Below are 121896 nucleotides of genomic sequence, written 5' to 3' on the forward strand. Positions count from 1 at the left end.
ACATCTGATGTTATTCTTAAGTAAAAAAACTTGGTTTATATTTAAAGAAAATTTAATAGACGGCTGACTAGTTCGTCCATGTAATAAATTTGCTTACGATAAAGAAAAAAAAAGTATTTATAGAAAATAATTGAGATTGAGACAAAATATATGATTTCACACGAAATAGAGCGAGACGGAAAAAGTTAAATTAAGATTGTCTCGCTAATTCTCTTCCTAACACGAGTTTAGTGCAAAGAGTTAACAACGCTTTAGAGATGTTTGATGAAGTTAATGTTGACTGTTTATACGTAAAATCATCCTTGTCTATTCCTGGAGCGGACCAGCTCCAGCAAAGCCCTGATCATGATCGCTAGCAGACAAGACTACGGTATTTTTGTTTAAATTAAATAACTCCTAAATCCACAAACTTAGTGCTGATGTTTTTGTTTAACTTATATTGATGTTTTAATATGTATAACAGTTCAAGAACACGAGGGCAGTGTTAAGTCGTGTTAGTTTGTTGAAACGATTTGACCCCCAAGGCTTTGACAAGCCTTAGATTGATCACCACAATTAAGATGCGATACGAGAAATTACCACGGTATTTTATTATGAGACTTTTTGAGATCAAAACACATACATTAAATCCATATAAATTTCAGTCATATAAAATTTTGTGATAAAAACTGACTTCAAATAATGCTTTGGTACGTTGCTCATCAGGGCCGAGATGGCCCGGTGGTTAGAACGCGTCCATCATAACCGATGATTTCGGGTTCAAATCCAGGTACGCACCACTGAATTTTCACGTGCTTAATTTGTATTTATAATTCATTTATATGGAATCGTGTTCGGCGGTGAAGGAAAACATCCTGAATGCAATTTGTATCCAATCCGCATTGGAGCAGCGTGGTGGAATAAGCTCCAAACCTTGTTCTCAAAGGGAGAGGAGGCCTTAGCCCAGCAGTGGGAAATTTACAGGCTTACTGTTACCAAAAAAGTATATAAATATATAAAACTAAATCAGTTCATAAATGAAAGAGTTCTGAGGAAAACATATGTACTTATGTATATATTCGGTGTAAATTAATTACTAGGTGTGCCGCGACTTCGTGCGCGTTTAAAATTAACTAAAATTTTCTTTATAATTCTAAAATAAAACGAGCCTAAGTGACTCCTTATTACAACAGCTATCTACCAGTGAAAGTCTCGTCAAAATCGGTCCAGCCGTTCCAAAGAGTAGCCGGATAGACAAAAATTTAAAAAGATGTGATTTTGGTATATTTACCGTGCATACAAATCATACATAAGCATTTAGTAAAAAGCGGTTATTTTAATATTACAAACAGACACTTCAGGCAACAGGCTGATAGAAAATTACTACCATCGTCCATGGACATCTGCAACATCAGAAGGCATACAGGTGCGTTGCCGATCTTCAAGATAACGAGCATGCTATTTTCTTGAAGGTATCCAAAACGTATCGGTTCGGTGAAACCGCCGGCGGAATTAAAAATAGAGTGTCGATCTGTATCTGATCTGTTCCACTGCTAACGGCCCCCCTCTTGACATTCTTTGCAATGCGTTTGAGCATTTTATCTTATGTAGCATAGGCTCTGCATTGTTGTAACTTGCATACAATAGCGCGAGAGACGTGATTAGAATTAGTTTTCTCTGATTAAAATTTTACCATATTTATTGTAATTTCGAGTACGATTTCGGGTACGGCGGCAAATTTCAAGGGAGACCAGTTAATGAAGGACATATTATTGTGCTCAAGTGTGTGTCTAAACAGTGACGTGGCTAGGTGGGCAAGGGCCCCGGTGCATTGGAAAATAATCCGGCCCTCACCGCCTCTTTCCATACCCTCCTTAATAGAGCAGGGTCGAGGTTTTCTAGATTCAGGAGCTGGCGAGTTAGCTGACCCGCTCTTTTCAAAGCTTAGGTTAGAGGGCCCCCTGAGCTGCGGGGCCTTGGTGCACTGCACCAACTGGCCCTGCGAGAGCTACGCCACTATGTCTAAACACAGGTGCACTCTCTATTCGCACATTCCCATAATCCGATCGCGACAAATCCACGATCGGAAATAGTTTAGGCTCAGAACCAATAATTTTACGTGCGTTCTGAGGCACGGGATTGACACACTTCCAACTCCCAGACTTTGGGGTGTTACTGAGAATTAATCGATAGAAAAACCCAATGAGAATTCATCGTCCCCATCTGGGGTTTGCATCCAGGACCTCGAGATCTACAGTCATATATAGCCACTTAACCAACGAGGCAGTTAATCTTGTAGTAATTTTTTTATGTAATAGGTAGGGGGACCGGTAATGGGCCACCTGATGTTAAGTGGTCACCACCACTCACAGACATTGGCGCTGTTAGAAATGCTAACCATCCCTTACTTCGCCAATGCGCCACCAACCTTGGGAACTAAGATGTTATATCCCTTGTCCCTTTAGTTACACTGGCTCACTCATCCTTCAAACCGGAACACAACAATACCAAGTATTTCAGCTTGGCGGCAGAATATCGGCTGAGTGGATGGTACCTACCCAGACGGGTTTAATTTATGTAATAAATTATATTTGAAATGGTTTCATGAAACATGGAGGGCGGCTTCAATAATAGTTCCGACGTGTTTATCAGAGCCACGCGTCAATCACTTCGATGATTATCTATGAAACTAAATAATTACATTATGAACGACTCTTCCAAATCTTATCTTTGGGTTTTTGTTATCAACAAGAGATGATATTTGTGACAATACACTGGATTAATGACAGCATATTTATTTTTTAACGCGTGATCGTGATCTTGACCGATGTTTGCAGGTTCAAGCTCAGTCAAGCATCAATGAATTTTCATGTGCTTAACTTGGGTTCATAATTCATTTCGTGCTCGGCGAAGAAAAACATCGCGAGGAAACCAGCATGTGTCTAATTTCAACGAAATTCTGCCACATGCGTGGTGGAATATGTTTCAAACCTCGAAAGGAGAGGAGGCCTTAGCCCAGCAGAGGGAAATTTACAGACTGTTAATGTAATGTTATTTATTTTTTAGACCAGGGAATTAGACCTCCCTTCCTCCCTCCCTTCCTCCCTCCCTTGACATTGGCATCACATCAACATCAGAATAACAACACGCTTGTCACGTGAACATCAAAACTTATAAAAAATCACTAGTTGTGCCCGCGACTTCAGTGAAAGTACCGTTAAAATCGGTCAAGACGTTCCAGAGATTAGTTTGAACAAACAGGCAGACAGATAGACAGACAAAAATGTTATTATGGTATATATACCGTGTATATAGCGGTTATTTTAATATTACAAACAGACACTCCAATTTTATTATATGTAGTATGGATAATATACTAAAACCTTCGCCAAAACGCGCTGGATATTCTAGTATAAGTTTTATGTTTATTGGTTAAGTAGTTTTTTCAATTGGACAATACAAAGAAACGTCTAGTTACTTTTAAGTATAGATTTCTCAGCATTATAAAAGGTGTTTAAGGATTTTTCGCAGGCCCTTAATAGCTTTTGATGTTAATGTTCGTGTTAATTGGTATTGTCGGTTTAATTTCAGATATTAGTTAAAAGATCACACGTCCATCAAGCTTATAAAAATATACTCTATTCAAGTAGGCTTTTACAAGCATTTTTGAATCTTCATTTTACAGAATTGTAATGTAATGATACCAGCGTGTAGATTCTACCTTGACCACCAGCAGGTAAACCGTTGAATCACAATTACGATCTTGGTAAAAAATCAACCAGCCCGCAGTCACTTGAGAAAGAAATTAAAGTGATATACTGTTAATAAAGGTCTTTGTACTATTTATTTAAAGGTAAATTTGTAGTTATGGCAAAATATCATCGGATAGATGCAGGAAATACATCAGTTATGGAAATAAGTTTAGCTCGGATATGAACCCACGATCTGTTCCATCCACTGGGCAATCACGACTCTTAATTATATGTTACTGAACGCGGCTGCACCCGATTGGAATCCTCATTACCTACATTATACCCTCGTAGGGTGTAAAAGTTGCCTATGTCTGTCCTCAGGGTTCAATTTCAGTCAGCGGTTTAGCGTAACAGACAGACAGAGTTACTTTCGAATTTATAACAATTATTAATAATGAAACTTTGGTTGTTACTCTAATACAAATTTATTTATTTAAGCAATGAACTTATTTATTGATATTCCAAGTAACTGCCAACAGTTTGGATAAGAAAATATTCTGACCTGAAAAGAACCGGCGAAAGAAACTCAGACGGATTTTTGTGTCGGTATGTTGTTTCTGAGCAAATGTCTCGGTCACACGAAGTACCTTACTGAAAAGAAAGTAAAATAAATTCATATAAATAATAAAAATATTTTTTTATAGTTATGGAATTTAAATTATTTAAAAAAAAAACTAAATTATTTAGAACTTTTTTTATCGAAAAAAACAATGTTACTTATTATATTTACATCCTTTTCCTAATCCTTTAGAAAAAAAAAAAACAAATACTTAAACATGATAAATAAAAAAAAAAAAAACATTATATATAATTAATAATTATAAAATGTATTACAAACTACTAAACAAACGTTCTAAAATCCATCATAAGTTACGTTCAAAGACGGTTAAAAATTAACTCCATGAAGCTAAAATCAAATTTATATCTACAAATCTAATAATTATATTACACCAAGAAAATCGTACACGAGCGTTGGAGCATTTCAGACCGCTGCGAAAGAGAGGCATGCACTATTTTTCTTTTTTCCTCAAACCATTGTCTCGTAATGATGGGCGGGGCGTGAACTTTTCAAGCCAATGGTACGTTTGAGAGAGAGGGACGGAAAATGGTGCGAAAAAGAATGCCAAGAAGGTTTCCTTGACATATTTATAGAGAAAATTCGACATGATTCGTGTAGCTTATGGTGGCCTGGTGAATTAAAATGATTACTGCTTTGTTATATTCTTAAGTATTCGACTTGTCTTTCTGTCTGCCTGTCTTAAATATGTATTATGTAATCTCCATATTATATTTACATATTATGTATATTCACAATTCGCAAAGTTATTTGGTACATCCTTCCCGGGTCACGATATATAATCCTTTAATAAGATTCCACTTTAAGGTTATTTTTAACTTTGACAAATGTATATTATTCAATACAAGATTATATTAAAGATAAAAAATTGTGGACTTAGTGTTTATTGATTACTAGACAGGATATATAAAAAAATAATTGTACTTAACGACATACTCTGTAATTTTTTAATTTAAAAGGTAAAAAGTATAACTACCGAGTTCCTTGCCGGTTCTACTCGATAGAATCTACTTTCCGAGCCGGTGGTAGCTTGATTTAATTGAACAAAGTGCTTTTATGATTGTACTCGACTGAGGATATTTTGATTTTAAGTATTAATCATATTACTTGTGTATCTCACGTCTTTAAAATGTCTTGTATAATTTATATATAGAGCAGATTATGCGGAATTTCGAATTATCTCTACTGTCTTCAGAACATAGCCGGTACTTTTAGTACCTACCTGGCACTAACAAGTGCCAGCATTTTTGCTACTAGCTCAAATTCTAGTAATTAGTAAATTAGGAGGATGTGAGTTAATTAATAAAGTGTTTTAAGCTGTCGTGTTGATGTTTGCGTGTTTTAAAGTAGTATGCCAGTTTGATCAGGCATACTATTATCCAGTATTCTGTTTGTAGTCGTGTGGATTTATTGAAAAATAATTGTGAATACTACCATCATTGTGAGTATGGTTATTTAAAAGAGCAACAATGCTTCTTGTAGTTTCTTTTCGGTTGAAGCTGTTTACCGAAACGGCGGTAGATATTTACGATTCAAAAAATTTATTATTGTAAAGTTTACTTAAATTTTGTTTTTAATTGTTTTTAATTATTAATGTATATAAGTTTGAATATAACAAATATGATTTTATTTAAATGATTGTTTTGCGTAGGTACTTTTAAAATTTGATAACAATCTATCTCGCGAGATTGTTAACTAAACCAAGAAATAATGCGTTAGATTGTAAGTTTAGATAAGTTTAGAGCTTATTTCACCACGCTACTTCTATGGAGGTCGATGGATACAGAGTTACTTCGCATTTATAATATTCGTAGAAATAGATTACAGTCGAGACGACACAGTATGCCTGCTTGACAATTAACTGAATATCATACTAACCACACTATCATTTATATATATATTTTTTTTATAGTATAGTTGGCAAACGAGCAGGAGGCTCACCTGATGGAAAGTGACTACCACCGCCCATGGACATCTGCAACACCGGGGGGCTTGCAGGTGCGTTGCCGGCCTTTCAGGAAAGAGTACGCTCTTTTCTTGAAGGTTCCTAAGTCGTATCGGTTCGGAAAAACCGCCGGCGAAAGCTGGTTCCACAGAGTGGTTGTGAGAGGCAGAAAGTGTCTTAAAAATCGCGCTGTTGTGGATTTACGGACATATATAATAGGAACAATTACCTTTTTTTAAATTCAGAAACACTAGTTTCCGTACGAGTCTTCGATCGCGTGCGTTGAGGCGTGGTGTTAGGTATATATTTTAAATGGTCAGGTTAGCGTTAAATTAAATTAAATGCAAAGCTACCGCCGGAAATAGGAAGAACCGGCAAGAAACTCAGTAGTTACTCTTGTCCACCATTTTAATTACAGACTATGTCAGTAAAGTACAATTATTTTTTTAAAAATCCTGCCTAGAAACAGGGCTTTTTGGGCTTTAGCCCAGAGCCCCGGGGATACAAGGGGGCCCCAGCTAAGTTAAGTCAAAGTCAAAACTAGAGGTTAAAGCGAAAGAATCCATAACTTTATTAAATTAAACAGATCGTATGGTTTGCAGCGCTGCGAGTCCTGCAATTGATCAAAGCCATTTAATTAATTTAATTCAAGTCTACGTTCAGATATGTCCTAAGTAGTGTCAGCCCAGGGCCCCCTAAACTTACAGTCCGGCCCTTGTTAGAAATCAACTAATATGCCTTATTTATCAATGTTGTTTTGACATGAGCTTTAAATGTTTTAAGCCAAGTTGAAAGGCTATAAAGTTATAAGAAACTCGATTGTGCTTAAAACGCGATGTTTTAGTGTAATAGTTCTAAACGTCAAATCTATCTGTCAATATTTCAGTATAGAGAGAAATTTTCGCACAACCCAATCATTACAGTTCCCACAGGCTTATCTATTAATGTGTGTTTATGTTTTGGTTACAGATAAACCTGTTCACACGGCGATAACCACGCGATCGGTATAGAACGGGACTTTTTTTTTTTTAATTTTAGTATGTAAGTAAACAATTTTTAACATAAAGGTGCGTGAACTTATTTACGCATTTGAGAAGTTCTATTTCTTCTTCTAATTGTATGCAAATAATAAATTACAATAAAATTATTATTATTATGATAAATACGATTTCTTCATTTTTCCAAAACTATAACTTTAATTCAATCACAATTTTTTTTTAAATAAATAATACATTTGTAAAATAAATACTCTGTAAAAAAAAAATGTTATCTTAATAAGGCGTGAAGTTGTCTATTTCGAGTGACTTGACATTTATTTGGTGGTTTAGTGAGCAACTTCATAATTAATTCATGTAATTCTAAAATCTATTCTATGCATATAATAAAATTGGAGTGTTTGTTTGTAATATTTAAATAACCGCTTTATACTAAACGTATATGTATATATCACGGTAAATATATCAAAATACCATTTTTAAAATTTTTGTGTCTATCTGTATGTCTGTACGGCTAGTCTCTGGAACTGCTGGACCGATTTTGACGACTTTCACTAGTAGCCGATGTAATAAGGAGTAACTTAGGCTACAACAGTAACTTTTTTGTTAAATTCAAACGTGCACGAAGTCGCGGGCACAGCTAGTACCAAATAAAATTCATTCTCATCATTTTTTCACAACGCTATCAAAGAAGTATAACTTCAAAAATCAATTAGATGGTCGGCAAAATTGTAGATAACTAATAGGGTGGTCCTTTTATAATAAGGGTTGTAGTAAATGACACCTTAATCAATACTTGACACGCAAAAACAAACTTTAATCCAATAAAGCTGTATAAAATTGCAAATTGTTTGACGTAACAGCGTGAGGGGACTGTGGAAGGAGGTCCTTAGAGTGGGGTGCTAACCTACGCGAATTTTGTGATACAATTTATTCAGTAGGGACGACTAACTCAAATGGTTTTTTGTTTTGCTTTAATAAAATAAAAAAAATAATTTGTACAACACTTTTTCACATTCGAATTATAAATTTCAACTTCTATATATTCGATGAAAGTGTATTGTTAAGTTTAAGTTCTAATTTGAGTGCAACGATTTCTGTTACTGCTCACTCTTTTTAGTCTATACCAATCATAAGAGGACAAAGGCCAAATAAACACTTGACATCGATTTGACGCGATGTCATTGGTCGAGAGTTTGAGTATTGTGCGACATTCATAATGGATTTGTGAAAATATTACGTTTTGAACGTCGACGTAACTGTTATAGGAACTTTAGAAATAAAATAAAATTAGTTATAAGTCATGTATTAGAATAGTGTTGTGTATAAATAAATATATATTAGTCGAGAACTGTATTAGTGCACAGTACAGCCGGGCTATTAGCAAATCGCGTGGCATACGTGAACCTAAGGTTATTTCAAATAAACTATAGATTTTTCAATGTTACAAGATACAGACGTGTCCGAAATTTCCAGTAAATGATGGTGCCACTATCAGAATAAACACGCGCGTGTGACAGTATCAGTGCGGGTACGTAATTTATTGTAGATCAATCAAATTTAATTTTATTATCTATATGTTTGTAAATCGAAATTAGCTCACGTCTTAAACTTTAAGTCTAACTTGAAATCGTTTTTCGATACTTAATGTTTTCCGTGGGGTCGTCGAAGGTCAGATGTTGATTACCTCTTGGAACTACATGTTATTCTTGGACCATTCAAAATTGAACCATTGAAATCTTTATGCTGGCGGGCGCTTGTTGTGCTTGAGACTGGACTGGGTGGGCTACCCAATCGGGTTAGCACAAATTAACCAAAATATCGTCTAACGTTTCAAAATAAATTATATATAAATCTAATTACTCGTAGAGACGCCCTATAATTTAAATTATCATCGGCGTGCATTAGTACGAGTGAGTGAAACTCGTGATTACAAGATGTCATAGTGTGCGTGAGACGACTAAGATTAAAAAGTAAAAAAATAAAGGTCATTTTATTAAAACATGTATAAACAACGTGGAGGGGCGCTCCTACTGAGTTTATAGTTCTATAAATAATTCTGTAAGAAGAAACTCGAAACTCAACTCAGAAAAGGAGCGTGAAATGTTATAATGTGATTTGCGAATTTTATAATACTTAGTTATAAAAAACAATATGGTGTGTTATTAAAAAAAAAAAACCTTAGAACAGGTAGACACTATGCGGTTTAATTTAATTTTCTGAAATTTCAATGTCTCAATGTTATAAAATATTCCTAGTTTAAATATATAAAATATAAATAAACAAAATTCTAAGATTCGAAGAATATTATTATAAAGTGAATACTTTAATACATACACGCACAGCCATACGTAGTAGAAATAAATATGTAAATTTCGTTTTATGACAATGGACCCGAAACACGTCATTAAAAAAAAAGTCACCATTTCCAACTTCGTCAATCTCAAAAATTAATAACTAAATTGCTAGTTTTGTTAAATTTATATTAATAGTAATAATTTACATGAAACCTAAGTTTATATTAAATTCTTATAAAAGTATAACACCTCGCTTTATAGCCTCCACTGGTGAAAGGAGGGCTGGTTCGTTTTTAGCCCAGAGGATCGGAATTGCGATTCAACGGGAAATGCTGCTAGCATTCTTGCCGCCATTCCACGCGGTAAAGATTTATACAGTAACTATTTTTAATTCATATTTGTATACATTTAAGGACTTAATGTTATCAATTCTTATGTTAATAAATTTATTCTCTTGTATGCCACAGACGTGACATAATTATCACATATTTACATATATATTTTTGGATTAAAAAAAAAAAATGTTATATATGTATGAACATTTAGTTTTTGCTGAAGTTCGCATTTGCTGCAGTGAAAGCGAACATATTACAAATAAGTCGTTAGACGGAGAAAATAATTCCAATTCTTTTGTTATCATTAACTTAGACCGACATGAGACTACACTGCTTATATTAAGATGATACTTTTCTACGTACGTATAAGCATGTTACTGTTGTAAAGTTTATTTTAATAATTATCCAAAATTTAAAGTAGCTTTACCGGGTGAATGATTTTTTTTATCAACTGGGCACACTGGTGGCCGCTCGGTGGGACGGGGCATCAAAATAAGATGGCGGTCGATTACGAAGCGCGGGAAGCGACATTTTAAAAAGTTACCGAATTGTGTTTCAAGAAATATAGTCCTTGTCAGCTTAATAATTGCGTTTAACTATAAAATATAACCTTCGTCGACACGTTCAGTGACATAAAGGGGATTTATTTTTTTACACTGTATATTCGTATAATAATTTTATAACGTCATCAGAAGAGGCTAGCGTCGGAGACAGGCTCGGCCTAGTTCAGGCGCTTGTACTCATGGAATAAGTACGTACAAATTGTAATATTATTCATAAGTTACGATACATCCATATCATAAATGAATAAAAATTCCTGGCATTTAATTTAGTATTTCTTCATAAATAAAGTCGCCATTTTGTTTTTTTTTAAATATTCCACAGCTGGGTATAACTCTTATTTCCCGCTAAAAAGATATAGGGCTAATATCACGATGCTCGTTCAGTTGGTTTCTGATTTAAACGATATCAAAACTATTTGAGAATTGCTTCCCGCTGTCTGTCTGTCCTTGTGCTTAGATCTTTAAAATTACTTAACTAAATTTGATGCGGTTTTTTTACCAAAGATAGTGATTCAAGAGAAAGGATTTTATGCATAGTATAATAAAGAAACACTGATAATTTTAGGGATTTCTAATGTGATGTCGTAAATAAACACTTTTTTTTGGGCTCACATTGCAATTTCTGGCTAACCCTACGATATAGATCAAAAGAATGTACTACAGTATTGTACACTTAAATAGTCTACAAAATAGTCCATAATTGTATGTAATATTTATCTCTTAAAATGTAAAATGTCTAACAAAAGCCGTTTATTTTGACCAGACACGCAATCAAATGTTCTATGTTCGGCTTTATCCGAACGGCAGGCACCCTAGTTGCGGAAGTACGTGAAGTTGATCTTGCACTCGAACTCTTTCCGGTCGCATCAGATTTTCGTTCCATCGGATTATGAGTAGATTCAAATAAAGTGGAAAGAGTGACCGAGTTTTGCGAATTTGATCTGGAAGATTTAGAACTCAATCAAAGATATAGGACACAATCACTGAAATGAAAAATTAAAAATACTGTAAATATCACATGTTAAGATGAAGCTTTAGCAGTTTATTCCACGACGTTGCTCCTACGTTTATAAATAGAAAACATTATATATATGATAAAAAAGGCGTAGAGCTAATACTTTTTGACTTTCAGACAGGATACAATTGTACTAGCAAATTTTGGAAAAGAGTAACTACTGAGTTTCTTGCTGGTTCTTCTCGGTAGCTTTAGTTTTAATATAGTTCTGTAAAATGGCTATGTACTTGAATAAAGTATATTTTGATTTGATTTAAATATCATTGAGATTTCAACAGCAGAGTTTTGATACGACATATTCCTTAATAGCTGATTAAATGAATTAATTAATTTGAAGCACAATTGTAAACACACGCAAAAACTCAGTACGCAGTGCTTGGTTCGTGAAGAAATTTGTTAGGAATTGAACCAAAAATAAGAATTATTTTTAAAGTAAGACACTGGCAGTTACTTTATTTTTTTATGTTTTGTTTAAAAGAACAAAACTTGTAACTATGATTGTGCGAATCCTAAACACTGGTGTCATATTTTTATCTGTTAGATTTAGCTTTATATCGTAACTGTTTATTTGTTATTATATGTAGAAATAAAATAATAAAATTACATTTATTCATATAGGACTTTAACAAGAAACATTTGAAAAACAAACATAACAGAATACGTTTAATAAATAAATCAATTTCATCTTCGTTATCGAATCTCATTGATCCAATTGATACTATTGACAAATGATAACACACGACCTCATTTAAACATGTCATCCGCCGTGATAAAGAGGCATTAAAAAGCAAATAATTCATACTTAGCTGTCAAGTTTGTAGGTTGTCAAGCGTGACAGCTGTCAAATGATTCGGAAATTACGAAGTGATTGAGACGGAGTTATCTGCCGATGTCGATAAGCGTGTACGACACTATTTAATATCTTTCATGTCATTCTATGTACGTTTGATTCGAAATTATGTTTTATATTTAAAAATAGATTATAGTAAATATTTTACAACGAGTTTCTGTCTCCGTAAAGTGAGCCGGATGACAAATTACCTTTGCCTATAGACAATAAATTATAAAATACTTCGTACACCGTCTGACCATGGAAGCTAAAATTGTGTTCCTTGTATATGGCTTATAAATATATTTATTTACCTAAGAATTATTATACACAAATAAAATTTAAAAATAGTTACTGTACAAATCTTGACCGGTGGTTTTTTTTTAAATTTATTTAATAACATCCACGGGCTCACAGTTGCCAGTGACAGTGCCAGCTTTATTTTATGTTTTACTTGTTGGTGGCGGTTTACAATTTTCGTCGGGTCCAAGTGTTTCACTGCAAATGGGACGAAGACATAATTTGGACTGAGAGACGAGTCTGGGGATCGTTTGCCCGCCTTAGCTTTTCCGTGGCGGTTCCGGTTCTTAACGCTGATTCCCTGATATGAGACGAGGCCAGCATATCAACGCATGTAGCGTTCAACACTACGGTTCATCCTCGATCCCATTATCAGCCAACAGATCTCTCGCGATCATCATTTATGAATAAAGAAATTTGTAAGAGTAATTAATTACAATCACGCTTTAACAAACAAACCTACCTACTAACAATTTTATACTTGTGCAGCATTGATGCTAACATTGAAATAAATGGTGACTGGGTTGTACCCAACAAGACAATACAGCACAAAGATTTACCACTGATAAAAAACATACATAAAATTTACAAAAAATGTACAAAGGTTTTTTTACTCGTTGCTAGAGTTATTAGCAAATTATTTACTGCCAAACGGGTCAAATGACATAAGGGACATAACATCTTAGTTTCCAAGTTTGGTGGTGCATTGGTGTAATATTTGTTATAATATTTCTTACAGCGCCTACGTCTCTGAGCGGTGGTATTTACCATCAGGTGGCCCATTCGCCCGTCCGAATACCAATAACGTCTAAGGTGAAAATCTACTAAGGTATTACTACTTTAGAAGAGTTCAAGTTTTTGATTTTATCGAAGAGTTGGTCCAGTCAATGGAGGTATTGGGTTTAAAATAATTTATTATGCTATTCTAGTGTGGGGTGACGTCATCGTAGGTATAAAAAAGATCAGCTAGGTTTTCATACTATAAATCTCTAAATCTCTGAATAAGCCTTATATCTCAGAATTAGATAAGAAGGATTTTTTCCCTGTTTGCGTACAGACTTGTGTACTAAATATTAGAAGATCTTAAGTACATAAATGTGTGCGTTAAGGATAGCAAAGAATGAAAAACAAAGGTTTTTTTTTTTAACATAAACCAGCAACCGTCATTCAATGAGACCGTCGAGAAGTGTAGTGTGATTCTGCAAAGCTCACGTCAGGATTAGAAACAGTTTTCATATCTGAACTCATTTCGGCACGACCTTGAATTGAAAAATATTTGGTATTCCGTAACAATATGTCATATCGTCTAAAGTGAAAACTAGGAAGTGAAATGATAGTGCACACTACACACTTGTTGCCAGTTTTTGAAAAAACATTTCCGATTGGAATTTTCTAAAAAACTGATATTTAAAAAATCAATGACGCCATATTTCATGAAAAATATGTTATTAATATTATAGTTTAAAATAACGCAAATCTAAAATCAGACACATTTTAATAAACTTTAATACACTGCCCCGAAAACTTCTCGTTATAAATTGACTATCGTTGGGTGCCATAGGTTCGAAACTTTAAAAAGGCACAAATTCAAAGGGCAGGTTCTGTTCAAGACAATGCATTATAAATACTAGATTCAATTAAAATATTCCTCAGTCTCTTAATAAAACATTAATAATTATTGAAGTCGAAATCTTTATTTAGCCTTTCGTAATCGAAATCAACCCTTAACACACCCTTAAGTGTAAAGTCCACACGCTATCAATGTATTCAGTAGCACTCAACGTCCATTAATGATAAAAACCACTATAATGCATCATATCACCTAAAACGTCGACTGACCACTTTATTGTTTAATAAACCCGAAACTCACTGACAAGACGGACACGCGGTGTTGCCCGAATCAATATATATATTTTAATTTGTTACATTAATCTATACTATTCCTTTAATAATATTATAAATTCGAAATAACTCTTTTAACTCTTCGCGCTTAAAATTCTGAACCGATTTAGATCAAATATGGAGATGGTTTGAGTTCCAGGGAAGGATATACTTTTTTAATTCACCCCTCGGAAGGGTAAAATGAGGGCTGACTGCTAGTAGTGTTTATGGTAGAAGAGAAACACCATTAAATAATTCATTAAAGAGTCTGCCGTCGTGACTTATATTAAAAAAAAAAAAAAACGACAATGAAATCTACAATCAGTTCGGAATGAATTACTCTTTTTCACATCAACACAAACACAAACTCACTTCATTCACACATGCACTTTGAATTAATTAGATATTAATTTAAATTATCTCTTCTTCATTCATACTAACTAAAGTTCTTTATATATTTTTTGATATATAACATACTATGTTATAGAAGAGCGTGTCTAAAATGACTATGTTATTAAATATGCTATAAGCACATACAGCATTTAAATTATAAACTCACTGTTATTACAATTAAAATGAACCATCAACACTGTAAACCAATACACGCAACAGACAGACAAACGAATCTCGTTTTATATAGATATTTATCCAATAATTACCGCGAGTAGATAGCGCGTGGTCATATGTTTACTTTCACTTACCGTCACTTTACGACAATTAGCGGCTTCAATATTATTAACTCCTATCAATACTTCCTGACATAAAACATATTTAATAACCGAAGCTGTTTAAATATAACAAATGTGTAATAAAATTAATTTAAACGTCCGTCGATCGCGAATATATATACTTACTTTTCACAGTATCTTTAGTTCCATAAGGTAATCCACGAGCTAAGCGAACAGTACAAGACAGCAGACAGACAGCTATAATCCGGAAGCTTCAAAAAACCTGGGTCCCCACGCTTTGGGGAGCGTCTCGCCGAAGGTAAAGTCATGGAGTATTTGTTGAGGCGTCTCAAACGGTCTCTTGAAAATATTTTTTGTGGAGGGAAGATCGCCAGAACAGTTGTGCTACGATGGTGCTTGGAGCAACTGGGTGGACCCTTGGATTATATGGATATCCATGTCGAAGAGGGCCAAAGCAATTGTTTTAGTTGATAATCCTATATAATCAAGTACCCGTTGACCTGGTTACCTTTCTGAATGTCTCATCTGCCGGAATAAAAGAAGCACCACCTTGATATATGTAATAATGTAATTAATCTTTCAGTGCTAGAACTAAAAGGCTTGGCTGTTAATTAAATGTCTAATTAAACTAAATTTCTAGGATATTTGCAACACTTTATTTACTGAGCACAGTTTTAGTCCCGGTGTGATCTCATATCATAGGACGTTTATCGTGAAATCTCACGGGTTTCATGATGAAGGTAATGTGTAACCCGACATAGCTTACTGGTATTCGCCTTTGAATACATCCTTATTTTTGTAATTCAACAAATCAGTTAAAAATTAATTAAAAAAATATATAACGGTTCAAATTTAAACGAAGGAATCATCGATGAGATGCCTCGAAGGCTTCTTAATCTCAGGCATCAGAACTTCAGCCCTGATCATTGATTTAAGCCTCTCCCCACAAGTACCAGCTATTTTCGCGCGAAGCACTCGAAAATAAATAGATTAGTCATATTTATTTATATCTTCGGAACAGCTCAACCGATTGACTCCAAAAACTAATCAGTATCGCTGATCTCAATCGGTTGATTCGTTCTTGAGATATCTTGCGACAAAAATATATTTACACACTCATACGGGCGGACGTCGAGCTAAAAATAGTCACAATGAGACTTCGATTTTCAAAAATCGATGAAAACTATAATTTCACATTTATACGATTTGAAAAACATTTAGGACGTTACATTTTCAAAGTGATGTACTTGTACTACGAATCGCACACTTACAGTCGTTTCCAGCCACAAGAAGGCAAAATACCAATAAACAACATCTGACTTCGAATTGTCCGGATATACGGTCGAGAGCTTGAATAATCTATAATGCTCATTATGAAAAAGCTGTTATCGGAATTTTGGAAGTCAAATTAAACTGGATACAGTATATCCAGACTAGACTTAACTAAACGCAGTTAAGTCTAGTTTTGTATTATAAATAATGAAATATTAATTCAGAACTCTATCCCTTCGATGGGAATTGTCTATAATATTGTAACTACAAACATAATGAGAAAAAATGGTCGCTAAATTTGCCGCACCTTCACTTTGAAAATAATAAAGAGTTCTAAATAGTTTATTATGTAGGATGAATTGAAAACGGTACCTTACGATTTGCATCCGAATATACTTTGAAGTTAGCATTCATTGATTTTCATACAGGATCATAGTACATAAATGTAATTTTAAATTAAGAGTCCAGATTTGGCAGCGGTATGAACTCGTGAATCTTAACGGATGATTGTGCGTTTAAATCCGGGGTATCTTTGAATTTTCATGCACGTGTCGGATGCAAATTTCCAACATGCCCTCAACCCGCGTTTTAACAGCTTTTTAGAATATTTTCCAAACCTTTTCCTCAAAACGAGTGGCGACCACATCCCACCAGGACATTTACTTGCTTATCTTCTTCTCTACTTTGAAATAAAATCGCTTCCCGCTGTCTGTACGCTTAGATCTTTTAAACTACGCAACGGATTTTAATGCGGTTTCATCAATAAACAAGTAACAAGTGATTCAAAATGAAGGTTTAATTGTATGATACATGCATATAGTATTTTTATTTTATGGTATATGTTGGCGGACGTGCATATGGGCCAGCTGATGGTAGTTGGTCACCACCGCCATAAACCGCCATAAACAATGGCGTATAGAAAACATTAACTGAAGGATTGGATCGCCAATGCGCCACCAACTTTGGGAACTAAGATGTTATGACCCTTGTGCCTGTAGTTACACTGGCTCACTCACCCTTCAAACCGAAACATAACAATACAGAATAATGCTGTTTGGCGGTAGAATACCTACCCAGACCAGGCAGGGCTTGTATAAAGCCCTACCACCAAGTAAATTCCAAAGTTCCTACCCAAGACCTTCGTATGTTTGTTCTTAAATATAAAAGTTGTACGTTTACCTTTATTTTATAACATGTACGACCACATGAAGCTGGCTCCAGTTAGATTTTATAAAAAAATTTAAATAGACAAAAGTAGTCACTTATGTCCACTGAAATTTTTCACGTCTTTTCTTTATCGCGTTAACATTTAATTTATCTTATAGACGTCTCTTAAGTCAAATTTCAATAACAAAATAGCATCTACGATTGCACGAATCCCCCTTACTTTATACATAATGTTAAAATATCTAACATACATAAGTATATACGCAATCAATATAATATAACAAATGAACACCAAGCAGACAGTAGGCGCGATTAAAACAATCAACTGGGGTCGATCGTGAGTTTGGAACGAGTTAAAAGCTGAAGCGTGTTAAATAATAAATTGTATTAAATGTTTAATGAATCGTACTTAATTGTATTTTTCCTTAAATATATTCATTAAATATTTTGTTAAAAGTATATTTTTTAATACGAAATCATAAAGAGAGTTTACACTTTTTGACGGCTTTAGTTTATCAATTGCTATATCGAAATTGATTTGAATGGTTTGATAGTACCCATTTAAGTTAAGAAAATCCAATGATTACTAACTTTTAATTAACATTTAATATTCAATCAATAATTTTAATTGTTTAAATCAATTATATTGTCAAATATGCGTGATATTCGGACTGTAAGAAACATTAACTATGTCTCTACTCAGTGCGACTCAAGTATTGCAACTAAAATGTTAAATCTTTGTAATTGTTTATTACAAACATCAAGATTCACTGGTCATCGACCTTTAAAAGAAAATCGAAATATGCTTTTCTTACATACTTTTCGTACTCATATACATAGGTAGGCTATATATTTAGAAGGAATGAAAACGGAACCTTACGATTTCCAATCAAATATGCTACTCATTAAAATAAAACGATTGTATACTTTGATGTTAGTATGCGTCGATTCCTATACAGGATGATAATATTTTACAATTCTATAATCCTCTTACGAGCACCTTTGAATCGTCACTTTTATCATAAAACAATGAACAGTTCGCAATGTATATTCTAAATTTAAATTATCTGCAAGAACTGCAAGAACAGAACAACGTTTAATTTTTCATAAATCAAAAGACAGTCATATCTGTTTACATATAATTTTTCTGTATACATGTACAGAACTCACCTAAACGGTTGGATCAATTTTGATGATTATCTTCGTGTGGGTCTCTGGATAGTTTAACAAAAACCGATTTCATCCGGATGAAGTCGTAAATATTTGATAAGATGAAAATGAAAAACATCATCAGTCTTCTAAGACATCTAAGACGAAGTTTAATTTCTTCGTCGTTAAGTAAAATTATCTTGTACATTAATAAAATGTTTCGTATGTACTTTGATCTCAATTGTGGTGACGACTATATAAAATATAATATATATTGAGTAGTATACAAAGCGACAGTACATAACAGGGTACGTACTGTGTAGGCGCGATTAAAACAATTAACCGGAGATGGAGGGGAGAGCGGGGTTAAGTTATAGGAGGTAGCGTTTTAATCATAAAATAGAAATGTTTAGTAAATGTTCTGTGATAACTTTTCACTTGGTGTTAAGGAGTTTTTTTTTAAATTATAAACGACTTTTTTCTTCTGTATGATAAACTGCTCCTGACATATAATAATAATAATAATAATCATTTATTTCAGACCATAATTTACATAGATCCATATAGTTGTATATAGTTTGCAGGTTGCCTCAAGATTGCCTTTACAGAGATGGATTATAGGCACAGATTAAAGAGGTGAAAACTTAGGGTGGTTTGTCCATTCTATTGGTTACCTAGACGATCTGGATGTTATCGTGCATTTGATTTTTGTGCTGTATAGTTAATTCTAGGGTATATTTAGTGTTATAAAAGTGATGCGATTAATTCTTTATATAGGTATGGCAACACAAGTCGGTCTAACTAGTAAGTACCTTCTAAAAAATGAGTTTGAATCTGTTCGTCTAGAATCTAAACTGTTCGTCTGATTATGATGAAGCTTCGGTGAGTTGTTCTGCGAACGTTATCAAAGGCCTTGGCGCATAAAAAAACAATATTTTTTCTTTAAGTGATCGATAATTATTCGACTCTTATAAAGCCAGAACGTGTTGCTAGTATATTATTGAACACAAAATTAAAGCTAATGATACCATAAGCATAACTTACATTACATTTTTTTATATTAGCAATCTGTAAATTTCCCACTGCTGGGATAAGGCCTCCTCTCCCGTTGAGGAGAAAGTTTGGAGCATATTCCACCACGTTGCTCCAATGCGGGTTGGTGGAATACACGTGTGGCAGAATTTCGTTGAAATTAGACACATGCAGGTTTCCTCACGATGTTTTCCTTCACCGCCGAGCACGAAATGATTTATAAACACAAATTAAGCACATGAAAATTCAGTGGTGCTTGCCTGGGTTTGAAACCAAAATCATCGGTTAAGATGCACGCATTCTAACCACTGGGCCATCTCGGCTCATAACTTACTGAATAAATAAAACGCTCTATCTTATGATTTAAGTCGCTACCGCCTATGAATTGAACCGGTAGCGTCGGGCGAGCTGTGAACGGTAATTCGTACGGTAATGGCTCCCCCGGCAGATCTTTAATCTGATGGTTAATTGGATGGACCACAGTGCCGGATTCGGTATATTGCTGGGGGGGGGGGATTTTTGGTGTTTTTAACCGGATACGAATAAAGATGACGGTGTGTTTTGTTCGATAACGTATTGTAGTGGATATGTTCATTGATTACGCACTTTTGAATTTTCGTGCACGAAGCTTGTATTAAAATAATAGTTGGTAGAAATTGTTTTTTTTTTTTAATGATATAGGTAAGTGATCACCAAAACTTATATACATTGGCACTGTAAAAGAATTCGGTTCAGTGTTTTGTCAGACAGAGTTACATTTATAAAATTAGTACTGACATTATTATAGATGATTTACTTAAAATGAAAAGCAATTTTTATCAATAAAAATATACTTTATGAGTGATTCGTACATCCAATTGTGATTGAAGTTTATTAAATTCAACTTTTTTTGTATGTTTGTCCTTTAATATACCGAAACATTTTGTGTACACACAGCCAGACATACATGCAATACAATATGTTTATTATTCGACCAAATTAGTTTGTTTTAAACTTATGATAAATCTATATATGTCACGTAAACACGAAGCCATTATATATTTCTGTAACCAATTAGCACGTGCAATGAGTGCCGTATACACTAATCATGGCAATTAGAAAAGGGGGGGGGGGGGAGTAGACCAAGAGATAGGGACGGTAATCGCGGCGGACATGTTTTTTTTATGATATTTATATGTTTGGTTAGTTCTATCGTGTCTGTGGTTTAATTCGCTCATTTCAAAAGTTTGGAATATCGATGGTTTTTTTTTTGTTTAGAGATTTTTGGTGGTTTATAATTATCGATAGAATATTATATTGTTTGTTATAAAATAATAAGTTTAGTTAAATATAACGATGTGTATACTTTATGTACCAGATTTGTTTATATAGAGAGTATAGTATATTAAAGGATTAATACTTATTTGAGTTCAGAAAAATATGCCGTTTTGAAGTTGAATTTTGTAATTAACATTAAACTGGATATAAGTCATTACGTGGAATAAGTGTTTCATTATAAATAATGACATATTAATCAAGCAAAGATGAGAACAACATAGCTAATTAACTATTAAACAAATAAAATAAGATACTTTCGTATGACTAACGAAGCGAAACATTTTTACCGCCTAAATTTGACAGCTATAATATACTCCAATCACAACACGACAAAAGTCAAATATGCAACATCTGACGTCGAATTAACGCGATATCATTGGTCGAGAGCTTGATTAAATTATGATATTCAATATAGATTGGACATCAACGAAGCTTTTATTGGAACTTTTCAAGTAAAATGAGTGGATAAAAGTAGTTAATTTGAATAGTTTTTAATTATAAATACAGATGTATTAATGAATAACTGTTACCAGTGCACAATATAGCTGAGCTTTTAGCAAATCGCCTTTATATGGGCTCGAGGGGTGATTAAATTAACCAATGTCCTTCACAGAATCTCAAACTATTTCCATACGAAATTTCATCGAAATCGGTTAAGGCCTGAAGAGGTAACAGACAGAGTTACTTTCGCATTTATAATATTAGTATAGATACTGCTTACGGTACCAGTGTCCATATAACAGTACCACCAATCTCATTTCTAAATTGAAATATAAGTATTTAAAACGAAGCTATCTCTTTGACTATGCGGGGTCGTCAGGGGGGTAGAATGGAGCAAATTAAAGACATAACGTGCTCAGCATTCATTCTGATTGCCTCACTTGCTCGCTGCTCGCTGCTCGCTGCTCTATCAGTCGTATTATATAGCATTATGCAACGAGAGATCTTATATAATTAATTTAATCATACCTATAATACTACGCATATAGTTCCATTCGTAGTTAGTATTATTTGTTTTAACAGTAAATGTAATAAGCCTTAAAGGTTATTATATACATAATTTTATTATGTATATGATAATTAATTTTTTTCTGTTATGTGTCTATCATATGTAAGCCTATAAATTATTTTAATTAACATTTTTATAAATACATTTAAAATCGTTTATGGCGACACCGTTTAGAACAACATATCGGTTATATTGAAAGCTGAATGCTATATAGCTGCCGTATCAAAAATTTTGCTCTGTACATTGCCCACTACGAAATACCGCATTAAACGACCACATTTGGCTAATGTTTTTGGAGAATTATATCTGTAGAACAACCAGCTGAGCCGTATTGTAAACAATTACTACTGAAGCAGACGAGTGCATTGATGTAGATAGGTCTATTGCGATTTGTGCACCGTTTACGGAAGATGATACTGTACGAGAAGTTCAAGAAGAAAAAGACGAACTGATGAACAATTTACAGTGGCAACTTTGAATGATGGCCTCAATGCTGTTAGTGTATTACGCAAGATTGTTCTTTTTAATGAACAGTTTCACATGCATTATAACGATACGCTGATTAAACTCCAATGTGAATTACAAAATGTGTATATAAGACAGAAGTGTTCCAAACAAACTAAAATTAGAGATTTTATGCTTACAGGAAAATGACATTGTTCTTTCTTAATACGTTTACGTTTTGATTGAAATAAACGAAATATAATTTAATTTCATACATTAATATATTTTGCCTATTAATACCTATGACCTACACATTCAATAATTCCACTTCATAAAAAAATAAGCGTCACCGATTTTTACGACTATCGGTTTTTACGACTAAATATGAGTAGTCCCTTCAATGTCGTTATAACAGATTTTGACTGTAATCATTATAGGTTATAGCTTCGATCTAATGAGTTATATTAAATATAGATACTTTTTGGTTTTGACGTCTTTATAAACAAATGTAGGAAAAGAATATTTTTGAATTTGACATGGGTTTAACGGAAGATTGTGGACGATTGTAGCAAAAAACTGGATATTATAAATATTTTTAATTATTTGATGTTCCCGTTTACTTTTAGCTGGGACTTTACTTAAAATATTTATACGTCTAGGTAGAGTGTTGCTACAAATAATTAAAACAAACGAGTCATCTTTATTTTGTCGGTGTACATGACAGTTACGTTTGACACTTCAAACGTCAACCACTTTAAAAGTGTGCGTGTACTTGCCAACTGTCAGTAGATTTTTTTGCGTTCTCAGCTTTGACAGGCTTATAAATAATCAAAGGTGTCTACGCTATTCTGCCAATAAAGATGACCAATATAGTTGTACATTATAAATAATGTACAACTATATTGGTAATACAATGAATATAATAGATTTACGTTTTAATAGATGCTTATAATTTATAGTAATAATTTTTTCATATATTACCAATAACAAACGAATAGTTACAATATAAAACTCAATGTTACAAATTCAAATATGGTTCCGTCTGAAGTAGATAAATAATTATCTGTATGACAGATTAGCGCTCTTGCGATTCAAATAACAGTTTACAAGATGTATTGTTAAACAGAATATAAGTACAATGATATCTAATCAAAATAATAAAATGAGATACTTTTGTACGACTTGCGACGCGAAGTATTTTTTTCGCCTTATTTCGTCAGATATGTTAATAAATAAATCTTATTATTCATTAAAAGAGTACTTTTTAGAAAAAAAAACGCCTGGATTAAGCCTCGGGTCCCATCACAGAACACTAATTATTGTAAAAAAACAGCATTGTAAATCTGTTTATTTGAAAAGAGCAACTATGCGAGTTTCTTGCCGTTTCTTCTCGCTGGAGGCTGCTTTCCGAAACGGTGGTAGTATTTTAATATCGAAAAACGCTTCATTGTGAAGTTTACTTGAATAAATTTGATTTGATTATAGTCAGCACAACATTTGACGTCTAATTCACGTGATATCATTGAAGAGCTTGTATAATGTATGTTATTCATTATGGCTTTACGAAAAAATGGCATTTTGAACGTCGACGAAACTGTTATTGGAACTTTGTAGTAAAATTAAAATTAAACTGGATATAAGTAGTTAAGTGCAATAGTGTTGTATTATAAATAAAGATATATTAATCAACTGTTAGTTGGTTAGTGTTAAATACAGCTGAGCTTAAAGGTAAATCGCATGAAGTACGTAAATTTAAGGTTTCTTTATCTCCGATTGGAATCTCATCTATAATCTATATTCATTTTTATTATTGTACTCTTGTCAGTTCACGGAACCAAGATAGTTTGCATACCGATGTAAAGATAATATAATCCATTGAATATCGATCAGTTCTGTCGTTCCAAAAATTGTTTCAATTTGATATAAAGTTAAAAAAAAAGAACATCAAGAATCTCCAAATATTATTTCCGTCAATCGAGTGTGAATCCTGAAAACGGTAAAATTCATTAATTGAATCATTTTTTATTTTTCGTTATTGCAAATCACTGTCTTACTGTGTATTGACGACCTCCGTGGTCGAGTTGTGTGTACACCGGTTTTCATGGGTACTCCACTCCGAGGTCCCGGGTTCGATCCCGACCGAGTCGATGTAGGAAAAGGTCATTAGTTTTCTATGTTGTCTTGGGTCTGGGTGTTTGTGGTACCGTCGTTACTTCTGATTTTCCATAACACAAGTGCTTTAGCTACTTACATTGGGATCAGAGTAATGTATGTGATGTTGTCCAATATTTATTTATTTATCGTTTAATTATTAAAAACCAAATAACTTGTACTGTTTTTATATAAGTATTAATTTTAAAACTTTGTTTGCATTAAACTTTGATAATTGCCACTAAGAATAACTCGTTTATTTTATTTTTTTAATTCTGATCGATTCGCCATAGTGCTTCTCTTATTGTCTTCAATTTTTGTATTTTTCAAATATATATTAAATGTTTAATGATAAAAAATATATATGTATAACTTTCTGGGCCTTTTTGTATAGCTAGGCGGAAGAGCAATGAGCTATCTGATGGTAAGTGGTCGCCACCGCCCATAAACATTGACGCTGTAAGAATAAGAAATACAAATAATAACCATTCCAATACGACATTAACCTTGGGAGCTAAGATGTTAGGACTCCTCTCCCTTCGAGGAGAATGTTTGGAGCATATTCCACCACGCTGCTCCAATGCGGGTTGGTGGTCTATTGATATCTATGGTATCTAATTTCAACGAAATTCTGCCATATGTGGCACATTAGACACATGCAGGTTTCCTCACGATGTCACGATTATACAGTTATTTCTAAATAATATACATTAAAATAATGTTTAATAATTGATAAGTTTAACACATAAAACAAAAATGAATCCATGATTAAACCTTCTACGTAAATAATATAGTTTGTATCAAAACAATTTAAGATTCCATATTGCTTTGTGTGTGACCGGGACGGAATACGTATTTAATGAGTGCGAGGGAGATAGATATATCGTTAATCAACTGCTGTGTTGCCACTGAACTCTCTGGGACGGATTTGACGCAACGCAAAAATATATTTTTTAAATTATTTTGTTTAATTATTACACAATTATGGAGGTAAAATTTATTATAATGTAAAACTAATTTAATCAACCTTTGTTATATAATTAATATTACAATTTAAGTGTATAGTCAACTGAAGTGAAGCGTTTATAAAGCAACACTTTAAAATCATAAAAATTAAAAACTTATTGTTCGTTATAAAGTGTTGTGTTCCTACGATATCATCAAAAGACGCGTTCGCCTCTATAGAGCTTGGGTAGTCACCCGATGAGTAATTATTTGTTTAATCGGTTGGTTTTATAATTAATATTACAATTAAAATGTATATGAAATTTATAATTAAGTATTTATCTACATACTGTACTAGGCATTTATATTTATAAACTATGTTAAGGTAGGTAATCTACTAATATTAAGTACTGACACTAGACAGGCGCGTAGAAATCTCTATAAGATATAAGCTTTCCTTTCTGACACATACATTTTTAAATATATTATAATGCCTTTAAAAACTTACGTAAATATATAAAAAAAAACCATAAGAGTGAACGTGTACAATTAACTGTTTTGTGAATTTAACCAGACTCAACTAGATATGACGTTTGACGACCTCCGTGGTCGAGTAGTGTGTACACCGGTTTTCATGGGTACGTCATTCCGAGGTCCCGGGTTCGATTCCCGGCCGAGTCGATGTAGAAAAAGTTCATTAGTTTTCTATGTTGTCTCGGGTCTGGGTGTACGTGGTACCGTCGTTACTTCTGATTTTCCATAACACATGTGCTTTAGCTACTTACATTGGGATCAGAGTAATGTATGTGATGTTGTCCAATATTTATTTATTTATTTATATAGGTAGTTACAATAAAATAACGATATTTACGTACCAAATATTCTATAAATCTCACTTTTTATACGCCGAACCCATAATATCGTTATATGACTAACTTTTATTCGTATGTGCTACTCAGGGTCATTTGAGGCGATTCCGAGGTTCCACGGTACTCGAGAATATGGATCCCTTGGTGAACAACCTTTTGTTGCTATACAGTAGAATCCCGATTATCCGGATCAAATAAAACGATTCCGTATAATCGAAAATCCGGATAATTGTTTTCAAAATCAAATCAAACAGTATTTAAATTTTATATAATTATTATTTTTGTATCAGTGGATCGCTATCGAGCTAAATGAAATACTTTCTAAGTCTCTACGCAAATAAGTTCACGACCGGAGGCAGGAATAAGCTTGTCGTGACGTGTCTTTGTGTGACCAAAGTATTTTAAAATCGCCAATTACTGCTCTACAAAGTTTCCAGATAATCCGATGTACGGAGAATCGGTAGTTGTAATTTTGGAAGGCTTGGGCATCAGGGTTTTGGTAAATTATACGGAAATGTTTTTACTTCAAATATATCCTTGATAACTGAATATTATGAGAAGTAGTATTTATTAAATGAACGTGTTTGAACAATGTGTTTATACTACTGTAATTTATTTTAATTTAGTTTTTATTAAAATATATGTATATAGGATGTTGTCAACAACATCCTACATCAATTTTGTATCTGTATTCTATCGCGATGAGAATGTTTTTTAATCTGTTTAGTTTTTTACATTATTGGAAAAAATTAAAAAAATAATTATTATACTTATAATTTATACAATACTGCGCTCCATAGTTTCATCCTCGTTAAATATAAATTAAACATGTACTTGACTGTTCGATTGGCTTCTATAATATGTTACTATTAAATATTTAAATAAATAAACGATCTATCTACAGCAAACATAATATAGAATATAATTATATAACAACGAAAAAACTCCTAAGCTTTATAATATAACCTCTCCTTTCCGCTTGCTTTCGAAATATTTAATAAATAAGAAATATATATTATTACATGATGACCGGATTTAGGCTCGAACGCAGTACTAACATAATTTTAAATCGGGTTATTTGAAAAGACCAACTATGCGAGTTTCTTGCTGTTTCTTCTCGCTGGAGACTGGTTTCCGAAACGGTGTTAGAGTTTAAATATTGAGGATTCAAAAATGGTTAATTGAAAAGTTAAATTGAATAAAATACATTTGATTTATAATAAAAACCTAGGTTTCCTTGATTTTAACTTTACAAAATGACACTTAGCGCCATCTACCGAGTAGAAGTGAAAATATAAATTTAGTATCAGCGCCATCTATTATATAAAGATGACAACAAGCTTCATACGTGGACAAAGTTTGTTTAGTATAACAATTTTTAACTAGATGGCAATGCATAAGAAATATTTGTGATTCGGTATTCAATTAATAGCTCAACGATAAAGAGCCTGCCTATCAACAAAAAATTCCCAGATTCCATCCTGCCTATAATTGTCGGAATCACTCCTAATAGGATTATAAATATTAGTAAATCACTAAGATAAGAAATTGACCGTAGTTTATTTAATATAAATATCTAGATATTAATCAATAAAAAATACTCGGTTCAGCGATGTACGAAGTCGTTATTTTATTACATTGTATTGTTAATTTATTGTATGGAAAAATTCTGTTAGAAACTGAAATTAAATTGACGTCAAAACGAGCGGGTTGAAGCTTGTAGTCAAATAAAAGACACAATTATATGCTAAAATCTTTAATATTAACAATAATATACTCTACATGTTACAATAAATCTCAATGTAAATACAATCTACGGGACTTTGCCTTACTTTGACAGCTGTCACTGCCACATTGACAGTTCCAATAAGTAGTCATTGTGCACAGATTAACAAACGAAACGCTAAACGGATAACGAATCTAACACCGAGACAATAAGCGCGAACTTCTAAAGACAACCATTTAGATATTTAAAGGTCACGAAAATAGTCTTTAATTAAATTTAATTAAGACCATTTTCGAATGACAAATGTAAACCTAATCCTTTACAAGATTTCTAGTATATATTTATATTATGTTATTTATATGTATAATAACAAAACCTATGTACACTTGAAGTTGAGGTAATAAAGTGTGCATGTTGTAAATTATCTTTAAGCAAAATTATTTATAAGAAAATACATTTTTTTATATATTATAAATAAATAATTTCGGTACGCGATAATATTTATATAATAATTATTAATAATATTATTGTATCGGAATCTAATTATCATTATAGGACAACAATAAGATGAGTAAAAAAAAAATATATTTAAAATGGACATTCGAATCGAATTTCGGATTTTAATTGCTTTTCGTGTTCGAGTATTACGTAAGACCTTTGACGTTCTAAAAAACGAAACAAAAAATAATGCAAACATTCTTAAATATGTAGGATTATTTTTTTGTATATCATTTAATATATAACTAAATCAAAACATTAAAATATACACTCAATCACCATACATAATACTCGAACACTTTAAAAAACATTTTAAAAACATTTTCAAATTATTCACAGTTATTTAAAAGACTACAAAATTGAACCACTATCATTACTGAAATTAAAAAAAAAAATACAACTGTATAAAAAACGATGTAATATTAATAAAGCGTACGACAGTTCTATATCATTATAATTATCTTAAATGTAATATTGTTTCACGTTCATCTGTTCTGCAGCACTGTGTCCACTTGTTGGAAACCGATCATAAAAGAAGTTACATTAGATAGTCGACTTAACTGTACACGCTGGGACACTGTGTTGAAATTTTATTTTTGTGCTATTCCAAAGTCCGTTTGTGAAATTGTTTTATAATATTGGCGAAATTTATGCGGACTATAGACAAAGAGAAATACAAATTTAGAAAATCTATAGAAGATTACTTAATCAATGAGGAGCTCCTACAGGACAAGTTCAGATAATATCCCTTTCATAGTTTTGATACGTATCAAATTATCGGTAAAGGAGTAATGACTCATATTGACAGATAATACCTACCTAATGAAGGGGGCTCCCTAGATGGACAACGTAGTCTGGATATGTTTTAACATGAGCTGTTATGTATATTTGATTTTTACCATAGTCCAAGTAACTGTGACGAAAGGTGGGAATCGCTTCTCTAGAAGGAAACAAAAGAGTACGCGATCAACACAAACCGCCCCCCCCCATTTCGTAGAAACCGGACGAGTGCTATGTCTCCCGTACACTTTCTTATCAGTATTTACTTCGTATCTAACGGGGAATAATCTATTCATTCCCTATGTCTATAGTCAAGGCCGTTGAATGAAAAATATTCATTCATACCTTCAAAAAAGCACCTTTTATATGGCAACACTAGATGTACGACGTATTAACTTTTATGAATAAAAAAATTATGTTTTATTTTCACCTCTATGTTCCATTCAAGAGTCATACTGAGAAAAAAAAACAAATTAACTGCTAGTGTTGCTATTATTAAATAATAAAAACATAATTATACAACACTATGAGACATTTATTAAATAATTTGTAGGTCTTAAAAACAAACTAAGGCATTAAAACAAATTATCACTGTCAAACACATTATGAATTTAATTAAATAAAATTTATAATTTAAAATCAACTTCATGAAATTTTTAGGAGCAAAAAAATAAACTTAGCAACTAAATACATTTTTATAGTCAAAGTACATTTCTTATAAAGTCAAAAGTCAAAGTCAACTCTTATTGAAATAAATTCACCGGAGGCCACTCGATTACTGTATCAAGCTATTTGGATGGTCAGCCAGTGCAATAACCCAAGATATATAACAGTTTAGTATAATTTTTTTTTAAATATAATAAATAGAATTTCATTAATCCTTTATGAAGTAATTTTTACTTTTGACAGTGCTTGAAGTTCTTGAAGTTTAAGGCGATTACTAACCACTAACGAGACTATTTGCACTTGAATGAAAAGAAAAACCATATTTATAATATATTAAATAATATTTGATAAACAAATCAGTAGTCACCCCATAAACATCAACACAGATATTACGAATATATAAAACTGTGTCATAATGACGATATTTTTATTTAATTAACGGCCTAATAGAAGTTGTTTAGCTGGTGTTGAATACTGCTTCCCTCTCTCTCTTACTGCATTGATTTGATATACGAAAAAAGAAGACAGCACCATTCCATTAACCACCTCTTCAACTACATTACATTTTGAAAGAAATGTTCTTTGACTGCAAATGCTTATATGAAAATTAAATGTCGTTTAGATATATAATCTGTGTTCAATATATAATATATATTAGTTATTAAACGGACATGTAAATGTTTATATGTATATCTGTGTACAGTTAGTGTAAGAACCTAAAGCAATTATTTAAACCTAAGTTGGTTTATTATAAAAAAAAAAAATGACTAGTACGCTTTCGTGAGATCTATCGTGTATGTGAAGCTTTTTCCCGTAGGCTGAACACAGACAGAGCGTTTGGAACGTCGCGTTTAAAACGCCGCGTTTGTAATGTCACTTAAACTTCGCTAATGTGACCAAGCTTAGGTGATATAACTGTTGAGCATGGGTTCTAAATAATATTGTGCTAGGTGGTGTATGATAATCCTTTTATAAATTTACCTGCCCGCAGTGGTCATGTGGTGACTCTAAGCCTTCACAGTTGAGGTGAGGTGAGGCGGCGTTTGTCCAGCAGTGGCATTTTGTCGGACTGTTAACTTTACTTTTTATATACGATGTCAAAACTAAAGGTTTTATTTTGTCGTTTTATTGTCATGGTATAACTTTTACCATTATGTAACTATACAGAGTATAAAACTCGTTTCCCGCCGTCTGTACGTATATATCTTTTAAGCGGATTTCTTCAATCAATAGTGCGATTCTAGAGGAAGGTTTATATGTTTAATAATTGCATATACATATATATATACATATATATATATATATATATATATATATATATATATATATATATATATATATATATTTGTTCTTTAGTCTGAAAGTTTTATTCGTGTGTAGTCGGACCGGTGAGCAAGTACATCGGTTTCAGTTATTTAACATTTTCATAAGAGAACAATTAAATTCTCAGAGGGATTGAAACTTTCATATAAAAACAGATAAAGTTTCGAGGAAATTTAAATGAAACCTTCTCAGCATAGTAATTCTCATTTTAATTATTTATGTAATAATCACTTTCGTTCTAAACGCTCAGTTTGAATTCGCCCTTATCATGACACTGTGTCGTTTAGAATATGCTATGCGTCAAAATATATAAAAAAAAATATTTTGTATCTTTTTTTTTTGTTCACTATTGTAATAAGTTTTTATATATTTTTCGAAATGAATATAGTTTAATTCTGACGCAATTTAATGTTTTACTATGTGTGTGCGTATTTAAAATGGCATGTCCCGATTACTGACGAAATAATAATAATAATCTTATTTGATAGAAAATATATTACGGAAAATATAATCACGAGAAAAATATATGATTTTTTTTTTTTAAGAATCAACAAAATTTTTTTTTATCATATTTTAAAATGGTAACATTACTTTTTAAATGACAACACCGAGTTACAGATAATATATTCTCTATCAAAGGAGTGTAGGATATGTTTGTGGGTAAACTATTGTATGTATGTGTTCGTTCGCTTAACGTCTACCGTTCCTGGAATCTGGATGTGGTCTACGCGGTTGATTAAACGCTGAAAAAAAAAAAAAAAACTTTAATTATTTAATAAAGTTTTTAAAGTTTTAAAAACTATATGATATGCTTATAGCCTTTTTCAACCATAAGAGGAGTACAGTCGAATGAACATAATCGATACTGAATCGATGCGATATAATTGGTCATTAAGGGTATTTATTATTGACTCCGAGAAATGGCGCTTTGAATAACGGTGCTGAACGGAACTTCGGAAGTAAAATTATATTAAGTATAAGGATATAACATCTTAGCTCCCAAGGTTACACCGACAAAGCGCCACCGCTGTATATAACATGTCATATCCTTTGTGCACAGGCACAGACCAACTACAGAGTCAAACTGGCTCACTCACCTTTCAAACCGGAACACAAGATTACACGCATTGTGTTTAAAGATCTATTCACTCACGCGCCCGCATCTTGCATGAGCGTGAGTTACGTGATGAGTGACGTGATGTACTTAAAATGCGTGCGACGACTATGAGTACAGACAGCAAAAAAATTAAAAGTCAACTCAACGTGGAGGGACGATCCTTCGTGAGTGAATAGATTTATACCGAGCGTATATAACATTACAATGTTAAGAACGTCTGTGTGTCTGACAACCTTGTCATTTTACAACATCTTAAAACAAATTAATTTATGCTATAGTAACCAGACAAATAAACAATATATATATTTTTTTGCAAACTATCGTTAATCTAAGTTACATATAAATATATTACCAGGAGGGAAGGGTCCCGGCGACCGCCTGCACCAAGTTCCCGGCGACATCTATAAACAAACATTGTTCTTAAGCTGGTGGACACCAATAAATAATAATTTATGGAGGACCGACATATAGATCACCTAATGGGAAGTGGTCCTCTCCGATATTGACACTGTAAAATTTGACCTTGGGAACTGAGATGTTATGCCTGTAGGTTATGTATCGTCGTTCGGACTGATCGCGAACACGGCCGATCTCTAGGATGACCACACAACTATGCAGGACATGTTATACTCCACAAGTGTCTGTGCAAACACAGGTGCACTCTCTATTCCCTCAGTCCCATAATCCGATGGGACGGCAAGCCGGACGCGATCGGAAAGAGTTGAGGTACAGGCCAACGGTTCTACGTGCTTTCCGGGGCTTGAACGTACACACTTACTGCTGATAGACTTTGAGCTGTTACTGAGAATCTCTCGATAGAAAAACCCAGTAGCCTTTTATCGACCCGACCAGGGGTTCGAACTCGGGTCATCGGGGTATTTTTTTTTAAATGAATAGTAGCAATGGTCCAATTTTGTTAAGGTATTACTAATATTCCTATTCACACCGCCTTTCGAGCTCATCACTTATGTTAGGAGCGGGCTCGGCAACGGCCCCGGTTGGCGCTGACCTGTCGCACGAGGCAGGCGCGCGGGTCGCGGCGCTCGTCGCGCTCGTGGCGGCGCGGCCGGAAGTCGGGGCGCTCCGGCCGCGGCTCGAAGCGCCGGGGCTCGTGGTCTGCGGGGAGGGGCGTTGTGACATATGTTCTACGTCTACTTAGTATTGTTGAGTTTCGGTTTTGAGGGCGAGTGAGCACGTTAACTTTTGGCACAAAACATCGTAGTCCTCAGGGTTGGTGGCGTATTCTTGATATGCGCGATGATGTTATAGGTAGGCGGACGGGCAGATAGGCCATCTGATGGTAAGTGGTCACCATCACCCGTAGACATTGGTGCCGTACGAAATGTTAACCATTCCTTATATCAGACCTATGCACCACCAATCTTGACAACCACGACGTTACGTCCCTGTGCATTCTGTATGTAATTACAAATGCTTACACGCTCTTCAAACCGAAACGCAACGATACCAAATATTACTATTTGACGATAAAATATCCCCCGAATGGTTGTACCTACCCAGGCGGGTTTACACGAAACGTTCCCACCAAGTAAAATTACAATTCAAATAATCGTACATCACATATGATATTTTTGACTGTTCCAACTGAACTCACAATCAAATAACTATTATATAACATAACATAATCAGCCTGTAAATTTCGCACTGCTGGGCTAAGGCCTCCTCTCCCGTCGAGGAGAAGGTATGGAGCATATTCCACCACGCTACTCCAATGCGGGTCGGTGGAATACACATGTGGCAGAATTTCGTTGAAATTAGACACATGCAGGTTTCCTCACGATGTTTTCCTTCACCGCCGAGCACGAGGTGAATTATAAACACAAATTAAGCACATGTAAATTCAGTGGTGCCTGCCTGGGTTTGAACCCGAAATCAACGGTTAAGATGCACGCGTTCTAACCACTGGGCCATCTCGGCTCAACTATTATATAAGAATTATTATTTAAGATAACATATATATAACAGTATATGTACTTCGTTACTGTTTTTCGAACGATATTTACTTTCGACGAAATATTCCCACACGAAGTCAGGACAGGAACTATACAGGTTATTGGTGATTCGACATGATTAAATTTCCGCCTCGAATATTTATATTCGGACCGACAATTATTGTTTTAATATTGATAAACAACCAGTGTTTAATCGTCTTTATGAATCAGAAGAATAAATTAAATTCCAATTGATACTTTTTTTTTTTAAATCAATTTTTAAAGTGGCTCTTTGCCTTATTTAAGGAAAAGTCTAAAAAACGTAATAACTCAAAAATTATTGAAAATAGTCATCCTTATCACATGTTAAAGGGAACACGTCGAATTAAATAAATAAATAAATATCGGACAACATCACATACATTACTCTGATCCCAATGTAAGTAGCTAAAGCACTTGTGTTATGGAGAATCAGAAGTAACGACGGCACCACAAACACCCAGAGCCGAGACAACATAGAAAACTAACGAACTTTTTTTACACCGACTCGGCCGGGAATCGAACCCGGGACCTCGGAGTGCCGTACCCACGAAAACCGGTGTACACACCACTCGACCACGGAGGTCGTCAAATTATTTATACCGACAACCCTTTACAGCGTAACTGCGTAAATGTACTTACAGTTGTTTTTAACTTGCAAATTCCGTATAGAGTTGACTATGGCTTGAGCCGCTGTGGTCAGACGGGTATCCTCGTTTGGAGGCCTTCTGGAAATCGAACAAAACAAACTATTTATTTAATATTAGATGTGAACCCGCCTTCGATTGGGCTGAGTCGCTCCTTGTTACTACAACTATATGCCAGTGAGAGTCGCGTCAAAATCGGTCCAGCCGTTCCAGAGATTAACCGGTACAGACAGACAGACATACAAAAATAGTAAACAATTTTAAAATGACGTGACATATGCATTTAGTAAGAAGCGGTTATTTTAATATTATACAAACAGACACTCAAATTTTATTCTATGTACAGAACTCACCCCATAACCCTCCCGTTGTAGTGCACGGGGTAGCTCCCGAGGATCCCGCTGCCGCTGTTCCGCCGCCTCCACTCGTTCCTGCCCCTGTCCCTGGTGTTCAGCTGCGCCATCTGCTCCTTTATCTGCTGTATCTTGAGCGCGATGTCGTTCTGCCGTTCCTCCTTCTTCATGTCCTCGTACTTCTTCTCCTCGCCGAAGAGTATCTGCGGTCGAGACGGGTTGCGTTTCGGTCGGGGGAAGCTGTTCCGTCGTATCTCGTTCTGCTTGTCCATTATAGGGTACACCGGCTGGACGAATGGGTACTGCTGGGGTAAGACCTGCGATTTTTGTTTTTTTTTTATGGTATAGGTTGGCGGACGAGCGTATGGGCCACCTGATGGTAAGTGGTCACCACCGCCCATAGGCAAAGGCGCTGTAAGAAATATTAACCATTCCTCACATCGCCAACCACCATGTAAGCTTAATAGTCGGAGGTTTCCGGGTGTCTGCCTAAGTCTAACCCAATGGAGGTTTGAGTGGAGCAGACGACCGAGCGAAGAAGTCAAATAATAAACAACGCTGACCTCCCCTCACATGGGGAACGTTGACGAGCATTTGTTAAAACAAAATATACAAAGCAAGAGTCATTAGTATATACATTGCAGTAACATAGATGATTAGATACATACTAAATATAATTAATAACATTGTCCTTCTCACACACCATAACGACTGAAAGAGACGGATGATATGACACTACACATATGTTATAATTGAGGTAAATGTTAATATGTTACCTGCGGGTATACGATGTTGTAAGGTTGGTACACGTTGGGGTAGACCAGCGGGTACAGATCGTGCAGCATCACTTTCGGCGCGGCCGGAGCGTTCATCGGCACGGGGGGCTGGATGCTCTGCCATTGGAGTGGCACCTGTTCCTGGTACTGGCAGAGAAGATAACACTTCTATCAAAATCATCATTATATCAAATACAGAAGCGTTAAACTTTATTATGGATTGTTAAAAATCTGACATCGTTTAGGATAAAATAGATCACGGAGAAAGTTTTAAAAGACAGTTAGCGGGACTTTGTTGTATGAAACAACGACCTTGAAATGTTTCTTTCACTCCCAATTCGTGAATAATGTTCAAACAAACTCGATTGTCCAAATAAACACACTAAGACCCCATTGTAGGGTATTGTTAATACTCCCATTTACACCTCAAAGTAAGCTTGAATTAAGCTTAATTGGAGGGCTTTAAGACTTGCGCTAGGAGTGGAGCTTCGCATAGATAATCGGATAGGTATGGAACAAAACAAATTTTAAATCAAAAATACTTTAGTCCGTATGCTTTCACGAGCACTTTTGGATCGACATCTAATAAGAATTTATGTCATTAATCATAAACGTATAAAACAAAACTGTGTTTTTTAATGTTGTCAACATTCGTCGACATACTAATTTAAAATTATTAAGAATTTTGGGAAATTCTGTATATATATATTCTTCTCAGGTCCGAGGCGTTAAATTCCGAACCGGTGCTAGATTTTTGACTTTGACTCTGACATGTATATACTACTATATAAACATGGTTGAGGTAACTTACCGGATATGGTTGTATGGGGGGCTGGATTAGGACATTCGGTATCGAATACGGTGGTACCATTCCGGGCTGCACATCAACTTGACCGTACGACACATTGAACCTGTAAAGCGAATACATAAAAATTAAAATAATATACATTATTGTATAAAAAAATAATTAAACTATATATATACAATTAAAATATATTTGAATCTTTATTTATAATTGAACAATTTAATTTTACTTTTCGATATAATACATCGTGTAGTAATACACTAATACGGACATTTTTAACTTTGCCGTTTCATAGATTCAAATCAATTGTATAAAATACATCGGTAATGAAGGCATATTATTCGATACAAGATTATATAGATGATTAAAAAGCGTGGAGTTAACGCTCGTTGACTTCCAGGCAGGAGACATGACATACATATATAACTGTATTTAACTAACATGACTGTATTTTTAGACGTTGAAAAAGGGTAACTACTGAGTTTCTTGCCGGTCCATCTCGGTAGAATCTACATTCCGAACCGGTGGTAGCTTCACTTTAAATAGTTTGTTAAATGACGATTCAAAAGTGCTTGTAAAAGCCTACTCGAATAAAGTATATTTTGATTTTATATTCTACCAATTATTAATATTGAGTATTATTGTGTTCTGGTTTGAAGGGTGAGTGAGCCAGTGTAACTACAGGCACAAGGGATGTAACATCTTAGTTCCCAAGGTTGGTGGCGCACTGGTGATGTAAGGGATGGTTCATATTTCTTACAGCGCCATTGTCTCTGGGCGGTGGTGACCACTTACCATCAGGTGGCCCGTTTGCTCGTCCGCCTACCGATATCATATGTTGTTTATTTGTTTCTACTATAACCGTGGTTGGAATATACCTAACTGTAAATCATGCCATTTTTTTCATGCAATCAAGCGAAAAGTCCGCCTGTAAGCAAGTTGTCATCTTCCCTCAATGTGCATACACTGATAGGCACTCACCACTGGGAGAGCAATCGCTGTGGTCGATAACGTTACCCAGAGTAACGCCGGCGTAAAATACGTATGTAACATTACCCACGAGGTCCGCAACGCGTGCGACTAGTCTACAGAGTGAGAGGGAGCCGTACCCGCCGGGCGCCTCGCACGCGCCGCACGCCGCGCCCGCCTCCGCCGCGAACGGGTACGACGGGTCTGCAACACCACGCCCGTTACGCACGCACGCACGCACGCACACGCACGCACACGCACGCACACACGCACACACACACGCCTACCGCTCTACTGGCTAACTACTGCAGGCTAAGGTATATGGTATATTTACTAAAATGTAAGAAAATCAACGGGGCAGATCAAATTATAACCGTTAGTAGGTTTAAAGACTTTAAAGAGGACTTTGAATAGATCAGTTCTCGGTTCGTTTCGTGCTTCGATGGCGAAATCAATTAAAGGTATCATTTTTGTACTGATTATAATATTCATTGTATTATCGGGCATGTCATCCTATTAGATCATAAGAATGAGTGCACAGGGTGCACAGAGTGCACCTGTGTTCGTGCACAGTCGAACACTTTGCGTACATTATACCATATAGTTTAACATGAAGTTTCAAAAGTGCTTTCATGAGCCTGCTTGATTAAATAATTTTATTTTTATCAAACTTTGAGCTACAAATCAATTCTTGATGGGAAATTAGATAACCCATTGCTCAAAAACTATCATGTTGTATAATCAAACAGATTAACCACTAGACCAATGGTGGCTGTGGTCGTACAATAAAATTCGATTCTCACCGATCCTAAACGTATTTTCGTTGTGAGGGGACGACGTCAACTGTTTCTGCTCCTCGGGCTGCTGGACTAGCGGTTGGTACATTTGGGTCGGTTGCAGAGTTTGATCCTGGAAACAGACACAGATACAAAATTAACACTTACAAGTCCATTTCAATAAATTACTTTTATCGCAGTTACAGCGATATCACACGACGACCTCCGTGGTCGAGTTGCGTGTACACCGGTTTTCATGGGTACGCCACTCCGAGGTCTCGGGTTCGATTCCCGGCCGAGTCGATGTAGAAAAAGTTCATTAGTTTTCTATGTTGTCTTGGCTCTGGGTGTTTGTGGTACCGTCGTTACTTCTGATTTTCCATAACACGAGTGCTTTAGCTACTTACATTGGGATCAGAGTGATGTATGTGATGTTGTCCAATATTTATTTATAATATTTATTATATTACACTTGACTGGCGCAAAAAGTTGTTCGACTATTTTAATCTTACACGTTTAAATCAAAATAAATAATTCTTTTCAACGGCATACGAACTACCTTGGTTCCGTGAACTGACAAGAGTAAATAAAAATGCGTGCAGTCTATTCGAATCGAAGAAGGAATAAAGATAAACAAACCTTAGATTCAAGCATTCGATGCTCAGCTATATTGAGCACCACTAACAGTTGATTAATATATATTTATTCACAATACAACACTATTAAACTTAACCACATACTTATACACATTTTAATTTAACTTTCAAAGTTTCGAGAACACGTTCAAGAAGCCATATTCTCGCAGATCATTCAAGCTCGACCAAAGATATCGCGTCGATTCGATGTCAAATGTTGTTTATTTCGCTTTCGTCCTCGAAATTGGATTTGAACCACTATAGTTGGAGACAAAAGCCCCAAGATAACAGTTTTGTGCAATCCCTTCCGGTATCACACAATAAATATCAATCTTATCATACATAAAATATATTAAATTTATATATCATATTTTTATTAATAAATTGCACTCATGCGCAGTCAAGCTGGTTTAAAATATTCCCTATCGTGTCCCGAGGTCTTGGTCACTACAAGTCTTGTCCAAAGTATTGCCGTAACTGAGCAATTCTTTGTCGACCTTTTGTAATAAAAATGGCATATTTTAATTTAAGCTCAGCGAAGTTCGGACTATACACAAACTTACGATCCGACAGGCGTTGATGAAGGGATACGCGTTGTGCTGCACGCCCGGGTACATCATGTTGGTGAGAGACATCGGGCCTGGAACCAACAACGAGTGTGTCAGCCTGCGAATGTCACAGTTCTGGTCAGAGGCCTCCTCTCCCTTTGAGAAAAAAGTTTTGGAGCTAATTCCACCACGCTGCGCCTATGCGGGTCGATGGATATATATGAATTATCATAAAACATATGAATACAGATTAATTATATCCACAAATTAAGCACATCAAGTGGTGCTTACCTGGGTTTGAACCTACAACCATCGGTTAGGATGTTTGCGCTCTTATCACTGGGCCACCTCGGCACACCAACAACAAGCAAGGATTTATTGACAAATTTATAAAATTGCTAGGATACACTTTTAATACATTTTTGGAAGTCAGATCAGTCAATAAATTATAACGTGTTCTGTGTCCTCACGGATGTTTTCGACCACAGTTGTCCTTAACGGCGCCTCGCTGATCGCACAGGACGCACATTACAGTCCAAGCGAATGCGCGCAACGATATGTGTGCGTACTCACTCTCACGATTCGACGAGACCGCGATCGAACTCGTCCATAGAGTTCAGACGCAGGACCAATTCAATTCGTCCGCTTAACGAAGCACGCTAGTGTTAGTTACACCAATTTAGATTTCGGGCCAATACGTAGTACGTGGGGCTAGTTTTGGATACGGATTTATTTCGGACTAGCTGCGCCCGCGACTTCGTGCGCGTTGTTTAAATTCAAGTTATTTGGATATTGTAGCGTGATTTACTCCTTATTACATCCGCTATCTGCCAGTGAAAGTCCCGTCGAAATCTGTCCAGCCGTTCCAGAGATTAGCCGGAACAGACAGACAGACAGACAAAAATTGACATGACATATGCATTTAGTAAAAATGGGTTACTTTAATATTACAGACAGACACTCCAATTTTATTATACGTATAAATTGTCCGATTGTTTCGGATAGTTTAAGTTACGAATAACAGAAAAGATTTAATCTTAAAACAGAACTATTTTATCAGTTGATTATCATTTGGTATTTAATATAATTTAAAAAAAAAACAAAAAGCATAAAAAAATCTAGCTTAGCTAATCTCGTTTAGAATAACACTATCACTAATATTATATATGCGAAAGGGACTCTGTCTGTCTGTCTGTTGATCTTTTACGACCAAATCGCTGAACTAAATTTGATGAGATTTGGTATGAAGCAGGCATGAACTACAAGGAAAGACCCCACAACCAATCCTTACTTATGGGACGATAGCTGCACATAAAAAATCGGTTTTGGTCTCACATTGAAGAGCTCCAGCCGTAGACGTGCAGAAAAATAAAGAGGATTCTTGATTGCAATTTAATAAATTGTTAAAATTTAACAAATAATTAATTTTAGAGAGCGGAAAATAGGTACTGGCCGGTTAGATCGCGGGGCTAAACCTATAAGAAAAAATAAATAAACAACGCAAACAAAATTAAAGTAAATTATTTGACATGAAACAAATTCATTTAAATAAAGTCTCATCATTTTGGCGCCAAATATATATCAGTGACTTGCAGTTTACAATGGAATCAAAACAAAACCCGTGTCATAGGTTTCGAAATTCCTAAAAAAATCACACAAGAAACCAGTAATTATTATTAAAAGTAATTAATGTTCGTATCGCAAGGAATGCAACTCACGCATATTGGGATCCGTTATCGGGATGGGAGCGACCTTCGTCTGCATCATGTTCTGCATGTCCGCGACTTCCTGTTGATGGTAGTTGACCATCGTTTGGGGGGAGATTATCTGGGGATAATTAAATTAATCTCAAACTTTATTTTCATATCCCACTTTTGGGCAAGGGTCACCTCTAGATTTTTGTAATGATGGTTTAGAGCTTATTCAATTTCGACGCTTTCAGGTTTCCTCACGGTGTAAAACTTCACTGCCGAGCACGAAATTCGAAACACAAGATCCCGGAATCTTCAGTTAAGCTTGAGTTTTCTTATCACTGGGTCGTCACGGTTCTATTATAAGGGCATTTTTATACTAAATAACCGAAAAAAAACAAATTACTGTATAGTAATAACCTCACCTCTTCGTTCCTGAACCCCTGTATATAGTTATGTTGCTGGTATATTTCCTCTTGAGACATTTTCATTACCCTCTGATTTTGAATATCGAACTGCCTTTCGTAACTTCGCTGATGATCAAACGCCTGCCTCTGATTGGCTAATTCAAAAGCTCTCTGATTTGCTTGATCGAATGCTCTTTGGTGATCGTACGCCACTGGCCTGTGATTGGCTGGGGATTCGAACCGCGGATTTGGAGGTGTATGATTGGTTGTTTCGTATTTCGGTGGTTCTAAAATTTTCTGAGGTTCCTTTTGAACTTGAGGTTCGTATTTCTTATTAACTTGCTCGAATGTTCTCTGATTTGCAGTTTCGTATTTTTCATGTTTCGGACTGGCTTCGTATGTTTTCTCCGGTTCGACCTTAGGTTCGGGTGTAACCGGTTTCGTCCGGTTTTCGTAACGGTTCTTTAATGGGCTAGTTGGATTCGAGGCAGCTTTCTGTTTTTGGGGTGATCCCTAAAAAAAGCACGTCACAATTCATCCACACAACCTTTGTAAGGTTTAATATCTTAAAATGAATTATTGTAAGTGAGTTAATATCTACATAAAAGTAGGCAAAGACGAAGAAAAAGTGTTCAAATTCATAAACGTTTTCTGTCAAAGAGTGTCACTGACCTTTTCGCTCGGGGATAGCTGAGGTGGTTCCGTTTGGCGACGGTCGCAGTAGCATTTCGTGCGACAGTCATCGGCCTGACACTCGCAGTCTCCTTAGACATAGATATAAAACGACGTAAGAGACAAACCGAAACTTTAACAAACAGCGATCTTAATGTAACCACTTAAGAAGTTATGTCTGATGTTACATTATTTTACAATACATTAACGAAGAAATCATCATTTATAGATACGAAAAATAGAAAGGGATACAAAATTAAACCCTGTGAAACACCACATGGTATAAAAAACCAAACCCCGCTTAAATCTTAAAAACTGCGCAACGAATTTTAACGAGATTTTCGTCAATAAACAGAGTCTGAATGTTATAGCATTTTTTTTTTATTATCGTTCTTTAATCTAAAAGATTCAAGATAGATTCTTATTAGACCCGTGTGAATCCGGAACGGTCTCGCTAGTGCAACTGTACGAGTCAGGCAGCGCGTACAGTGCTATGCATCGTCGCATAAGCATTTTGACATTATTGCATCAGCTCGTGTGCGGCGAGCAATCACACCGCGCGCGCTCATATCATTATATCATATAGTTGTTAATTACTTACAATCAATCTATCCATCAATATATCAATCAATATATCAATCAATCTATCAATCAATATATCAATCAATATATCAATCAATATATCAATCAATATATCAATCAATATATCAATCAATATATCAATCAATATATCAATCAATCTATCAATCAATATATCAATCAATCTATCAATCAATATATCAATCAATCTATCAATCAGTCTATCAATCAATATATCAATCAATCTATCAATCAATATATCAATCAATCTATCAATCAATCTATCAATCAATATATCAATCAATATATCAATCAATCTATCAATCAATATATCAATCAATCTATCAATCAATATATCAATCAATCTATCTATCAATCAATATATCAATCAATATATCAATAAATATATCAATCAATACCATATATCAGAGACGTTCATTCCGCTCTACAATCAACTATCACTATAAGGTCGCACGGACCGCACAGCGTTACATAATGTGAACTATATTTACCGCTGTCTATAAACGAGTGTTGCTTTTCGAGTTTCCCGCGTCTCTTCTCATTCTTCGTGTCGATCTGAAACTACGTGTTTAATAAAAAAAAAAACGTTTAACTTTTTTTTAAATCTCATTTAAATATCATAGTGTCATTTTATCATACGTAACTGTATATTGATTTTGAGTCTTTCGACATCAGATTTAATAAAATTTCATATATGTAATTTAAAACCCAAGTGCGACAGAGCGCGCGATACGCTCCGTCCTGCTCCAGCGTTTTAACACACCGCAAACTACTCTAACAATATAGTAAGCATCGTTTCGTATATTCCGTAATAAACGGTCACCTCACCTCTCCCTGTATCGCGGGCGGGTTCTGCGGGTCGAAGTGGTAGAGGCTGCCGTCGGGGTTGGTGAGCGGTCGGCCCGTCTGCAACAAGCGTTCGCTTTGAAACAGAGTACTTGTCGACTTTTAGTCAGGATATATTATACAAACATAATTGGATTTCAATGACATAACCTCGTGTTTATAATGTTCAAAAATACTAACTACAGAGTTTCCTGCAGATTCTTCTCGGTAGAATCTACATTCCGAACCGGCGGTAGCTTTAAAATTCTGCATAATTACGATTCAAAAGTGCTCGTAAAAGTTTAATTGAATAAAGTAAATTGTGGTTTTAATCGTTATAAAAATTTCGCGCCAAAAACGTAAACCAAATCTTTTTCTAAATATATTACGGTACAAGGCACCGATGTATTAGGCGGTAGGACTACATCTGCTGGAAGGGTAGATAGTTCTAGAAGGTTCTAGACTGCAGGTAATTGTGTACTGGTTAAGCAAGTGTTTAGATGCTACCTGTGGGTGGATAACGAGCGCTCCCGGCGGAACAGCTGACATGTCGGTGACCGCCCACACGAGAGTCGCGCCTTCGATGTTCGGCTCGGGACTCGCGCCGCCTGGTGACAATTCGATATTATAAATAATTTTCTAGATAATGAAAAATGGTCACTCTTAAATATTATTAAAAAAATCTCGTAAGTCCTCAATATAAAGATAAAAACATTATTTTTAAGTTTAATTTAATTTGTTAGAGAATTTATATTAAGATTATAATTAAAAAAAAAAAAATCGGTCGATCAACTCGTTTATACACATGTACAATCAAACGCAACACTAGACACGTAACAACGATCACGAGTACACACACGCACACCGATACGCACGCACGCACATGGGGGGGGGGGGCGGATAGGAAATTACAAGGCTATCTCACCGGTGGGCGAGGGGGTGACGGAGTCCGAGCTGCGCAGACTCAGGGTCTTGTATCCCGAGCTGGAGGGGGACAGGCGCCAGCTGCTGCTCGCCAAGTCGCCTGCACAACATATTCTAATTTGGGAGCGCCGCCAGCGAGCGGCATATATTACTATAGCCACTGATCAGGTTTTTAAGCGTCTAATGGTGCGTTTTTACCGATACAAGGCAGGCAGACTAGCAAATGAGCCACCCGGTGGTAAGTGACGGTATAAGTTTACCATCGCTTTATAAGATGTTACGTCCCATGTGCCTGTGGTTACACTAGGATGAGCGTAGAGTACACTCAGACGGTACCACACGGACGAGCTATCGGCCCTACCACAACCACCAAGTCAAGTTTTGCAGCTGTTTGTAATTCTACAGAACGACATCAACAATTACACAATGATTTTGCCAACAACTCAAGGTTAAGTATTTTTAAGAGTCTCGTGGACAACACAACTGGTACCTAAACATATTCGATACTCTTGAGGACTATAAACAGACGTGGAGGTGAGTCGCTACCTTGCCGGCTGAGCAGACGAGGTTGCTCCGCCGCGTACCCGCCGAAGCTGTGCGACTTGGAGACCGGCCCGCGAGCCTGCGCCCCGCGACCCTCCAGGGACTGCACCTGCGGACGTTACCACATGAAACGCTATCCACTGCTTTCGTATTTGACGGAGATATAAGAGATACCATTTATTTTTCTAATATTAATTCATTATTTTATAACTGTATGTATTTTATATCGCAATACAAATTTAAATTAGTTCACGGGATGAACTGTTTGTACGCAGCTAAGACGTACCTTCAGTAATCTACTCCTAGGTGGCTCGGGAGCGAGGAGCTTCACCGGAGCGCCCGCCAGCCACGCCCACTGGGACTCGTCGCGGGAGCAATTATCCTGAGAGGAGGATTATAAATTATGCAGTCATTAACACGTTACACAAATAGAATTTACTTAGGTTACATGATTTAGATAGTGACAATGATGTTCTTCATGTCTCGGAGGAGAGGACAGTAGCCCATGCGAGACATACTTTAGGCCACGAAAACAGTTCTACTCTGGTTTCCTGTACACTACTAATTCGACGGAACGACGCTCGCGACGAGTTGAGGCGAGAGGCGAATCGTGCTCGTAATATGTGCGTGCGTGTGTGCGTGTGCGTGCGTGCGTGCGTGTGCGTGCGTGCGTGCGCGTACCGAGCTGAAGATGCGGCGGCGCACGCGCTCGTAGTCCCGCTCGCGCTGCTCCAGCGACTTGCTGCGGCCCGCCACCGCCGCCGGCGCCGCGCTGCTGCCGCCGTCGCGCTTCAGGATCGACCTGCGCCCACACTCTGTTAGTTCGCGGGGGCTCCGGGCAGTGGCGGCGGGGGATTCGAGAGAGATTAGTCTATTACGTTAGATAAAAAGTGACTCGTAATCTGGAAATGCACGTACTTGGCGAGCGTGTCGGGGCGCGGCGGGGAGCGCGGGAAGGCGGCGGAGCACCACTCGCGGAAGCTGGTGCACGGGATGCGGCCGCCGCTCGTGCCTGGAGACACACCACGTCACGTCGTCACACGACTCACCGCCACCGTGACACGTCTCCACTTAAAATACAGCCGACGTGTCACGGTGGCTAGAACATGTCAATCTAAATTTGGTGATAAAAAAACAATCAGTAACGAATACTGCCGTATTGCATTTAATTCTGGCGTACGTGAATCCACTCTCAAACTTGAAATGTGGTGGAATGAGCTCCAAACAGTCTGCTTAAAATGAAAATACGTCATTGTCCACCGGTGGGACATTTACAGGATTTTGATTGTCCAATCGATCAATAAAAAAATTCTTAATACTTCGAATTTTAAAGTAATTAGTTTGTGATGTAAACTACCAATCATCCACCAGGGCTCCGGGTCAGCGGTGAGTAAGTATCGTACATACGTATATTATATTCTAACTAATTATAACCTCAAAAGCAATTCGTCCACACGCGATCGCTTTCTGAAATCCTACCAAAGAAGATTCCTTATCGGTAACCGTAACCGTATAGTTAGTAGATGACGCAGCCTCACCGCTCTTGGAGACGAGCACGGAGTTCTTGTTGGAGTGGTCGAGGTGGTGCGCGAGCTGGAACAGCGCGGCGCAGCGGTGCACCAGCATGCGCCCGTACGACGTCATCACCGGGAAGCGCACGATGCAGCGCCTGCGGCGGCGGGGGAGGGGGGGTGTTATGGGGGGGTTTGGCTACTCAAATCGATCTTGCGAAAACTTTTCATTTCATCACATAACAGAGGTGTAATATCAACATCAACATATATACAAAAATATATTATCGCCACAATTGTCGGTGTCTCCAGGGTTCTATACTAGGACTTGTTCTATTCCTCTGTCTTATAAATGACTTTATTGTTGTACTTAATATTAATACAATCAGATTAAAAAATTAAATAGTGAAGGTACGTCATGGTCTAAGGAGTGATCGATACTTTTTTCTTTTAATGAACCAGATTAAAAAAAAATGTTTTATTTAAATTTACTTGATGATTTGAAATTTAATTTACAGGGCTGTGCAACCCCGGTTAGTTAGGTTAGGCCCGGTGTAACTACAGACACGAGGGACGTAATTACGCAGTTCCCAAGACTTATTATGGTTTATTATATATTATGGTTATTATCCATTACAGCGCCAATGTCTATGGGCAATGTTGACCGCATGCCATTAGAAAGCCGATTATCCAGACCACCTATCTAAACCAAATTTTTTAATATCCACAAGTTTGTTTATAAACGAAATATCTTACCCGTTGTCGTTGACTAACGCATGCAACTCTTTCTCAATCTTGAGTAACGTCATGCGATCCCGTGGATTCTTGTTCAGGGTTTCCTTAATGAAGCTGACCAGTTCGGGACCAGTTGGTTCTGCTTTATCATCTATAAAATTATCATAGCTAGAGTTAAACTGTGATCATAGACATCAACACAATTAGTCTGTGTTAGTTACCGCTGGATATAGACCACTTCTAGTCATTTTCCTGATGTAATTACTAAAACTAAGCTGAGGACTTGTCTCAAGTCTTCCAAGACGCGGTCTCCACGCAAGAGTTATACACAGGTCTGTGATGTGACCGATGAACTGCCACACCAGCCTCCAACTCTCCAGGCTGTGACGGTTTATATAATTTTTGATGCGATACTGTTCTGAGTGACCTTGAATCACTGAACCAGTCTCGGCCTCATGCGTTATAACAGAAAGGATGTATTCATTAACAGAAATAAGTCTCTTAATATATGTTTGGTGGGGTTTGTGTAAAAAAAAACCTATATTAAGCGTCACTTTCGTATCAATATACAGCTCATATAACATATAGACAATATATGACTATGAAATCATGACAAATATACTACAGATGACATCATCTGTGACCGTAATTATATTGCAGTATTATAATAATTGACATACTTTCGGTACAAGGATTTCTGAGAAAATCTTTAGCAGAAAAATTAAAAAAAAAAAAAACCCTTACCATATTCGTTACCGCAATGCGGTATACTTATTGGTGGCTCTTTGCGTTCGGGACACCTGCAAGGGAAAATTTGCTTTAACCATAGACAGTCTCTCAACGGTCCAGAGCAAAGGACAAATGATTTCATAGTGATATCTCATGTGATATTCAACCATTGCACTGATCAACACGACGCTATAGGCTCCAAACCCTCCTTGAGGAAGGAAGAGGGACTTGCCCAGCAGTGGGATATTTACAGAGATTTTACTTGGTGGTAGGGCTTTGTGCAAGCCCGTCTGGGTAGGTACCACCCACTCATCTGATAGTCTACCGCCAAATAACAGTACTCTGTATTGTTGTGTTCCGGTTAGAAGGGTGAGTGAGCCAGTGTAATCACAGGCACAAGGGACATAACATCTTAGTTCCCAAGGTTGGTGGCGCATAGGTGATGTAAGGAATGGTTAATATTTCTTACAGCGCCTTTGCCTATGGGCGGTGGTGACCACTTACCATCAGGTGACCCATATGCTCGTCCGCCAACCAATGCCATAAAAAAAGAGTCACAAAACATAGCACAGATATTTTTATCGGTAAATAATGAAAATATACCTGCAATAAAACGCCTGATCGTCGACGTCGAAGCTTCCAGACTTCCTGGCACCGTCACCATTTGGACCTATAGGATGTTTTTATCAGTCTCAACTACAGTATACACATACATAATCATTTTATAAAGTGTGACAGAGACAGCAAAACAAACCATTCAATAAATTAGAATCGTCCAAAAAACTGAAATTCACCCGTTTTTTTGGACCGAAATACAAATATATGCTATCTCTCTCTCTCACCGGCATGCTCCGTGTCCGAACAGTCGGGGCAATCGTCTGAGCAGACGATGCCGGAATCTTGCTTCGTCGGACAAGCGTGCTTCTGACGTCGTCCTCTGCGAAGAGTTAAATAAATTCTATTTAAGTATCATCAGACGGCTATCTCCTCTGGCAGAGAAGGATAGACAATTCCTTACTTAAACTGAAACTTTGAAATCGAATACAGTATTCTAAACTAAAACTAAACTAAACTAAAAAAAAAACACTTTTTTTATATAAATATCAAAAACTCGGGTACCGAGGCATCGCTCGCGTTTTAGAGGTCGATTGTCAGGTGTTGGACATAAAAAAGTAGGCTGTCGTGTTTACCCGAATATTTATAATCAGTTTACCTGTCTTCTATAAAGGCATCTTCTAAAAAGGCACGATCTATCTGCGACCTTATCAGATCTTAATATATAATAAAATGTTCTATACATATATGATAGAATTTTAATTAAACTGTATAGTCAATACTTTAAGAACAAGGTTGATTCTCTTTGCGAGATCTTTGGTGATTCCTCCATTGTAATACCGTGAGATATTAACCTGCAATGCGGGCACGCACATGTCCCACACACGCAGGCGACGCGCGGGTTGTACGAGAGCAGGTCACGCGAGGAGTCCGAGTGGTGCCTGTGTCCGAGCCAGCGGCGCGTGCGCAACCTCTGCTCGCTTTCACCTTCCGCTTCCCACGCTCCTGACGTTATCTAAGAGACGAAAGCTCTGATCACACTTCACAAAGTGGAATATTAACATAGCATTATCTCAAAATGGTTCGTTCAAAAATCAACCTTTTCGAATATCTGTAATAGAATTTTAACGTTTTAAAAAAAAAAAGGAATAACAGTAATTAAACAGCCCATGTTTTCAATAAATTACTAATATTCGTTTCTTCTGAAAAAAATAATCTAAGGGGTCAAGATCGAGTGGGGTGACCGGCATTGTTTGCGGCCAGTTTTTAGACCGTTAAACTGTCTAGGATCAAATTGACTGTATACAATATTTAATGGCCAATAGGCGCCGTGGAGCTTTTAGACCAAATCCCACTGGATCGAATTCCTTCAATATAACTATCAATATAACTATTACTTGATAGTAGGACTTTGTGCAAGCCCGTCTGGGTAGGTACCACCCACTCATCAGATATTCTACCGCCAAACAGCAGTACTCAGCATTGTTTTATTCCGGTTTGAAGGGTGAGTGAGCCAGTGTAACTACAGGCACAAGGGACGTAACATCTTACTTCCCAAGGTTGGTGGCGCATTGGTGATGTAAGGAATGTTTAATATTTCTTACAACGCCATTGTCTATGGGCGGTGGTGACCATCAGGTGGCCCATTTGCTCGTCCGTCACCGATATCATAAAAGAAAAACCTCTCCGTGTGTTGTGTGGTCAGTTTAGTAACAAAGTACTGTGACGGTGTGTCTGCGTGTGTGTGTGTTTACTTGCGTATAGGAGATAAGATCTCATCTTACCTGTATTTCAACTGGCTGTTGCTTCCCATCACATATTCTATCGCTATCGACAACACTGCACATATCGCTGTGACTAGAACCGTCACTATCCCTCTCGCTCGCACACGTAACGTTGTCAGCTATATCGTTGTTCCTGTCTTTGTCATTCATGTAGGGGGAGACGGTACGAGGCGGAGATGTGGATTCGCGTATCGCTTGACTGCGGACCAGTTGTTTCGATTTGAAGCTCTGGAATACAAGTGACAAGCGTTCCATTAATTGAGAACATCTGAACGTCTGGATGCCCTGAGGCGAGAGAGATGTGGTTAGTTATTGCTTTTTATAAATTTATATATTTTTAAGAATATAATTCCTGTCGGTCAGGTTTAGTTTAAAATTTATTTACATTTTGTATTGGTAACTTTTAAAATGGAAATACTAAGTTATAATATTACTATAATTTGTCTATATCTAGATATCGAAACAAATTAAAATTCTCTTGTGGAGATGTTGATGACATGAAAAAATTGGAGAGTCGTTCTGCGATTTTTGGAAAACTTATGAATCAACAAGTATCTTATTTTAAATCAAACAACAAAAGATCTTTAAAAACACAGCTGAATTTTAAGCTCGATATATGTAAATAGTTGATATGACGTTTAGCTCCCGGAATAGAAGAGACCCACGCTCAAACAATGTACCGTAAGAGCAGACATCACCAGCATTTAGGCCCTTATCAATGAGTATAGTGGAAAACCAAACCATACCCAAAAGCGTTTCCAAAAAAGAATTATCATTGGGTAAGCCGTAAAAGTGTGTCCATTATTATTTTGGAGTATCCTTTCCTGTAACACTGCACCGATGCCAGGTAACCCAGTAGTTGCGTCAGCGCAATATAAGGCCAAGTGAATAATAGGCTATTTGACTGGCCTTTAAAATCCATTTTATATTATTTAGTAGAGTAATGAAGCCAGTAAAAGTTGTTTTTTTTTTTAATTCTGGTTAATATTTGCTGAAAAATATCAAATTAAAAATTCCATATTTAAATATGGAATAGCGAAAACGCTACTTTGACAATATGTCGCTGCAATGGGGACAGTGACGTCACTTGCCTGTATTGTAATCTGTGGCAAATATAATCCACATACAGTAAGTAAACGAGGTTAACAAGCAAGTGACATCATCATAAGCCCGACCAATCACGAGCGTTTCGTGTCACGTGACAAATATTTAAAAAAATGAAAATGAAAATGAAAAATAGTTTATTCTTTATCAAGTTGTACATAGCAAATAAAGGTTGGGACTCTCTAGTGAGTATAATATAATACTCGTGACAGAAGGGCCCGCTCTTCCATAACGTACAATTCTGTCCATGTTCTTAAAAAGTGTAAACAATATCTTACTATATACTAAAACTCACAATCAGTAGGTAAACTAACATTATATCAAAATAAATTTTACTTTTGTGTGTGTGTGTGATTTAAAAAAATGCATTTTTATTTATGAATTTTTGAATAAATTAATTATTATTTTCAACTTTCGTTATTAAATAACTATTTTTAAACTCATAATATATATCGATTACAATAATTGACACTTTATTTTTCGCATTGTCAAATAGCCTATTGTAATACTTAAATTTTCATGGCACTTATGGCCTTTTACACTATAATCTTACTTTGATTGTTATGGAAAAATAAATAAATTAGGTATTTAAATATATTTACTCTGTTTCTACCCAGCTGGCTGCCATCCTCGGAGCCTGGACAGCCCTTATCTAACTCGGCTTGCTCCATCACAGTACCACACTAAAATGTATAAAAATATCATTTTTATATCATAATAACTATATTATACAAAATGAGTATCTTTTGCACAAGGAATAAGTTTATAGACTAGGATTTAGATGTTTTAAACAAAAAGTACGTGCGTACAAGTTCAGAGGTACATGTATAAACCAATATGCGGAGAGTCATTACAATTAAACTTTTAACCCTTTGTAAGTACAATGAGTCAAAGAAAAAAAAGTACGTGCGAGTAAAAATTATAACATACATTGTAAAGAATAAGATAAAATTAACTCAAAACTTATTCAATCAAAATGAGTTCATGTAATATATCTAAACCTTAACTATTTTACTTGTTTTAAATACTTTCTGCCTTTATTTTTTAAATTTAATTTAAATTATCATTTGTTTTTATTAATCTCAAGTGGAGACTTGATTGGTGTAAGTTTTTTTTTTATCACTAAAGAGTTTTGTTATAGCTATTTGTTTTCTAAATAAATAAATATGTTTATAAAAGCTTCACTTGGTGGTAACTCTTTGTGCAAGCGTATCTTGGTAGGTACCAACCCATCAGATATTCTACCGATAAAAAGCATAGCTTGTCATCAAAGGGAGAGGAGGCCTTAGTCCAGCAGTGGGAAATTTACAGGCTGTTAATGTTGTTATGTTGTGTTCCGGTTTGAAGAGTGACATAACGTCTTAGCTACCAAGGTTGGTGGGGCATTGGCGATGTAAGGAATGTTTAATATTTCTTACAGCACTTTGTCTATGGGCGGTATTTTTTAATCGCAATTTCAATGCAATTCAATAAGAATTCACTTCGTTTCTCACTCGTGAAATGTTGACAACCGACTTTCGGTGTTACAACATTTTGATACATGTATCTATATATTTCATTATTAAAATGTCGAATATCACATTCGTACATTTCACACTCGTGTTCTGCGGTGACTTTCGAGTTTCTGTTAGCACAAGCCCGAAATTTTAAATATAACTTATTAATTTGATCTTAAAAATAATAATACGGAACCAAAATAAAACTCACCTCACAGACAACGTAAAATCTTCGAAATAACAGTTTTACAATTAAACATCTACACTAAAAATGTTATATACAAAATTGGACCAATAAAGATCTAGAAGGCAACTATATAGAAAAGTCCAGATTAGTTAAAGCTTAGTCCCGTTTGAGTTCTTATTGTGTTAAGCTCGTTCCTATTTTTTAATTTAAGGTTCTTTATCGTGTCAGTTCCGATTGGACGGTATGTCGGTCGCATTTTGTTCTATGACTCCGTTGTGGGGGTGAACTTTATGCGGTGTTTCTTAACTATCGCTGAACCCATTTATCTGTAACAAAATAGACGAAGATTAGAAACATTTTCGACCAAGTGTTTAAAACATAAAACTGAAAATTTCTTGGTGGTAGGGCTTTGTGCAAATCCGTCTGGGTAGATACCACTCACTCATCAGATATTCTACAGCCAAACAACAGTACTCAGTATTGTTGTGTTCCGGTTTGAAGTGTGAGTGAGCCAGTGCAACTACAGGCACAAGGGACGTAACATCTTAGTTCCCGAGATTGGTAGCGCATTGGTGATGTAAGGAATGGTTAACATTTCTTACAGCGCCATTGTTTATGGGCGGTAGTGACCACTTACTATCAGGTGACCAATTTGCTTGTCCGCCTACCGATATCATTAAAAAAAAAAGAAAAGGTGCAACTACTAAGAGTCTTGTCGGTACTTCTCGGTAGAATCTACATTCTTAACAGGTGGTAGCTTTATATTAATCTTATACGCTCTATAACGCGTGTATCCACGAACTTATAATAGAGAAACGTACTGAAATAAGCCCCAAACATTTGAGATGTCAAAGAGAAACACACTTTAGCTCAGCAATGGGACATTTATTTTGACTTTAATTCAAATTAAATTAATCCGTTTACAAATACAGAACCCTAAAAATTCCGTTTCACGAAACGTCAGAGCGAACGAAGTCGCCCCGTACCTTGACTACAAGGCTCTCGGGGCTCAGGAAGCAACATTTTATGCTTACCAAGGCCCATCTGTGTGTAGACATTGTTATACGATACGGCACGACGTAAGTTTTAACGTAGAGAAAACGTCTGTTTTCTGCATTCCATAACATAAACGAATATTACAATATGATTTAACTTTTTATGATATTTGGAAATTAACTCTTATTGGATGGGATTTTAAATCTAATTCTCTTAAACATTAGGGATTATTTTCAATAAACAATATTTTCAACTATGAAATTTACTTTTACATAACTGATCTTACCTTAGACTACATACTCAAATAAAATTAAACAATTATGTTTTATTACTCTAACTTAAACTGAGTTTCTTGCCGGTCATTCTCGGTAGAATCTGCTTTACGAAACCATGATAGATTTACATTTTATTCAATACTGTAATCTACCTAAATAAATAATATTTTGATATTGATTTTGATTTTGAAGGCGCACACAACAGCAATAGGTATATTTCTTACAGCGTTAGAGTCTATCATAAACCATCACGATTTACTCGTCTACCTTCTAGCTACGTATAAAAATCATACAACGGATCCGAACCCCGAACGTCCCTGACCTAGTACCGCTGTCAAGTTCAGAGCTACGCCTATGCGTCACTGACTCACCGGCAATCTTACAGTAATCGCGTTTAACCGACGGTTAATTTACAATCGGACTGGTTGGAATATTGAATATCACTGACAAGTTACGGTTTCTTTTCTTAATGTAATAAGGTTAAGTGGTAACCACCGCCAATAGACAATGGCGCTGTAAGAAATATTAACCGCTCCTTACTTCACCAATGCGCCACCAACCTTGGAAACTAAGATGTTGACCCTTGTGCCTGTAGTTACTGGCTCACTTTCTACCTTTACAACTACCAACAATTTTCTAACTTTAAAATCTCTACGGAAGTTTTTTTTTCACACAGAATCACACTCATCTCCAGGATTATTTTTCATTTGGCAATCACAACAAATTTTACTTTATAGTAGGACTTTTACATAATATGCTACCGGCAAACAGAAATATTTAAAATAGTTTTCAGTTTAGGGGTATCATAACATCCTAATTCCCTAGTTGGTGACGCATTGAATGAGCAGGAGGCTCACCCGATGGAAAGTGACTACCACCGCCCATGGACATCTGCAACACCGGGGGGCTTGCAGGTTCGTTGTCGGCCTTTAAGGAATGAGTACGCTCTTTTCTTGAAGGTTCCCAAGTCGTATATGTGCAGTGGCGACCACTTACCATCAGGTACATTTGCAAATTAAAAAAAAAAACAGCAATGTAACAATGTTAATAACCCTGTTAAGTTTTTTTTTTGGTTATTATTTTCATTTTAATGTTTAAAAATAAAAAGTCTCTTGTGCCTTTAGTTTCACCGGCTCACATACCCTTCAAACCGGAACACAACAATACTGCATACTGCTGTTTGGCGGTAGAATATCTAATGAGTGGGTGGTCCCTACCCGGACGGACTTGCACTAAGCCCAACCACCGAGTGCAACGTACGTTTAAGAACAAGTAAGAGCTATGTTTTAATTTCATACCAGAGTTCCACCTGCTGTGGTATCGAGCTGACTGAAATAACGGATAGGTAAAACAAACGAAACTTTACTAGGTTATGTTGGAGTTGAAAGTTTAAGTCTGAATTTTGTCGGTAGAGCCATTTAATGAGAGAATATGTTAATTATTATTATATTGGGTCCGCTTTTCTTTATAATCTTTATTAATGACCTTGCTGAATGCTTGTCTTGTCCTTCTTTATTTTATGCTGACGATCTTAAAATTTATAACACGATCCGTAACACCAATGATGCTTTGGCTCTTCAATACGATCTTGATACTATAGAAAAATGGTGCGATTTAAATCACATGCAACTTAACACAAGCAAATGCTATGTGATAAGTTTCACATTGTCTTTGATTATAGCCTTAAAGGTCAAAATCTAATGCGTAAGACCTCTGTCAAGGACTTGGGAGTAATTTTTGATGAGAAATTAACCTTTAGAGATCATCATGACAGCATTATAACCAAAAGTTGCAAACTGCTTGGCTTCATCACTCGATCCACCAATGACTTTAAGAAGCCCACTAGTATTATACAATTGTATTACACTATGGTTCGTAGTATACTCGAATACAATTCAGTAGTTTGGTCACCCTATTACGGTGTACATCGCGACCGTATAGAAAAAGTCCAAAGGAAATTTATGAGGATACTCTCCTACAAACATATGAAGTATCAGCAGTTGCTGCACTATTCTGAGAGATTAAAATACTTCCACATGCAATCCCTTGCATCTCGTAGAACATATTTCGATGTTTCATTTCTACATAAAACCATCCACGGTTGTATTGATTGTCAAGATTTATTGTCCGCTATCAATTTTAACATAAACTACAGATTTAGAAATCCTAAAACATTTAACATCAACCCGTATTTAAATAATGTATCCTATAATAACCCCATTGCGAGAATGTGTCGTACTTACAACGATATTGCCGCTAATAATGACTCCATTGACATTTTCGAGAGTAAGTTTCGTATATTTAGGAGGTGTTTGATGAATTTAATCTTTAAGACTTAGTACGTAATATATTGACAATGTTATGTAATATTGTTTATATATTTTTTTTTTTTCTGCTATTTTTTATACTTATTGCTTAATTTCTCCAAAAATGTAATATTCGTATGATTTTTTTTTTTTTCTTTAATTTTTACTTGTAATAGCTTCAGCCCTTGTTAACTGTGATTTCATGTATTCTTGCTTGATGTGTACACAAATATTGGGGTGTAACTAATCTTCGAACTCTGTAATTTATTATTTGGTTATTTATCAGTTATCACCTGTCTTGTGTGCCATATGTAATAAATAAATAAATAAATAAATAAATAAATTACGCAAACGAAATTGCTGTTGATGAGCTAGTAAATTCATTAATTACATTTCACTGGCTGCATCGCGAGGGTAGCCGAGATGCTCCAGTGGTTGGAACGCGTGCATCTTAACCGATGATTGCGGTGTCAAACCCAGACAGGCACCGCTGAATTTTCATGTGCTTAGTTTGTGTTTATAATTCATTACGTGCTTTCGTAAAGGAAAGTATTGCGAGGGAACCTGCACGTGTCTAAATTCAACGAAATGTGTATTCACCGAGTCACGTTGGAGCAGCGTAGCGGTATAAGCTTCAAACCTCCTCCGAAAAAGAGGAGGACATGTACTGACTTTAACTTTTTTAGTTAATTCTTGCGGTTTTACTCATGTTTAATTTTACTGCTACGGTCCCGAGGCTCATAGCCACAGATTAGGCTTAGGGTTAGAGTAGGCTTGATACCCCAACTAGGAGGCCCGCATAGGCGGGCCGACCGTCAGGGCGTCACGGTAGCATGCGAAAGCGATCCCGTGGCGCCCGTCGAAAAGACGGAGAGGGTACAGCTGGTTTTTTAGTGGGTATTCCGTTGACCGCGGCGCACTCGGCGCCCTGCACATCGGCGAGCCCCACATACCCCCCCCCCCCACTTCCATCACGTGTGGGAAGCGCGTAACGCGTTTTTCCAGCGAGAAAAAAAAAAGGCTTGATACCCCAAGCCCTCCGACCAAGCATGTCCGAAGTTAGTGCTATGCACAAACCAGACGCGATACTACTTTATTTTGTGTTCGTGTAATTGTGCCGTTATAAACTCTTAAAAACTCTTCAACGGTAGTAAATAGAGACAATTAATGTATTACTTACCAACGATAAGTTGATCTAATTTTATGGTATATATTATTGGTTTTATTAATTATTATAAAATATTAATATAATTAATTCGTCCCTTCACCGAAACTATCTATCTTCTTATAAAAGTTTAATGTATATTGGTTTAGTAGATTTTTTCATTCAGGCGTAACAGAAAAAAATCTCTCATTTATTATTATGTTTATGGATTAACGTTAACCCAGACTACATTATGTAGATCAGATTAGCGTTTTATAATGGGAACTTAATGCCCTTTAGTACTCAAACGGGGTCAGATAGGAACTTTATTTTTAGACGAGGGTTAGCCCAAACGTAGGGCTACTGCGTTGCAGATGCACGAAGACTGGATCGGCCTTCTGTACCCAAAGATTTAGGTTTAAGAAAATATTTTGTTTAAATGTCTCAAATTTTAATAACAAATTTCACAGGTCTAAGATCTAAATCTAGATCGCAAGCAAATTCTTAGATGAACCTTTAGATGAATATTTTGTAACATAAATTAAATTTATAACTGAAATATTTATAAAAATAAATTATTTTATTTGGTGCGAAAAAATTTTTTTGCGCCCTTTGGGGGTAAGATCAACTCTCTGCGGTCGCTCTCCACTCCCTTATGGGTTCGTGACCCGTATATTATATGATTCTTTGCTTAATACTATTATATAATACGAAAAGTATACTTATTTTTTTCAAGGCTAAGTTTAACATCACCAGCTTCCCAACTATGGAACATGACTTCAAGATTTTTGGATCTGCTAGCAGCAAGACCAAAAAGGTTTATATGTAAACTTTATTTTTATTGATTACATATAAGCTCGTCAATAGCTACCGAGGAGAAGCAAAAAAAAAAAGAAAATCGGTGACGAACAGAGGAGAAAAAGCGTCTGAAATGTTTTATTTCTATAAAGATGTATCGAGTTGAAATTATTATGAATTGACATCAATAACCAGAGGTAAATTATATCTGAACGAGTACAGTGTAATGTCTGGTCTGACTACAGAATGAAGAATATATTTGTAGTTGATATTTGACGTCAAATATAACACGAATATTCATTGATAATTTTAAACTTTGTTTCCGAAATAGCTTCGAGTGAGGCTTCTGTGTTTTATTGTATTTGTTTAACCCTTTTTAAAAAGTTGACCATCGAAGCAAGTGCAATTTAAACCTTTTATATTTAGGTACACTTCAAGTTTTTTTCATTCATTCAGTATTTGAAAATTTTCCATCGATACTCTGCTCTTATTGGTCGTACCATGGTATACAGCTTATAGCCTTTCCCGATCAATGGCTATCTAACACTGTATTAGTTTTTTCACATCAGACCAGTAGTACCTTAGACTAGAGCGTTCATCAAACAAACAAACAAACTCTTCAGCTTTATAATATTAGTAAAGATTTGTTAAAACGTTTGCTGCGAAAGTAGAAAGGTGACTTGTAGCTTTTGCCTCAGGTGGTCTTCGATGGCCAGCAGAATTCGACGAAGTGATCGATCATACCATGCGAAGACAGTTACGGCACACCGCTAGAGCCCTCAAACGATCTCGCGCTCTCGAATGGAAGTGCGATATTACCATTCGGATGCAGAATTCGGATCTGCTTCTAGACACGGATAACTATCCGGCGGAATGTCCAATTGCACGGAACGAGATATCAGGCTTAGGGATATTTTGTCATATCAGTGAGAACGTAGACTGCCAATGAGACCAAACTGGCGCCCCGTAGAGGGCCATCGATCACACGACACCGGCATACAGGCGGCGAACTTCCAAACTACAGCGTCACCTAAAGTTATTGTGGCTATATAACAGTCTTGAGACAAAATAAATGTCTTATATCAATATGACCACAATCGGTGAGAATCGGTCAATAGTGAATAATTTAAGAAGTTCCACGATTAGTATCAGACTCAACAATGATTATATTATATTTATGTGGTTTTTTTATGTAATAGGTAGGACGGGCAAATAAACATCCTGATGGTAAGTGGTCACAACCGCCCGTAGACATTGTAGCTGTAAGAAAACCAGTCCTTCCCTTTTTTTAAATCTTTTATTTTAAAGAGCCTCTATTTCTTCAAGAAAGTGTTACCATCATAGTGTTTACAGAACATTAAATTTAATACATTGCTTGATTACATCTAATCATAAAAATACACACTAATTTGTAGAAAACTTGCGCTAGTCTGATCTAGGATCAGCGAGAACACTATTACATACCCCCATCTCCCCCCAATAATTAGTTAAGCGTAAAAAAGATGCTCTATCAGCTTAATTTCGAGCACACTCCAAAACAATTCCTTAGATCACCAACGCGCCACCAACATTGGGAACTTGTCCGATGTGGCTGCAGTTATATACATGCAGGTAAATACGAGTAGTTTTATATAATATATATTTTTCTTTGAAAAAAAAAACGACTTTGACCTATTAAACTTCATTACTTTCATTAAATTATAAAAGCTGACTTAATTATTACTGGCAGTATTATTGTAATAACTACAATAATACTGCCCTTCAATAATACTAAGATTAGAATAATACGACATTAGAAATGGTAAAACAACAAACAATATGAATTGCCACTTTAATCCCGCCCCCCCTTTTAAAGGGTTCCGTAAGTTCTTCAAAAGCGTTTCAAGTCAATGCCCAAAATAAAGAATGCATTGTAGCATTCATCAATCCTTTGGTACGTATTAGCACACACACACACACATATCAGCCCGCATTCGTCCACTGCTGGACATAGGCCTCTCCAAATGCACGCCACTGTGGTCTTTCTTCGGCAACTCGCATCCAGCTCCTGCCAGCCGTCTTGCGCAAATCGTCACTCCACCAGTAATATTATTATGTATTAGCAGTAATAATTTTCTATTTATATCTATACATTAGGAACGAATATCAAAAAACACCCTGGTGAGGTACACCCGGTTGAAACGATAAAGTTGCTTTCAATTTACACATTATATAATAAAAAACAGAAACTACATATAAAACAATTATACAACAGTCGTGTACAAATAAACGACAATGATTTTATATAAAAAAAAATCCAGTGTGAATTAAAACAATAAAAAAAAAAGTTTATATATTTATCTATAAAACCGAGAGATCGAATAGAAAGAGACAGAGAGAAAGAGAAAGAGATGAAAAGGTCGTCTGGCATAACGCACTTTCCATACGTGACCATATCCGCCAGATCAATGTTCGTATAAAAGTACGTTAAAAAAAAAATGAAAGCAATAAAATCATTACCAAATGTGCACAAGAAATACCGCATCCATTCAACCCTCCGTCCAGTCCTCACTACTATCAGTTAAATCATGTCCCAGATACAGAACCGGTTATATTTAGTTAACTGGACTTTCGCACGACACCTGGTTAAATTAACTACGCCAGGATGGCGAGTTCAAATATGGTTTTATAAATAAACTCTTTGTAGAGACGGACATAGAGCGTTAGTGGTCCACGACGTATTTATGTTTTTTGATATTCATTGAAATGTCAAATTATAAACAAGACCATAGAATAAACGCTCGTGCGAAGTGCGAAGCGAACTGCGAAGCGCCGCTACTTGTGTATATAAGTTTATAAACTAAAGCCTTCAGCGTAACGCGCTGTCTTTTTTTATTATGTATTTTGATTTGGAAGGTTTTCCACATAGGTATTACAAAGAAATCGTATCCGTACGTACGTATTGGCATAGTTTCAGTTTCAGTCAAAAGTCGATGATGTTTAGTTTCCAAAAATTTAGTTTTACTGCTTTTCAATAAGTTTTAGCTCGGAGCTTGAAAGTTGATTTTATTTATTGTAACGCTGTATGCTAAACCAAGCCAAGCCTAGCCGAGCCGAGCCGAGCCAAGCCAAGCCAAGCCAAGCCAAGCCAAGCCAAGCCAAGCCAAGCCAAGCCAAGCCAAGCCAAGCCAAGCCAAGCCAAGCCAAGCCTTAGAATTGAATAGCCGACCCAGTCTTTTCCGAACGTTACTCATTAACAATTATGCAAAAGGGATTGTCGCCCATGGCAACCGAGAACAGAAAAGAAAAGACGGGGTCGCTATAGCAACGAGGCGGTAAAAGATAACGGAGTGAAAAAAATATAAACGATTAATAATAAAAAATATATATAACATAGTTGTTGTTATTGCCTTTCGTTTCATTATAATCTCTTGCTTCGGAAAGCATTTCTAGGCGTTGGTTTTCTGGCTAAGCTCTACCTGGTCGTATCGTTGTTTTCTCATCATACTAATAAATTTACCTATATATTATGGTGAGCCGAGATGTCTCAAAGGTTAGAACACCTGGCGGATATGGACGCGACTCAGAAGACGTGTTCCGTCAGAACGGTGAAAGCACCTCCCTCTGAGTGCGTTTGAGACGTTAAAGCGGCGGGACCGTCTCTGAGGGGAACGGTACGCACGCAAAACCGTCGTTGGAGGTATCCTGCCGGCCTTTAAAGACGAAAGCGGAGAGGTAGATCCTTGCTGGCGAGATCGGCGAGCACCGCATGGAGTGGTGCGCCTTGGAATTACAAATTTTATTTGTTTATTATATTTATTATATACAATGGTTATTGTAGAAGTAATGCTTCTTCGTAGCATAAGTTTGATGTTTAACTATAAAGTATAGATCTAGACACTGACAAAGGCGCATCCTTCCATGTTAAATTAATATTGGCGTGATTTAGTCGAGTCACGGTCGTTACAAGTATTCGTTTTTTTTTTATATGATATCGGTAGGCGGGCGTGCAAATGGGCCACCTCATGGTAAGTGGTCACCAACGCCCATAGACAATGGCGTTGCTAGAAATATTAACCATTCCTTACATCACCAATGCGCCACGAACCTTGGGAACTAAGATGTTACGTCCCTTGTGCCTGTAGTTACACTGGATCACTCACCCATCAAAGCGGAACACAACAATACTGAGTACTGCTGTTTGGCGGTAGAATATCTGCTGAGTGGGTGGTAACTACCTAGACGGGGTTGCACAAAGCCCTAAATAATTTAACGTGAATTGGCGCGACTATGAATAATTAGATCTATGATTTCTTTTAGGTTTTTTTAAAATGAATATACACATATTAAGCTCTCGCTCGCAGCTAACTTCGTCGCGTAATTCTTTGACGTCATTTCCGTTTCACCGTAAAATGGTACCCACAACGCGCTTAAAAGGAAAACGTTGTTCATAAAGTTGCTTGCGTCCATCCTCAGGGTTAATTATATCTAACGAATTTTATCAAAACTGGTTTAGCGGTTTTTTTTAAACTTGCTCTTTAGAAGATGTCTAAATTTGCTTTGAAGATAGCCGCTATATAATAACTCATATTCACAGACGCCGGAAAGACAGAGTAATGAGATGTACGTCCGCATTTATACATTGGAGGGGAGTATATTATTTATATTTTAAGGAATGTAAGTACATTATACCCTAGTGTTTCTTACAAGGGAGTTTCAAGGACAAGCCATATCCCCCCGTATTTTATTGTATCTATGCCAATATACAATAAAACACGGGGGGCACACAAATATATAATAATCATCTGACCGCTTCGTTGGTTTAGTGGCTTGTTATAAGGCCACAGACCCCGAGGTTTTAGTGTCAAACCCCAGTTATGTAGATAAAAATTTATTGGGGTTTTGCTGTCTGAAAATTATCAGTAACGAAGTCTAGAATATGGAAGGGTGTACACTCTCGTAAAAGCAAGTAAACCGTTGATCGTACGCCTGAATTCTTTTGGGTCATGTCGGATTGCCCGTTCCATTGAATTATGAGAATGAGCGAACAGAGAGAGCAAATGTGTTTGCGCATACACACGCACTATACAATGTCCTGCGTGGCTGGAGACAAGCCACCGTGACCGAAATCGGTGAGGGTATCATCAACCATTTCAGCATCAATCATACGATCAACTAAACTAAAGGCTTGCCGATATGCACTCAACTTTTCTGGCGTATCGTGACTAGTGTTCTCTAAATATAAACCATTGTCATATTCTTATAACAGTGCAAAACAAAATCAAAATATACTTTATTCAAGTAGGCTTTTACAAGCACTTTTGAATCGTCATTTAACAAACTATATTAAGTAAAACTACCACCGGTTCGGAATGTAGATTCTACCGAGAAGAACCGGCAAGAAACTCAGTAGTTACTCTTTTTCAACATCTAAAAATACAGTCATGTTAGTTAAATACAATTATATACATATATATATATATATCCTGCCTGGAAGTCAACAAGCATTAACTCCACGCTTTTTTATCATCTATATAATCTTGTATCGAATAATATGCCTTCTTTACCGATCTATTTTATACAAATGATTTGAATTTATGAAACGGCAAAGTTAAAGACTATAACATTTATTGTAAATTTACACAATGATGTTAATCATCAGCAGGCCGTATAGACGATAACAATACTTTTTTCGTAAAACTTTGCCACCTCAAAGTTAAAATGTCCATTCAAGAGATTTATCAGGAACGCATTCTTTCGGAAATCAGTTAAGTAGGACATTTTAAATTAATGCAGGAAGGTAGAATAACAAATGGACTTTCCTATGGTAAGTGATCATCTCTATAGACATTGTAAGAAATAGAAGAACCATTCAATCTTTTTTATAGGTTAGCTGGCAAAGGAGTATTTGTCTCACTTCATGGAGATTGACTTCTAGCGCTCATGGACATATGCAACATCGGAAAGCTTGCAGGTGCATTACCGGCCGTAAAGAAATGAGTAGGCTGTTTTCTTGAAGGTTCCCAAGTCGTGTCAGTTCGATAAAACTGCCGGTGAAAGCTAACTATAGTATTTACGATGTTATAGCCCTATGCATGTAACATGGGCTCATTTGCCGTACAATCCGGAATATGGGCAAACAGAGTTTCTTGTTGGGAGATTAGAAATGATTGCGTGGTACCCAGCTAGACAGACTTGTACTTATAACAAACTCAAAATCCTGTATTCAATATAAAGGTTACTCACTTATTGATTGTTAAAGAAAAAACTAACATCAGTTCAAAAAAAAAATAAGCCCTGGTTTGAGAAGAAACGGCGAAAGGCATTTTTTCCAGATATGGTAATTGTTTTCAATATTACAAAGAAATAGCCAGAAGGCGATTGTTTCATTCCCAAAGGGTATTCGTATCCATAAACGCATTGATTGTATAACTGCACATACATTGTAACTACACAATACACCGGTATAAATAAAACGTAAGAGTAAATTATTACAATTCTGGAATTAATAAAATTATAAGAAACTATTTTTTAAAATAACTCTCATCTGTTGGTCAAAATTCGAACTTAATACATTGATAACAAAACTGAGACTCGACTTCACAGAACTTTAAACTTATTACGTTCTATGTCAGTAATCAGAGGAGGTAAAATGTCCTTAATTATTTTGTCTGCGCTTAGTTAAACTGATTATTTATATGTCCAGGTAGACTATCAATGCGTAGAACGCATCAAAAATAATACAGGCAAACAGATTGCCACTTAGTACACGCACACATGTAAAGTGGTAAGACGTTCAGCGAGAATCAAGCGTACATATCTGTCACGCACACCAAGATAATAAGGTTGGCTCGTTTGATTTAGTCCTTTTTTAGTGTAAGTAACCGTAATCAAAGTGTTTTTTTTTAATATTATACATTTATAATATTAATAAAGCATAGGTATATTGTAACAATGTTTCGATCAACTCCGAGTGACCTACTTCCAGGTCGATAGCCAGGAGTCAGGAGCGTACGATGCCTGGAATGACCTAACCAGGTCATTTAGGTATCCCTTGAACGACCTAGTTTCAGACCAATCATATTTCCTTTGTTAAACACAAAATAGTATATACTCATTCCTATATATGAATTAAAATGAATACTTGAACTGTTGATCAACTTGAAAATTTTATGAGTTACTTTGTGTACTGAAAGGAATGGATCTGGACCAAAAAAATAACTTAGATTATTTTGTCTATTTGTTTCCTTGAACATAAAAGTTCTATTCAATATCTAGTGAAAGCTAAATAAAGTTAGTTCTTGTTGATTTTCAGGTAGAATATATGATTATAAATTTTATTTCATTGACATCACTTTTGTATATCTTCATTCCAAACTGATGGTATTTTTTAATTTCTGTAAAATGTCGATTCACAAGTTTTTGTAAAAACCTACTTTTAAAACGTATATGTGTGTGTACTTATTTAAGTGTCGTTTAATATAAATTAAAAATGTTTTGTAGGCTCATATGTTCAAATACGACCAGTTGAATTGCTTTAAACTTAATAATATCATCATATAAAAACATATTATATATGTCGGAGGAGCAGAATGCCGAACAGTTGGGTTCGGGGATTGATCAGACATTTGGAAGACTATGTGGGCGTGCAATGGAGACATTCACAAAATAAAACGTATTTAATATCGTCTAATCACTGTATTAACTGATTCAATAATCGTACACCGCGATAATATCAAAGGATTATAATGAGTCATCTCGATTAAGAGCAAATGGGTTTGAAGCAACCATCGCATTCGAGTCGCTTGTCAAAACATAACGGCTCGCGTTGCCATGACATTTACAACTCCATTTTTTATGGCATTGACTGACGGTCGAGCATACGTGCCACCTGATGATAAGTGGTCACCACAGCCCATAGACAAAGGCGCTGTAAGAAATATTAACCATTCCTTACAACACCTATGCGCCACCAACCTTGGGAACTAAGATGCTATGTCCCTTGTGCCTGTGATTACACTAGCTCACTCACCCTTCTAACCGGAACACAACAATACAGAGTACTGTTATTTGGCGGTAGAATATATGATGAGTGGGTGGTACCAACCCAGACGGGCTTGCACAAAGCCCTACCACCAAGTGACCATTTATTCCATTCGGGGTGACCCGCTCTTAAAAGTAAATCAGCCATCAAACATTATTGCCAACTACTCGATTCATTAATTATTCAAATCAACAACCAAAGTAACCGCGCCCCATTATACAGGGTTATTAGTAATTCGACCTATTCCCATTAGGAGATGATAGGGGCGACTATTTGCGATAATTTTAACCCCCATATGCATGATGCAAAAGTTAACCATTTATAAGATTTATCACGTTTTTTAGTTTTTTCAAAATAAGTCAAAAATGCAACTTCAAAAATGTATTTAAAAAAAAGTATCAATTAAAATCTATTTTTTTCTTCTGATTTATAAAATCGATTAAACACTGGTTATTTGTCAATATTAAAATAGTAATTATCCGTCCAAATTTAAAAATGCGAGACGGAAAAAGATATTATTTCAATATTCTTTTGATTTTTTTCCACAAAAATACCTTAAAAACTAAAAAAATCGTTATGAAACTTGTCCTGCAGATTATTTTAAAAACATAACCGTTTTCTTAACTTTCCAAAAATGTATAACAACTAGGAACTTATTTCAAAGCAATCGAAATAAAATGACCACAAAGGACGCTGGTGAAATTCGTATTCGAACATGAACGGATTCGGACTAAAGGTCGCCCCGTAAAATTCCCCCAAAAAGAATTAAAAACAATAAGTACTCAATGTAAATAAAACTAAAATACAAATTAAAAATAAAATTTAGACTTAGAAACAGTTCAATAGCTAAGTTATAAGTAAGACATTTTGTAATTTAGCCTAATTAAAGTTCTTGCACGAAGTGACTTTCCCTACGCGCACGCATTATTTTCCTGAGTTGTGACTCAACTGCCGAACTAGTCAAATTATTCCGCATCATATTTGATGCGTTTTTTAATTCTTATTTTGCAGTCTTCCGCGGATGAAACAGACGAGACGTCGTAAACCAGGGAGTTCATATGACCAGACATAGAAATAAACCGGCGTTTAGTCCGGTCTCCTACCAGGCCACGAAATGGGTCCTACTCAACTCTAATTAGGAAAATGGCTATCAAACTATAGCGTAACATTAATACTAAAATGTGCAGTACATCTATACATCTTGCTGGTATATTATATTTTGTCTCGTAATCTTTATTCTGTAAGTCTTTGAGGAGGATAGGATTTTTGTGCACTTTCTCTCCCCAGTCATGTTCAAATCAAATCAAATCAAATCAAAAATCTTTATTCAATATAGAAGTGTTTACACTTGCTTATTGATTGTCAAAAATCTACCACCGGTTCGGAATTTAGCACCTCGGACCTGAGAAGAACCGGCGAAAGAAACTCAGCGGGATATTTTTTTTTTTTCCATTTTGCATGTACAATAATAATTATATTTTAGTTATTTGAAACAGCCTGGAGGCGATCATTTCATTCCCAAGGTGTGCAGTCAACTAAAAAGTCATTAGTGTTGTAATATCCTTTAGCACACAAACGCTCTTTAACGATTCTTTTGAATTTTATAATTGAATAATTTTGAACGTTTTCTGGGATCCTGTTGTAAAAACGTATACATTGCCCCAAAAAAGAGTTACTAACCCTGTGTAATCGGGTACTTGGATTATGAGTTAGTAATCTCATCTTGATCGAATTTGGATTCAAATAGTCCAGAGATTTTTTTCCAATCAAGACGCGACTCCTAAGTCCGCATTAAGCACGAATCTACAAAAAATAACTCTCCTTTCAGGGACCTGTTGTATAATGAGTATAATGGTTAGGATGGAATCGTACATTATGCACTGTAGACCATGCCGTGTGTGCTGTGCTCTGTTACAGAGAGTCGTGCGGCGAAGGTGTTTGTCGAAATGGTTCGAATGGTTCATCGATAAATTCTTAACCTCTTAGTAATTAACAACATGGACTGGGAGGCTTTCGACTTTAAATTGTCGTCTCTGTACACTACCAGTTTCTCGGATTCGTTTATTATAAACTGATACATCGGGTAGCCGTTGGTTAGGAAACAAACGCGAATAATCTTGCATTGGTTAGGTATGCATATGGTAAGTTCTGTTCGAATACGAATTCCCACCAGCGTCCTTTGTGGTCATTTTATTTCGATTGGTTTGAAATAAGTTACTAGTTGTTATACATTTTTGGAAAGCTAAGAAAACGGTTATGTTTTTAAAATAATCTGCAGGACAAGTTTCATAAAGTTTTTTTAGTTTTTAAGGCATTTTCGTGGAAAAAAAATCAAAAAAATATTGAAATAATATCTTTTTCCGTCTCGCATTTTTAAATTTGGACGGATAATTACTATTTTAATATTGACAAATAACCAGTATTTAATCGATTTTATAAATCAGAAGAATAAAATAGATTTTAATTGATACTTTTTTTTAAATAAATTTTTGAAGTTGCATTTTTGACTTCTTTGAAAAAAACTAAAAAAACGTGATAACTCAAAAACGGTTAACTTTTGCATCATGCATATGGGGTTTTAGATTAACGCAAATAGTCACCCCTATCACCTTCTAACGGGAATACGTCGAATTACCAATAACCCTGTATATACATATATAATAAATTTTATTAAGTTATTTATTATTAAACAACACTTAGTATTTCTGCGTTCCGGTTTGACGAGAGCGATTGTAATTACAGGCAAAAGGGACGATTTGTTGGTTCCCAATCAGTGAAGCAATTAGGAATGGTTAAAATTTACAGCACCAATGTCTATGGACACTTACCACGTACCAACGGGTGATCCGTTTGAAATTCGCCTAACTATTTATACGTATTGGTTAGTCAATTTGATTGATGATTTTATCTCGTAGTATTTTTTAAGATATAATAATTCACCAACCGATCTAAAATCTATATATATTGAAGACCCAGCTTCAAGTAAATAGGAACGTCAAATAATTAACAATATTTAATATAGTTTACAATATTTATTTTTCCAGTTTTTGTTACAACCATCCATTATCTTCCGCCTTTCAACCCAGATTAACAATTCCCACGTCAAATTCAAAAATATTCTTTCTCTATTTTTTTTATAAAAATGTCAAACCAAAAAATATTCATCACATTTATATAATTCTGTGATTGAATATAACTCAATAGCTAAAAGCTATACAACCTTAAATGATTATTTATAAATATTTTATATAAAATAATTGATAGGCTTACAATATATATATATATATAAAAGCGATCTGAGATTTAATCAATGATACCACTCACTGATCTTGATGAAATCTCAGAAACTGTAACACCTACAAACTCGAAATATGGCAGGATCCTTATAGGTTGTAGACATCCGTTAGGAACGGATTTTACGAAACTCCATCTCTAAGGGGGTAAAACGGGGGTTAAAATTTTGTGTTTTATAAATTTCCTTCGGATACAAGTCGCAGTTTCAGCTAGTGTATCTATACATATATAAAGGACTATGCAACATATTAAGCTATGTTCGTGTTTGTAGTTTTTGAATGAAACCGAAATTAAAAAAAAAAATACAATTTTGCTATACATTTTACAACAGAAACTTTTTACGTAGACACTTAATCAACCCACGAAGCCGGGACAGATAGTAAATTAAATACATAGTTAATTTAATCACCTACTTAATACCATTCTAAATTAAAGTCTCCGTGAGAGATTTTAAACGTATTTGAGAGTTAAAAATATAAATCCCGATCAGACTAAACGCCCTACTTTAAAAGGTCGATAATAACACGGGAACGTTTTGGAGGGGAAGGGGTGACTTGTAACCGAGGTAGCCCTAGCCGGTATTTATAATAGATATTAAAATGATCGGATTTCGAACTTTGATTTAGACAAAGTTTCTTCAAAAATTCTCTCAACAAAATTTGTTTGGAAAACATTTCTTGTAGCAATAAGGTCATTTTCGTACAAATAAATGCTGCGATGGCCCTGTAGTTGGAAAGCATTAAACTAAACCGATGATTGCGGGTTCAAACCCATTATTTCTATCAGAATTTCGTGCTTAATTGCATCTAATTTCACACAATTCCGTCCATCAATTCGCATTGGAGCGGCGGGGTGGTATTAGCTCCAAACCTCCTCAAAGGGAAAGGAGGTCTTAGCCCAGCAGCAGGTTTACAGACACTTATAGTACGGTGTGGTGTTCTGCTTACGAAGGTCCTGACCCAAGTAATAAGGACTTTGTCGTTTATCTTTCAATATAAACATTTTAGGCAGATATGCGTTTGTCGGTTTTTTAATATATTTAGACATATCTCGAATACAATGCATATATCACAGTATAAATTACAATCTGTCACAAGATACACGCGTATCAAGTAAACATTAGTATATATTTATTATGAAGACTGGGATATATGAATCATACTAAGTAAATTTTTTTTTCATGAAATCTCTTGCAGACAGACCCTTTGAAGCACCATGTTACATGATTAAATTGAAAAGCTACAGGAACCGAGAAGAACCGGCAAGTAAATATTTGTTATTCAATAGACATAACAAAATACACGCCCGTCTTAATCCAGAGTGCAACGGACGCAGATAGTCAGTCAGGATAATGGTCAAAACTTGGACCATTACATCGGCGGGACGCCCAAGAAAGTCCACCAGAACTTCGCTTGCACCCGGGAACTTGTTATAAATTAACTGTAGAATTAACGCTGGATTAAAAACAACCGAAAAAAAAATGTTTTTTTCGCGAAGTTACAATCAAAACTTTACAAAAACGAAAAAGCTTTTTTCAAAATTAATTAATTCGTTTAGTTTCACATACAGAATTAACTTACAGGCCCACGACAAATCCTTAAATGGATAATGAAGCTAAAGCCTCCCGCCTTAGGGTCGATATTCGTTCGTGAGATATGCTGAGTCATCCAAGGTTGTACCGTATTTCAAGGACACATGTGTTAATAACTGTCGCCAGTGAAATGAGTCTTAACTTGTATGACTTAGAGTCGAAATTAAATTGGTAAAAAATATACCTCATTATTGACATAGACCTTTCTCATGTCTGATGTCAGTACGGCTTTCATGGTTGCGTTTTTCTCGCATTTTCCTTTAACCCGACTCGTTTGACTTGAAGGGTTTTCTGTAAGCCCGTCCACACCACCACTACCATATCGATAGATACCACCCACTCATCATTCTACCGCCATACAGCAATACTTAGTTTTTAAATATGTACTTATATATATACTAGTATACTAATGAAAATGAAATTTAAAAAAAATATACATATATATGTAAAGAAAAAATGTATTATTCTTTAATTTGAATTCCGCGCATCAACCGTCATCGAACGCGCAGTGACATGACAACTAAATTATAAAAAATATAATTATGAAAAATATTATAAATCTCGTAATTGTATAAAGTAAAGTATAAAGTATCTTGTGATTTAGGAACAGACATTGTTAATAAATAAACATTAAATGTCGTTTCTCTTTTTACAGGTATGTAAATATTATTTTTGTAAAAATTCGTAGGTAAATACAAAATTTTATTTTATTCTTTCTTATTGTAAAATTATCCAAATAAATCTCTTTTTACAGAGAAACTCAATTGTGTTTCATTAACTGTGTCGGCCTAATAAAAAGAATACAAGAAAAAATCTTATAAAACGACATTTATTGTAAAAAAATGGAGTCGTTGAAGTTTACATTTGAAATTAAACCATCAATAGACGAAAAGTCAAACTATATCGCCATAACCGCAATTGCCACAAAAGATGGAAAAGTTTTCGTTATGCCTGAAGAATATCAAGCAGTATCACTTCACAAACATATTCAAACCTCGAAAACCTTCTTTACCGTGAAAAATACATTAAAGAAAAGATATCAAACTAGAAGTGTTTGGATAAAAACAACACAGGATATACTACAAACATATTTTGATGAGGATGGAAACATGATGTTTCAGGATCAATTTTTAGAGGAAACTACCCAAGAACAGATGACTATTGGTAGTAAAAGGTGTTCAGAAGATCCCATAGTGAAAATTTTGGAAACATTTGTTAAAAGTCAACAAGACAAAGAAAAACAAAGTATTAAAAATTTAGCTGACAAGTTTGTGATTGGAAAATTTGATGGTAAAAGTTCGAATGCACACCAGTGGATGGAAGTATTTGAAAAAGAATGTACAAGGTTTAGTATCGTAAAAGAAGAAGAAATAATTGAAATCTTCAGATTATTTCTTGAAAAATCATGCACTGATTGGTATTCTTCCATGATGATGAAACTTAGCTTACAATCCGAGTGGTCAAAATGGAAATCATGTTTTTTGGAAACATATGCTAATAGAGGTTGGACTGCTAGTAAGTATGCTTTATCTTACAAGTACCAATCAGGATCTTTACTAGAATATGCAGTAAAGAAAGAAAAACTTTTACTAGAGGTAAGAAAAACAATAGATGAAGGGACTCTTATTGATATCATTGCTGCCGGTTTACCAGATTTTATAACAGACAAAATCAACAAAGACCAAATCGTAGAAACAAAAAATTTGTTTAGTGAACTTGGAAAATTAGAACATTTAGTTTCAAGAAGAAAATTTATCAAGAAGAAAGAAGATACTAAGCCAGAGAAAAAAAAATGTAGCATTTGTGAAAAATTAAATAAAGGCGTACGCTATCATTCAGAAGATTCTTGCTGGTTTAAAACAAATTCAAATACTGAAAAAGATAAAAAGCAAGTAAAGCTCGTTAATAATTCAGAATTGGAATGTGAATTGCAGTGTGAAGATCCAAAAAACTAATAGTACCGCCATTGATCAAAGTGAAATTAGTACTGAATAAAAATGTTGAAGTGTCTGGAATCTATGACTCTGGGTCTAACGTTTCGTTAATAAATTCTAAATTGTTAAAAATAAAAAATAAGGAAACCAGTCATTGCAACAATACTAATTTAAAAACGATTAATGGCGTTAAAAAGGCAAATGGAGTAGTAACACTTGATATAGCCATCTTTGATGTGGAAAAAAAAATGAATGTTTTCGTAATAGACAAGGAAAATTTCGATTATGATTTTTTAGTGGGTCTTGATTGTATAAAAGAATTTTACCTAGTTCAAAACGAAAACTTAAAAATTACGCAGAAATTACCTATAAAAAGAAGTGAAATAGTTTCCAAGGAAACAGACAAAATAGATATAGTCTCTAAAGAGATTAAATATGATAATTTAATAAACTTCAATGAAGACATACTTGAAGAAAAGTTCAAAATTTGCATAAATCATTTAGACTTTCAAAAACAGGCCATGATTGATAAATTAATTTCGAAATATAAGTCTGTGTTTGCAAAGGACAAATATGACATAGGACAGGTAACAGATTATGAAGCACACATTGATCTACTTATAGAAAAATATTGCTCCAAAAGACCATATCGTTGCACAATAGAAGATAAGAAGGAGATTGAAGATCAAATTGCAAAATTATTGGAAAGAAATATAATAGAAGAATCATATAGCCCATTCGCAGCACCAGTCACATTAGCTTATAAAAGAGATGAAAACAAAAGATCAAGATTGTGCATCGACTTTCGAGACTTAAATAAAATTGTTGTGCCTCAATCACAACCATTCCCTCTTATTGACGACCTAATACTGAAGACGAGAGATTGCAAGTTTTTCTCAACGCTGGACCTAAACTCAGCGTTTTGGTCAATTCCTTTACGTATCACAGATAGACACAAAACTGCGTTTGTGACGCAGGAGGGACACTATCAATGGACCTGTTTGCCATTTGGTTTGAAAACCTCCCCAGCTATATTTCAGAGAATAATGTGTAATATAATACGGAAACACAAGCTTGGATATTTCGCAGTATGTTTCATAGATGATATTTTAGTTTTCTCAGAAACTTTCTCGGATCATATCAGATATTTGGAAAAACTCTTTGAAGCAATAAAATGCGAAGGCTTAAAACTAAAATTCTCTAAATGCACATTTGCAGCTGATACAGTTAAATACTTGGGTCACATAATACAAAATAATTCAGTCAGACCACTGAAAGATAACTTAATATCAATAAAAAACTTCCCGACTCCTAAAACTCAAAAGAATGTGAGGCAATTTTTGGGAAAAATAAATTTTTATCATAAATATGTGCCAAATATAGCCATTAAATTGGAACCATTGCATAACCTTTTGAGAAAAGGACAAACCTTTGACTGGACTGATGCATGTCAGGAGTCATTTAATGAAATGAAACAAATATTATGTTCTCAACCGATATTAACAATCTTTGACCCAAACCTACCTATTCATATATACACAGATGCTAGTATATTAGGAGTAGGAGCAGTACTAAAACAACCACAAAATAACAATGAAGAAAAACCAGTAGCGTACTTTTCGAAAAAATTGACTGAAGTACAGAAAAGGAAGAAAGCCATCTATCTGGAATGTCTGGCAATTAAGGAATGTGTAAAGTATTGGCAACATCTATTGATAGGTCGGAAATTCACTGTATTTTCTGATCACAAACCATTGGAAAATATGAACATAAGATCTAGAACAGACGAAGAATTAGGAGATCTAACATACTACTTATCACAATATGATTTCGAAATTAAATATTCGCCAGGAAGATACAACATTGAAGCTGATTGTCTAAGCAGAAACCCGGTACTTGGGCCAAATGAAAACTCAGAGGAACAGTTAAAAGTAGTTAATATAATAACACTAGAAGATATTCTAAAAGACCAGGTTAATAATGAATATATACAATGCAGAAAAAACAAGTTAATGAAAAAACAAAATGTTTACTACAAAAAAGTAAGGAAGAAAGAAAAAATTATTATATCAGAGGAATTTAGCATAGATTTCATGAAAAGTGTACATACAGATCTGGGGCATATAGGAATTAAACAAATGCAGAGAATGATTAGCTCAGTGTATACAGCAGAAAATATGACTAAAAACATAAAAAAAATCTGTGAAAGTTGTACAGTATGCTTAAAGAATAAATCAAGAGGACAAATTAAATATGGGTTGATGTCCCACTTGGGTCCCGCCACAAAACCTTTTCAGATATGCTCTATTGATACCATTGGAGGTTTCGGAGGTTCCAGATCAACAAAGAAATATTTACATCTTTTATTAGATCATTTCACCAGGTACGCGTATATTCTAACATCAAGTACTCAAAATGCTAATGACTTCATTAAATTAATAAGAAACTGTACAGAAAGTGATGGTATTGAATTAATACTATCAGACCAATACCCAGGTATCAATTCTAAGGAATTTAAAAGATTTTTGGATGAAAAAAATATTCCCATAATTTTTACAGCAGTGAATTCTCCTTTTTCAAATGGCTTAAATGAGAGATTAAACCAGACATTGGTTAATAAAATCCGGTGCAAGATAAACGAACATGACACTAAAATGGCATGGACGACTATAGCCCACAACTGTGTGCAAAAATACAATGAAACGGAGCATACTATTACTGGATATGCTCCTAAATACCTACTTTATGGTACAGATGTTACGATTTTGCCAAATGAGCTGAAACAGAAGAAGACTGACCATGATTTAATCCAGGCTAGGGAAAAAGCTTTAGAAAATACAATCAAATCACATAATTATAACAAGAAAATTTACGATAAAAATAGAAAACATATAGAGTTCAAAGTCGGTGATATTGTTTTTATAGAAAATGGAAATAAACTGAATCGAAAGAAGCTTGATGAATTGAAACTTGGACCGTACAAAATTTTACAAAAAATTTCAAACTCAATTTACAAAATAAATATTGAACATAAGAGATCAGAGTCCACTTTTTTCCACATTTCAAAGCTAACACCAGCTCCTATCTACGATAAAGACCGTGCATGAAAAAACATCTTCATCTGACTTTCTTTACGGAGGGGGGGAGATGTAAAGAAAAAATGTATTATTCTTTAATTTGAATTCCGCGCATCAACCGTCATCGAACGCGCAGTGACATGACAACTAAATTATAAAAAATATAATTATGAAAAATATTATAAATCTCGTAATTGTATAAAGTAAAGTATAAAGTATCTTGTGATTTAGGAACAGACATTGTTAATAAATAAACATTAAATGTCGTTTCTCTTTTTACAGGTATGTAAATATTATTTTTGTAAAAATTCGTAGGTAAATACAAAATTTTATTTTATTCTTTCTTATTGTAAAATTATCCAAATAAATCTCTTTTTACAGAGAAACTCAATTGTGTTTCATTAACTGTGTCGGCCTAATAAAAAGAATACAAGAAAAAATCTTATATATATATTCCGCGGAGTTTCTTTCGCCGGTTCTTCTCAGGTCCGAGGTGTTAATTTTCGAATCGGTGGTAGATTTTTGACTATCAATAAGCAAGTGTAATCACTTCCATATAAAATAAAGATTTTTGACTTTGACTTTGTTACTGAGTTCCTTACCGGTTCTTCTCTGTAGAATCTATGCACACCTTACGTTTAATACAGTTGTGTAAAATGTCAATGCAAGGGCTGTACTGTTTCTCTACTTTACTGTAAAATTAAATAAATAAATAGTGCCTATCCTAGGAGCCAGGAGACCTACTTTACTGGGCATCCTAGTTTGGTCTCCTGACACACACAATTGTATATATATTTAACCCAAATGAAAAATATAAACTCGTAATGTCTGTGGGAGAGAATAAATAAATTTATTAGTATACAAGATAACAACAAACCAGACTGACTGATTCATCATCGCCGAGCGTAATCTATTAAAGTTAGGGCCATGAAATTTGGTGAGTAGACTCTTTTTATCGAGCAGACACCCACTACGGAAGGAGGGAAAAGGTGAAATAGGGGTTTGTATGGAAGTCCGTCATTTTTTAAGTTAGAAACTTTATTTTAGAGATTCTCATTAAAAATAATTAGATACTTATTTAAGCGTTTCTGGATATTCTACCCTAAGGAATGAAATACGCACCAATGTTTGTATACCTAATACAAAGAGGACTTAAATTTACGTAATACTTCAAGTTAATCTGTAAATATATTCAACTACCACGCGAGCAAATCCGCGGGCAACAGCTGGTTATTTATAAGTGAGTCCGTAATAATCATTAACGTTAGATACGACTTGAGTAATAATCCTTGTCCACTGTGTTACTCGTTAGCCTTGATTTGCGAAGGTCAGACTAATAGCGCTATGTAAAATACCGCTGTTTAAACCGCCTGTATTAATGGGGCCCTATGTCCCCTGTGTAGGTAAAATTACTATCAAGTGGTGGTAGGGCTTTGTGCAAGCCCGTCTGGGTAGGTACCACCAACTCATCAGATATTCCACCGCCAAATAACAGTACTCTGTATTGTTGTGTTCCGGTTAGAAGGGTGAGTGAGGCAGTGTAATCACAGGCACAAGGGACATAACATCTTAGTTCCCAAGTTTGGTGGCGTATTGACGGTAGATGGGATGGTTACTGTTACCAGTTACCATCAGATGCCAGTTCATTTTTTATCATAAAAATGCGCTCAATAAAATTCATTCAGTCTTACGGCACCTACGGGATTATATAGAGTAGCTCTATTTTACTCTACCGGAACCACACGGGGCGATATATAACGATATTTGAAAATGGAAGAGCTTTAGCGCTTAAGCCTCTTTACAACCCGCCAAGCCTTTATATATTTCGTGTAACTCCGGAATCGTTCGGCGATCATCGGCAACGCATCCCGGACCGTTTACCAGGTCAATGGGACACCGCACACGCGCGGTGAACCAAACGATTGCATCCGAATGTCAGCTCTAAACTTTTTAACATAGAGTTGCAAATCATTATTAGGTCAGTAGGGCAAGCTTCGAGAGAACAGGGAAGTCGTTCACGCGCCGTGAACATTAAAACAATCGATTATCAACCTTATATTTGTTACATAAGAGATAAAAATACTTTATAGATATATGCGAAAATCTTAGTTGAACCACAGGGAAGTGTTTAGAGGAAAAGTAACCTTAACAGAAAGGTGGGAGAGTTGGAATTCTTTAATGGGTCAGTAGGACACCGGCACTCATGAATATTTAACACACATTAAACAATGTACCGTATCAGTTTGAAATAGAGTTTAAATTGCATCGTCAACCAGGCAAATAAGTTGTAAACGAAATTAAAACTTATAACAAGTCATATAAGGTATGTTATTTAAAAACACGACAAGATATTCATCCTTGCATTCGGATGTAATCGTCCGTGATTAGATTCGGACATATTCGATTCGATCCTTCATCGTGCAATCAATAAATTCATAATGGTCCAGTAGGCGATAAACTGGCCGCATTTAAAAATTTCAATATGCTCCGGAATATTATCACAAACCGCTAACTACTACAGGAACCATATATCTTCTTCTTTAGATAGAATTTGGCAAACAGGGGGTGATTTGATAACTGTGTTTTTTTATATTAGAACACAATAACTTTTACTTTGGGGGTAGGTGTGTATTACCCACCCATATATTCTAGCGCATATCAGCAATAGATAGTATTGTTATGTTTCGATTTGAAGGATGAGTGAGCCGGTGTAACTACAAGAACAAGGGACAAAACATCTTAGTTTCCAAGGTTGGTGACGCACTGGTGGTATGATGAATTATTTCTTACAGTACCGACGTCTATGGCCAGCGGTGACTTATCAAGTGCCTCATTTGCCAGTCTTAATACGCCATAATGAGCCGAGATGGCCCAGTGGTTAGAACGCGTGCATCTTAACCGATGATTTCGGGTTCAAACCCAGGCAGGCGCCACTGAATTTACATGTTTTACAATTTGTTTATAATTCATCTCGTGCTCGGCGGTGAAGGAAAACATCGTGAGGAAACCTGCATGTGTCTAATTTCAACGAAATTCTGCCACATGTGTATTCCACCAAACCGCATTGGAGCAGCGTGGTGGAATATGCTCCATACCTTCTCCTCGACGGGAGAGGAGGCCTTAGCCGAGCAGTGGGAAATTTACAGGCTGATTATGTAATACGCCATAAAGAAGTTTGTTGACTGCGTATACCATCTTTATCAAATTACTAAAAGGCCATTGAGAAGACACTTCTTAAAAGCGAAGTCTAATAAATTATTATTATTATTATCAGGCAAATTTTAACTACGACCTCTTTTTCATGGATCCTCCCTTCCCGTCACACGTGATCACGTCACCATCGATAGCAAACAATAAATTACAAACTATGCGAATGTTTACACAAGTGTTCTGTGTGTGAAATTTCAGAAGATACAAGGCCGAATCGATGTTGAAAGAACACGCCACCTGGCGGCGGCCATAATAACCATATTTATTATGTAAATATATGGTCTGTCTTTGTTTTTGTTTGCTTGGTTCTTGCGAGCGTTAATCGGTGAAGAATCTAATCGACCTTGAAATTTGGTTCTTTAACTGGAATACTAAAGGTGATCCCTCTGATTATAAAACAAACCGCAGCTGGAGCATGCGGAACTTTATAGTGAAGCAACAGAAGCGAATACGAATTATTTCTAGTGTACAACTAAGCGTCTTGTAAATCAATAAGAATTAAAAAAATGCGTCGTTTCGCACGAGAGATTAACTTTTGATTTTGTATTCGCTTTTGTCGCTTCACTTTTATGTTCGGCACGTTCCATCTGGCGTTTCTTTTATAATCTGAGTGCGAAACAAACACAAATATACCCTACATATTTATATGTAACACTTCAATATGATATTATACACGAATATATGTGCACGGGCTAGGAATGAAAAGTACCATATGTTCAATTCCAGACTATAATCTATTTCTGTGAGGAAATTTCATTCGGATCCGCTGAGCCGTTATGGCGTGATTGAGAAACGAACCAGCCATCCAAACTTTCACCATTAAATATTAGTAAGATGACAAATAGAATTTCAGCCAATGGGAGACCATTAGTTATTATTGTTATTATAACAGATGTATTACAAAATTGGGCCGAGATGGCCTAGTGGTTAGAAAACGTTGATCTTAACCGATGATTACGGGTTCAAACTTCAAACCCAGGCAAGCACCACTGAATTTTCATGTGCTTAATTTGTGTTTATAACTCATCTCGTGCTCGGCGGTGAAGGAAAACATCGTGAGGAAACCTGCATGTGTCTAATTTCAACGAAATTCTGCCACATGTATATCAAACAAACTCGCATTGGAGCAGCGCGGTGGAATATGCTCCAAACCTTCTCCTCAAAAAGGAGAGGAGGCCTTAGCCCAGCAGTGGAAAATTTACAGACTGTTAATTGAATTACAAAATTACAAAGAAACGAGAGGTATCACGGGACAAGCGGCAGGAACGAAATTGTATTCGCTATATACTTATTATGTATTAAATAACAGACAAAGTGAAATAAATTAAAAACGTCTGAAAATAATACAATGACAAGATAATATTTTTTTGAAATCCCCTGTGAATTAAATCAATAACAAAAACTAAGTTTAAATCAAGAATTAAGAGCAATAAGACACAATGCATTTTCCTTACGTGACGATTTTTGACAGTTCGCACTAATACAGACCGCGTCAAAGAACTTCGTTCGAAAAAAAGTTAATGACAGTAACGTTGATTTCCGAAAAACTAAACAAATTCCATTTTTAAAATTAACCGTACAGAATACCTTACAAAACACCCACGTTTAATCATTTCGCTATCGGGACCATCTATCAATAAACATTTCACTTTCCGCGGGAAAATGACTATATTTCAATGTCACGTGACGTATAAATGAAAGTTTTAAACAAAGGTCGGAAGCAATAGATGTCCTCAATAAATTAATGGTTTAAAAAACTATAAAACACGCTTTTAGCACGCACTAAAACTTACAAAAGCAAAGCCTTTCGTTTAATACCCATATCATGGGGGTGCATTTCAAATAGCCAATCGGCCATGTTGGATTTAAATCACGTGACTATTTTTTTCGTATTCCTGACAGCAAACCCTTTCATTTGATAAGCATATCATGGGAGTATATTTCAAACAGCCAGTCCGCCATCTTTAGTAGGCCGCCATATTGGATTTGTAATGACGTTTCTTAGCTAGTCATGTATTGTCATCCGAACTGAGAGCGTATGCAAAATTTCATCCTAATCGAAGACCGGGAAGTGGGTCAAATTAAGATTCTAAGATTTTCTTACATACATGGTTACAACTGAAGCTAATATAAACGTGTTAAAAATTGAACTGGACAGCTCTGTACTAAGTCATCAATGGAAACCGAAAGAAGAAAAAGTTAAATATGACGAGTCTTAATAATAATAATAATAAATAAAAAAACTTTATTGCACTCAATATGATATAAAATAACAGTACATATAAAATGGTTAATTACAGAAAGTTGAAGGCAAGGGCGGCCTTATCACTAAAAGCGATCTCTTACAGGCAACCCAACAGATGAGGACAACATATTCTGTAAAGAGGGTAGTGCATATATAGAGTCTTAATATTATTCTTTCCATTTTATGTTTATCTGTGCTGTGTACCCCCTACCTTTTCTCACCTCTGTTTCATCCCTCTATCTTAAGGTTGCCTGGAAGAGATCGCCGTTGCAGCGATAAGGCCGCCTCTCGTGCATCCTTATTTAATGTGACTTATGTATACGTTTACTACTACTGAGTTTCTTGCCGGTTCTCCTCGTTAGAATCTACATTCCAAACTGGTGCTAGCTTTACTTAATATAGTTTGTTAAAGGCCTACTCGAATAAAATATATTTTGATTTCATTTGATTTCTTTATTGGTGTACAATAAAGAGTATTTTGATTTTACTACATGGAATTCAATCACGTATTAAATTCTATTAAAAATAACATAATATTTTAATATAGACATCGTTGATTATACAGACTCATACTTTAAAACTTTCAAATGACAAAAATTGATTAATTTATTTAATATTAAAACTGCTATTTTCTTGCAGTTTAGAGAACTAATAATTTTGCCTACCGCGGCTTTGCTGTTAAAAAAGTATCGGTTTGGTGACAGACAGATAGTTACTTAGGTATTTATAATACTAGTAAATATAATAGCATAGTCGGAGGATACTCCCATAATCACTGGGACAAAAATTGGCATACGTTATTAATATATAAGATAATCTATACCAATATTATAAAGAGGAAAACTTTGTTTGTTTGTTTGTAATGAACAGGCTCAAAAACTACTGGACCGATTTGAAAAAAATATTTCACCAATCGAAAGCTACGTTATCCACGAGTAAGATAGGCTAAATTTTATTTTGAAAATAATAGGGTTCCGTGAGATTTGGGTTTTTCGGACACAAGGTGTAAAAAATCAACCAGAATAGTTACTTAATATGCGTACGCTGCCTAAACTATAAAAGATAGAACCATCTTCATGTTTCATGTTCAAATTAATTGTAGATCTTATAAATATCTACAAAAAAGTCCGCGACACACTATACCTGTCTATGTCGAGTGAGGCACAACAAGCATTTTTTTATTTAAAAATCTTGAATTTTTTTGGACTACATTTAAACGCATTTGTTTTACTAATGCTATTAATCCTTATCAAAATAATTTCTCCCAGGAATGAAACAGTCAACGAAATAAACAATTTAATTATGCATAAAGTACCGGGTGAAGTTAAGTGCTATAAATCAATAGACACCGTCACTAACATCGAGGACGCAGAGCACTACACCAAGGAAGTTTTAAATTCTTTGAACCACGCTGGGCTACCACCTCATGCTTCTTAGAAATTTAAGCCCCCCCAACATGTGTAATGGCACGAGATTTCTTATAAATCAGCTTAAAGATAATTTAATAGTAGCGAAGATTATCACCGGCCCTGCAGCTGGTGAATTAGCTCATATACCAAGAATACCCATGATTCCTTCTGATTTGCCTATACCCTTCAAAAGGCTCCAATTTCCAGTAAAAATTTCTTTCGCACTAACAATAAAAAAATCCCAGGGCCAAACATTCAAATTAATAGGAATTGATTTACGAAAATAATGTTTTACGCATGGGCAACTTTACGTTGCCCTATCACGGGTCGGGGCTCCCGACCATCAGTATATTTTGTTACCTGAAAATAATTTAACGTCAAATGTTGTTTATAGAGAAGCTCTACAATAAACGCTTCCGTTATCTTTCCTAAAACAACGGTTTACACTCCGGGACAGAAGTGAAAACTTAGTATTAATTACATTTAAATATTTTCATCATTAACAATTTTAACATCCACATAAAGACAATCTATGCAGCCTGCGGATAATGACTGCGTCGTCGATGTTAGTGTCGGTGTCTGTGAATTGACCTGGGAATCATTTTGCTGACCGTGTCTTTCCTGGGTAGGCTTTTTGCAGCGGTAACCGACCTCCACGCGGGCGGAGCCGCGGGCGACCGCTATTAAACATATAAAAATATAATAAGCTATGTATTTTCAAAAAATATTCAATGTACACCTACAGATTCGGTCGATCTACTCTTTCAAATCAAAAATCAAAAATCAAGTCATAATATAACTATTTACACCACATCCATGATCTGTATAGTGTTAAGTTTAAAAAAAAAATTTTCTTACTTCTAATTACATTAAAAAAAAAAAATTGTATCTTCATGATTATTTTGTTTTCCTTTTGAGATACGCAATCCGATCACAAATCCGAAATATACGCGGACGAAGTCGCGGGCAGAAGATAGTATTGTATAAATTTAAAGTGAACAGAAAAATATTAGATATTAATTAGACCAATACGGAAATTTCTGATGTAAAAAGTAACAAATCTTAAATTTAGCGAGGTATTATCGTAATATAATAAAACTTTTTTTTTTGATGGTATATGTAGGCGGACTGGCAGCTAGGCCACTGATGGTAAGTGGTCACAACCGCCCATAGACAATGGCGCTGTGTGAAATATTAACCATTCCTTACATCACCAATGAGCCACCTACCTCGGGAACTAAGATGTTATGTCCCTTGTGCCTGTAGTTATTGGCTCACTCACCCTTCAAACCGGTCGCTACACAACAGTTATGAGTATTATTCTTTGTCCGTAGTATAGATCAGTGGGTGGTACCTACCACCGTAGCTGTTTCTAGCCAATATGTCTCTTGTGCCTGTAGTTAAGGATAGTTACGTATTGACCATATTCGGGAAGGTTAATATTCCTGACTGTGCCAATGTCAAATTCCTTTTAATCAACTCATTTCAATGTACATTTCAGACTCTACCTAACAATAGTAGTATTTGTTTCCAAGTTTACAGTATAATACTGTCATATATAAATCCCTGTCAAAATAAAATTCAGCTGTTGTTTTGTCTTCGAATATTAATTTCATTTAAATCTGAGTACTACAGAATTGTATCGTAGGCGATGGAATGTCGGTTTCGCGTGGTTTCATTCAGATGGACGATGACGCCAACAATTTATTTATATATAATGTTTATAAGCTTCTGTGCAGGAAATACCGATTCATTTCTCCGTTACATGTGAACGGTCGCGAGTTGGGAATATTGCGAGTTATAATTTACTAGCTGTTGCCCGCGGCTTTGCTCGCGTAGAATATGAATATATATTTACAAACTATAACTAATAAAACTATTACGTTAATGTAGACCACTTTGTATACCACATTGGTGTGTATTTCAGCCCTTAGGGTAGAATATATAGGTTTTATATTTCTAGTTCTAAAAATGACAATACTTTCAAACAACCTTTCATCCCTTTTCCCATTTAAAAAGTAGCCTATGTCCTTTCTCAGGCTCTAGACTATTTGTGTACCAAAATTCATTTAAATCGGCCCAGAAACTGTGGGCGACAACTTGCAAGATATTAATGCTCGCAATGCATCGTACAAACTCAGATTATAAAACTAAAGATAGATGGAGCGCGCTGAACTGTATAATGCAGCAACAAAAGCGAATACAAAATCAAAAACCAATGCATATCCTCCATAATGAATTGATAATTTGTTAATCCGTCAATAAAATTAATAGCTGTAACTAAAATAATCTTTATTTATAATAGACTAGCTATTCGTCCCGATTTCACATGGGTACAATGAGAGTCCATAGACAACTTTAGAACAAACATAAAAAAAAATAGTACTTAATATTTTTTCCGGCTAGAAAAATTTAACTTATTGGCATATGCAGGCATTATACATATAAATCTTCCTACTGAATCGCTCTGTATATCGATGAAAACCTCATTAAAATCCGTTGCGTAGTTTAAAAGATCCAAGCGAACAAACGGCGGGAAGCGACTTTGTCTCATACTATATAGAGATGACACTTTCTAATACTTTGAGATGAATCAGAGAATTGTGAAATTAATTTTGTATGAACCTTAAATACATGCGTTTTGTACGTTGTGACATAAACAGTTTCCTAGTGCCAATTGAATTTATTAATAGCGACCAATATATCTAATACTTTATATACTAACATACATATATGTGATTTGTATTCTTATTACTTATTTAGAAGAACTAGTATTCGCCCAGTGGTCTAAATTCTACCATAACTTTTATTTTTAACTTAAGGATAACATATGAATTTTTACAATATATTTTTATATTTAATCTTATTTTTAATTATTAAATATCTATTGCTGTTTGGCGTTAGAATATCTGATGAATGGATAGTACCTACCCAGACTAATAAACATATAATACGATGGCATATCGCTTCGGAAAACACACTAAAGTTGGTATTTTACAATCAAAAGACTCAGAAGAATCGATTCCCATATTACAAACATTGAAAACATTTTCAACCCTAATTTCACCCTCCTGGGTTGCTTTTACTCATAAACGGCCGCCTCATAAACAACAATTTCACATTTGTAACATTCGAAAATAACAATATTTCATTCGGTTCGGTAATTAACTTTCAACAACTATCCTTGTTAAAGAGAATCTTTTATTATGTTTGGACTCGGAATTGAATGAGAGTCGAACATTTAAAAAAAAAAAAATCTTAATTTATATAGTTACACAGCATCGCCTTCTACTATTTCTTATCAAACGAGTTTATCATTTTCTAAACAAAACAAAAAAAAAACGACTTAAACCAGGAATTGCTACGAAAACTTAAATAGGTAATAATGATTTCTTAATAATAACATTATTAACTTTTATTACAACTGATGTAACAGTAATTGAAACAGATCACGCATTGGTTGAACATAAACAAGTGTCTATAAACGAAAACGTTTTCCTTACGTCACGACTAACATTATGCCGGATATAAATATCTTTGACGTCGCTCACTCAGCGGTCAGGCGTGACAGAATCGTGCCATTAAATAACTACCCTAATAATATGCATATTTAATTTGTTTATTATACGAGAAATATAAAATTATATATATGAAAATTATTGTAAGTTGTGTTTTTCTTATATCTAAACTATTCCTATTTTCCAAACGTTATCAGGTGTACATCAAAGGACATAGGGTACCTAACAGTTGACGCCCTCCCCTCACGCGGAGAATTGTTTTTTAACTATATAAAGTTTAGTGACAAACGTGGCAAGCTATAAAAATATTGTTGATAAAAAGTTACATATAAATTAATATTCTATATAAATAAATAGAACACGAAAATTTAAGAGAACAAATGTAACTACAGTCAAAAGCGAAATAACATCTAAATTCCCAAGGTAATTCGCATCGGCGATCAAAGGAAAGGTTAAAATTTCTTACCAATGTTTATGACCAGTGTTGCCTCAAACTGTATCCGTTTGGGTTAAAAAACGCCACACTTTTGGTTAAACTGGCCATATTACACCAGGTAAATGCTATCTCGTCACAGTAGCACGCTTAAGCGATCCTATTGCATCCGTACGTCGGAAATGGTACCGCTGATTTAGTTAGGTAGCCTGGCACCCGGCCAGGAGTCCCACATATCCCCCGCATATTGTGGGGCGGACGCGTGAATGCATTCACCAACGTCAATAAAGGTCAATATTGGTGACTCCATGGAACAGGTTCATGTAACATCATAATCGGTTGGAATCCGATGTTTTGGAATAACACTAATAGGAAAAGAAGAGAATATTAAAGGCAACGGGTTCGAGGAAGGACTTTGAGTCAGCCAGTGTAAGTAGTTACCATCCACTCATCAAATATTCTACCGCCAAACAGTAATACTTAGTATTGTTACGATTCGGTTGAACGGTGAGTGAGCCAGTGTAACTGTAGTCACAAGGGACTTAATAACTAAGTTCCCAAGATGATGAAATGACTTATAGCGCCAATCTTTGAACGGTGGATATATTTCATAAAAAAAGACGTTTAAATGATACGTGTATCAAAATAACGTATCACTGTAAATCGCTTGTCAAAATTTCACGAATGAGATACGGCGTGAGTTATTAGAAAATCTAAAGGTGTGGGAGTAGACTGTCGACAGATTCTTGGAGGGAACTAAGCTGTTATGATCCTTAGTTATTATAGCAGAACTTTTAGTAAATCGGGTGAAATATTGATAACGCCTATAGATTCTAACTAAACTCTATTACAATAAGTCAATTTTGTTAAAGTATTCTTGTAGATATTTCTATGATCATAATTATTTTTCTGAGTGAAACATCTCCGCCCACTGACTAGCGTATGTCGATAGTGTTTTACATCTTATTTCTTTTGAATACTATATAGGGATGTGACTTAATAACGATATTTAAAAAAACATCGACAAGCGTCAGTGTATCTTTTAGTGTTGTTTATTATAAAGTTATTTAATTTGTATGAGGCTTAAAGTGTAGTTATATGTTCCAAATCATCTCAATAAGACGAGACTTGGGCATCAGCAGTCTAATATCTAAATTTGTCCAAAAATATCAAGGCCTTATGTTTGTCCAGTATTTGTGAAACAGTATGAAATGTTTCACTTTGTGTGTCGTCCTTGCGAAGAGGCCATGTTGATAGTACTAAGTGTCGTTTTAGTATACGTATGTACCTTTTGATGAAGCAAGTAGACTAGTTCTATTTCCTAGTGCTGTGGTAACATTGGTATGCAATTGGTGGTAGCGCTTTGAGCAAGCCCGTCTCGGTAAGTACCACCTGCTCATTATACATTCTACCGCCAAGCAGCACTACTTAGTACTGTTGCGCTCCGGTTTGAAGGGTAACTACAGGCACAAAGGACATAATATAATGTCACATGAAAAATTCGAACAGTTTATAATTACCTGATTACTTTTACATGTTTAAATAAATGCAATGATTATTTACTTCTGCTGTTTTCATTGTAACTATATATATAAGGGAAATGTATTATGTAAATTTTAAAACCAATGGTTAAAACACGTGAATCTTAACTAAAGATTGCCAATTCAAACTTAGGTAATTTTCAATTATTAATTACTTCGTTCATTGCGTATTCGGCAACAAAATCGTGAGGACATCTGTACATAGGACCTTTTGTTAAAACAGTGAGACACATAACTATGAGAATCTTATGCATTGAAAGTAACAAATCAGGTTTTTTTCCGTAAAGAGTTAGACGCCGCGGCTTCGTCTGAAATAAAAAAATATATTTGTATAACGGAACACCGGTGCGCATCGATCAATCTACCTTCACATTCGCGATTTGCTAAAACTCTACGCAAATAAACGTCGCATCGATCAACAGCGTTTGAATGCGCAAAGCATACGTTACGATTCGCACCCAACGTGGGGCGAGGGAGGATAGTTTAATATATTTTCGAGAACACGTTTCATTCACAATCATTTTGGCAACAACTTTGTCATAGTATTTAAAATGATTAATGCAGAATCTCTTACAAGACTATGTCATTTTTAAACATTTGGTGCCAGTCCTGGTAGGTACTATCCCCTTAACATATTCTTTACCACCAAGCCGCAATATTGTGCTTCGGTTTGCAATGTGAGTAAGCCAGTGTAACTACAGGCACAAGAGACATAACATCTTATTTCCCAACGAAGGTGACGCATTGATGTTACAAGGAACGTTTTAAAACATTAACCACGCCAACAGTGGGCAGTGGTGTACACTTACCATCGGGTGGCCAATTTGTCTGCGACTCGAGTTATAAAAAAAACAACCTCAAATTTTCACCCCTACCATAATTGAATCTCGAGAAAAACCACATTTAGAACACTACTTTACACACTAAACGTACATGCATTCATTTATACTGAACATACCGAAATTATTCCACAGCTGGACAGCCGACATTCAAAACTCAATTTTCTAAACTGTCCCAATAGTGACACATTAATGTTGTAGATACTTCCTCTCAGTTTCCACACGACCGAGCTGAATTGAAAACATGAATTAAGTATGTGAAAACTCCGCTTTACTTGGCCAGATTTGTGCACAGGACAGATATACAGTTCATTCATAAGACTAACCTAGGTTCAAGTCTTTAATAAGTAAAGACAGACTAAAAGCTATACTTTTTTATGATATAGTTAGGTGGACGAGCAAATGGGCCACCTGATGGTACGTGGTCACCACCGTCCATAGACTGTGGCGCTTTAAGAAATATTAACCATTCCTTACATCACCAATGCGCCGCCAAGCCAGTACCGAGTACTGCTGTTTGGCGGTAGCTACCCAGACGCGCTTGCACAAAGCAAACAACTCGAGATCTGCCAATATATAAATAAAGATGATTACAATCTAATTTATAATTTTAAAATAAACCACTCATTACATCTTAATCAGCAAGAGATGATAATCTAACAGTTTTACATATTTTCATCAAACAAAAGTAACCTAACAGTCTCAGAGTATAACCAGATTAAACCGGATCTAAAGTAAAAAAAAAACACGAGAGCTCTCTCGGGACATTCGGCATGAAAGAAGTTGCACTCGCCATATATTATGATTTAAATAGACGCGATACAATATATTAACAAAGTTTGAGAATAACAAGATGACGTATAACGACAAGAAATAAAATTGACATTAAACATCTCATGCGAGAAAGAGCCGATATCGCCCAGTGGTTAGAACGCGTGCATCTTAACCGATGATTTCGGGTTCAAACCCAGGCAGGCACCACTGAATTTTCATGTGCTTAATTTGTGTTTATAATTCATCTCGTGCTCGGCGGTGAAGGAAAACATCGTGAGGAAACCTTCATGTGTCTAATTTCAACGAAATTCTGCCACATGTGTATTCCACCAACCCGCATTGGAGCAGCGTGGTGGAATATGCTCCATACCTTCTCCTCAAAGGGAGAGGAGGCCTTAGCCCAGCAGTGGGAAATTTACAGGCTGTTTATGTATTTATGTATGTTATGCGAGAAAGACAGAAAGGCGTAACGCTTTATCCTCAAGATTTCGGCCAGTTCACAAAATCATAACATACTTTATTCAAGTAGGCTTTTACGAGCACTTTTGAAATGTCATTTTAACAGACTATATTAAGTGAAGCTACCGTCGGTTCGGAATGTAGATTCCACCGAGAAGAACCGGCGTGAAACTCAGTACTTACTCTTCTTCAACATCTATAATTACAGTCATGTTAGTTAAATACAATTATATATGTATGTCATGTCTCCTGCCTGGAAGTCAACAAGCGTTAACTCCACGCTTTTTATCATCAATATAATCTTGTATCGAATAATATGCCTTCTTTACCAATGTATTTTTTACAAAAGATTTGAATTTATGAAACGGCAAAGTTAAAAATGTCTGCGGAATTTTATTATAAAAACGGATACCTTGATTTCACTTTACTATAACCCACGTAAAAGAACTTCATATCAAAACACTCTAAAATAGACACTCCTGTTTGATACAATAATATACCAACGCCACACATAGTGCCCCTAACTTTACATCGGGCCATAAACAACAAAATAAAGTTAACAACAATTTCAGTTAGTTAAGTTTCAGATTATTTATCGACAATAAATTCCCATAACTACTGTTCGACATTGACCATCACTGACGCGGTTATGATGTAACAGTACTAACGACGTGACGTACGAACTATTATTATAACTAGGCGATGTTTGACGGTATCAACTGCCAAATGACGGTGTTCATATTATGTGTAAGAATTTATTGTTTATATGTCTTTGGAACACCTGAATTCTAACAGAAGACTGTGGGTTCAAATCTGGGCAAGAACCATTAAAATTTCATCAAGTTCTCGGCGGCGAAGGAAGAAGTCAACAGGATATATTTCCATCAACTCACTTTAGCGTGCTGGAATTTTCTCCTAACCTTCGTCTCAAACGGAGAGGCCTTAGCCCAGCAGTTTGACGCTTCGCATGGGTGCAATGCTGATACATAACACACTACAGAATGTTTTTATATACAATGTTCACACCTTTTTTAGTCAGCACAGGTCTATATTAAATACATAATGTATTTAAGGTACTTAATTGGATAAGGATTAATGCTGTATTGCTTCGTAAATATTCTCGTTAAAATTAAAGGATTCCGACTAGTTTTTATTGCGACCCGTTCTGCGACCTAAAAATATATATTATATAACTATATATTTATTGGTATACACACACACGTACATAAAATAATCACCCAGATCGATTTAAAGAAGTTGTACCAGAGGCCCCATAAAAAGCATTCCAGTGGGCCTCTATATTATAAAGAAGGTACAAATTTCGTTGTTATTTATTAGCCAAAATGTAGTCTCGTAAGAGCTCAAAGAGAAACAGAACGCTACTACACTTAGGACATTGTCAGAATGGACGAGCTCACGAGTTTTTTTTTTATGGCATTGGTTGGCGGACGAGCATATGGGCCACCTGATGGTAAGTGGTCACCACGGCCCATAGGCAAAGGGGCTGTAAGAAATATGAACCATCCCTTACATCACCAATGCGCCACCAACCTTGGGAACTAAGATGTTATGTCCCTTGTGCCTGTGATTACACTGGCTCACTCGCCCTTTCAACCGGAACACAACAATATAGAGTACTGTTATTTGGCGGTGGAATATTTGATGAGTGGGTGGGTACCTACCCAGACGGGCTGTCTTGTAGCATTATAATAATAATTCTTAATATCACTAATAGGACTATACGTTCGATTTAAAAAAAAATTTACATTATATAAAACCAAGTCGTTTTACGCTTCTGTACGTTTAGAACTTTTAAACTAAGCAACGGGTTTTAATGCGATTTTAATCAACGAGTAGACTAATTCTAGAGGATGGTTTACATGTATAATATACATCATATCATAGTAGAGAAAAGCTGAGTACTTCAACTTTTCTAGCCAGAAAAAAAAGTGTTTTTTTTTTAAATATTTGTTCTTCAATCTAAAAATTGTATAAAGACGGGACAGATCTTGTTACCTGTATATGTTTACATAAAAGCGCTCCACAGATAACGAACAATATATTTTAGGTACAGAACGATAGCTAACAAAAAAAAAAAAAAAGACGAATTCTTGGTGAGAAAACTTTGAAATGCCGCCGAAGCCGTACAAAATGAGTTAAAAATATTTCTCGGAACATGACATCTTACAAATGTACATACTATCAAACTTTCTTTGTGGCGACGAAGAAACCGAAACGTCTACGAAACGATACAATTGTATTGTTTCCTTTCATTTATTAAACACCTTATTACATAATAGATTTCGCCCGCGGAATCTACCCGAGAGTAAGGGGGGGGGGGTTTATAATTGTAAATTTAGTTATTAAAAAAAAAACACAGGTGTCATGGGATACCCGATTGGAACAAAGTTTGTTTGCTTGGTTGCTTCCGCTTTATATTATATAATAAATAACATTTGAGAATAACTATGTGACATTTTTTTTTATTAAAAACCCATGTATATTAAACTATTAAATAATATAATATAAAACCGTACACAACAGAGATAGAGAATAGAGAAAGAGAGATGGAAAACTGTAAAACTGTAAAAGAACTTCGTTCCAAAAAGTAGCCCATGTCCTTCATTGGGGTCCAAACTTGTTTCAAACCAAATTTTATCAAATTCGCTTCAGTTGTTTGGACATAAAATCGTAACAGACAGACAGAAGGACAAACAGACATTTACATTCACATTCATAACATTAGTTTAGATATAAATATTTACGTAAAATATTCACATCGTCAGTTCGTGTTATAACGCTGTATACATAAGGAAAATAAGGCTGTAAGAAAAAAATTAAAACCTCATTTCACAACAGTAGGGCGTTTCGGGCTTTTGCCTTTCTTCCTTTCCAATGACAATATAATTATACCATAACTAACCAAAATATAACTAAAACGCTAAAAAGAGATCGTGGGTTCAAATTCAATACTCGAATTCATTTTTATAATCCATCTGGACTATAAAAGTAAATATCGTGAGGAGACCTGCATATACCGGTTGAAGTATTGCCGAATATTACATAACCTGATGGTAAGTGGTCACCACCGCCCATAGACAAAGGCGCTGTAAGAAATATTAACCATTCCTTAGATCACCAATGCGCCACCAACCTTGGGAACTAAGATGTTATCCGTTGTGCCTGTAGTTACACTGCCTCACTCACCCTTCAAACCGGAACACAACACTGAGTACTGCTGTTTGGCGGTAGAATATCTGATGAGTCGGTGGTACCTACCCAGACGGGCTCGCACAAAGCCTTACCACCAAATAACATCGCAATATTAAAGTAACAACTAAAAATAATTCCGTTGCTATTAAATAGTCGTAAGTTTAACATCACAATAAACTAAATATAATACCAACAGACGTCGAATCATAAATCTAATAATCTGTTTATTGATACTGCGTATAAAGACTGAGCAAACACGTTGAGTAAGAATTTTAAATGAACATTTTTAAAATTTGTTAACACAACATTAACAATGTGCTTCGTTAAAAAATAAAATTATAAAAAAAAACCATTTAATACATGATTATATCGATGACTAGCTGTGCCCGCGACTTCGTGTGCGTTTGAATTTAAGTCATTTGAACACTGCAGCGTGACTTTATTATTATTTTACATATAATTCTAAAATAAAAATAGCCTAAGTTAATCCCTATTACATCGGCTATGTACCATTGAAAGGCCTGTCAAAATCGGTCCAGCCCTTCCAGGGATTAACCGGAACAAACAGACAGACAGACTAAAATTGTAAAAAAGATTTAGTAAAAAGCGGTTATTTTAATATTACAAACAGACACTCCAATTTCATTATATGTACGTATAGATAAAAAAAATCGTGGAACTAATACTTGTCGACTTACAGGCAGGATATATTACACACATATATAATGAATATATAATTAACTTTATATTTCAAATGTTGAAAAAGAGTAACCACTGAGTTTTTTGCTGGTTCTTCTCGGTTGAATCTACATTCCGCACCGGTGGTAGCTTCACTTCAGAGCCGAGATGGCCCAGTGGTTAGAACGCGTGCATCTTAACCGATGATTTCGGGTTCAAACCCAGGCAGGCACCACTGAATTTTCATGTGCTTAATTTGTGTTTATAATTCATCTCGTGCTCGGCGGTGAAGGAAAACATCGTGAGGAAACCTGCATGTGTCTAATTTCAACGAAATTCTGCCACATGTGTATTCCACCAACACGCATTGGAGCAGCGTGGTGGAATATGCTCCATACCTTCTCCTCAAAAGGGAGAGGAGGCCTTAGCCGAGCAGTGGGAAATTTACAGGCTGTTTATGTATTATGTATGTATGGTAGCTTCACTTAATATAGTTTGTTGAATGACGATTTCAAAGTGCGTTTTAAAACCTAATTGAATAAATATATAATTATTTAAAACTGAACTTAATTTATAAAATTCGAAAGTACGTGCAATTTTCAGCTTTATCGTTTTGACAGCCTAAACACACAAACATGACGTGACGATTAATAAACGGTTATAAAAACGCCCATAGCGAAAAACTTCAGCTCCATGCGATTTTTTTTTTTTTTTTTTTATATTAGATGTGGCAAACGAGCAGGAGGCTCACCTGATGGAAAGTGACTACCACCGCCCATGGACATACAATATGTACAACACCGGGGGGCTTGCAGGTGCGTTGCCGGCCTTTCAGGAAAGAGTACGCTCTTTTATTATTATTCTGATATACGTACATTACATGACAATTGCAATAAAAAACATTTCAGGAAACTTTCCATTATAAACTGCTGATTGCCGCCTGCAGTTTCGCTCGCATTTAAGGCTATGTCCTTATTTGGGGTTCAAGCTTAATACGTCATCAGATTCGATTCAGCAGTTTGGCCGTGAAAGACAGACAGAGTGACTTCCTCATTTATAATATTAGTATAGACATTGAAGGAGACTTCGATCAAGATAAGGTTAATTCACCCTACAGACTTACGGGTATTAGTGGGCGGAGTTATGAATCAACCCCACTGCAGTGACTCAACGACCTTCACCTACAACTCCCACCCGAAAGGTCATGTCATGGTACCATTACTTATCTTGAGTCAGCTGTAATGGTTACCTGATATGATTCACTTTTATTTAACCATAAGGATATTATATTTATTTAATGTCAGGCTGTAAACGCTTGAATATTAACAATACTAACTGAAAATCATGGGTTGAAATCCAAGCAACTCAGAATTTGCACGTGCTTAATTTGTGTTTACAATAATCAACTTGGCGGTGAAAACATCGGGAGGAAACCTCGCGAAACCAAAGTAAACTTGGTGCTCCCCCAACAAAACGAACCTACTAGATCCAAATTTGTAGAAGCGTGGGCCCTTCGAGACCTTCCCTGTAACGAAACCCTGGTTATGTTATATATGTTGTTTAATTTTTGCCTATATTATAAATATTTTGTACGCAATATCGCTTAACTCTATTACAATTTACTTAAATACCAGCTGTTCGTTGCGCTGTGCAAAAAAAGAGGGTAAGCATCACCAATTCCTCGTGGACTAGTCATAGTTTTATACGTTCAGTAGTTTTCACGTGATTGACACACAAAGAAAAACAAACACCGGGCAAGCGCGAGGCGGACTATCGCACTGAGGGTTCCTTACACGATATTAAAAGATACACAATAACAAATTTACGGTTTTCGAATTTTTTTTCTATACTTTTGCTGTGAGATATTGCTTTATGATTCTAGGTCAATGGGAAGTACCCTATATGTTTGATTCCTTTTGCAGATGTATGGGAAACGTAAACGGCTATATCTGTAGGTTGCGTAGACTTAGAGGTTTAATTACACAGACATACAGACAGACGAACAACGAAGTGATCTTATTAGAATTGTTTTTTTGCTTTAGAAGTACAGAATCCTAAAAATTTGTATATATACAAACTCATTACTTATTTCAATTAACTATTAGTCAAAACCTTAAGTATCAAACGAAAGTAATTAAATAACTAACCCAACCCTATTTAAATTATTTTCATTTCGGATATTATTTTACATTTTACACGTTATGACATGATTTTTTTCAAAGTTTACCGTGCCTTAAATGTAAATCCTAAGATTTACTAAGTGAATGGTCGCAAACCGTTGTGGGCATTTACCATTAAGAATTGGTAAATCTTAGGTCTCACTGGAAAATCTTAGGATTTACCGTAGTTCGAACTTTTACAGTAACATGTATACATACATACATAAAAGACAACATAATTGCTATCTTCGTTTCAAACTATTCTAATACAGTCCATCATCACTCGTTTTGCATTAGAAATGTCTATAAAACTAATATTTGTTGCTTCAATGCCCACGCTCATCGTAAAATAATAATGGTTCTGTATACAGACGGTAACGTAATCTTTTTATATACGGAACCCGTCATTCATTAAACATTTGCTTTTATTGATCTATACTAATATTATAAATGTGAATGTAGATCTGTCTGTCTGTTCGTTACTCTTTCAACTTTCTGCCAAACTACTGAACCGAATTTGATAAAATTTGATTTGAAGCAAGCTTGAACTCGAAGGAAGGACCTGGCTACTTTTTATACCTAACACCTGATTACCAACTCCTAAAACGCTAGCGAAGCCGCGGGCAACAAATAGGACTAAAATATTAATTGCAAAAAAAACAAAAAATATTTGAACTTATCAACAAAAATCTTGTTTATTTACAAATAAAACATTTTTTTATTTGATTTGAAAGTAGGCTCATAAAAGCACCTTTGAATCGTTATGTTAGCTTTAAATTAAATGTATAACTACCACCGGTTCGAAAAGTAAGTTCTCTGTCATGATGCCAACGTCTATGGATAGTGGACATGACATTTATTTAAACTGGCTCACTCACCCTTAAAACACACACATGAATACTTAGTATTGCTTAGAGGTGTTATATACGATGAGGGGCTGGTACCAACAAAGTCGAGCTTGCTCAAAACCGTGCCACCAAGTAAGTAATATTCACATAATTTAACAAAAAGACACGTAGCAATTAGCTATAATTCAATAAATATAAAGAACAAACTAAAGCATAAATTTAAAAATATTATACCATATTAATGTTAGGTTAATATACTTTACTGTACACCACAAACAAAAACACAGAAATCTTAGGATTAAACAAAAACAAATATAGAAATAATGCTCAAAACAAACGTACAATGGGCGGACTTATGGCTAATTAGCCATCTCTTCCAGACAAACCAATCTGAGAGAGATTTTTTAAAACCATTGGAGCAGGCGGTGCTGTCATAAACTTACACATATACCATAAAGAAAAGGAACAACAAAACCCAAAAAAGTTACTGTAAATGTAATCTAAATTACAAATTCGCTTGCATTAATAACTTAAGTGTAACCTCAGCTTAAGGTATTTACTGGTGAGGTGAGCTACTGGCTGAAAAAGGAATCACGGTTTTTTTTTTTTCGAATAATCCTTAGTAATATCGAATAGTAGGGATCTCAAATTATAAAACAAAATATAGATGAGGTGGGTGAAATAATGCTGCTGGGCTAAGACCTCCTCCCCCTTCGAGGAGAAGGTTTGCAGCTAATTCTACCACACTTAACTGTTACTTTACTCATCAAGGACCACTCGGCCATTTTGGCTCACTCGGTCATTTTGGCTCATTCAGGCATCTCGGCTCAATCCATCATCGCGGTTCGATATAATTTAAGTGACAGCAATATTAACGTATTAAAAAAAATACCAGCTGCGTTTTCTTTTATCACCTGAGAGTTTAAGTCATTCACGTGCCTCGGAAAACACGTAAAATATTTTATATAGATGTTATTGAAACAATTTATAAATCTAAAGATTTTCGTTTATAGATTAACCCAATCCCCACACCATCCAAGCACCGCTAACCATGAGAACTGTTTGTCATATATTTATGCCTGTATTACATTGGCTCACTTAGCAATGACTCATCTCATTTTATAAAATAAGTACACGGACGAGCAGATGAGCCAATTACCATCGCCCATAGACATTGGGGCCAACTATTCCATACAACATTAACGCGTCACCAACCTTGGAAACTAGGCTGTTATGACCCTTTTGCCTGTAGTTACATTGGCTCCCCTTTAAACGAGAACATAGAATTTTTTATTTTTTTTTACGGTAGGATACGTACTTCTCAAACGATAGACGTTGGACTATGCACTCGCAACACAACGACCATCATAACGTGGGGTCTCGTCAGAATTCAAAGCTCGAATCGTCCAAACACTACACCAGTAAGTGATAAACCTACCGGGAAGATTGATATTTAATTTCTAATAATAATATTTATTTGCATTTTAAATTACATATAATTATATATCTGACTTTAATTTATGTAATATTGTAAAGAAGGTGACTCACTGAGAGAAGTTTAAATTAAACCAACAACAGCGCGATTTTCAAAGCATTTTGTGTCTCGCACAACCTCGGCGCAATCAGCTTTCGTCGGCGGTTTTTCCGAACCGATACGACTCGGAAACCTTCAAGAAAAGAGCCTACACATTCCACCAGCAAACCCTCCGTGTTGCTGACGCCCATGGTTGGTGGTATTCACTTCATCGTGAACCTCCTATCACCAAGCACCATGTAAGATACTGTGCTTTCTCTATCTTTCTATCTTTGAGAAATACGTTACACACTCATTACAACATTACAAGTTTTTTGTTATAAGTATCATATGTTTCATGTTGAGCAAATTGATTCCTCGATTGTCAGCTTAATCATAGACATTGTAAGAAATTTAAAGCACCCCTTACAGATAGGGTTGCCAGGCGTCCGGATAAAGCCGGACATAGTTAGGCATTTTGATTGCGTGTCCGGACAAACAAACGGTGTCCGGCTTTTTTGACAAGCTACTACAAACTAGGTACAATCGATTTTATTTATATTTCGTTAGAAATTAGCAAGATTAATATGTAAACAATCAGAAAAGTTTGATTTCACATACAATTTTTACCGTAAATTGAAATACTGAGACACAATCTTTTTACCCAAATGTCCGGCTAAACTAGCTGGTCTGTCCGGCTATTAGGTTCGGCGACCAGGCAACCTCACTTACATGATATTTGTGACACTAATCCACTTAACATTTAAGTCGACATCGCATTTCTTTATGCCAGAAGAACTACTATGTGACTAATTCTACCACAATAATATCGATATTTTTGAAAGAAACGGTCAGTCATTTTGTTACGAGGGAGAAAGGTAAACTAATAATACTTAGCTTCCGGCTAGTTAATACATACTTCCTGAGGTATTCGTTTTTATAATAACATTCATCAGTTATTTCTACATTGGCCTATACAAATATAAAGCTCATGTCAACAAAAAAAAAAAAAAAAAACAGATAAATAAGGCATATTACTCAATACAGGATTACAGGAGAAGGTTTGGTGCATATTCCACCACGCTGCTCCAGTGCGGGTTGGATTCACATGTGGCAGAATTTCGTTGAAATTAGACACATGCAGGTTTCCTCACGATGTATTCCTTCACCGCCGAGCACGAGATGAATTATAAACACAAATTAAGCACATGAAAATTCAGTGGTGCCTGCCTGGGTTTGAACCCGAAATCATTGGTTAAGATGCACGCGTTCTAACCACTGGGCCATCTCGGCTCTTATGTGTCTAGTTAATTTATAAGATTTTATTTATTTATAAGATAGAGTGCCAAGTAACATTACTAGGTGGTAGGTAATATTCGTTTTGCATTACAGGTGAATGTTCTCGGTGAGTACCCTGCCTTATATTAATAAACAACAGCACGAAGTTTTTTCCTGTTTATTATTATATTTAATCGTATATATAATACGTTTCAAACATATCGTATCGTATAACTTTGGATGCCTCGTCTAGTGACATGATTATAATAGCGTTCCTTGATATTTTTCAAACTAATGACTTAGTTGATCGCGCAAATTTGAGATGATCACCTCCAGGCAATTTCAAATAACGAAAATATATTTTTGGAAAACAATAATTGTAAAACATGACGTAAAAAAAAAACTTGACACAAATAAGAGCCACAAAAACCAAAAAAAAATATATTTATATACCTACTCTTTTTTAAATTCTGTCTTAAAAATAATATTTGTAATAAACCCTCTAATTCTGGAAAGGGGACCGTGAATCTAGGCGTTGAAAGTGCAATGAATTGAGTATTACAATATGATTTCACTGTATGAGTGACGGCAGGCCAAGAATAAGTTCTGTCATTAATTATATAAGGAATTGTCATTACTTATTGATATAATTCAGTAATAATAAGATCTATTACATAAAAACATCTTGAGACAGTGATATTTCATGAAGAAATGCCCATATTTATACACATAGTATATCAAAATATATATTATACTCAGACAATAAATTATAAGATTTTTTAAGTATAATTTTAAGTTCTAGAACAATATAAAGACATTTCTTGTAACTAACATTTGCTTAGTCGTCAAAGATCAATCATAATTGTTATTAGATATACTTGAATTTAGATTCTTCAAACAATTTTCAATTCAAATTCTATTTCCAATTAAATTACAGACAACACTTCAGCTCTTTATTTGAAAAAAAAAAATTGTAATACAGGAAGAACGGCTTTCTGACACCGGTTTTTTAAACTCAATAGAATGCGCCGTAACTGATACCATAATGGAGTAGAGATTTTAATATCTGTACTTTAATAGCTCAAAATCCCAAGCATAGAAAAATTTAAAATCCATTGACAAATTGAGGAGAAAACGGTACCGCACAGCTTTCTTTTTGCTTACTTATATATTTATATATAATATATATCTCATCACACATAGCTGATGTAACTGAACTATGCCTTTAATAACATAGATTTTCATGTAAGAGGTAAATTCTTAGAATGACAACATGTCAGAGACGTTGACGAACAGACAATGCATATAAGTATAAATTAAGATACATAGATCAAATTAAGGTATATGAAGTTATACTTTATTAGGGCTCTTAGAAGTACTTTTGACTTATCTTTTACTACAATTAATCCTACTAATTTTATCGATATGAAATTTGGTTGAGAGTTGAAACAGATATATCTTACTACCCTATTTTAACACATAGTCTACTCATACTCAACGAACCCTACCCTTACAAACGCTGGTGAGCTGCGAACGGAAAGTATTCAATATAAAGCTACAACTCGAGGAGAACCAGCAAGAAACTCAGTCGTTACACTTTTGATTCATATTAAAATTAAAAATATTACACATTGGGAAAGACACAATCATGTCTTGGATATTTCTTTTTGATAGTAAATATATATAAAATTAATCATAAATTGGCAAAAAAAAACCTACTGAGTTTCTTTGGCTAGTGCTCAGGTCAGGGTATTATCATTTCTGAACCAGTCATTGTGTATTATATTCAACAATAATTGAATTTGATTTAATTTCATATTTTATATTACCAACACAAATTCTCCAATCTCTTATCATTATTGTTAATATTATTTATATATAAGATTTGTATTTAGTATTTAACAAAAATAAATGAATAGGATCAATTTTGAGATGTTTAAAATTGAGCATTTGCCTAATTGTGGGACCTATATTGATTAAAAAGACGGCAAATATCTGTAATAATTATGCTGTTAGGTAAAGACCGCCTTTAATATAAATAATGATTTCAATAAATAAATAATTTATATGTATATTTAAGTATAGTACAGATATTTAAACTTAAATTGACCAATTATTAATAATAAAATTAAATGTTATAATTCAAAAAATATATTCTAATTAATTTATTATTTTTTTATCTGCAAGATAAATTATTAGATAGTTTTAGCATTGTTTATTTAAAATTTTTTGTATGTATGTTTTTTTGTACTAAAAATAATTTGTATAAACTCGAAACGCGAACCGCAAAAGAGCGGTACATGGAAATCGATTTTCTATTTAATAACTGTTTCAAAATTATCGATAACGTAAGAAAATATATTTTATAAGAAATGATAATTACAAATTAGAACTTAGGAAACGAAATTATATATGTACTTACGCAATTTCTACGTCTCCCTTTCAGAGTAATTCATCAGCACTAATATAAATTTAGCCCCTTACAATGTCCAAAATAGAAAACTAAACACTGAACACAACGCTCTGAAAATTTAACACTTTGTTCATCATGTAGCCAATAAAATACACATCTCGCCTCGGATCATGGTTTAATGAAAAACTGAAAATTGTCTGAAAATTATTTTAATTATGTGCGAATTTTCTTAAACGTTAAAACTATTATCTGAAATCACTTATTATCTATTCGTAAAACACAATGGTCCGCGGTAAAAAGGCGCTCATGCCCGAAGCCACCACGTCCGTATATTTTCACAAATTCAACTCGATTTTAGAAATTCACAAAATAAAATGATGTGAATGACATGTATTTTTGACATGCGCAGACCGTCCATTGCGAAAATCGTAGCGACATCTACTAGCTTTAAAATGCTTAATTTCGAAAGTGTCTTATCGTTTCAGTTTAAGAAATTCAGCTATTATTCGCTAGATGGCAATAAATATGAAGTATGCGACGTGCAAAATATAGATGGCGTTGCAGAAAACACATATTGCGTTGTGTAAAAAACAGATGGCGTTGTCGATGAATTTTGTTAATTTCATATGTCATTTCATTTGTACTCTGTATTACTAAATATTTTTGAATATATTTTATATTTTACTTTTGTCTTCCTAGTCTAATGAAATTAACATATTATATGCGCGTCAATTAATTAAATTTTTCGATTTATTTCTATTTATTTATTTTTTGTTAGGATATATATTATTTGTATGTATTTAAAATTGAAAGTGCTGTTAACCTAAGTTTTTTTTAATGAATTTCGTTTTATTATTTGGTTACCATCTATACGTCGCAGGCAACTTAATTAGCCATTAATTTAACATCACAACGTTTTTACTAAGCGTCACTATTCAAGCATGAATATCATCTAACCAATATATTTACCTCCTTACTGAAAACCTCCTTGTGTATATACACACTAAAAATATGTTGCAAGTTTAATTTATGCAATTTTATTTAACCAAATATATTTTTTTAACATAAACAATAAAATATTTTATATATAGGTATCAACAACTCGTCATATATACTACCGCCAAACAGCAATACTCAGTAATTTGTTTTTGCTAAGCCTGTGTAACAACAGGCACAAGGGATATAACGTCTTAGCTCGCAAGGTTGGCAGCATTGGCGATGTAAGGAATCACCACTGCCTATACGCAGCACAATCAGTAACATCAGGAGTCCAATTTGTCCGTCTGCGTACGAATGCTTTAAAAAAAAAAATCAAAATCAAAACAGCTGACTTCGTCATTATACAACTTAGTACATACTATTTATTTTTTATGCAGAAGCATTTTGAACGCTTTCTGGGACCCTGTTGTAGAACCGTATACATTGCCCCAGAAAGGAGTCTGACTCTATGCAGTCGAGTAACAGGAGTAAAAAGTTTATGTTTGTTCCTTGTACCAATGCTGTGAGTATCACATTTTCTCATAAAATCATCAATATTTTTCCGTACATACATAACATTACAGAATATATATTGAGAAGCAACAGTTAGCAGGTCGTCAGGTGGTAGGCATAAAAAGTCTATACCTTTCCTTGGATTTCAAGCTTGTTTCATATTAAATATCATCAAAATCGTTTCGCTGGTTTAGCCGTAATAGAGCTACAGACACCCAGACAGAGTTACTTTTATATTTATAATATTAGTATAGATAAAAATGTAAGGAAATGGTCCACTTGGTGATAGGACTGCCTTTCCCACTGGCAGTACAAGAATCGCCATTATACAGAACTATCTTAAAACTGAAACTAACACCGGTTCTGAATGTAGGTTGAACAGGGAACTAGGAACTCAGTAGTTACTCTTTTCCAACATTTGAAATACATTATGTTAGTTGAAAACAATTTATCTGTACTAATATTATAAATACGAAAGTCTGTCACCTCGTCACGCTTAAACTGCTGAAAGGATTTTGGTTAAATTTGGTGTGAAAATAGTTTGAGTTCCGGGGAAGGACATAGACTACTATTTGATGATTGGCATAAGATTTTCTATAGAGACTTAATACGTTACGTCAGGATATTTTAAGAATAATTTATATTTCTTTATTACTTTATTATATATTAAGGTTTTAAGACAATAAAAGATTATATATCAAACACAAATATTTATTTAAACATTATAATAGCTCTAGTACGTAATCGTAATATTGTACTAATTAATATTTACATTAACACCAATTACCTTAATACTAACTTTGTATATTGATAATTGAAAAAACACAATTCATACATCATACCCGAAATGTTAATACCTTGCTGCTTCAGGAAAGGGCAAAGTGTCGTTCATCGCCATCATCTAATTATTTAATAATTTCTTACTTAATATCTGTCACGTGCTATAATGGTAAAGTTACGTAAATTACGTGCGGATAAAGCCCCAGGTTCAGCTAGTATATAATATATCCTGCCTGACAGCCAACAAGTATTTTAGTTTTAGTTTTGCCATTATATAATGCAGTTTTGTAATGTGGTTACTAATAATCCACGCCTACATTGACATCATTTTTGAAAAAATATCACTCTTTAGCGGTTGAAGATTTTTTAAGGCAACGCAATCAGTACACGGTGATCGGACGTTTTTGGTAAATTAATTATAAATGTCCCAAACGCTCTTTAGGAAAGATATATCCTCGTAGGAGAGTTGGGGCTATATTAAAAATAACTTTTAATAAACCGCCCCCCTACTCTTCTCCACTTCGACGACCTCCGTGGTCGAGCAGTGTGTACACCGGTTTCCATGGGTACGCCAGTTCGAAGTCCCGGGTTCGATTCCCGGCCGAGTCGATGTAGAAAAAGTTCATTAGTTTTCTACGTGGTCTTGGGTCTGGGTGTTTATGGTACCATCGTTTCTGATTTTCCATAACACAAGTGCTTTAGCTACTTACATTGGGATCAGAGTAATGTATATTTATATTATATTATATTACTACTGGGCTATCTTCTGTGAGGGTTTGTAGCTTACTCTACCACGGCGCTCCAAACTTATTGTGGTAAACGTTACAATTAATATGACAGGATTCCTTCCAACATAATATGCAGGTTTCCTAGCGGTTTGCCTTTACCGCCGAGCACGAAGTTATGTACAAACACAATTAAGGCACATCCCAATTATATTTTTCAAATACTGTCCAAACCACTGGGTCATGTCAAACTTATATCTTGCAAAATATTTTGAAGGCAAATATGTAAATGTTATACCTAAATGTTAAATCAACGCATTTGTCCCAAAAATGCTAATAACAACCTCGTGTGACGACTGAGCTTTAGTTCACGAGTCACGAAGACGTTTAATCCGAGAAGGCATTTTAGTTACAGCATACGAGGCTGCGGTGTCTAAATTGTTATTAAATTTAACTGTCATAGATCCCGAGGTTATGAATTGAAGCGTCGTTTCGTAGTAATAAAATAGCTACTGGGTTTTCCGTCGAAAAATAAACAGTAACTTTCAGAATCAGAAAGCAGAGTGTAGGGGTTTTTTATGGACCCCCTTTTTAGGGACCTCCGTATCAAGTGTTGGACTAGAAGGTTTCTTAAAAATATTTTTAGGGGGGTACGAGAATGTTGGCAAAACACTGGTCGCTTCCGGGCGCTTGTTGTGCTTAAGACGGCTGTCTGTACAGAGCTGTCTCGAGCTGTGCTAGGGCCCTTGGGCACACATGATTGTGGGGCCCTTTTGCTAGATATTTACTAAAATTAAATATCCAACAAAATAACAATGAAATTAGTATAAAATTCTTTTTAGAGAAGAAACAATTTGCCTTATTTATAGTCTTTTCTATTTATAGCCTTAAGTTTCAAATAAACGGTGCGGTAGTTCTATATAATCTACTAATCTAATTGGTTATACAATTTTATAGCCATAACATATATATTTCTATCACGAAGAGCACGTCTATAGCTTTCGACTTTTAATAAAGATTAAAGTTATTTCTTACAAATATGGCAATTACGAAAATATACATAGCAGTCAACGTGTTTACAAACGTGTGAGAGAAATCGTCTGTGCTTCGGGGCCCCTTCAGAAGGGGACCGTGAGCATGTGCCCCGTGTGCCCTTATGGTAAAGACGTTAATGTGTCTATATAAAGGCAGTGTTAACACTCGGCTCGGAAAGTAAGTAGATCCGTTGATACTGCGCTCAACTGTTTCCAGTCGTAATGAGAGCATCTCTAAACGGTCAAGTGCCAGGTTTTTTTTTTTTTTTAATTTAGATGGTTACGAACGTACATAAGAGGAAGTTTGAAAGTGGCACCGGTAACCGAGAAGTTATCTGGAAACCGGCTGTCTTGGTATGGGCATGTTATGCGGAGGAATGAGGACCATGTTGTGAGAAAGGTTTTGAAAATGGATGTGGATGGATATAGAGGTAGGGGACGACCCAAGAAACGATGGATGGATTGTGTGAAAGACGATATGGTTAGAAAGAATGTTACTAGTGAGATGACGTCCGACAGAGAAGTATGGAAGAAGAAGACATGCTGCGCCGACCCCAAGTAAAATTGGGATTAGGGCAGGAGGATGATGATTGGATGGTTACGAACACATATAGTAAGAGATAGTGTTGGCAGTTACAAGGCGTCGAGGTCTCGGACCAGCTCCTCGATGTACTGGCTTACTGCGTAGAAATGGACCACCCACATGAACTTATACCTTCCTATTATGACAGAGGAAATAGGGAGTGTAACTCTGTTTACGCACGTACGCAGTAATTTGAGTTTGAGTTTGAGTAGACTAACGATGCTATCCTGGCGGGTTTGCACAAAGTCCTATCCCTGACAAATAGTGAAAGAAGTTCAGTAGCTTTGATGGTACGGTTTATAAGTCTGGTTAGGTACCATTCACTCCACGAATTCTAGTGTGTTTTAATTTCATAGACATGAATAAAAAACGTCACAAAATACAGAATCCATTATAATCGTTTATATATATACAAAATTTTACTTGGTGGTTGGGTTTTTTGGAAGCGCGGTAGGTACCACCCACTCATCAGATATTCTACCGCCAAATAGCAGTACTCTTTATTTATTGTGTTCCGGTTAAAAGGGCGGTGGTGACCACTAATGCTCGTCCGCCAACTAATGCCAAAAAAAATAATCACATACATTAAAGCCTTATATATAAATAAAAATTAAAAATAGTTACTGTACGAATCACAACCGCGTGGAATGGTGGCAAGAATGCTAGCAGTATGCCGTTGAATCGAAATTCCGATCCTCTGAGCAAAAATGAACCAGATTTTATAAAGGTTTCAGCACTATTACTTGGAAATCCAGTTGTTCCAACTGCAAACGAACAAACACATAATTTGAAATAAGCAAATATAAAATAATCTTTAAGATATCTTATTACGCGTTTCGTAGCTCGACGTAAATCGAGATCCTTCTGAGAACCTTAGCTCAGGTAAGAATGACGTCAAGTATCTATCAAACTATGCTGAGGTCAAAGAGAGCAAACAGGTTTGTTTTAAAACATGCTTGTTCGTCCATACATATCTATACAAGAATAGGAACACGTTTGTCACGTTAATAGACTAAATTTAAAGCGGACTCCGAAACGCACTTATATACTAATATTATATACTAAAATCAATGAAACGAGCTCCATCTTGGTGGTAGGGCTTTGTGCAAGCCCGTCTGGGTAGGTACCACCCACTCATCAGATATTCTATCGCCAAACAGCAGTACTCAGTATTGTTGCGTTCCGATTTGAAGGGTGAGTGAGCCAGTGTAACTACACGCACAAGGGACGTAACATCTTAGTTCCCAAGCTTGGTGGCGCATTGGTGATGTAAGGAATGGTTTCTATTTCTTACAACGCCATTGTATATGGGCGTTGGTGACCACTTACCATCGGGTGGCCCATTTGCTCGTCCGCCTACTTATATCATAAAAAAAAACTTCTGGTATAAATATGTATCAAATCAAATTCCTTTATTCAATATGGAGGCATTACACTTACTTATTGATTGTCAAACTAAACAACTACCGCTTTGGAAAGAGAAATACCATGACCTGAGAAGAACCGGCGAAAGAAACTCAGACGGTATTTTTTTGTCAATTACTTAATTTCAAAAATATTCAAACATAAACTCACTAAGTAATTGTAAATAATAACCTTTCGCACACGAGCATTCTTTAGCATTTTTTTTTAAATTTGACAACAGAGGCATTTTGAACAATGCCCCAAAAAAGAGTTACTGACTCTATGCAATCGAGTAACAGGAGTAACAAGTTTGTGTTTGTTCCTTGTACCAATGCTATGAGTATCACATTTTCTCATAAAATCTTTAATATTTCTCCGTACATACCTCAATGATTCTTTAGCTCCCAGGTTAAAGATTGCAGGAAAATGTTTATTAGCTTTTAAAGTTAGGCATTACAAATAAATCTATTTTATTATATATAACAGACAGATTTATTTGTAATATAATGTAGTGTGATCTATACATATATAGTGTCCTGCTACGGCTACACACAGAAGCAATTTTGTATATTTGAATTTGCACAGTCCCTATTAGAAAACTCATGTCAATTAAACAAAACGGTTTTACGGTAAGGGTAAAAAAATCCATATTTCTTTCTGGAAAATTCTTCTACACAGAATATAAAAACTTAAAAAAATATGAATGAATGAATCGGAGAATGAAGTCGTACTCGAGTTATGGCGTGATCAAGGGAAATGGGATTTATTTTCATTTATAGACAGAAGACAGATTCCGACATATTACAAGAGACGGCTTTCATAGCATAACATAACATAAACATCATAATTTATTTAATGATACAGCAAATATTTAATTTTGTAAGTTCCAGTTTTTAAATCTTTAAGCAGGAAATGATAAATAAAAAAAGAATCAAAGCTTGTTAAATGTACAATAATCGATATTCAAATATAGGTTATAACTTCTAAATCATAAATCGTTAATCAGCATGTGGATTCTAGCTCGACAAATCCAGCCAAATCGAGCGAAATCCAGTAAGAAACACAGTATTTAATAAATTGTACATTAGTCTTGTTAAATACGAGAGATCCATATAATTATGTGCCAGGTGATGATGGTGAATCGAAATGGACCAGTTGTTAGAACACGTGAATCATAATCAAACATTACAGGTTCAGAACGGACCAATGAGTTTTCCAACACTTAATTTAGTATAAGTTAAGGTTCGCATTCCTCCAAGTTGATCCAAAGCGTGGTTACACATATGTTAAAGATAATTATCTTTAGCGCCAAGCACGAAATGAATTAAGTACTAATTAATCACTAGAAAACTTAAGCTACTAAGCGCAAATAAAGCACTCGTTAAGTTAGGACATTTCCGGATTTGAATTCAGTGTTTTCATGTTCCTATATAAGAATCAATATGTTGAACGTGAACGAAATTTATAAAACACAAACTTCAAACCCCCGTTTTATCCCCTTAGGGATGGAGTTTCGTAAAATCCGTTCTGAGCGAATGTCTACACCCTATAAGGATCCTACATGCGAAATTTCAAGTTTGCAAGTGATATAGTTTCTGAGTTTTCGTGATTAATCAGTGAGTGGTATTTCGCTTTTTAATGTATAGATTTTACAACCAAAGAGCAACACTTTGAACTGCTTCCCGTCTTCTGTACGCCTAGCTGTTCCAGCCTTATTGAGGAACAGACATCTGATATGCGATTCTATAATGATTTCGATCTTACATCTGGAATTTTCAATGAAAACTCTATGTGGTATTCGATAACTCGAATCCGAAAGATATATGTTACAATAGTTTTCTGCGCGGCATCGCTTGCTTTTTAAGGGTCATCACTAGTAACCTATGCTTCATACCAAATTTCATCAAATTCGGTTCATGCAAATTCGGTTGATACTAATGTTGTAAATGCAAAAATAACTCTGTCTATTGCTCTATCACAGCCAAAACACTGAACCGTATTTGATAAAATTTGTTGTGTAAACATAGGCTTTTTTATGACAACCAATCAAAATGCCAAAACACGAACAAAACCACGGGCAACAACTAGTATAATGTATATATAAATAACGAAACAGTTTAACATTTAAATAAAATATATTTCATCAGGGAATTTCTATTTGACGTAGAATCGTTGATGCAAATTATGTTAAAAAATCTCTCATGGAAGTTACATTGAAAGCTGTGTTTTGTAATTATTATTAAATATTGCCTAACGTTATGTCTGTCTGTAAGCGAAATAGCGTTAGGCAAGGCCTGAATGACATCATGACCCGCCAGTTTATAGCTAGATTATAGTCCAGGATACGGGGGCAAAAATTAAGCTTAATTGATGTAATACTTACAACTTACTTTGGCTCTTTACTCGAAGTTAAAATTAAAGTGAAATATTTAATGATGGTCAAAAATCAACCACCGATTGCTAAAGAAATATCTCAGATCTGAGGAGAATAGGCGAAAGATTCCACGGTCTTTTTTCGACATAGTTCGTTTATAATGAACGTACTTACTTATATTTTCATTTGAAATTCAAATGTGATGTTATCTTGTATCATAAAAACGTTGCATAAATATATATATATATATTCATTTTATAAACGAACATTTCTGAACGTTATCCGAGATCTTATTATATGTGATTATTCTCGGTAGAATCTACTTCCCGAATCAGTGGTATCTATTTACATCTAATTCAACGGAATAACATGAACCATCATGTTAGTCTAAGGCTATTATTATTATTTATATAATTTTTCTATATAAATAAAAAAAAAAGATTACTATTTACTGATCTTTGAAAATGAAATGTAGTTAATCTCTAGTATTTTAATAATATTTAGTAAAAACATATACTTGTATATTTTACCTTAAAATGCAGTCGCAGACTTTATATTAAGTGTATATATGTTTTTATGTCCAACATGTATAAGCGTAGCGACTGCTGATGGTCCTTAATAAGTAAATAAAATAAATAAATAAATATTATTTTATGACCCTACTTGAATAGAGAAAATTTTAATTTTGTGAACGCTTAGAGGTTTAATATTGATTACCGATATCCTCGCTTACACGTTACACTTAACTGGAGATAAAATAGTTTTATAACAGATCCTTCGAAAGCGAAATAAGAGATTGAAAATATAAAATTACTAATAATATATATTCGCTGTAATAATAAATCAGTTATAAAATCGACCGTCGTCTCCTAGACTATCATACATCCGGGTTACTCATACATTATGTATGAAGTAGTCAGCTGATGTATGCGTTGGCACATTCTTATACTAGATCATAGTCTAAATTATCTAGAAAACCGAGTTAGTATTATGAAAAATCATTTAAATCGCACGTGATATCATTAATGGTAATTCAAAAAATTCAGTTCTGGTACTAGGGGGAGGGGGGGCTGTCTATGTTAAGTACCCTTTTTTAACATTAACGCCACGCTGCTTTAATGCGGGTTGGTGGATACACATGTGGCAGAATTTCGTTGAAATAAGACACATGCAGGTTTCCTCACGATGTTCTCCTTCACCGCCGAGCACGAGATGAATTATAAACACGAATTAAGCACATGAAAATTCAGTGGTGCTTGTCTAAGCTTGAACCCGTAATCATCGGTTAAGATGCACGCGTTCTAACCACTGGGCCATCTCGGTTCGATACATAGGGTTAAGTACCCTATTTCTTGAATAATCGGTTGAATAACTGAAACGTGAAAGGAGTCACAGTCATGGTAGGGCTTTATGCAAGCCCGTTCTTTCTACCGCCAAATAATCAGTACTGTTGTGTTCCAGTTTGAAGGATGACAGACCCAGTTTAACTCCAGGCACAAGGGACATAACATAGTTCCCAAGGTTGGTGGCGCATAGGCGATGTAAGGAATGGTTAATATTTCTCACAGCGCCATGGTGACTTCAGACACAAGCCGTCGCGTGGTTAATTTAGCCTTCCTTTATAAAAAAGTGTAAAAAAAAAAACAAATAAAATAAAAACAATATCGCATTTATATAATTATAATACTTTATAACAAATCAATGAAAAAAACAATGGTCGTTTCATTGCTAATACGTAAATTAAATCAGATAAGATAAAATCAATATTTCTACTTATCATCATTACATAGTATATAACAAAGTCGCTTACCGCTGTCTGTGTCTGTGCTTAGATCTTTAAAATTACACAACGGATTTTGATGCGTTATTTTTTAATAGATAGATTGATTCAAGAGGAAGGTTTATATGTATAATACATGCACAATATAGTAGAGAAACACTGATAATTTTAGATGTTTCCGAAGTGATGTAAATAAACATATTTTTTGAGCTTACATTGCAAACGCTGGCTGAAGCCTACGAGATAGATCAAAATAATGTAGCACAGTATTGTACACCTTAAAAAGGTCTTCAAAAAAGTCCGAGATGTTATATGTCTATCTTTAAGGATAGCCCACAACAACCATTTTTTATCCTTTACTTTTTACGAGAAATAATGGTATATTTTAGAAGCGATTTTAAGCAATACAGCATTAAATCTTATCCAATTAAGTGCCTTAAATACATTGTACATTTAATATAGATCAATATGGTCCATTACAGCATGTAATTTAAATGATTATTTTCAAAGATATTACAGGTTGAATACGCAGGGACATAGCGGTTTGTATTGTCTAACGACTGAAAAACTGTGAACATTGTAAGACATTCTGTAGTATGTTTAGTGGCAGCATTGCACCCGTGCGAAGCCGGGGCGGGTCGCTAGTATACTAATATTACAAATACGAAAGTAACTACGTCTGTTGCTCCTTCAGAGGCAAACTGAATCGAAGATTAACTCAAAAGACTACACAGGCTACTTTTTCAAACCTTTAAGCGAAACCGCGGGCGACAACTATTACACAAAAAAATGAAATAGCCATGCCTATTTACTATCATTAAATAATCACTATCTATAACATATAAATATATAATTATATATACGTGCGATAAAGAATAAATTGTCCAGTATTTATAAGAATAAAAATATATACATGGACTGATATACGGACGGACTCAAAAACTTTACCACCCAGATATTGGCATCGAAAGATATATCAACCATCCCTTACCCACTGTTATGTTAAGGGTCTACTTGCGAGTATTATCTATATTTGTAATAAAATTGGGGTGTCCCTTTGTAATATTAAAATAACCGCTTTTTGCATCGATGTGTATCCACGGTGCATATATCAAAATATATATTTTTTTAATTTTTGTCTGTCTGTCTGTTTGTTCCGGCTATTCTCTGGAACGGATGGACCGATTTTGACGATACTTTCACTGTCAGATAGCTAATGTAATAAGGAGTAACTTAGGCTACAACAATAACTTTTTTGTTAAATTAAAACGCGCGATGTCGCGGGCACAGCTAGTAAATAACAAAACTATACTGTATATGCAACGTGTTAAGTGTGGGCGGGTTATTTAACCAATAAATGCAACAAAATATTTTAATTACATCTCTACCTTTATGTTGCATCAACCCACCGTCCATATTTCAATATTTTTCTCTTGTTGTGTTTTGTAATCGTTAAAACGTTTCGTCGGTATTTGCTTGGAAGCAAAAAATATAATGAACAGATTATAAATGAGCCCCGTATATTAATTACATATTGTTCTATTTTTAAATTTTCTTATTAAACTTTTATTGTAAATAATACAGATTAGAAAAAGTTAATTTTGACATTTGTGTTTTCAAATTGTTTTATATTTTTTCTTTTATATCACACCCCGGCCACTTTTGCAAAAAATTAAAAAAATGAGTTAATTGTGTAATAAGTGTCCTGAAGCAACCCTTTACTTGGTGCAATAACCTTACTTTCGTAGTACACATAGTTTCCGTAAGATGGCGTGAGTGTCATTATGTTTTTGGCGCGAATCACGCGACGCTTGGAAAATGTCAAAGTTTTAAACGCTTCTTCTGAAAAATTGCATTTTCGCAAAAGTGACGGTTTCGCACCAGGGGTGCGATACGTAAACATAATATTATGCTGTGTTTGTATACAACCGACTGATGGCCCATGATTTTTTTTCCGCTCTTCATAGTGAAGACTATATAAAATTACTTTTTTTTCTATTACGTGGCTGTATGGTGCATACGTTTGCCTTATTCGACGAGGTAAGAATTTAATTTATAAATATGTTAAATACTACACATTATAATATAATATTTGTTGATGTTAATTCAATAATTTTAAGGATTTATTCGATTTCCTACGGATTTCTAAGCACAGAACACCTAAGACACATCGGTATTCGGCCCCATCCGGCGAGACCGAATTTAAATATGCCATCCGTCCTCTCTGAACATTCACACCATTTTTATATCTTTTTAAATATTAACTGCCATTTAATTATTTTTTTTATTGCAGTTAAAATTTTGAAAATCCATGGTAATAAATAACACTAAATAATATACTTATACTAAATAAAAATCTGAACACTTTTCAAGATTAATCAAATGATCCTCCTGGCTGTTTCTATTCATATACAATTATGTATCTACTTAAATTGACAAAAAAAAAAAGACCCGCTGAGTTTCATACGCCGGTTCTTCTCAGGTCAGGTTGTTCCTTTTCCCGAACCGGTGGTAGTGTTTAATTTGACCATCAATAAGTAAGTGTGATGCTTCTATGTTGAATAAAGGAATTTTGAGTTTGAGTCTGATGACGATTTTCTCAATTGAATTTTTTTTTCTTGTACAAAACAAATAATAATACGAGTATTTATAATCTGTGTAAATAACAATTTTGTTCGTTTCATGTGAATGTATATTTTTAATAGTTTAAGAAATCGACACCAACGCAGATTGCGTTCAGCCTAGATTGGCAACCCACGCTGAATGACCTAGACAGACGAGTAACCTTTGGTTTTACCTGTAGACTAGACTAATGTAATCGGCTAATTTTATTGACTCAATGCAGCTTCGTGACTTGAAAAAACCTTGTTCATTCTTAAACAGAAAAAGTAATAACAAAATGGCGGTTAGACAACAGCTGATGTAAATTATAATGTAACTTAAATAATTATATTGATAAGAAAGATTTAAAGTTTGCTCTATTAAATAATAATAATTATTATTATATATTTATTATTATTTATAATAAAATTATGTTTTTTATTGGCATCTACAGCCGACACAAAAATATATAACACCCTACGTTATTGCCTCCACTAGTCACAAGAGAAGAGAATTCAAAAATTTCAAAAGAGAATGACTATTTACAGTATAATAATTTTTGGGGAGATTTCTTTTATTGAATCTATCAGACAATTACTTTCGAGTACGGCTAAATATTACGAAATATGTTTTTACACATTCGACATACCTAATACGTTCCCTAGGTTCCCCGTTAGACGTGCCTTTAACTTTGTAGGTTACGATCTCTCAAATCTTGTCAGAGACAACCATCGTAGTGGTTCACGCATGGTGGATAAGACCCCCACATAACTTAATACTTCGACACAATTTGGGTATCTACAGAATATTTCCTTTGCGTACAAAGAAATAAAGTATTAAATTTAAAAAAAAAACCGTGTACTTGTGTTCGTGTACGTGACAAGTTCTGATTCTTTGGCATTATAAAATGTATTTTTTAATTGAATGTAAATTATTTATTACAATAAATTTATTAATAATAATTATTACATAATATAATTTCTTCTTCACCACTACGATAATTCTCACTTACAAATTTAAATATTCACAATTTAAATTTGCAATATAATAAACACTATTTAATAAGACGAGTCATGAAGTTGTCTATTCATGACTTGGCAGTTTAGTAGCAACTATATCATATAGTTAAGCGGTCACCCTATGCGCACGCATTATGATAAATCACTTTCGTATTTTTTTCAAAACGCGCCAACTGAAGTAGTTATAACCTAAAAAAACATATCTATCGTTTATTAAAATATTAAAACGCGCCAAAAAGTATAACTTAAAAACAAATCCATCGTTTATTATGTTTAAATGATCGTGAAACAGATTCTTGACATCATTGTAACGTTACGACATCGAATAAAATCCTGTTAATTGCGTTAACAAGGCCGATAATAATTAATAGAACGAGCATGGCGATGGCGTCGCTTAATTAACGTTAATAATGGTTAAATAATTACCTTAGAGAAATAAACTTCTCAGATAATCTTAGTTAAATACGTTATTTTTATCTTTAAACCTTTACGTCTGACAGTTCGTGGTAAAAAACTAAAAATCAGTTGGCAACTCAATAGACATATTTCATTTTAGGGCCGAGACCAAATTACTTTTATGTACTGACTGAATTTTCATCTATAGTCTATGGTATATCCAGAATTGAAGCAATGGTTTTGACTCTTTATAATTCCTTATTACCCCAACTGACAGGAGGGCTGGTAAATTTTTTGCCCAGAGTTTCGGAATTGCGAATCCACGGGATCATGATTTGTACAGTAACTATTTTTAAATTTTTATTTGTATATAATTAATGCCTTAGTAAATAATTCTTATGTAAATAAATATTGTAAAAGTAACAAATAAAGTATTAATTTAGTTGAATTTATGTTTTATTTAGTTTATATGTTAGGTCGGCGGATTGCCAAATGCTACCTGATGGTAAGTGGCCATCACTGCCAATAGCCGTTGGTTGCAAGAAATATTAATAATTAATCCGAGGAGGATTAACAATATCCCACCGACCTTGGAACTAAGATGTCACCGGTCAAACCGGAACGTAATACTAAGTATTGCTGCTTGACGGTAGAATATCTGATGGTACCTACCCAGACAGGTTTACACGAAGCCCTCAAGTAAAAATACTAAACGTCAAATAGAATAGTCTGTTCATTGAAGAATATTATCATTATACTTTGGTTATAACTTTAACGCGCTTCAACATTCAAGAACGGAGCGGGGACATTAAACATCAATCAAAATGACAAACTATGAAAGAGGTAGTTTACGTCTTGTAATTTATCGTTACAGACTATTAGTGAGAAGGATAAATCCCAGTGGATGAAATTGTGTAGCGACGATCGCGAGTTTGAACCTGAAAGAAAAACATCGTTAGGAAAAGCATGTGTTTGATGAAATTGGCCACATGCAACCAACTCCAATTTTATAAGTCTGGAATATTCTCGAAGCCCTCGAAAACCTCTAAAAGGAGAGGAGGCAATCCCAGCAGTGGTACATAAATTGGTTACATTACATCGTATTACTGAAAAGGTACCACCATAAATGGTAAGTGCATTCTCATTGCTGTTAAATGATGAAGACAACAAAACTTATCTTAAAAGTCTTAATCATAAAATAAAGTTTTTTTTTTTAAATTATATACGATATTTATTCTGTTAAACGTGTGTCGATGTTGCCATATTATTTGCATTTGACATTTGTCGAGTGTCGCGCGCTGACCTTGTACAATGACATTTCGGAGAAGGGAGATGGAGTTCCGCGTTGAGATAAGAAAACCATTGATTTCTAATGGAACACTTTTTTTTAGTTTAACTGAGATATATAATATTATTAAGTTAATATTAATTAAATTATAATTATGTGAATATATTAAAAACATTGTATTTTTCTTATTGCTTTTTAAATTTAAATTAAAAATAATTAGGCAAGTATTAGTAATAGTATAAATATGTTACTTGGGTAATATATTTATGTTAGTTTTACGTTCATTTTACTATTATGATGGCTTGACTCCGATTTCATCCTGGGGGATTGGTTTGGCCTAACTGTGTTAATCCACGGGTTCGTTAGTCTACCACAAAACATCAATACTTCGTATTGCCGTGTTCCGGCTTGAAAAATAAGCGTGCCTGTGTAATTATTACAACAAGATCAAAATAAAAATTGACTTTATTCAAAAGAACTCATTTATAAGATTAAACTCAAAGTAAAGCTGCCACCGATTTGGAATCTAAATCTTTATTAAACATATACATGAATGTGATCTACTTATTCAATTATATTTTCGAGTATATATCCTTTATGAAAATCTTTAGAATATTAAGTACCAGCTTATATTTAATTTTTCATTCGTTTTCACACATTAGATATTCGCCAAACAGCAATACTAGTATTATTGTGTTCCAGTTTGAAGGGTGAGTGAGCCAGTGTAACTGCAGGTATCGGGGACATATCTTAGTTCCCAAGGTGGTGTGTTGGTGTTTTAAGGAATGGTTAATATTACGGCGCCAATGTATATAGGCTATGTTGACTACTTACCATTAGGTGACTCATTTACTCGTCCGTCTACAAATTACACAAATATATATATAAATTAGAGGTACAAGCACTCAAATCGTCATTTAACAGTTAAGTTTAAACTGAAGTTTTACATGATATCATGAAGAACCAGTTAATAACTCATTCGTTACATTCTTTCATGATTACAATATACCCAGGCTTTTACAACCACAAAAGGACAAAACCCAAATAAACAACACTTGACACTGAATTATTTGAATAATCTATGATATTCATTATGGATTTACGAAAACATGGCGTTGTTTTTATCGTAACTTTGGAAGCAAACTTAAAGTGGAATATAAGTAGTCAAACTAAAATAATACTCAAATTACTTTATTCAATATAGAAGCATTACACTTACTTATTGATTGTCAAATTAAATACTGGTAGTTAATCAAAAAGTCAGCGCGTCTTTTTTTTTTAGTCAAGTTCTTATAAATTAAGATATATTCGTCTAAACTGTCAGTAGTGCACAATTTAGCTGAGCTTTTGGCAAATCGCGTGGCATACGTAAATCTAATAGAGTTTCAATTCTTTACACAAAACAATGAGATGAGTCAATGGGGAATTGTTGCCAGAATTCTTGCCACCATTGTGGTGGTCATGATTTGCACAGGAACAATTTTTTTTATTTATTTGTACGTAATAAAGGAATTAATTCTTCTCTTTAATCTTTTATTTATTAGATCACCAATGTACACACGAATACATAAACACACAATTGACAAAATATAAACAAAAAACGGTAGTATACATACATAAATATACATAAACATTAACATATATATATACTACAAGTACATAGAGATTATGAACGTTTCTTTTCACTTTGATAGAACGGATGAATTTTTTAGTATCTATAGAAATAGCTAGGGTTAGTTATTTTCCAGTTGCGATGCCTTTTCCAAATCTAACTCTATCTTTCTTGAAAATCATGAAATATTAACACCACGATGTTAGTACAATTTATATAAACTTAATGTTTTTCAAACATTGGTAGGCCTATAGCTCTTAATGGGCAATTTAATGTTCTCATTATTAAAATTTACATTAATTAATATGTAAAATATCCGTAAACTCGTTCAAGTTGGTAAAAAAATATTTAAACTATTTATAAATGACCAACCTCGAAATCGTCGAATAGGAGGCAGTATTTCGAAACATTATTTTGCAACTAGATATCTCATCGAATAGAACCTTGGATTATAACATGATGGGTACAAGATATAAATTATACTTTACCTTAAAGATTAAAGATTATGTAATAACATCTATGTAGACACTGAAAAATTCTTGTTATTCGATGTCGTGTATTAGAATGACTCGATAACGTCATCAAATATTGTAAAGTAATTTACAACCCTGGAAAAAAGAATTTAGACAAATTTATTGAAAAATATTCATCGTAGCTAGAACGTCGTAAGCGAAGAGTTGTATTTGGCGATTTTAATATTGATTTATTATCTAACGCGAGAGATAAAATACTATAAATAGATATGTTAAATACAACAAAGAAATAAACATGGAAATTAATGAAAGAAGACCCAACCCAATTTACAAATTAGCTGATAACAAAATTAAATCTAATCAACAACCTCCTAGAATCGTAATAAATTCGATAGCTTTAACGAACGGAAATGAAATCTGTGAAGCATTTAATAGTACTTTTGCTCTAATAGGTGCTGAACTCGCTAGTAAAATACAACGTAA

The 121896-nt window shown here is 35.0% G+C and overlaps 1 protein-coding gene across 3 annotated transcripts; it reads right to left on the minus strand.

Annotated features, from left to right (window-relative positions):
• Window positions 1-31704: 31704 nt before the first annotated feature.
• On the minus strand, window positions 31705-104260 carry LOC113396738 (uncharacterized). Of its 3 annotated transcripts, none has more exons than XM_064219524.1 (31): window positions 103863-104260; window positions 53910-54211; window positions 52805-52885; window positions 51099-51326; window positions 50169-50329; window positions 49602-49696; window positions 49363-49429; window positions 48775-48830; window positions 48052-48181; window positions 47323-47453; window positions 46703-46796; window positions 46466-46586; window positions 46071-46166; window positions 45788-45893; window positions 45243-45341; window positions 44825-44925; window positions 44321-44398; window positions 43984-44047; window positions 42893-42984; window positions 42239-42733; window positions 41841-41949; window positions 40138-40214; window positions 38967-39072; window positions 38304-38367; window positions 37201-37300; window positions 36390-36536; window positions 35614-35930; window positions 35256-35341; window positions 33632-33738; window positions 32975-33023; window positions 31705-32248 (listed from the first exon to the last, which is right to left on the minus strand). In XM_064219524.1, exons 3-31 carry the CDS (start codon window positions 52871-52873, stop codon window positions 32196-32198), a joined length of 3498 nt encoding a protein of 1165 aa, XP_064075594.1. In that variant the 5' UTR covers window positions 52874-52885; window positions 53910-54211; window positions 103863-104260; the 3' UTR covers window positions 31705-32195. The 3 variants fall into 3 exon arrangements, with proteins under 3 accessions (XP_064075594.1, XP_026490575.1, XP_026490576.1); XM_026634790.2 differs by having other exon boundaries at window positions 31706-32248; window positions 43984-44053; window positions 103863-104259; XM_026634791.2 differs by lacking the exon at window positions 45243-45341 and having other exon boundaries at window positions 31706-32248; window positions 43984-44053; window positions 103863-104259.
• Between the last annotated feature and the right edge of the window lie 17636 nt (window positions 104261-121896).

Source organism: Vanessa tameamea, chromosome 28 (genome assembly GCF_037043105.1).
Source record: "Vanessa tameamea isolate UH-Manoa-2023 chromosome 28, ilVanTame1 primary haplotype, whole genome shotgun sequence".
NCBI classification, from domain to species: domain Eukaryota; kingdom Metazoa; phylum Arthropoda; class Insecta; order Lepidoptera; family Nymphalidae; genus Vanessa; species Vanessa tameamea.

Coding starts and splice junctions, on each gene's coding strand:
- LOC113396738 (XM_026634790.2), bottom strand. CDS start 52,873: ATGGAGCAAGCCGAGTTAGATAAGGGCTGTCCAGGCTCCGAGGATGGC. Junction 42,734..42,892: donor AGCTATCCCCGAGCGAAAAG/GTCAGTGACACT, acceptor TGCTTTTTTTAG/GGATCACCCCAAAAACAGAA. Junction 35,342..35,613: donor TACAACGGGAGGGTTATGGG/GTGAGTTCTGTA, acceptor TTCGATTTCCAG/AAGGCCTCCAAACGAGGATA.